Source organism: Lithobates pipiens, unplaced genomic scaffold (genome assembly GCF_037356315.1).
Source record: "Lithobates pipiens isolate NorthernLeopardFrog02 unplaced genomic scaffold, aLitPip1_a1.2 Scaffold_77, whole genome shotgun sequence".
NCBI lineage: Eukaryota > Metazoa > Chordata > Amphibia > Anura > Ranidae > Lithobates > Lithobates pipiens.
In genome coordinates, this window is record NW_027507900.1 from 524,439 (window position 1) to 668,617 (window position 144,179).

General features: G+C 50.0%; 3 protein-coding genes and 1 pseudogene across 4 annotated transcripts; 2 read left to right on the forward strand and 2 right to left on the reverse strand.

Annotated features, from left to right (window-relative positions):
• Window positions 1-4,178: 4,178 nt before the first annotated feature.
• LOC143959472 (uncharacterized) lies at window positions 4,179-29,001 on the reverse strand. The gene is made up of 7 exons (XM_077468135.1): window positions 28,882-29,001; window positions 23,571-23,620; window positions 23,147-23,493; window positions 14,600-14,749; window positions 11,201-11,371; window positions 6,277-6,385; window positions 4,179-6,185 (listed from the first exon to the last, which is right to left on the reverse strand). The coding sequence occupies exons 3-7, from the start codon at window positions 23,435-23,437 to the stop codon at window positions 5,089-5,091; spliced, it is 1,818 nt and encodes a 605-aa protein (XP_077324261.1). The 5' UTR covers window positions 23,438-23,493; window positions 23,571-23,620; window positions 28,882-29,001; the 3' UTR covers window positions 4,179-5,088.
• Window positions 29,002-42,366: 13,365 nt separating this feature from the next.
• On the forward strand, window positions 42,367-42,472 carry LOC143959496 (U2 spliceosomal RNA; annotated as a pseudogene).
• A 5,031-nt stretch (window positions 42,473-47,503) lies between these two features.
• Window positions 47,504-75,454, reverse strand: LOC143959461 (uncharacterized). The gene is made up of 6 exons (XM_077468115.1): window positions 75,320-75,454; window positions 66,026-66,404; window positions 64,930-65,046; window positions 48,584-48,739; window positions 48,436-48,511; window positions 47,504-48,240 (listed from the first exon to the last, which is right to left on the reverse strand). The coding sequence occupies exons 2-6, from the start codon at window positions 66,386-66,388 to the stop codon at window positions 47,504-47,506; spliced, it is 1,449 nt and encodes a 482-aa protein (XP_077324241.1). The 5' UTR covers window positions 66,389-66,404; window positions 75,320-75,454.
• A 2-nt stretch (window positions 75,455-75,456) lies between these two features.
• On the forward strand, window positions 75,457-118,876 carry LOC143959471 (uncharacterized). Of its 2 annotated transcripts, none has more exons than XM_077468134.1 (5): window positions 75,457-75,573; window positions 85,771-85,899; window positions 96,729-96,914; window positions 97,003-97,126; window positions 117,231-118,876. In XM_077468134.1, the coding sequence occupies exons 2-5, from the start codon at window positions 85,825-85,827 to the stop codon at window positions 118,772-118,774; spliced, it is 1,929 nt and encodes a 642-aa protein (XP_077324260.1). In that variant the 5' UTR covers window positions 75,457-75,573; window positions 85,771-85,824; the 3' UTR covers window positions 118,775-118,876. The 2 variants fall into 2 exon arrangements, with proteins under 2 accessions (XP_077324260.1, XP_077324259.1); XM_077468133.1 differs by lacking the exon at window positions 75,457-75,573 and adding an exon at window positions 75,735-75,883.
• Window positions 118,877-144,179: the final 25,303 nt, after the last annotated feature.

Consider the following 144,179-nt stretch of genomic DNA (forward strand, 5'->3'; position numbering starts at 1 on the left):
CCGTCATAGATGAAGACAATAGAGGAAATGGTCAGAGACTGTTCTACAGAAGACCGTCATAGATGAAGACAATAGAGGAAATGGTCAGAGACTGTTCTATAGAAGACCGTCATAGATGAAGACCTACTAGAGGAAATGGTCAGAGACTGTTCTACAGAAGACCGTCATAGATGAAGACCTACTAGAGGAAATGGTCAGAGACTGTTCTACAGAAGACCGTCATAGATGAAGACAATAGAGGAAATGGTCAGAGACTGTTCTACAGAAGACCGTCATAGATGAAGACCTACTAGAGGAAATGGTCAGAGACTGTTCTACAGAAGACCGTCATAGATGAAGACCTACTAGAGGAAATGGTCAGAGACTGTTCTACAGAAGACCGTCATATATGAAGACAATAGAGGAAATGGTCAGAGACTGTTCTACAGAAGACCGTCATAGATGAAGACAACAGAGGAAATGGTCAGAGACTGTTCTATAGAAGACCGTCATAGATGAAGACAACAGAGGAAATGGTCAGAGACTGTTCTACAGAAGACCGTCATAGATGAAGACCTACTAGAGGAAATGGTCAGAGACTGTTCTACAGAAGACCGTCATAGATGAAGACCTACTAGAGGAAATGGTCAGAGACTGTTCTATAGAAGACCGTCATAGATGAAGACAATAGAGGAAATGGTCAGAGACTGTTCTACAGAAGACCGTCATAGATGAAGACAATAGAGGAAATGGTCAGAGACTGTTCTATAGAAGACCGTCATAGATGAAGACAACAGAGGAAATGGTCAGAGACTGTTCTATAGAAGACCGTCATAGATGACGACAATAGAGGAAATGGTCAGAGACTGTTCTATAGAAGACCGTCATAGATGAAGACAATAGAGGAAATGGTCAGAGACTGTTCTATAGAAGACCGTCATAGATGAAGACAACAGAGGAAATGGTCAGAGACTGTTCTATAGAAGACCGTCATAGATGACGACAATAGAGGAAATGGTCAGAGACTGTTCTATAGAAGACCGTCATAGATGAAGACAACAGAGGAAATGGTCAGAGACTGTTCTATAGAAGACCGTCATAGACGAAGACAACAGAGGAAATGGTCAGAGACTGTTCTATAGAAGACCGTCATAGATGAAGACAACAGAGGAAATGGTCAGAGACTGTTCTACAGAAGACCGTCATAGATGAAGACAACAGAGGAAATGGTCAGAGACTGTTCTACAGAAGACCGTCATAGACGAAGACAATAGAGGAAATGGTCAGAGACAGTTCTATAGAAGACCGTCATAGACGAAGACAATAGAGGAAACGGTCAGAGACTGTTCTATAGAAGACCGTCATAGATGAAGACAATAGAGGAAATGGTCAGAGACTGTTCTACAGAAGACCGTCATAGACGAAGACAACAGAGGAAATGGTCAGAGACTGTTCTATAGAAGACCTTCATAGATGAAGACACTAGAGGAAATGGTCAGAGACTGTTCTACAGAAGACCGTCATAGACGAAGACAACAGAGGAAATGGTCAGAGACTGTTCTATAGAAGACCGTCATAGATGAAGACAATAGAGGAAATGGTCAGAGACTGTTCTACAGAAGACCGTCATAGATGAAGACAACAGAGGAAATGGTCAGACTTCTACAGAAGACCGTCATAGATGAAGACAATAGAGGAAATGGTCAGAGACTGTTCTACAGAAGACCGTCATAGATGAAGACAATAGAGGAAACGGTCAGAGACTGTTCTATAGAAGACCGTCATAGATGAAGACAATAGAGGAAATGGTCAGAGACTGTTCTATAGAAGACCGTCATAGATGAAGACAACAGAGGAAACGGTCAGAGACTTCTACAGAAGACCGTCATAGATGAAGACAATAGAGGAAATGGTCAGAGACTGTTCTACAGAAGACCGTCATAGATGAAGACAACAGAGGAAATGGTCAGAGACTGTTCTATAGAAGACCATCATAGATGAAGACCTACTAGAGGAAATGGTCAGAGACTGTTCTACAGAAGACCGTCATAGATGAAGACCTACTAGAGGAAATGGTCAGAGACTGTTCTACAGAAGACCGTCATAGATGAAGACAACAGAGGAAATGGTCAGAGACTGTTCTGCAGAAGACCGTCATAGATGAAGACAATAGAGGAAATGGTCAGAGACTGTTCTATAGAAGACCGTCATAGATGAAGACAATAGAGGAAATGGTCAGAGACTTCTACAGAAGACCGTCATAGATGAAGACAATAGAGGAAATGGTCAGAGACTGTTCTATAGAAGACCGTCATAGATGAAGACAACAGAGGAAATGGTCAGAGACTGTTCTACAGAAGACCGTCATAGATGAAGACAACAGAGGAAATGGTCAGAGACTGTTCTATAGAAGACCGTCATAGATGAAGACAACAGAGGAAATGGTCAGAGACTGTTCTGCAGAAGACCGTCATAGATGAAGACAACAGAGGAAATGGTCAGAGACTGTTCTATAGAAGACCGTCATAGATGAAGACAACAGAGGAAATGGTCAGAGACTGTTCTGCAGAAGACCGTCATAGACGAAGACAATAGAGGAAATGGTCAGAGACAGTTCTATAGAAGACCGTCATAGACGAAGACAATAGAGGAAATGGTCAGAGACTGTTCTATAGAAGACCGTCATAGATGAAGACCTACTAGAGGAAATGGTCAGAGACTGTTCTATAGAAGACCGTCATAGACGAAGACCTACTAGAGGAAATGGTCAGAGACTGTTCTATAGAAGACCGTCATAGATGAAGACAACAGAGGAAATGGTCAGAGACTTCTACAGAAGACCGTCATAGATGAAGACAATAGAGGAAATGGTCAGAGACTGTTCTACAGAAGACCGTCATAGACGAAGACAATAGAGGAAATGGTCAGAGACAGTTCTATAGAAGACCGTCATAGACGAAGACAATAGAGGAAATGGTCAGAGACTGTTCTATAGAAGACCGTCATAGATGAAGACCTACTAGAGGAAATGGTCAGAGACTGTTCTATAGAAGACCGTCATAGACGAAGACCTACTAGAGGAAATGGTCAGAGACTGTTCTATAGAAGACCGTCATAGATGAAGACAACAGAGGAAATGGTCAGAGACTTCTACAGAAGACCGTCATAGATGAAGACAATAGAGGAAATGGTCAGAGACTGTTCTACAGAAGACCGTCATAGATGAAGACAACAGAGGAAATGGTCAGAGACTGTTCTGCAGAAGACCGTCATAGACGAAGACAATAGAGGAAATGGTCAGAGACAGTTCTATAGAAGACCGTCATAGACGAAGACAATAGAGGAAATGGTCAGAGACAGTTCTACAGAAGACCATCATAGATGAAGACCTACTAGAGGAAATGGTCAGAGACTGTTCTACAGAAGACCGTCATAGATGAAGACAACAGAGGAAATGGTCAGAGACTTCTACAGAAGACCGTCATAGATGAAGACAATAGAGGAAATGGTCAGAGACTGTTCTACAGAAGACCGTCATAGATGAAGACAACAGAGGAAATGGTCAGAGACTGTTCTACAGAAGACCATCATAGACGAAGACAATAGAGGAAATGGTCAGAGACTGTTCTACAGAAGACCGTCATAGATGAAGACAATAGAGGAAATGGTCAGAGACTGTTCTACAGAAGACCGTCATAGATGAAGACAATAGAGGAAATGGTCAGAGACTGTTCTACAGAAGACCGTCATAGATGAAGACAATAGAGGAAACGGTCAGAGACTGTTCTACAGAGGTGGTTGGCGTACTTATCTCATAATGCAGGAGACAGTAAGAGGCTAGGGACAATATAATAAAGTGAAAGGGACTACTGATACTGAAGGGCTCCTTACAAACTAATGCTTCCACTACTGACTGCAGGGGACCAAGGACCACATTTCAAACACCTAAGAGCCATACGTGGACTGCAAGTTGGGAAGCAGGGCTTTAGTCAGAGACCCCAAACAAGCATGTTTTCTTATCTCTGCTCCTAGTCAGCGATTCAGCCATGGAACTAGCATTGACTATAGCAGAGGTCAGCGATGGCAGCCCCCCCCATACTATTAGAGTCACACAGCACCCAATCCGTACAGACGGGAGAAGAGGTGGGCAGTGGGGCCCCCCCAGTACAGACACAAATAAGGCAGACACAGGCCGCTGGTATCATGCACGGCTGCTAACAAGGCAGTATATATATTTATTCATTCCAGCCCATTACTAAAAATAAAATATGGCAGGACAAAATGGGGAAATGGTAACGCAGGTTACAGGTGAACGTAGAAATAAAATCAGAAAGAACGGCTTGCCATGACAGAGAGCTTCTGGTTTAAAAGACGCGTCATCTCTCAACAAGGGACAAGAAAGATGGCGGAGGGGGGGGGAGGGGGATGGTCAGAAATTATCGTCACATAGCAAGCGTCAGCACGCATCCAGATATTGTCAGGTGGTTAATTAACAGCCTTTAATTAAGACATTTTAGTTATTTTCAATATGAAAAAAATTATAAAGATGGAATTGCAGGAAAAAAAAGAAAAAAAGTCAACTTTCGTCCTCACTGAACGCTCCTCGGCCCGGCGAACGTCTTATTTTTGGAAATAAAAAAATAACTATCCTCAAACATTATTGTGAATCGTTTGCAGTAGTCCAGAGATATATACGATACAAATGAGAAGAAACAAAGATGGCCAATTTTCCAGGCAGGCGTGGCGGCTCTCGTATCGGCTCTGGGCTAGTGGGCCTCGGCCATTGGCAAAGAGATCCTTCCTGGAAAGACAAATACTCGAGTTCGAAGACTTTGGCCACGTAACACAAAAAGGAAAACACCCTCCGACTCTCAGGAGGAAAAAAAAACGGAAACAACGAGATTTTTAGATGGTTAGTCTCCCTGATGCCACGGTGAGTATATTGCATAAATTGGGGAAAGGGGGCGGGGACTGACAGACAAGACGCACATGCTACTGTCCACGAGGTCACAAAGGGGGTGGGGACTCCGGTAAACATGGTCAAATATTAATAGGTGTCTGTATGTTAGAAATGGCTTCTTCCACGACAAGATCCAACGATGGTCCATCTCACAAGATCTGCTTGACTAACATATCGGAGACGTTCAGGGAGGTGAAGGGGCTCCGCTCTATGTGGGTGGCCTGATGGACAATCAGATTGCTATTTCTGGTGAAACATTTGCCACATACAGAACAGGAATACGGTTTCTCTCCAGTGTGACCGGTCAGGTGGTTGAGAAGGGTCGGCTTGTTGGCGAACACCTTACCACACTCTGGGCAGGTCAGTCTCTCCCTTCGGTGATCTCTCCGGTGATTGGCGAAGTCTGAGCGCCTGACGAAGCACTCCTGACATTCCGAGCACGTGTAGGTCTTCATGGTGCGGTCTTTCTTGGTGGAGGAGACGGTCGCCTCTTCGCTCGTTCCTTCCTCGCCTGAATTGGGCTCCTCTGTACTGGGAGCTGATTTTTGGGGTGTGTCATCTTGGGGTGGAGGTTGGATTTCAGGTTCTGGAACCGGCTCGTCTTCCTCCGAGCCCGATCCGCCCTCGATTGGGGCAAATGAGAATTTCGTATGTGCGTGTTTTATTAGAGCGTTTACATCCGTATCCAAGTTACTGTTGTCGTCAAACCCTAAGAAGTCCACGGGGCCGCCACTGTTTGGGAAGAGCATTGAAGGGGGTTCGGTGTGAGTAGCCGGGTACTGCTCATAGTCAGCTGGGGTGTACATGTTAGAATCATTGTCGTCTCCTCCAGAGTCGCTATCTTCAGCGCGGTATGTAGGCGTGTAGCTAGGTTTCTTGTATTTAGGGGCTTTATAGGTTTCAAGATAGCTGCCACTTCCTTCGTCTTCAGAGCCAGATTCCTCTTTGATCTTTATGGACAAGAACTGCGTGTTGTCCACGGCGTTCCCATCTTCACAAGACGCAGATTCTTCCTTGATACGGATAGCCGTGAACGCTGCAGGATCCGGGTCACCCAGATTGTCCTCTGCGCTCGACTCGTCTTTGATGGTCAGAACCTTAAAGGGTGTATTGACCGTCTGGACATAGGTTCCCGATTCGGTGATCATTTCCCCCTTGTGGCTGGCCACCTCATCCTTAATAATGTTATCTGCACCCCTATAGACGTTGGCATCTCTGGAAATGACCTCCTCAGCCAGCCTTGCACCTGGAATAAAGAAGAACACAAACATGAAAATCTTCTCTATCGTCTACACATTGTACAACTCGGTGAAGATGAAAAGACAAACTGCTCTTACCCTGGGAGGTGGAAGGTCGGCTCCTCTCCACTATCACACTTTTGTGTGCACCTTTGTTCTTCCCTTTCCCAACATGGGAACTAGTTGAATCCTCACCACCTCCGGGGCCCTAAGACACACAATGACACGGTCACCATCCCGGCACATCCCCAAACATCCAAAGATACATCCCAGAACCTCACCATCCGGGACATCCCAGAACCTCACCTCCCCGGCACATCCCAGAACCTCACCATCCTGGTACCTCACCTCCATGGCACATTCCCAACCATCACCATCCCAGAACCTCACCATCCCGGCACATCCCAGAACCTCACCTCCCCAACCATCACCATCGCAGAACCTCACCTCCCCAACCATCACATTCCAAACCTCACCATCCTGGTACCTCACCATCCCGGCACATCCCAGAACCTCACCTCCCCAACCATCACATTCCAAACCTCACCACCCTGGTACCGCAACTCCATGGCACATCCCCAACCATCACAAAACCTCACCTCCCCGGCACATCCCCAACCATCACCAGCCCAATGCTCCATCCCAGTACCTCACCACCCTGGCACATCCTCAACCATCCAAAGATACATCCCAGAACCTCACCATCCCGGCACATCCCAGAACCTCACCTCCCCAACCATCACCATCCCAGAACCTCACCTCCCCAACCATCACCATCCCAGAACCTCACCTCCCCAACCATCACCATCCCCGAACCTCATCTCCCCAACCATCACATTCCACAACCTCACCATCCTGGTACCTCACCTCCATGGCACATTCCCAACCATCACCATCCCAGAACCTCACCTCCCCGGCACATCCTAAAACCTCACCTCCCCAGCCATCACCATCCCAGAACCTCACCTCCCCAACCATCACCATCCCAGAACCTCACCTCCCCAACCATCACCATCCCCGAACCTCATCCCCCCAACCATCACATTCCACAACCTCACCATCCTGGTACCTCACCTCCATGGCACATTTCCAACCATCACCATCCCAGAACCTCACCTCCCCGGCACATCCTAAAACCTCACCTCCCCAGCCATCACCATCCCAGAACCTCACCTCCCCAACCATCACCATCCCAGAACCTCACCTCCCCAGCCATCACCATCCCAGAACCTCACCTCCCCAACCATCACCATCCCAGAACCTCACCTCCCCAACCATCACCATCCCAGAACCTCATCATCCTGGTACCGCAACTCCATGGCACATCCCCAACCATCACAAAACCTCACCTCCACGGCACATCCCAGAACCTCACCTCCCCAACCATCACATTCCACAACCTCACCATCCTGGTACCTCACCTCCCCAACCATCACCATCCCAGAACCTCACCTCCCCAACCATCACCATCCCAAAACCTCACCTCCCCAACCATCACCATCCCAAAACCTCACCTCCCCAACCATCACCATCCCCGAACCTCATCTCCCCAACCATCACATTCCACAACCTCACCATCCTGGTACCTCACCTCCATGGCACATTCCCAACCATCACCATCTCAGAACCTCACCTCCCCGGCACATCCTAAAACCTCACCTCCCCAGCCATCACCATCCCAGAACCTCACCTCCCCAACCATCACCATCCCAGAACCTCACCTCCCCAACCATCACCATCCCAGAACCTCACCTCCCCAACCATCACCATCCCAGAACCTCACCTCCCCAACCATCACCATCCCAGAACCTCACCTCCCCAACCATCACATTCCACAACCTCACCATCCTGGTACCTCACCTCCCCAACCATCACCATCCCAAAACCTCACCTCCCCAACCATCACCATCCCAAAACCTCACCTCCCCAACCATCACCATCCCCGAACCTCATCTCCCCAACCATCACATTCCACAACCTCACCATCCTGGTACCTCACCTCCATGGCACATTCCCAACCATCACCATCCCAGAACCTCACCTCCCCGGCACATCCTAAAACCTCACCTCCCCAGCCATCACCATCCCAGAACCTCACCTCCCCAACCATCACCATCCCAGAACCTCACCTCCCCAACCATCACCATCCCAGAACCTCACCTCCCCAACCATCACCATCCCAGAACCTCACCTCCCCAACCATCACATTCCACAACCTCACCATCCTGGTACCTCACCTCCCCGGCACATCCCAAAACCTCACCTCCCCAACCATCACCATCCCAGAACCTCACCTCCCCAACCATCACATTCCACAACCTCACCATCCTGGTACCGCAACTCCATGGCACATCCCCAACCATCACAAAACCTCACCTCCCGGCACATCCCAGAACCTCACCTCCCCGGCACATCCCCAACTATCACCAGCCCAATGCTTCATCATAGTACCTCACCACCCTGGCACATCCTCAACCATCCAAAGATACATCCCAGAACCTCACTATCCCGGCACATCCCAGAACCTCACCTCCCCGGCACGTCCCAGAACCTCATCCCCGGCACGTCCCAGAACCTCACCTCCCCGGCACGTCCCAGAACCTCACCTCCCCGGCACGTCCCAGAACCTCACCTCCCCAACCATCACATTCCAAACCTCACCATCCTGGTACCTCACCTCCCGGCACATCACAAAACCTCACCTCCCCGGCACATCCCCAACCATCACCAGCCCAATGCTCCATCCCAGTACCTCACCACCCTGGCACATCCTCAACCATCCAAAGATACATCCCAGAACCTCACCATCCCGGCACATCCCAGAACCTCACCTCCCCAACCATCACCATCCCAGAACCTCACCTCCCCAACCATCACCATCCCAGAACCTCACCTCCCCAACCATCACCATCCCCGAACCTCATCTCCCCAACCATCACATTCCACAACCTCACCATCCTGGTACCTCACCTCCATGGCACATTCCCAACCATCACCATCCCAGAACCTCACCTCCCCGGCACATCCTAAAACCTCACCTCCCCAGCCATCACCATCCCAGAACCTCACCATCCTGGTACCGCAACTCCATGGCACATCCCCAACCATCACAAAACCTCACCTCCCCGGCACATCCCAGAACCTCACCTCCCCAACCATCACATTCCACAACCTCACCATCCTGGTACCTCACCTCCCCGGCACATCCCAAAACCTCACCTCCCCAACCATCACCATCCCAGAACCTCACCTCCCCAACCATCACATTCCAAACCTCACCATCCTGGTACCTCACCATCCCGGCACATCCCAGAACCTCACCTCCCCAACCATCACATTCCAAACCTCACCATCCTGGTACCGCAACTCCATGGCACATCCCCAACCATCACAAAACCTCACCTCCCCGGCACATCCCCAACCATCACCAGCCCAATGCTCCATCCCAGTACCTCACCACCCTGGCACATCCTCAACCATCCAAAGATACATCCCAGAACCTCACCATCCCGGCACATCCCAGAACCTCACCTCCCCAACCATCACCATCCCAGAACCTCACCTCCCCAACCATCACCATCCCAGAACCTCACCTCCCCAACCATCACCATCCCCGAACCTCATCTCCCCAACCATCACCATCCCCGAACCTCATCTCCCCAACCATCACATTCCACAACCTCACCATCCTGGTACCTCACCTCCATGGCACATTCCCAACCATCACCATCCCAGAACCTCACCTCCCCGGCACATCCTAAAACCTCACCTCCCCAACCATCACCATCCCAGAACCTCACCTCCCCGGCACATCCTAAAACCTCACCTCCCCAGCCATCACCATCCCAGAACCTCACCTCCCCCAACCATCACCATCCCAGAACCTCACCTCCCCAACCATCACCATCCCAGAACCTCACCTCCCCAACCATCACCATCCCAGAACCTCACCTCCCCCAACCATCACCATCCCAGAACCTCACCTCCCCAACCATCACCATCCCAGAACCTCACCTCCCCAACCATCACATTCCACAACCTCACCATCCTGGTACCGCAACTCCATGGCACATCCCCAACCATCACAAAACCTCACCTCCCGGCACATCCCAGAACCTCACCTCCCCGGCACATCCCCAACTATCACCAGCCCAATGCTTCATCATAGTACCTCACCACCCTGGCACATCCTCAACCATCCAAAGATACATCCCAGAACCTCACTATCCCGGCACATCCCAGAACCTCACCTCCCCGGCACGTCCCAGAACCTCACCTCCCCGGCACGTCCCAGAACCTCACCTCCCCGGCACGTCCCAGAACCTCACCTCCCCGGCACGTCCCAGAACCTCACCTCCCCGGCACGTCCCAGAACCTCACCTCCCCGGCACGTCCCAGAACCTCACCTCCCCGGCACATCCCGGAACCTCACCTCCCGGGCACATCCCGGAACCTCACCTCCCCGGCACATCCTCAACCATCACCAGCCCAATGCTTCGTCCCAGAACCTCACCTCCCCGGCACATCCCAGAACCTCACCTCCCCGGCACATCCCGGAACCTCACCTCCCCGGCACATCCCGGAACCTCACCTCCCCGGCACATCCTCAACCATCACCAGCCCAATGCTTCATCCCAGTACCTCGCCACCCTGGCACATCCTCAACCATCCAAAGATACATCCCAGAACCTCATCATCCCGGCACATCCCAGAACCTCACCTTCCCCACATAATCCCAACCATCCAATAATACATCCCAGAACCTCACCTCCCCAGCACATCCCCAACCATCACCAGTCCAATGATTCATCCCAGTACCTCACCACCCTGGCACATCCTCAACCATCCAATGATACATCCCAGAATCTCATCATCCTAGCACATCCCAGAACCTCACCTCCCCCCGCATAATCCCAACCATCCAATAATAACCATCCCCAATAATCCAAAGTTAAATCCCAGAACTTCACCTCCCGGGACATTCCCAACTATCGCCATCCAAAATTACATCCCAGAACCTCACCTCCCCGGTCAACAGCTGGATGATTCGGAAGGTAAAATCAAGGATCTTCTGGTCACTTTGCCTCTCCTGTTTCAGAGTCTGTGCTACAGATGCCGATACTGGACCTCCTGGGGCTGGTGGGTAGTTCCCGGGGATGACAGGCTCACCAGACTTTGTCATGACTGTACATTCCTAGACAAGAAGATGTGACAATAACATCTCCACATACAGACAGATCGTTCCTCCAACCACAAGATCCAGAAGGAAAATCAGCAGTGGAGGAGATTCTTACAATACAGTTGTGGGACACAAAATCAAAGTTACTTCCATCATACATAGGAATGTCTAATCTACAAACACCCAGGGAGCACCACGGAGAACTATGGAGCACCATGGGGAACCACGGAGCACTATGGAGCGCCACAGAAAACTATGGAGTGCTAAGGAGCACCATGGGGAACCACGGAGCACTATGAAGCACCACCGAGAACTATGGAGTGCTAAGGAGCACCACGGAGAACTATGGAGCACCACGGGGAACCACAGAGCACTATGGAGTGCTAAGGAGCACCACAGAGAACCATGGAGCACCATGGGGAACCATAGAGCACTATGAAGGACCACAGAGAACTATGGAGTACTAAGGAGTACCACGGGGGAACCATGGAGCACTATGAAGCACCACAGAGAACTAAGGAGCACCATGGGGAACCATAGAGCACTATGAAGCACCACAGAGAACTATGGAGTACTAAGGAGTACCACGGGGAACCACGGAGCACTATGAAGCACCACCGAGAACTATGGAGTGCTAAGGAGCACCACGGAGAACTATGGAGCACCACGGGGAACCACAGAGCACTATGGATCGCCACAGAGAACTATGGAGTGCTAAGGAGCACCACAGAGAACCATGGAGCACCATGGGGAACCATAGAGCACTATGAAGCACCACAGAGAACTATGGAGTACTAAGGAGTACCACGGGGAACCATGGAGCACTATGAAGCACCACAGAGAACTAAGGAGCACCACGGAGAACTATGGAGCACCATGGGGAACCACAGAGCACTATGGATCGCCACAGAGAACTATGGAGTGCTAAGGAGCACCACAGAGAACCATGGAGCACCATGGGGAACCATAGAGCACTATGAAGCACCACAGAGAACTATGGAGTACTAAGGAGTACCACGGGGAACCATGGAGCACTATGAAGCACCACAGAGAACTAAGGAGCACCACGGAGAACTATGGAGCACCATGGGGAACCACAGAGCACTATGGATCGCCACAGAGAACTATGGAGTGCTAAGGAGCACCACAGAGAACCATGGAGCACCATGGGGAACCATAGAGCACTATGAAGCACCACAGAGAACTATGGAGTACTAAGGAGTACCACGGGGAACCATGGAGCACCAAAAAGAACTATGGAGCGCCACAGAGAACTATGGAGTGGTAAGGAGCACCGCAGGGGACTATGGAGCACTATGAAGCACCACAGAGAACTATGGAGCACCACGGAGCAGGGGACACAATACTTCTCCAGAGGTAAAAGGCAAATCCCATGCCCTTGTTGGCTTTAGGACCGGCGTAACATTGAATTCCACATCCATATGTGTAGCTTTGGTGAGAATACCAGCAAGCCCTCAGAAATTTTAGTTGCATCCTTTCCCTCCGGACCTCTGGTACGTCTTGTTCTGTGTCCCTACCAATCCTCCCGCCGTCCCAACATAGGGAATCAGCTTTCTTGAGAAGCCCTTCACACGCCTGGTCTTTATAGGAATGCTGGATATTGGTCTAAGGCAGTGGTCACCAAGCCTGTCCTCAGGACCCCCTAACAGGCCAGGTTTGCAAGATAACTGAAATACATGACAGGTGATCTCATTTGCTGCTCAGTGACTGCCGTATTCTAGTCTGCATCTCCCCGAGGTAATACCTAAAACCTGGCCTGTTAGTGGGCCCCGAGGACAGGGTGATGATCACTAAAAGGGTCAGTTCACCTTTTCACAAACAACTGAAAAAATGAACTCACAACACCCTCCCCCCCCGCAACCTCTCCGGTCCCAATCTTCCGACACCCTCTGCAGCCGGTATGACTGCCCGCCCCTTTAAATCATCACTACACAACGCCGGCGGCCATATAACAGCATGACACGAGCAGAGACGACTGCTCATTGGTCAACACTGGTCATGTGACTGTGAAGGAGTGCTGTTAAATGCTGCACCCAGGCTGTCAATAAAGGTCAGCAACAACCTGACCTTTTGACATATTTGACGTGTGGCACAAATGATACAACAGCGCCATCTAAAGTTTGGGTTGGGGGACATTCACTCATTCAGACTGATGAAATAAAAGGATACGCCCACGTTTTCCAAATAAGTGGCCAACAGGACAAGCTGCAAAAGGAAGGCGGGTGGGGGGGTTGGGGCTCCATAGCAACCAGGAATGTCTGTGAAATGGGAGGCTCCATAGCAACCAGGAAGGTCTGTGAAACGAGAGGCTCCATAGCAACCAGGAAGGTCTGTGAAACGGGAGGCTCCATAGCAACCAGGAAGGTCTGTGAAATGGGAGGCTCCATAGCAACCAGGAAGGTCTGTGAAACGGGAGGCTCCATAGCAACCAGGAAGGTCTGTGAAATGAGAGGCTCCATAACAACCAGGAAGGTCTGTGAAATGGGAGGCTCCATAGCAACCAGGAAGGTCTGTGAAATGGGAGGCTCCATAGCAACCAGGAAGGTCTGTGAAATGGGAGGCTCCATAGCAACCAGGAAGGTCTGTGAAATGGCAGGCTCCATAGCAACCAGGAAGGTCTGTGAAATGGCAGGCTCCATAGCAACCAGGAAGGTCTGTGAAATGGCAGGCTCCATAGCAACCAGGAAGGTCTGTACCAGAAGAAACTTCATGGGGGAATGGCGCTAGAACTGGATTTCTTGCAATCTCCAGTAGAGCCGGGAGCCCTGGTTGCCTATGGAGATGGTGAAGGCGCTTTAACCTAAGTATTGTACACAGACCATGCTTTTCCTGGAGGAAGGGTAGGTAGCGTGTGCATGTGTTGTATACAGATCTGTAATTCTAGTTCAGTAAAAGCACAGAATACACTACAGAGGTTTAGGTTTTCTTGCTTTTACCACAAAGCAAAAAACAGTCACCAAACTCCTCGAGGTTCCTTTCTTCTGGGACAGTCTCCAAAACAAAAAGGATTCTTATTGGTCAGTGCGATCACATGGTCAGTGCTGACCAATAAGCACTCACTATTGCAAGCAATATGCGGCTATAAAGTCTCCAGCTCTGTTTAGGGCCTGACCATTACTCCAGATGGAGGGGGCATCAAAGATGGGGGCAATGCATTGGATACACAAAGCTACCCTAGCTCCTGCCAGTCCCTGGTCATGTGACACTCCCAGAATCCCTCACCTCTCCAGCCAGGACAGAAATGATTTCCATGGTGAGGTTGAGAATCTTCTCCGACATCTCCTTCCTTTCCTTGGCAGTTCTGGCTTTGGGTTTCATTCCAGCCTTGCGTAGTTGGGAACGTTCGCTCGATCTTCTTGTTTTTTTACTGGCCTTCAAATGAGAGAAATAAAAAAAGGAAATACATTTAGTCTGAACACCGTATGGAGCATTCGTACTTCTACATGGAAGAAAACGTCCTACCCTGACGCTGCATTCCTGTCCTGCAGGGTTTTTGGAACTCCAAGCTTTGGCGTCTTTTGCTACATTAATGTGCAGAGAATCAATACAAATTCAGAAAGTGTTATTCTCTATAAACTGTCTGAGACCCCCCTACACACTATTAGATTTTCTGCAGAGGTCTTTAGATTTACCAAAACCATGTAGTGCAAGAGCCTGTCCGATTGTATACAAATTGAAACTCTTAATGTTTGACCTCACATTATATGGTTTTGGTCAATTTGAAGACACAAATCTGCTGAAAATCTAATAGTGTGTGTGAGGCTTTACTTGGTTTTCATGGTCTAGAAGACATCGTTCCATATTTAATCATGCTGGTTCCTCCACAAGATTCCAACTATCAGATATTTTTTTTTGCTCTGTGTTTGCTCAAGACAGTATTGTAAGAGCCTGCGCAAAGCTCTGACCTCAACCCAATGAAAGAGCCTGCACAAAGCTCTGACCTCAACCCAATGAAAGAGCCTGCACAAAGCTCTGACCTCAACCCAATGAAAGAGCCTGCACAAAGCTCTGACCTCAACCCAATGGAAGAGCCTGCACAAAGCTCTGACCTCAACCCAATGGAAGAGCCTGCACAAAGCTCTGACCTCAACCCAATGGAAGAGCCTGCACAAAGCTCTGACCTCAACCCAATGGAAGAGCCTGCACAAAGCTCTGACCTCAACCCAATGGAAGAGCCTGCACAAAGCTCTGACCTCAACCCAATGGAAGAGCCTGCACAAAGCTCTGACCTCAACCCAATGGAAGAGCCTGCACAAAGCTCTGACCTCAACACAACGAAAGAGCCTGCACAAAGCTCTGACCTCAACCCAATGGAAGAGCCTGCACAAAGCTCTGACCTCAACCCAACGGAAGAGCCTGCACAAAGCTCTGACCTCAACCCAATGGAAGAGCCTGCACAAAGCTCTGACCTCAACCCAACGGAAGAGCCTGCACAAAGCTCTGACCTCAACCCAATGGAAGAGCCTGCACAAAGCTCTGACCTCAACCCAATGGAAGAGCCTGCACAAAGCTCTGACCTCAACCCAATGGAAGAGCCTGCACAAAGCTCTGATCTCAACCCAATGAAAGAGCCTGCACAAAGCTCTGACCTCAACACAATTAAAGAGCCTGCACAAAGCTCTGACCTCAACACAATTAAAGAGCCTGCACAAAGCTCTGACCTCCAATGGAAGAACCAGCACAAAGCTCTGACCTCCAATGGAAGAACCTGCACAAAGCTCTGACCTCCAATGGAAGAACCTGCACAAAGCTCTGACCTCCAATGGAAGAACCTGCACAAAGCTCTGACCTCCAATGAAAGAGCCTGCGCAAAGCTCTGACCTCAACCCAATGAAAGAGCCTGCACAAAGCTCTGACCTCAACCCAATGAAAGAGCCTGCACAAAGCTCTGACCTCAACCCAATGAAAGAGCCTGCACAAAGCTCTGACCTCAACACAACGAAAGAGCCTGCACAAAGCTCTGACCTCAACCCAATGGAAGAGCCTGCACAAAGCTCTGACCTCAACCCAATGGAAGAGCCTGCACAAAGCTCTGACCTCAACCCAATGGAAGAGCCTGCACAAAGCTCTGACCTCAACCCAATGGAAGAGCCTGCACAAAGCTCTGACCTCAACCCAATGAAAGAGCCTGCACAAAGCTCTGACCTCAACCCAATGAAAGAGCCTGCACAAAGCTCTGACCTCAACCCAATGGAAGAGCCTGCACAAAGCTCTGACCTCAACCCAATGGAAGAGCCTGCACAAAGCTCTGACCTCAACCCAATGGAAGAGCCTGCACAAAGCTCTGACCTCAACCCAATGGAAGAGCCTGCACAAAGCTCTGACCTCAACCCAATGGAAGAGCCTGCACAAAGCTCTGACCTCAACCCAATGGAAGAGCCTGCACAAAGCTCTGACCTCAACCCAATGGAAGAGCCTGCACAAAGCTCTGACCTCAACACAACGAAAGAGCCTGCACAAAGCTCTGACCTCAACCCAATGGAAGAGCCTGCACAAAGCTCTGACCTCAACCCAACGGAAGAGCCTGCACAAAGCTCTGACCTCAACCCAATGGAAGAGCCTGCACAAAGCTCTGACCTCAACCCAACGGAAGAGCCTGCACAAAGCTCTGACCTCAACCCAATGGAAGAGCCTGCACAAAGCTCTGACCTCAACCCAATGGAAGAGCCTGCACAAAGCTCTGACCTCAACCCAATGGAAGAGCCTGCACAAAGCTCTGACCTCAACCCAATGGAAGAGCCTGCACAAAGCTCTGATCTCAACCCAATGAAAGAGCCTGCACAAAGCTCTGACCTCAACACAATTAAAGAGCCTGCACAAAGCTCTGACCTCAACACAACGAAAGAGCCTGCACAAAGCTCTGACCTCAACACAATTAAAGAGCCTGCACAAAGCTCTGACCTCCAATGGAAGAACCAGCACAAAGCTCTGACCTCCAATGGAAGAACCTGCACAAAGCTCTGACCTCCAATGGAAGAACCTGCACAAAGCTCTGACCTCCAATGGAAGAACCTGCACAAAGCTCTGACCTCCAATGGAAGAGCCTGCGCAAAGCTCTGACCTCAACCCAATGAAAGAGCCTGCACAAAGCTCTGACCTCAACCCAATGAAAGAGCCTGCACAAAGCTCTGACCTCAACACAACGAAAGAGCCTGCACAAAGCTCTGACCTCAACCCAATGGAAGAGCCTGCACAAAGCTCTGACCTCAACCCAATGGAAGAGCCTGCACAAAGCTCTGACCTCAACCCAATGGAAGAGCCTGCACAAAGCTCTGACCTCAACCCAATGAAAGAGCCTGCACAAAGCTCTGACCTCAACCCAATGAAAGAGCCTGCACAAAGCTCTGACCTCAACACAACGAAAGAGCCTGCACAAAGCTCTGACCTCAACCCAATGGAAGAGCCTGCACAAAGCTCTGACCTCAACCCAATGGAAGAGCCTGCACAAAGCTCTGACCTCAACCCAATGGAAGAGCCTGCACAAAGCTCTGACCTCAACCCAATGGAAGAGCCTGCACAAAGCTCTGACCTCAACCCAATGGAAGAGCCTGCACAAAGCTCTGACCTCAACCCAATGGAAGAGCCTGCACAAAGCTCTGACCTCAACCCAATGGAAGAGCCTGCACAAAGCTCTGACCTCAACCCAATGGAAGAGCCTGCACAAAGCTCTGACCTCAACACAACGAAAGAGCCTGCACAAAGCTCTGACCTCAACCCAATGGAAGAGCCTGCACAAAGCTCTGACCTCAACCCAACGGAAGAGCCTGCACAAAGCTCTGACCTCAACCCAATGGAAGAGCCTGCACAAAGCTCTGACCTCAACCCAACGGAAGAGCCTGCACAAAGCTCTGACCTCAACCCAATGGAAGAGCCTGCACAAAGCTCTGACCTCAACCCAATGGAAGAGCCTGCACAAAGCTCTGACCTCAACCCAATGGAAGAGCCTGCACAAAGCTCTGACCTCAACCCAATGGAAGAGCCTGCACAAAGCTCTGATCTCAACCCAATGAAAGAGCCTGCACAAAGCTCTGACCTCAACACAATTAAAGAGCCTGCACAAAGCTCTGACCTCCAATGGAAGAACCAGCACAAAGCTCTGACCTCCAATGGAAGAACCTGCACAAAGCTCTGACCTCCAATGGAAGAACCTGCACAAAGCTCTGACCTCCAACGGAAGAACCTGCACAAAGCTCTGACCTCCAATGGAAGAACCTGCACAAAGCTCTGACCTCCAATGGAAGAACCTGCACAAAGCTCTGACCTCCAATGGAAGAACCTGCACAAAGCTCTGACCTCCAATGGAAGAACCTGCACAAAGCTCTGACCTCCAATGGAAGAACCTGCACAAAGCTCTGACCTCCAATGGAAGAACCAGCACTGAACAGAACATCTGCAGGAGGAAGTGGAAATGCCATCTAGTGGCCTCACCAACTTCAATCCCCCCACCATTGTTCCCGCATCTAATGGAAGGTCCACAGAAGAACATAGAGAAAGGAAGACTAAGATTCAGGCAATACTCTAACCCCTTGAAATATAGGTGCAGGGTATGAAGGGGCCCCAATACAACCCCCGGGAACAAGGTGCAGGGTATGAAGGGGCCCCCAATACAACCCCCGGGAACAAGGTGCAGGGTATGAAGGGCCCCCAATACAACCCCCCGGGAATAAGCTGCAGGGTATGAAGGGCCCCCAATACAACCCCCTGGAATAAGGTGCAGGATATGAAGGGCCCCCAATACAACCCCCGGGAATAAGGTGCAGGGTATGAAGGGGCCCCCAATACAACCCCCGGGAACAAGCTGCAGGGTATGAAGGGCCCCCAATACAACCCCCTGGAATAAGGTGCAGGATATGAAGGGCCCCCAATACAACCCCCTGGAATAAGCTGCAGGGTATGAAGGGGCCCCAATACAACCCCCTGGAATAAGCTGCAGGGTATGAAGGGGCCCCAATACAACCCCCTGGAATAAGGTGCAGGATATGAAGGGCCCCCAATACAACCCCCTGGAATAAGGTGCAGGATATGAAGGGGCCCCAATACAACCCCCTGGAATAAGGTGCAGGATATGAAGGGCCCCCAATACAACCCCCTGGAATAAGCTGCAGGGTATGAAGGGCCCCCAATACAACCCCCCGGGAATAAGGTGCAGGGTATGCAGAGCCCCCAATACAACCCCCTGGAATAAGGTGCAGGATATGAAGGGCCCCCAATACAACCCCCTGGAATAAGGTGCAGGATATGAAGGGCCCCCAATACAACCCCCTGGAATAAGCTGCAGGGTATGAAGGGCCCCCAATACAACCCCCTGGAATAAGGTGCAGGGTATGAAGGGGCCCCAATACAACCCCCTGGAATAAGGTGCAGGATATGAAGGGCCCCCAATACAACCCCCTGGAATAAGCTGCAGGGTATGAAGGGCCCCCAATACAACCCCCTGGAATAAGGTGCAGGATATGAAGGGCCCCCAATACAACCCCCTGGAATAAGGTGCAGGGTATGCAGAGCCCCCAATACAACCCCCTGGAATAAGGTGCAGGGTATGAAGGGCCCCCAATACAACCCCCTGGAATAAGCTGCAGGGTATGAAGGGGCCCCAATACAACCCCCTGGAATAAGGTGCAGGATATGAAGGGCCCCCAATACAACCCCCTGGAATAAGCTGCAGGGTATGAAGGGCCCCCAATACAACCCCCTGGAATAAGGTGCAGGATATGAAGGGCCCCCAATACAACCCCCTGGAATAAGGTGCAGGGTATGCAGAGCCCCCAATACAACCCCCTGGAATAAGCTGCAGGGTATGAAGGGCCCCCAATACAACCCCCTGGAATAAGGTGCAGGATATGAAGGGCCCCCAATACAACCCCCGGGAATAAGGTGCAGGGTATGCAGAGCCCCCAATACAACCCCCTGGAATAAGGTGCAGGGTATGAAGGGCCCCCAATACAACCCCCTGGAATAAGGTGCAGGATATGAAGGGCCCCCAATACAACCCCCTGGAATAAGGTGCAGGATATGAAGGGCCCCCAATACAACCCCCTGGAATAAGCTGCAGGGTATGAAGGGCCCCCAATACAACCCCCTGGAATAAGGTGCAGGGTATGAAGGGGCCCCAATACAACCCCCTGGAATAAGGTGCAGGATATGAAGGGCCCCCAATACAACCCCCTGGAATAAGCTGCAGGGTATGAAGGGCCCCCAATACAACCCCCTGGAATAAGGTGCAGGATATGAAGGGCCCCCAATACAACCCCCTGGAATAAGGTGCAGGGTATGCAGAGCCCCCAATACAACCCCCTGGAATAAGGTGCAGGGTATGAAGGGCCCCCAATACAACCCCCTGGAATAAGCTGCAGGGTATGAAGGGGCCCCAATACAACCCCCTGGAATAAGGTGCAGGATATGAAGGGCCCCCAATACAACCCCCTGGAATAAGCTGCAGGGTATGAAGGGCCCCCAATACAACCCCCTGGAATAAGGTGCAGGATATGAAGGGCCCCCAATACAACCCCCTGGAATAAGGTGCAGGGTATGCAGAGCCCCCAATACAACCCCCTGGAATAAGCTGCAGGGTATGAAGGGCCCCCAATACAACCCCCTGGAATAAGGTGCAGGATATGAAGGGCCCCCAATACAACCCCCGGGAATAAGGTGCAGGGTATGCAGAGCCCCCAATACAACCCCCTGGAATAAGGTGCAGGGTATGAAGGGGCCCCAATACAACCCCCTGGAATAAGCTGCAGGGTATGAAGGGCCCCCAATACAACCCCCTGGAATAAGGTGCAGGGTATGAAGGGGCCCCAATACAACCCCCTGGAATAAGCTGCAGGGTATGAAGGGGCCCCCAATACAACCCCCTGGAATAAGCTGCAGGATATGAAGGGCCCCCAATACAACCCCCTGGAATAAGCTGCAGGGTATGAAGGGCCCCCAATACAACCCCCCGGGAATAAGGTGCAGGGTATGCAGAGCCCCCAATACAACCCCCTGGAATAAGGTGCAGGATATGAAGGGCCCCCAATACAACCCCCTGGAATAAGGTGCAGGATATGAAGGGCCCCCAATACAACCCCCTGGAATAAGCTGCAGGGTATGAAGGGCCCCCAATACAACCCCCTGGAATAAGGTGCAGGGTATGAAGGGGCCCCAATACAACCCCCTGGAATAAGGTGCAGGATATGAAGGGCCCCCAATACAACCCCCTGGAATAAGCTGCAGGGTATGAAGGGCCCCCAATACAACCCCCTGGAATAAGGTGCAGGATATGAAGGGCCCCCAATACAACCCCCTGGAATAAGGTGCAGGGTATGCAGAGCCCCCAATACAACCCCCTGGAATAAGGTGCAGGGTATGAAGGGCCCCCAATACAACCCCCTGGAATAAGGTGCAGGGTATGAAGGGGCCCCAATACAACCCCCTGGAATAAGCTGCAGGGTATGAAGGGGCCCCCAATACAACCCCCTGGAATAAGCTGCAGGATATGAAGGGCCCCCAATACAACCCCCTGGAATAAGCTGCAGGGTATGAAGGGCCCCCAATACAACCCCCCGGGAATAAGGTGCAGGGTATGCAGAGCCCCCAATACAACCCCCTGGAATAAGGTGCAGGATATGAAGGGCCCCCAATACAACCCCCTGGAATAAGGTGCAGGATATGAAGGGCCCCCAATACAACCCCCTGGAATAAGCTGCAGGGTATGAAGGGCCCCCAATACAACCCCCTGGAATAAGGTGCAGGGTATGAAGGGGCCCCAATACAACCCCCTGGAATAAGGTGCAGGATATGAAGGGCCCCCAATACAACCCCCTGGAATAAGCTGCAGGGTATGAAGGGCCCCCAATACAACCCCCTGGAATAAGGTGCAGGATATGAAGGGCCCCCAATACAACCCCCTGGAATAAGGTGCAGGGTATGCAGAGCCCCCAATACAACCCCCTGGAATAAGGTGCAGGGTATGAAGGGCCCCCAATACAACCCCCTGGAATAAGGTGCAGGGTATGAAGGGGCCCCAATACAACCCCCTGGAATAAGGTGCAGGATATGAAGGGCCCCCAATACAACCCCCTGGAATAAGCTGCAGGGTATGAAGGGCCCCCAATACAACCCCCTGGAATAAGGTGCAGGATATGAAGGGCCCCCAATACAACCCCCTGGAATAAGGTGCAGGGTATGCAGAGCCCCCAATACAACCCCCTGGAATAAGCTGCAGGGTATGAAGGGCCCCCAATACAACCCCCTGGAATAAGGTGCAGGATATGAAGGGCCCCCAATACAACCCCCGGGAATAAGGTGCAGGGTATGCAGAGCCCCCAATACAACCCCCTGGAATAAGGTGCAGGGTATGAAGGGGCCCCAATACAACCCCCTGGAATAAGCTGCAGGGTATGAAGGGCCCCCAATACAACCCCCTGGAATAAGGTGCAGGGTATGAAGGGGCCCCAATACAACCCCCTGGAATAAGCTGCAGGGTATGAAGGGGCCCCCAATACAACCCCCTGGAATAAGCTGCAGGGTATGAAGGGCCCCCAATACAACCCCCTGGAATAAGGTGCAGGGTATGAAGGGCCCCCAATACAACCCCCTGGAATAAGCTGCAGGGTATGAAGGGGCCCCAATGATTTGATCTCTTTAGCATATGTTTATTAGTCCCAAGCTATGACCGCCCCAGCCAGGCTCCTGTACACGATTGGCTGGAGACGCCTCTATGATCACAACCCACCAATCCATAAAGAAATGAACCTCATGGAACTCTACGGAACGTCTGACACTTACTGGGCCATCTGGAAGAAGTACGGGGCCGACCCCAGCCAGGTCCACCGCTCCAGATGGGAGGGAGGTAGGTTCTCCACCATAATCTTGTCCCTGAGATGTGTTCAGCACTATGGAGAGCGGCGGGTGAGTTCTCTTACGCGGTGCGTTCGCCTTGCGTCCTCGGCGGGACGCGTTGGGGAAGATCGATGAAACGGGAACCTTCTTCAATATATTATGCAGCCCACTCGCCTCAAAGGCGTCCGCCGGAAAGTAGCCAATCCCGTCTGGAAGTCCCTCCGCCATCCTGTCCATGGTGACACCGGGGGGGCCGGTCAGTGCTCCTCTATCATCATCCAATGGCGGCCACCCTGTGGGGAGACATCCAGAATTATCCACAGGAACTCCAATGGGGCCCAGACTACAGAAAACCATCTCCACCACTTACCCTCAGCTCTCTGTGGTGGGGAGTCCTCTCATCCAATCACCATCCAATATCTGAAAGACAGACCAATGGAGAGTGAGCGAGGGAATATCGGGAGAAGAGCAACATCAGCGGGCCTTATACCAATATATATATATATCCATCAATACAGCGCATAATACTCCGTATACAGAGACCACCAGGAGGCTGTGCACTGACCTCATCGGAATGGGCCATCCCACCCCCCAATATTCCCAAATCCCCCTATAATACCCCCCCAATATTCCCAAATACCCCTATAATCCCCCAATATTTCCAAATCCCCCTATAATCCCATCCCCCAATATTCCCAAATCCCCCTATAATCCCACCCCCCAATATTCCCAAATCCCACCCCCAATATTCCCAAATCCCCCTATAATCCCACCCAATATTCCCAAATCCCCTATAATCCCCCCAATATTCCCAAATCCCACCCCCCAATATTCCCAAATCCCCCTATAATCCCCCCAATATTCCCAAATCCCCCTATAATCCCCCTCAATATTCCCAAATCCCCCTATAATCCCCCTCAATATTCCCAAATCCCCCTATAATCCCCCTCAATATTCCCAAATCCCCCTATAATCCCCCTCAATATTCCCAAATCCCCCTCAATATTCCCAAATCCCCCTATAATCCCCCTCAATATTCCCAAATCCCCCTATAATCCCACCCAATATTCCCAAATCCCCCTCAATATTCCCAAATCCCCCTATAATCCCCCTCAATATTCCCAAATCCCCCTATAATCCCCCTCAATATTCCCAAATCCCCCTATAATCCCCCTCAATATTCCCAAATCCCCCTCAATATTCCCAAATCCCCCTATAATCCCCCCAATATTCCCAAATCCCCCTATAATCCCCCTCAATATTCCCAAATCCCCCTCAATATTCCCAAATCCCCCTATAATCCCCCTCAATATTCCCAAATCCCCCTATAATCCCACCCAATATTCCCAAATCCCCCTATAATCCCCCTCAATATTCCCAAATCCCCCTATAATCCCCCTCAATATTCCCAAATCCCCCTCAATATTCCCAAATCCCCCTATAATCCCCCCAATATTCCCAAATCCCCCTATAATCCCACCCAATATTCCCAAATCCCCCAATATTCCCAAATCCCCCTATAATCCCCCTCAATATTCCCAAATCCCCCTATAATCCTACCCAATATTCCCAAATCCCCCTATAATCCCCCCCAATATTCCCAAATCCCCCAATATTCCCAAATCCCCCTATAATCCCACCCAATATTCCCAAATCCCCCTATAATCCCCCCAATATTCCCAAATCCCCCTATAATCCCCCTCAATATTCCCAAATCCCCCAATATTCCCAAATCCCCCTCAATATTCCCAAATCCCCCTATAATCCCCCCCAATATTCCCAAATCCCCCTATAATCCCCCTCAATATTCCCAAATCCCCCTCAATATTCCCAAATCCCCCTATAATCCCCCCAATATTCCCAAATCCCCCTATAATCCCCCTCAATATTCCCAAATCCCCCAATATTCCCAAATCCCCCTATAATCCCATCCCCCAATATTCCCAAATCCCCCTCAATATTCCCAAATCCCCCAATATTCCCAAATCCCCCAATCCCCCTCAATATTCCCAAATCCCCCTCAATATTCCCAAATCCCCCTATAATCCCCCTCAATATTCCCAAATCCCCCTATAATCCCCCCAATATTCCCAAATCCCCCTATAATCCCCCCCAATACAAACAACATCCAACCCCACAACCCAAACCCAACAACCCACACAAAAACCAAATCCCCCAACAACCAACATCAAACACATCCAAATCCCCCAATATTCCCAAATCCCCTCCCCAAATCCCAATCCCCCAATATTCCCAAAACCCCCTTCAATATTCACATATCCCTATAATCCCCCAATTCCCTCAATTCCAACTCACCCATATCCCAAATCCCCCAAATCCCCTCAAATTCCAAATCCCCTATATCCCCTATTACAATATTCCCAATCCCCTATAATCCCCCCAATATTCCCAAATCCCAAATCCCCAATATCCCAAATCCCCCTATAATCCCCCTCAATATTCCCAAATCCCCCTATAATCCCCCCAATATTCCAAATCCCCCCTATAATCCCCCAATATTCCAAATCCCCCTCAATATTCCCAAATCCCCCAAGATTCCCAAATCCCCCAATATTCCCAAATCCCCCTATAATCCCATCCCCCAATATTCCCAAATCCCCCTCAATATTCCCAAATCCCCCAATATTCCCAAATCCCCCAATCCCCCTCAATATTCCCAAATCCCCCTCAATATTCCAAATCCCCTATAATCCCCCTCAATATTCCCAAATCCCCCTATAATCCCCCCAATATTCCCAAATCCCCTATAATCCCCCCCAATATTCCCAAATCCCCCTATAATCCCCCTCAATATTCCCAAATCCCCCTATAATCCCCCTCAATATTCCCAAATCCCCCTATAATCCCCCCAATATTCCCAAATCCCCCTATAATCCCCCCCAATATTCCCAAATCCCCAAATCCCCCTATAATCCCCCTCAATATTCCCAAATCCCCCTATAATCCCACCCAATATTCCCAAATCCCCTATAATCCCCCAATATTCCCAAATACCCCTATAATCCCCCTCAATATTCCCAAATCCCCCTATAATCCCCCCCAATATTCCCAAATCTTCCAATATTCCCAAATCCCCCAATATTCCCAAATCCCCCTATAATCCCCCTCAATATTCCCAAATCCCCCTATAATCCCACCCCCCAATATTCCCAAATCCCCCTATAATCCCCCCCAATATTCCCAAATCCCCCAATATTCCCAAACACCCCTATAATCCCCCTCAATATTCCCAAATCCCACCTATAATCCCACCCCCCAATATTCCCAAATCCCCCTATAATCCCCCCAATATTCCCAAATCCCCCTATAATCCCCCTCAATATTCCCAAATCCCACCTATAATCCCACCCCCCAATATTCCCAAATCCCCCTATAATCCCCCCCAATATTCCCAAATCCCCCTATAATCCCATCCCCCAATATTCCCAAATCCCCCAATATTCCCAAAATTGACCTGATACACCCCTTCCCTCACAACAATCCCAAATTGTTCCTCATCAGCCCAAACCCCCCCCCCCCCCAACTCCTATCTCTCCTGCAGAGTATTACACCTAATAAGATCCGGATCTCCCCGCAGAGTATTACTCCTAATAAGATCCGGATCTCCCCTGCAGAGTATTACTCCTAATAAGATCCGGATCTCCCCTGCAGAGTATTACACCTAATAAGATCCGGATCTCCCCTGCAGAGTATTACACCTAATAAGATCCGGATCTCCCCTGCAGAGTATTACACCTAATAAGATCCGGATCTCCCCTGCAGAGTATTACTCCTAATAAGATCCGGATCTCCCCTGCAGAGTATTACACCTAATAAGATCCGGATCTCCCCGCAGAGTATTACTCCTAATAAGATCCGGATCTCCCCTGCAGAGTATTACACCTAATAAGATCCGGATCTCCCCGCAGAGTATTACACCTAATAAGATCCGGATCTCCCCGCAGAGTATTACTCCTAATAATATCCGGATCTCCCCTGCAGAGTATTACTCCTAATAAGATCCGGATCTCCCCTGCAGAGTATTACACCTAATAATATCCGATCTCCCCTGCAGAGTATTACTCCTAATAAGATCCGGATCTCCCCTGCAGAGTATTACACCTAATAAGATCCGATCTCCCCTGCAGAGTATTACTCCTAATAAGATCCGGATCTCCCCTGCAGAGTATTACTCCTAATAAGATCCGGATCTCCCCTGCAGAGTATTACACCTAATAAGATCCGGATCTCCCCTGCAGAGTATTACACCTAATAAGATCCGGATCTCCCCTGCAGAGTATTACACCTAATAAGATCCGATCTCCCCTGCAGAGTATTACTCCTAATAAGATCCGGATCTCCCCTGCAGAGTATTACACCTAATAAGATCCGATCTCCCCTGCAGAGTATTACTCCTAATAAGATCCGGATCTCCCCTGCAGAGTATTACTCCTAATAAGATCCGGATCTCCTCTGCAGAGTATTACTCCTAATAAGATCCGGATCTCCCCTGCAGAGTATTACTCCTAATAAGATCCGATCTCCCCTGCAGAGTATTACACCTAATAAGATCCGATCTCCCCTGCAGAGTATTACACCTAATAAGATCCGGATCTCCCCTGCAGAGTATTACACCTAATAAGATCCGGATCTCCCCTGCAGAGTATTACTCCTAATAAGATCCGATCTCCCCTGCAGAGTATTACACCTAATAAGATCCGGATCTCCCCTGCAGAGTATTACTCCTAATAAGATCCGATCTCCCCTGCAGAGTATTACTCCTAATAAGATCCGGATCTCCCCTGCAGAGTATTACACCTAATAAGATCCGGATCTCCCTGCAGAGTATTACACCTAATAAGATCCGATCTCCCCTGCAGAGTATTACACCTAATAAGATCCGATCTCCCCTGCAGAGTATTACTCCTAATAAGATCCGATCTCCCCTGCAGAGTATTACACCTAATAAGATCCGATCTCCCCTGCAGAGTATTACACCTAATAATATCCGGATCTCCCCTGCAGAGTATTACTCCTAATAAGATCCGGATCTCCTCTGCAGAGTATTACTCCTAATAAGATCCGATCTCCCCTGCAGAGTATTACTCCTAATAAGATCCGGATCTCCTCTGCAGAGTATTACTCCTAATAAGATCCGGATCTCCTCTGCAGAGTATTACTCCTAATAAGATCCGATCTCCCCTGCAGAGTATTACTCCTAATAAGATCCGGATCTCCCCTGCAGAGTATTACACCTAATAAGATCCGAATCTCCCCTGCAGAGTATTACTCCTAATAAGATCCGGATCTCCCCTGCAGAGTATTACACCTAATAAGATCCGGATCTCCCTGCAGAGTATTACACCTAATAAGATCCGATCTCCCCTGCAGAGTATTACTCCTAATAAGATCCGATCTCCCCTGCAGAGTATTACACCTAATAAGATCCGGATCTCCCCTGCAGAGTATTACACCTAATAAGATCCGGATCTCCCCTGCAGAGTATTACACCTAATAAGATCCGGATCTCCCTGCAGAGTATTACACCTAATAAGATCCGGATCTCCCCTGCAGAGTATTACTCCCAGGTGGGGGAGGGGCGGTCAGGGCTGCAGACTATCTCACCCCTCTCGGCTCCTCCCCCTTAGCCCCTCTCTGAGGGGTCGGAGGATGGTAGGTACCTTCTTCCGGTCGGTGTCAGTGGGTCAGTCCAGATCTCCCCGGTTCTGGTTGCTATCCGGCCTTCCTCCCTGGATACCGTCTGCCCTCCCCCTCCCTTTCCTTCCGCGTCACCTGACCACCAGCCGGCCAATCAGCGCCCGCCTCCTCCCCAGCCCGGCACCACGTGATCCCGGGGGCGGGCCCTCGGCGCACTGCCTGACAGGCGCTCATTGTCCTCTGCCGCCATCTTGTCCTCCTCCGCCATGATGGCCAGACGGGGCCCCTGAGAGGGATATAGGGGCCCCTGAGTGTAATACGTCACCCCTCCCCCTATAGGAGGGTGTATATAACACACAATGTATAAAGAGAGAAGGGCCCCTGAGGGTGATATAGGGGCCCCTCAATGTAATACGTCACCCACCTCCCCCTATAGAGGGGTGTATATAACATACAGTGTATAAAGAGAGAAGGGCCCCTGAGAGGGATATAGAGGCCCCTCAATGTAATACGTCACCCACCTCCCCCTATAGAGGGGTGTATATAACACACAATGTATAAAGAGAGAAGGGCCCCTGAGGGTGATATAGGGGCCCCTCAATGTAATACGTCACCCACCTCCCCCTATAGAGGGGTGTATATAACATACAGTGTATAAAGAGAGAAGGGCCCCTGAGGGTGATATAGGGGCCCCTCAATGTAATACGTCACCCACCTCCCCCTATAGAGGGGTGTATATAACATACAGTGTATAAAGAGAGAAGGGCCCCTGAGGGTGATATAGGGGCCCCTCAGTGTAATACGTCACCCACCTCCCCCTATAGAGGGGTGTATATAACACACAATGTATAAAGAGAGAAGGGCCCCTGAGGGTGATATAGGGGCCCCTCAATGTAATACGTCACCCACCTCCCCCTATAGAGGGGTGTATATAACACACAATGTATAAAGAGAGAAGGGCCCCTGAGGGGGATATAGGGGCCCCTCAGTGTAATACGTCACCCACCTCCCCCTATAGAGGGGTGTATATAACATACAGTGTATAAAGAGAGAAGGGCCCCTGAGGGTGATATAGGGGCCCCTCAGTGTAATACGTCACCCACCTCCCCCTATAGAGGGGTGTATATAACATACACTGTATAAAGAGAGAAGGGCCCCTGAGGGGGATATAGGGGCCCCTCAGTGTAATACGTCACCACCTCCCCCTATAGAGGGGTGTATATAACATACAGTGTATAAAGAGAGAAGGGCCCCTGAGGGGGATATAGGGACCCCTCAGTGTAATACGTCACTCACCTCCCCCTATAGAGGGGTGTATATAACACACAGTGTATAAAGAGAGAAGGGCCCCTGAGGGTGATATAGGGGCCCCTCAATGTAATACGTCACCCACCTCCCCCTATAGAGGGGTGTATATAACATACAGTGTATAAAGAGAGAAGGGCCCCTGAGGGTGATATAGGGGCCCCTCAGTGTAATACGTCACCCACCTCCCCCTATAGAGGGGTGTATATAACATACACTGTATAAAGAGAGAAGGGCCCCTGAGGGGGATATAGGGGCCCCTCAGTGTAATACGTCACCACCTCCCCCTATAGAGGGGTGTATATAACATACAGTGTATAAAGAGAGAAGGGCCCCTGAGGGTGATATAGGGGCCCCTCAGTGTAATACGTCACCCACCTCCCCCTATAGAGGGGTGTATATAACATACACTGTATAAAGAGAGAAGGGCCCCTGAGGGGGATATAGGGGCCCCTCAGTGTAATACGTCACCACCTCCCCCTATAGAGGGGTGTATATAACATACAGTGTATAAAGAGAGAAGGGCCCCTGAGGGGGATATAGGGGCCCCTCAGTGTAATACGTCACCCACCTCCCCCTATAGAGGGGTGTATATAACATACAGTGTATAAAGAGAGAAGGGCCCCTGAGGGTGATATAGGGGCCCCTCAATGTAATACGTCACCCACCTCCCCCTATAGAGGGGTGTATATAACATACAGTGGTGTATAAAGAGAGAAGGGGCCCCTGAGAGGGATATAGGGGCCCCTCTGTGTTATACATCACCCTCTCCCCCAATAGGGGGGTGTATATAACACACAGTGTATAAAGAGAGAAGGGCCCCTGAGAGGGGATATAGGGGCCCTTCAGTGTCTCCCACCTCCCCCTTTACAGGAGTGTATAAAGAGAGCCCGTCCCAGCATCTGTGAGAGAAGGGGCCCCTGAGGGGTGTGTGTGGCCCCTTCACCTGTACAGGAGGAATGTATATGATACATCGTATATAAAGAGAACCTGTCTGGGAAGTGGCCCCTGAGGATGGCGGGGGGTATAGGGGCCCCTATAAAGAGACCCTGTCACTATGTGAACAAATGTTTCTGAGGACACCCCCCCCCCCCCCTGCACCACCAATCATCTTTCATTCCATAGAACGTTGATCATATTTTATTCCATCTCTTCAATACCAGAAAATAATCCTTATTGGTCCTGCCAGGAATCCTGGAAGCTGATCAGTTCCGTTGTTCCCAGTCACACCCCCCTCCCCCCTTCATGTTGTGGAGATGGGGGGGGGGGGGTGCTGTATTCCTGTCCTGAGATGGGAAGAGGGAGGAGGATATATGGGACTACTGACTTCCCTTTGGTTTAGGGTGTAGGGGCCACCATGGGGGTGACTGGAAAGATGTACAGAAATCAGCTGTGTTCCAGTATAGGGTTAGAAGGAATGTATTGTGTCTGGACTCCTCCTTCTCCTAACCTCCAGGTGAGGACCTCTTCTGAGGTAAGGCCCGGAGAAGGTACAGGACGTTCCTCCACTCAGCTCTTTGCTTGGAGGAGTGTGTGACCACCATGGGGGTGACTGGAGGGATGTATGGATGTGTTCCAGTATAGGGTTAGGGGGTTCATTGTGTCTGGACTCCTCCCTCTCCTAACCATCCAGGTGAGGACCTCTTCTGAGGTAAGGCCCGGAGAAGGTACAGGACGTTCCTCCAAGCTCTTTGCTTGGAGGAGTGTGTGACCACCATGGGGGTGACTGGAGGGATGTATGGATGTGTTCCAGTATAGGGTTAGGGGGTTCATTGTGTCTGGACTCTTCCTTCTCCTAACATCCAGATGAGGACCTCTTCTGAGGTAAGGCCCGGAGAAGGTACGGGACGTTCCTCCACTCAGCTCTTTGCTTGGAGGAGTGTGTGACCACCATGGGGGTGACTGGAGGGATGTATGGATGTGTTCCAGTATAGGGTTAGGGGGTTCATTGTGTCTGGACTCTTCCTTCTCCTAACCATCCAGGTGAGGACCTCTTCTGAGGTAAGACCCGGAGAAGGTACAGGACGTTCCTCCAAGCAAAGAGCTTGGAGGAGTGTGTGACCACCATGGGGGTGACTGGAGGGATGTATGGATGTGTTCCAGTATAGGGTTAGGGGGTTCATTGTGTCTGGACTCCTCCCTCTCCTAACCATCCAGATGAGGACCTCTTCTGAGGTAAGGCCCGGAGAAGGTACGGGACGTTCCTCCACTCAGCTCTTTGCTTGGAGGAGTGTGTGACCACCATGGGGGTGACTGGAGGGATGTATGGATGTGTTCCAGTATAGGGTTAGGGGGTTCATTGTGTCTGGACTCCTCCTTCTCCTAACCATCCAGGTGAGGACCTCTTCTGAGGTAAGGCCCGGAGAAGGTACGGGACGTTCCTCCACTCAGCTCTTTGCTTGGAGGAGTGTGTGACCACCATGGGGGTGACTGGAGGGATGTATGGATGTGTTCCAGTATAGGGTTAGGGGGTTCATTGTGTCTGGACTCCTCCTTCTCCTAACCATCCAGGTGAGGACCTCTTCTGAGGTAAGGCCCGGAGAAGGTACGGGACGTTCCTCCACTCAGCTCTTTGCTTGGAGGAGTGTGTGACCACCATGGGGGTGACTGGAGGGATGTATGGATGTGTTCCAGTATAGGGTTAGGGGGTTCATTGTGTCTGGACTCCTCCTTCTCCTAACCATCCAGGTGAGGACCTCTTCTGAGGTAAGGCCCGGAGAAGGTACGGGACGTTCCTCCACTCAGCTCTTTGCTTGGAGGAGTGTGTGACCACCATGGGGGTGACTGGAGGGATGTATGGATGTGTTCCAGTATAGGGTTAGGGGGTTCATTGTGTCTGGACTCCTCCCTCTCCTAACCATCCAGGTGAGGACCTCTTCTGAGGTAAGGCCCGGAGAAGGTACGGGACGTTCCTCCACTCAGCTCTTTGCTTGGAGGAGTGTGTGACCACCATGGGGGTGACTGGAGGGATGTATGGATGTGTTCCAGTATAGGGTTAGGGGGTTCATTGTGTCTGGACTCCTCCCTCTCCTAACCATCCAGGTGAGGACCTCTTCTGAGGTAAGGCCCGGAGAAGGTACGGGACGTTCCTTCAATTAAGCTCTTTGCTTGGAGGAGTGTGTGACCACCATGGGGGTGACTGGAGGGATGTATGGATGTGTTCCAGTATAGGGTTAGGGGGTTCATTGTGTCTGGACTCCTCCCTCTCCTAACCATCCAGGTGAGGACCTCTTCTGAGGTAAGGCCTGGAGAAGGTACAAGACGTTCCTCCACTCAGCTCTTTGCCTGGAGGAGTGTGTGACCACCATGGGGGTGACTGGAGGGATGTATGGATGTGTTCCAGTATAGGGTTAGGGGGTTCATTGTGTCTGGACTCCTCCTTCTCCTACCCATCCAGGTGAGGACCTCTTCTGAGGTAAGGCCCGGAGAAGGTACGGGACGTTCCTCCACTCAGCTCTTTGCTTGGAGGAGTGTGTGACCACCATGGGGGTGACTGGAGGGATGTATGGATGTGTTCCAGTATAGGGTTAGGGGGTTCATTGTGTCTGGACTCCTCCTTCTCCTAACCATCCAGGTGAGGACCTCTTCTGAGGTAAGGCCTGGAGAAGGTACAAGACGTTCCTCCAAGCAAAGAGCTTGGAGGAGTGTGTGACCACCATGGGGGTGACTGGAGGGATGTATGGATGTGTTCCAGTATAGGGTTAGGGGGTTCATTGTGTCTGGACTCCTCCTTCTCCTAACCATCCAGGTGAGGACCTCTTCTGAGGTAAGGCCCGGAGAAGGTACGGGACGTTCCTCCACTCAGCTCTTTGCTTGGAGGAGTGTGTGACCACCATGGGGGTGACTGGAGGGATGTATGGATGTGTTCCAGTATAGGGTTAGGGGGTTCATTGTGTCTGGACTCCTCCTTCTCTTAACCATCCAGATGAGGACCTCTTCTGAGGTAAGGCCCGGAGAAGGTACGGGACGTTCCTCCACTCAGCTCTTTGCTTGGAGGAGTGTGTGACCACCATGGGGGTGACTGGAGGGATGTATGGATGTGTTCCAGTATAGGGTTAGGGGGTTCATTGTGTCTGGACTCCTCCTTCTCCTAACCATCCAGGTGAGGACCTCTTCTGAGGTAAGGCCCGGAGAAGGTACGGGACGTTCCTCCACTCAGCTCTTTGCTTGGAGGAGTGTGTGACCACCATGGGGGTGACTGGAGGGATGTATGGATGTGTTCCAGTATAGGGTTAGGGGGTTCATTGTGTCTGGACTCCTCCCTCTCCTAACCATCCAGGTGAGGACCTCTTCTGAGGTAAGGCCCGGAGAAGGTACGGGACGTTCCTCCACTCAGCTCTTTGCTTGGAGGAGTGTGTGACCACCATGGGGGTGACTGGAGGGATGTATGGATGTGTTCCAGTATAGGGTTAGGGGGTTCATTGTGTCTGGACTCCTCCCTCTCCTAACCATCCAGGTGAGGACCTCTTCTGAGGTAAGGCCCGGAGAAGGTACGGGACGTTCCTTCAATTAAGCTCTTTGCTTGGAGGAGTGTGTGACCACCATGGGGGTGACTGGAGGGATGTATGGATGTGTTCCAGTATAGGGTTAGGGGGTTCATTGTGTCTGGACTCCTCCCTCTCCTAACCATCCAGGTGAGGACCTCTTCTGAGGTAAGGCCTGGAGAAGGTACAAGACGTTCCTCCACTCAGCTCTTTGCCTGGAGGAGTGTGTGACCACCATGGGGGTGACTGGAGGGATGTATGGATGTGTTCCAGTATAGGGTTAGGGGGTTCATTGTGTCTGGACTCCTCCTTCTCCTACCCATCCAGGTGAGGACCTCTTCTGAGGTAAGGCCCGGAGAAGGTACGGGACGTTCCTCCACTCAGCTCTTTGCTTGGAGGAGTGTGTGACCACCATGGGGGTGACTGGAGGGATGTATGGATGTGTTCCAGTATAGGGTTAGGGGGTTCATTGTGTCTGGACTCCTCCTTCTCCTAACCATCCAGGTGAGGACCTCTTCTGAGGTAAGGCCTGGAGAAGGTACAAGACGTTCCTCCAAGCAAAGAGCTTGGAGGAGTGTGTGACCACCATGGGGGTGACTGGAGGGATGTATGGATGTGTTCCAGTATAGGGTTAGGGGGTTCATTGTGTCTGGACTCCTCCTTCTCCTAACCATCCAGGTGAGGACCTCTTCTGAGGTAAGGCCCGGAGAAGGTACGGGACGTTCCTCCACTCAGCTCTTTGCTTGGAGGAGTGTGTGACCACCATGGGGGTGACTGGAGGGATGTATGGATGTGTTCCAGTATAGGGTTAGGGGGTTCATTGTGTCTGGACTCCTCCTTCTCTTAACCATCCAGATGAGGACCTCTTCTGAGGTAAGGCCCGGAGAAGGTACGGGACGTTCCTCCACTCAGCTCTTTGCTTGGAGGAGTGTGTGACCACCATGGGGGTGACTGGAGGGATGTATGGATGTGTTCCAGTATAGGGTTAGGGGGTTCATTGTGTCTGGACTCCTCCTTCTCTTAACCATCCAGATGAGGACCTCTTCTGAGGTAAGGCCCGGAGAAGGTACGGGACGTTCCTTCAATTAAGCTCTTTGCTTGGAGGAGTGTGTGACCACCATGGGGATGATTGGAAGGATACAGTATAGAAATCAGTTGTGTTTCGGTATAGGGTTAGGTGGGGTTTATTGTGCCTGGACTCCTCCTCATCCGAACCTCAAGGTGGGGACCTCTTCTGGAAAGGAAGCTTGTACTGGGTGGTGCTGCTAATGGTGTCCATTGCTGTAAGGCCTGCATAAGGTATTGGATGGACTACAGTGTGGTGCTGGTTAGGCTGGGGGTGCCCCTGTACTGGTGCCCAAGGGAGGGTTCAGTATGTCTAAGGGGTCCAACCTCTGCTGGGCAGGAATGGGTTGCAGGTGCTCAATCACCATATGGCTATACACATGGAGGACATGTAGCTCTGCCGTGACACAACCCTGCGCATCACAACGTGGGTTCTGTAAGCCTATTATATGGTTAGCAGTGGTGGGAAGGATGCTCCATAGACTGATCCACAGTCTACCCTATATGCTGAACCCCAGATTGATCCATAGACTGGTCCCTAGTTTGATCCACTGTTTTCCCTATTGGCTGAACCCCAGATTGCTCTATAGACTGATCCCTAGACTCCTGCACAGACCAATCTATACAATGATCCACAGACCAATCCTTAGACTGCTCCCCTAAATGTATCCATAGACTGGTCCCTAGACTGATTCACAGTCTGCCCTATAGGCTGAACCCAAAAACGCTCCATAGACTGGTCCCGGAATGTTTCCTAGACTGAGCAACAGACTAATAAAACATAGACTAATCCCTAGACTGGTCCCTAAATGGATCCCTAGATTTATGCATAGACTGGAAGGTAGACTGATCTGTAGACTGGTCCACAGACAGAACCGTAGACTGCCCAACAGAGTGCTCCCTAGATCGATCTATAGAGTGTTCTCGTAGATTTCTCCATAGACTGATCCCTAGACTCCTGCACAGACCAATCCATACAATGATCCACAGATTGCTCTCCATAGACTGGTCCCTGAATGGATCAACAAAATAATACACAGACCGATCCATAGACAGAACAGTAGACTGAAGTGTAGATAGTTCTGTAGTTTGGGTCCTACAGTTGTAGATGTAATATATCCCTCCTCCACCATCATTTATTATACCACCATATATTGCCATATTCGGGAATTCAACTCAGTGGTAGAAGCCATTTTAGTGAGCCCATGCCAGTCTGAACTGTGGTTCAGGGCTTTGCAGCCCACTTTTATTAAACAGACTTAAAAGAGAAGTTAAGGATTTTTTTTTCTCAAGAACCATACTTACCTTGATGGATGCTGCATCTGTCCCCCAAAGCCTCTAAGGCTGAGAACTGAGCGATCAAACACTGTTGATTGCTCGGTTCTCAAAGCTCCCTGAGCAAAAACCTGGTGGCTGTCAGTCACCGCTGTCTGCTCTTCTGTAGAGGGGGTGGGAGTGGCCGACTTGCTGAGAGGCTGAACTAGGTGCTGGTCCAGGCATGTGAGCGGATCCTGACCATTTCGTTGTAATTTTCCCCAGTCTGGGCCTGCTCTGTGACATCAGCAGACAACGGGCTTTAGCCTGCTGAAAACGGGTCACAGGAATGCAGAGCGAACTGCACTCCTGTGATCCACACCAGAAGTACAGCCAAATCAGCTTTCCCTGTACATCTCCTTTAAAGTTCAGCACAGAAACAGTTGCCCATAGCCGGGATTTTCACCAATGAAAACAGGTAATGGAAAACTGCAGAACCACCTGGCTCTCTTTTCAGCAGCACCTCTTAGGCATTGCCCTTGGCTTTTGGTTGGTCCCTCAGACAGGCTTATCTGCGTTACCTCAGTGCTGCATTCAGCTTTCACAGCTCTCCTGGCTCTCTCACCCTTTTTGGTTGCAGCACACAACTGCATGGGCCTACTCCCTGACCTCTTGATAAAGTATCTTCTGACTCCCTGTGCTCTCTCACTTTTCCAAGACCTCCCGATTCCCTCAGTCCCCTCAACTTGCCTAGCCCTCCAGGCTAGTCTTCCTCTCAGTCCCATGGACTCGCTTACTCCTCCTGGCTCTCTCAGTCTCCTGGACTTGCCTAGCCTTTCTGGCTCTCTCAGCCTCCTGGACTAGCCTAATCTTCCCGGCTCTCTCAGCCTCCTGGACTCGCCTAGTCCTCCTGGCTCTCTCAGCCTCCTGGACTCGCCTAGTCCTCCTGGCTCTCTCAGCCTCCTGGACTCGCCTAGTCCTCCTGGCTCTCTCAGCCTCCTGGACTCGGCTAGTCCTTCTTGCTCTCTCAGTCTCCTGGGCTCGCCTAGTCCTCCTGGTTCTCTGTCCCCTGGACTCGCCTAGCCTTCCTGGCTCTCTCAGTCTCCTGGACTTGCCTGGCCTTTCTGTCTCTCTCAGTAGCCTGGACTTGCCTAGTCCTCCTGGCTCTCTCAGCCTCCTGGACTCGCCTAGTCCTCCTCGCTCTCTCAGTCTCCTGGACTCGCCTAGTTATTCTGACTCTCTCAGCCTCCTGGACTTGCCTAGTCTTCCTGGCTCTCTCAGTATCCTGGACTTGCCTAGTTATTCTGACTCTCTCAGCCTCCTGGACTTGCCTAGTCTTCCTGGCTCTCTCAGTATCATGGACTCGCCTAGTCCTGGCTCTCTCTGTCTCCTGGACTCGCCTAGTCCACCTGGCTCTCTCGGTCTTCAGGACTCGCTTAGCCCTCCCGGCTCTCAGTCCTCAGGACTCACCTAGTATTCCTGGCTCTCTCAGTCATGGTCCTCTTAGTTCTCTCAGTCCCCTGGACTTGCCTAGTCTTCCTGTCTCTCTCAGTCCCCTGGACTTGCCTAGTTCTCCTAGCGCTCTCAGTCTCCTGGACTCACCTAGTCCTCCTGGCTCTCTCAGTCTCCATGTGCTTGTCTAGCCCTCCTGGCTCTCTCAGCCTCCTGGACTCGCCTAGTCCTCCTCGCTCGCTCAGCCTCCTGGACTCGCCTAGTCCTCCTCGCTCTCTCAGATTCCTGGACTCGCCTAGTTATTCTGACTCTCTCAGCCTCCTGGACTTGCCTAGTCTTCCTGGCTCTCTCAGTATCCTGGACTCGCCTAGTCCTGGCTCTCTCTGTCTCCTGGACTCGCCTAGTCCACCTGGCTCTCTCGGTCTTCAGGACTCGCTTAGCCCTCCTGGCTCTCAGTCCTCAGGACTCACCTAGTATTCCTGGCTCTCTCAGTCATGGTCCTCTTAGTTCTCTCAGTCCCCTGGACTTGCCTAGTCTTCCTGTCTCTCTCAGTCCCCTGGACTTGCCTAGTTCTCCTAGCGCTCTCAGTCTCCTGGACTCACCTAGTCCCCCTGGCTCTCTCAGTCTCCATGTGCTTGTCTAGCCCTCCTGGCTCTCTCAGTCTCCTAGACTTGCCTAGCCTTCCTGGTTCTCTCAGTCTCCTGGACTCATCTAGCCTTCCTGGCTCTCTCATTATCTTGGACTCTCATAGTCCTCCTGGCTCTCTCAGCTTGCAGGACTAAGTCTTCCTGGTTCTTCCAGTCTCCCAGACTTGCTTAGCCACCTCAACTCTCTCAGTCCTATGGACAAAGAATCTCTCCTCCAGTATGGAGTGCTGTCTCTGGAATGGTGGCCTCCTAACAGGAGGCCACACTTGTTTTCTGATCGGAGCTCTGCACTATGGTCTTTCATTAACTGCCAGTCTCCTGCAAGACCTGAATACTAGACTACAGGCTTCTTCCTTCCCAAAACTCTTTGAAATCTACAAACTCCGGAACCCAAGCAGGCATACCAAAATTTAGAGAAAACCCCAAAAATCGGTTGATTTTCCAGAGCCCAACAAATCGGCATATGGGTGAACCCCATGTCCCTTTTCCCTACTTAACCACAGTGGTGGGACCTTACGCTGTCACAATATATAAGCTACAACAGGACAGTGCCATGTCAGGAAAGAGACTGATAGCACCTAGGGTTCTGACCCACAGAGAGTGAGGGGTTCCAACATATATGTCTCAGAGGGAGAACTGGATTTACAGCTTCCTCTGGAATACAATATCCTGGGATGAAGCCTGCAATCCTGAGTCCATATGTGCAAGACTTATGTGAGGAAGCTGACAGTAGTTCCGGCTTTTACTCTCCCCGGGAGTTGGTGCAGCTGCAAGCAAGCAGCTTGTCAGGGCTCCGTCCGTTCCGTGCGAGCAGATCGCCGCTCGCGCATGCGCACTCGCGACGCGGGTCGGCGTGTGCACGCGCGCCGCCGGGCACCTCAGGCGTGCGCGTGTGCACGCCGTTCGTGTGCACGCTAGCGCGATTGGCGCCAGTGGCCCTTTTTAAAGGTACAGCTGCAGATGTTCTGTGCTGTTCGTCTGCAGCTAGTACCTGAAGCAACCCGTTTTTCTGCCTAAGTCTACTTGCTTACCCGACCCGGCTCCTGTCTGACTCCGCTGCTCTCTCCTGCCCCGACCCCGGCTTGCCTGACCTTATCTCGGACTGATCACCATTGCTGAACCTCCGCTTGTTGACGTTTCTTCTTGCCTCTCCCCTGCTGGTTCCTGCTTGTTGTCGGTCCTGTTTAGTCCCCCGCTCAGAGACCTTCCTGAACCTGCTACTGCCTCTCAAGGTCCGTGGACCATCCACCCAGCCGCCACAGTCAGCTTGCCAACCATAACCTGCTGCCCTCTGCTGATGAGGTTCCTGCATCTGGAAGATCTCCACCTCATCTGCATCCGCTGCTGCATCTGGCCAGATGCTCCTACCCCGCTGTGCTCTTGTCCCACTGTTCCCACTTCAGGGGGACTTGAACCAGAGCCGTAAGAGAGGTCTCCTTCCACTAAGTCAGGCTCACCACCCAGGTACCTAACACAGCTAGAGATGGTGCACAAGTGAGTCTGGAGGATGGAGACATGGGCCTAAGCCTGAGGGTGAGAGCAGTAGTGCTGCAAAGTGAAAGCCAAGGGGTGAAAGTTTTTGTTCCCACAAAAGTGGGCAAGAAAGCCCTGAAATGAAGGTTTGGCGGGTGGACTGCGTCCTTGATAATGAGCTAATTTCCACAATCACACACACCATAAATAATAAAAAAATATAAATATCAGTTTAAAAATAAAATAAAATGAACCTGAATCCATTATAGTTCCATTGAAATCACGAGTGGAAACCGGCAACATAAAAAAAAAAAACGTTTTATTAGTTAATAAAGACAAAGAGAAAGCGATACTCATGAAGGACCGTACTGTCCTGTCCACCACCTGCACCCTCTGCCCAGAGGTGGGAGAATTATTTTGTGATGTATTTCCTCCTGGTAGTCTGCCCAGTGGTCAGTAGTCATGTGGTGTCCATGTAGGACATTGTTCAGTATGGGTGGATTCTTCCAAGGACAGCCATGGCTGATCTTGATAAGCTCTGTTGGCTTGGCGTTGAGGTCCCTTCACATCTGCACGTTCCATTGCATGGTAGCTTGTGTTAAGGCAGCCCATCTGTGTAGAATAGGTTGTCCGCACATGGTGATGGAACTGGCACTGGACCTGCACCTTCTGTTTTTTATAGCAGTGTACTACTATGGTGTGGTCTCTGCGTTGTGGTGCGTTTCAGTGTGGGTCTCACCTACTATACTATGCACTAGGGCGTCCTAAATGAAGACCAAGGTAATTAATGTGTGTTAGGCCCTGTATGGGAATGAAGTTCTGTGCACACCACTGGGAGTGCTGGCTGGGAAGGGAGCTTGTCTATGCTCCAGGCAATGGTAGAGAGTGACTAGGGTCCTGGGAGCCACACATCAAGTCAAAACCTGCTGCACAACAGTGAATGTCAGTCTCAGCCTGGACCCTCCCACCAGACTACGCTCCAATGCATTTCACTCCACCCACTGGAGCTTACACACGGGGGCTTGATGTGCAGCTCCCTGGACACCTAATCACCTTCTACATGCAGAAGAGTGATCTACACAGCCCCTTCAGACGTCCAGTATGCATATTATGTCAACATAAAACCAAAGTGTCAAACAAGAGCCAAAACAGCCACCATTTTCAGGAGTGGTCAGCGATAACAGCCTCCATATATAAAGAGTATGGCCAATTTAATTTACCCAAGGGGGGTGTTTTTACTGAAGCTACTGTTACCTGTCCCCTGGGGTGCAGCTACATCTTCAGCCCTCACAGGTTGTATCCTCCTTGTTGTGGTTTGGTAGGTCCACTACTCTAATGCCCTGTACACACGGTCGGACATTCCGACGACAAAATCCGTCTGAATTGTCCACACACACGATCGGAATTTAAACGATCGGATTTTGTTGTCGGAAAATTTTTGATCCTGCTCTCAAACTTTGTGTGTTGGAAATTTCCGATGAAAAAAGTCAGATGGAGCCCACACACGATCGGATTTTCCAACAAGATCCGATCGCATATTTTCCATCGGAAAGTTTGACCGTGTTTACAAGGCATAAGACTTTATGTACATCCTGCCTACGCTTACTGCGGCAAAGTTGTGCCCTGATTTTGCAGCAGTTTTGCAATTTCCTGCAGCAGACGGTCAAAACTTTCCTGTTCTAAATGCGATTCTTCTGCGCTTCGGAGCAGGAGGTTGAAGTTCCCCTAACCGCAGCAGCTATTAAACTTTGCTAGAAGCCTATGTGTGCATGGACACATAGGAGTTTATGGAGTTGAGTTTAGGAGCTGCCAGTGTATATGATGCCTAATGGCTTCTCGGCCTTTTGGCTAAGATCAAGTGTAGTATCTGTTCTTATCAATTGCCAAAGGAGGCGCTGGTCCATCCCTATTTGAGAGGGTTTGGGCGGCGCTTTCCGATGGTGTAATTTGCATCCCGAAGGATGGTTTCGGTAGGGGCCACGTCGTGCCGCCCGACAGTAAACTGGGGGCCGATGCATGGTCGAGTCTGAGCCATCTGGTAGGATGCCCCTGGTGAGGATGGGTGCTGCCTGGTCGGATCCAGAGGGTCGGGTACCTGGCCTCTGGTCTGGATTGGGGTAGTTCTAGCCCCGGGCAGTTTTTCGGAAAGGAAAACCGGCTACTCCCTTGGTGGGGGGGAGGAACGGTTAGTACATCCGAATATAATTAGGAAGGAGTGATGGGAGCGACGGTGGAGCCTGATGGCAAAGGGCTCTCACCAAGCTTCCTGATCTTCATGCCTTCCTGTCCGGGGTGGGGGCTGCTGTGGTCTGGACCGGGGGTTGGGGGCGGTCTTGAAAGCCTATGGAGTATGTGCCCCTGGACTGGCAGTCCGGGGGTGCCTAAGAATCACTGTGAGTGAGGGTCACTTTGATTTTGGGCACCAAGGTCACTGCACCATGACACGCTTTTTTAGCACCTGCCTCTTGGGCCGGGCCTTTTGGCTGGGACCAGAGGAATTTTTTATTCCCGGCCGGAGGGCCTGGTCGTTGTTTCACACAACGACCACCTTTTCACTCTCCTCTCCAGTATCCCTTCCCCACTTTTTATTTATTTTCAGTGTGTGTCTTGTCACGTCTTGTTTTGTCACTTTGCACGTTTGCTGTGATGAGTAGGGTCACAGGTTCTAGGGCCTGTCCTGAAAGTCTGGTGTGGGGGTGGACATGGCCTTCTGGCTTAGTTCACCCTCTGCCTTAGGGTTTGGGGTCTCCCTTCGGGGGAGCCCTACCTAGTATTTGGGTGGGTCTGTTTCGGCAGACCTTCCGAAGAACGGGGTCTGACTGGTTTCGGCCAGGAAGACCAAGTTTTAAGTGTCCTTGTCCCTGTCAGGAGCCTAACGCCCCGGGGGATTCAGGACAAGGTCCTCTGATTTTAGAGGACTTGTGTACCTGTCTGCACTTTTTTGTGTCACTCTTTATGTGTGTGCACATTTTTTATGCACCGGGTGAAGTTTTTTGGAGTGTGTTTTGCACGCCACTGGCTTTCAATAAAAAAAAAAAAAAAATAAAAAAAAACATGATGCCTAATGGCTGTCTAAACTTCTCAAGCTCAGTCAGGCTGGACTCCCATAATGTCCTTCACAGGGTTTCTCCACTTTATGGTGAAGAATATAAAGTGTGTATCACTGGTGGCTGTATGGATAGTAGGTTGGGTAAAGGTTTTTTTCTCCACATGAGCCGGGTTCTTCCTTCAGACACTCGGATGTTATCCATGTCTGATCTCCAGCTGAGGTGTCCATGTGGGTAAAACGGCCGTCTGCACAGTTTCTGGGTACCTCCTTAACCACTTTCAGACCGGACCATTTTGCTGGTAAATGACCAGAGGTCTTTTTACACTTTGGCACTGCGCTGCTTTAACTGGTAATTGCGCGGTCATGCAATGTTGTACCCAAACAAAATTTGCGTCCTTTTCTTCCCACAAATAGAGCTTTCTTTTGATGGTATTTGATTGCCTCTGCGATTTTTATTTTTTGCGATATAAACGTAAAAAGACCGCAAATTTTGAAAAAAAATGATATTTTCTACTTTTTGTTATTAGAAAAATCCAATAAACTCAATTTTAGTCATACATTTAGGACAAAATGTATTCAGCCACATGTCTTTGGTAAAAAAAAAGTCAATAATTGTATATTTATTGGTTTGCGCAAAAGTTGTCACATCTACAAACTAAGGTACATTTTCTGGAATTTACGCAGCTTTTAGTTTACGACTGCCTATCTCATTTCTTGAGGTGCTAAAATGACAGGGCAGTACAAAACCCCCCCAAATGACCCCATTTTGGAAAGTAGACCCCCTAAGGAAATTGATAAGAGGCATGTTGAGCCCATTGAATATTTTATTTTTTTGCCTCAAGCGATTGAATAATGACAAAAAAAAATTTTTTTTTTTTTTTTTACACAAAGTTGTCACTAAATGATATATTGCTCACACATGCTATGGGCGTATGTGAAATGACACCCCAAAATAAATTCTGCTGCTTCTCCTGAGTACGGGGATACCACATATGTGGGACTTTTTGGGAGCCTAGCCGCGTACAGGGCCCCGAAAACCAAGCACCGCCTTCAGGCTTTCTAAGGGCGTCAATTTTTGATTTCACGCCTCACTACCTATTACAGTTTTGAAGGCCATAAAATGCCAAGATGGCACAAAACCCCCACAAATGACCCCATTTTAGAAAGTAGACACCCCAAGCTATTTGCTGAGAGGCATGTTGAGTCCATGGAATATTTTATATTTTGCCACAAGTTGCGGGAAAATTACAAACTTTTTTTTTTTTTTTTTTTTTTTCACAAAGTTGTCACTAAATGATATATTGCTCATGCATGCCATGGGCATATGTGAAATGACACCCCAAAATAAATTCTGCTGCTTCTCCTGAGTACGGGGATACCACATATGTGGGACTTTTTGGGAGCCTAGCCGCGTACGGGGCCCCGAAAACCAAGCACCGCCTTCAGGCTTTCTAAGGGCGTAATTTTTTGAGTTCACTTCTCACTACCTATTACAGTTTTGAAGGCCATAAAATGCCAAGATGGCACAAAACCCCCACAAATGACCCCATTTTAGAAAGTAGACACCCCAAGCTATTTGCTGAGAGGCATGTTGAGTCCATGGAATATTTTATATTTTGCCACAAGTTGCGGGAAAATTACAAACTTTTTTTTTTTTTCACAAAGTTGTCACTAAATGATATATTGCTCACGCATGCCATGGGCATATGTGAAATGACACCCCAAAATAAATTCTGCTGCTTCTCCTGAGTACGGGGATACCACATATGTGGGACTTTTTGGGAGCCTAGCCGCGTACGGGGCCCCAAAAACCAAGCACCGCCTTCAGGCTTTCTAAGGGCGTTACAGTTTTGAAGGCCATAAAATGCCAAGATGGCACAAACCCCCCCCCCCCCCCAAATGACCCCATTTTAGAAAGTAGACACCCCTAAATTTAGGGGTACACTAGTGAGACTAGGTAATAAATGGCGGGTGCCCTGAAACTATAAAAAAATAACTAACCAACCAGCGTCACCTGTAACAGTTATATGGTGATCACTGGTGAAAGGGTTAACTAGGGGGCAATCAGGGGGCTTTATGCGGTAGTATATGGGGGTCCCTGGCGCTATAAAAAGCTGCGGCGAACCTAAATACCTACCTGCCTAACTAGCGTCACCTGTGACACTAATACAGCGATCAGAAAAACGATCGCTTATTAGGCTGGGTTCACACTGGAGCGATGCGGGAACGCCACGAATGCGCGGCGGGTTCCCGCATCGCATGCCTCCCGGCGGCAGTTCACACTGCCCTATGCGAACTGCTGGGAGTGTCAGTGAAATGTTAATGACACCCCCAGATCAGTTCGCATATCGCAGTGCGATCTGCAAACTTGGATCGCATGGTGTGAACACCCATGCGATCCGATTCTGCTGCGGACCAAAAAAAGGGTCCCGTGCGAGTTTGCGGCGGGTGCGACACGAATTCAGCCATACTATCTGTATAGCTGAACTCGAATCGCACAGAGATCGGATGTGATTTGCACTGCAGTGCGGTGCGAATCACATCCGTTCTCATAAACCGCTGCAATGTGAACCCAGCCTTAGTGACACTGGCGACGGGGGGTGATCACGGGGTTAAACCTTTATTGGGGGGGTTAGGGGGGTACCTTAGAACTAAAGGGGGCTAACCCTAACTGCCCTAACAGTTATTACAGTCACAAATGACACCTGCCGGGTGATCAGGGGGTTAAACCTTTATTAGGTAATAAATGGCGGGTGCCCTGAAACTATAAAAAAATAACTAACCAACCAGCGTCACCTGTAACAGTTATATGGTGATCACTGGTGAAAGGGTTAACTAGGGGGCAATCAGGGGGCTTTATGCGGTAGTATATGGGGGTCCCTAGCGCTATAAAAAGCTGCGGCGAACCTAAATACCTACCTGCCTAACTAGCGTCACCTGTGACACTAATACGGCGATCAGAAAAATGATCGCTTATTAGGCTGGGTTCACACTGGAGCGATGCGGAAACGCCGCGAATCCGCGGCGGGTTCCCGCATCGCATGCCTCCCGGCGGCAGTTCACACTGCCCTATGCGAACTGCTGGGAGTGTCAGTGAAATGTTACTGACACCCCCAGATCAGTTCGCATATCGCAGTGCGATCTGCAAACTCGGATCGCATGGTGTGAACACCCATGCGATCCGATTCTGCTGCGGGCCAAAAAAAGGGTCCCGTGCGAATTTGCGGCGGGTGCGGCGGGTGTGGCGGGTGCGGCGGGTGCGGCGAATGGCTGAACTCGAATCGCACAGAGATCGGATGTGATTTGCACTGCAGTGCGGTGCGAATCACATTCGTTCTCATAAACCGCTGCAATGTGAACCCAGCCTTAGTGACACTGGCGACGGGGGGTGATCACGGGGTTAAACCTTTATTGGGGGGGTTAGGGGGGTACATTAGAACTAAAGGGGGCTAACCCTAACTGCCCTAACAGTTATTACAGTCACAAATGACACCAATGCAAAAAAAAAATAAAAAAAAAAAAAAATGACATTGGTGTCACTGTGACTGGGGGGCAGGGGTAATTGGGGGGGTGATCGGGGGGTAAAGGGGGGGTGTGAGTGTGCCTGGCATGTTCTACTGTGTGTGGGATGTGTTGGTGCAACTCACTGATCCGCTCTCCTCCGTGTCGGAACGAAAAATACCGACACGGAGGAGAGAATACATCACTTCCTCTCCTGTGTTTACATTACAGGAGAGGAAGTGATGTCACCGGGGATTTCCATTCGTCGGGAGCGATCGCGAGGGGGTGGCCATGAATGAATGGCCGTCCCCTCGTCCGGGATCGCTCCCGAACGAAAACCGACCGCCGCAGGCACCGGGCGGGGGCCCGATCGGGCCCCCGACCCGCGGGAGGCAAAGGACGTACATATATGTGCTTATGCCTGCCCGTGCCATTCTGATGACGTACATCGGCGTGAGGCGGTCGGCAAGTGGTTAATAACTAAAGCTGTGTGCTGCGGATGGACAGCGGCTGTATCAGTGTCCGGGAGGTGGGAGTTCTCTGCTGATGGCGAGAGGTGCTCCTCGTTGATAATAACAGACGTATACTGTAGATGGTCCAATGAGGGAAGACTTTGGGTTTCCCCCTTGACGTGTGTTGATGAATCTTGCTGTTGATGGTCTGATGGTTCAGTAATGTCTCTTGCTGTCAGGTTTTGTCTTTTTGATGTTTGGGGTTCCTTGTTATCAGCACACTGCTCTGTGTGGTTCGGGGGTGGGATGGCAAAGTCACATGTGGAACGTTCTGTAATTCCAGGTGATGAGCATTGAGTGGACAGGTCTGTGTGCGGTGGATTTCCATGGCTCGGGGGTACCAGCTCCTCCTGAGTAGACACATGCTGGGTATAAACTTTAAGATTTCCCCCTCCAGATAAGAGAGGTTCCTCTACAACATGTGCAGATGAAGTTTGTGCCTCATTGGAACCTGAATCCTGTACGGCATCCTCTTCACACAAGACCAGCTTTTTGGTCCCATTCGCCTCGGATATGGCCGTCCACGTGGAGATTTTAAAGTGTTTGGCCTCTTGGACATCCTGGACAACAACTTCTTCCACATCCATAGAACCGGAAGATGATAAACGTGGGGGGGCTGTATTGGTCTCCTGGAAGACACCTGGAATATAGGCCACATCAATGATTGTGTCACTTCAATACTAGACCCTCCAATTCTCCATACACCTCCACCCACCCTTACCTGAAGAAATACAATCAGCCCGGAATCTACATAACATGGACAATGATGAGAAGACCAGAAGATGAACAGAAGGTAACTGCAGACCAATACCAGAGGGAACAACCTTCTTCTTACCTGGTAGATGGAAGCTCTGGGGATTCTTCATCATGACTTCTGTGGAGGCTTCTTCATGTCCATCTGTGCCATCCTCCTGTATAAAGAAACAGACACTCAGCCTTCATCCAAACATGAATAATATGGCAGAATTTCCAGCACCGCTCACCTCTCCAGTCAGAAGATCAAACATCTTGCTGGTCAGGTCCAGGATCATGTGTTCATTAACCCAGTCCAACACTTGGGACTCAGACACCACTTCGGAACATTGGGTCCTTCTGTCAAGCCTGACCCTTGGACACGACTTCTTCACAACAACATAATCCTACAAAACATGAGCCACAATTACTAGATCCTTCTTCAGTCTTAAAACCATATGACTGTATCCCTCCCAGAATCCTTCACTTCAAATGTGTTTTTACTAATACAGATGAGTATTGTCATATGACCCTCCCAGAATCCTCCTCACCTCTCCGGTCAGGTCTGTGTTTTATTAATAGAGATAAGAGTGATGTCATGTGACCCTCCCAGAATCCTCCTCACCTCTCCGGTCAGGTCTGTGTTTTATTAATAGAGATAAGAGTGATGTCATGTGACCTCCCAGAATCCTCCTCACCTCTCCGGTCAGGTCTGTGTATTATTAATAGAGATGAGAGTGATGTCATGTGACCTCCCAGAATCCTCCTCACCTCTCCGGTCAGGTCTGTGTTTTATTAATAGAGATGAGAGTGATGTCATGTGACCTCCCAGAATCCCCCTCACCTCTCCGGTCAGGTCTGTGTTTTATTAATAGAGATAAGAGTGATGTCATGTGACCTCCCAGAATCCTCCTCACCTCTCCGGTCAGGTCTGTGTTTTATTAATAGAGATAAGAGTGATGTCATGTGACCTCCCAGAATCCTCCTTACCTCTCCGGTCAGGGTTTTATTAATAGAGATGAGAGTGATGTCATGTGACCTCCCAGAATCCTCCTTACCTCTCCGGTCAGGGTTTTATTAATAGAGATGAGAGTGATGTCATGTGACCTCCCAGAATCCTCCTCACCTCTCCGGTCATGTGACCTCCCAGAATCCTCCTCACCTCTCCGGTCAGGTCTGTGTATTATTAATAGAGATAAGAGTGATGTCATGTGACCTCCCAGAATCCTCCTCACCTCTCCGGTCAGGTCTGTGTTTTATTAATAGAGATAAGAGTGATGTCATGTGACCTCCCAGAATCCTCCTCACCTCTCCGGTCAGGTCTGTGTTTTATTAATAGAGATAAGAGTGATGTCATGTGACCTCCCAGAATCCTCCTCACCTCTCCGGTCAGGTATGTGTATTATTAATAGAGATGAGAGTGATGTCATGTGACCTCCCAGAATCCTCCTCACCTCTCCGGTCAGGTCTGTGTATTATTAATAGAGATAAGAGTGATGTCATGTGACCTCCCAGAATCCTCCTCACCTCTCCGGTCAGGTCTGTGTTTTATTAATAGAGATAAGAGTGATGTCATGTGACCTCCCAGAATCCTCCTCACCTCTCCGGTCAGGTCTGTGTTTTATTATTAGAGATAAGAGTGATGTCATGTGACCTCCCAGAATCCTCCTCACCTCTCCGGTCAGGTCTGTGTTTTATTAATAGAGATAAGAGTGATGTCATGTGACCTCCCAGAATCCTCCTCACCTCTCCGGTCAGGTCTGTGTATTATTAATAGAGATAAGAGTGATGTCATGTGACCTCCCAGAATCCTCCTCACCTCTCCGGTCAGGTCTGTGTATTATTAATAGAGATAAGAGTGATGTCATGTGACCTCCTCCCAGAATCCTCCTCACCTCTCCGGTCAGGTCTGTGTTTTATTAATAGAGATAAGAGTGACGTCATGTGACCCCCCAGAATCCTCCTCACCTCTCCGGTCAGGTCTGTGTTTTATTAATAGAGATAAGAGTGATGTCATGTGACCTCCCAGAATCCTCCTTACCTCTCCGGTCAGGGTTTTATTAATAGAGATGAGAGTGATGTCATGTGACCTCCCAGAATCCTCCTCACCTCTCCGGTCATGTGACCTCCCAGAATCCTCCTCACCTCTCCGGTCAGGTCTGTGTATTATTAATAGAGATAAGAGTGATGTCATGTGACCTCCCAGAATCCTCCTCACCTCTCCGGTCAGGTCTGTGTTTTATTAATAGAGATAAGAGTGATGTCATGTGACCTCCCAGAATCCTCCTCACCTCTCCGGTCAGGTATGTGTATTATTAATAGAGATGAGAGTGATGTCATGTGACCTCCCAGAATCCTCCTCACCTCTCCGGTCAGGTCTGTGTATTATTAATAGAGATAAGAGTGATGTCATGTGACCTCCCAGAATCCTCCTCACCTCTCCGGTCAGATCTGTGTTTTATTAATAGAGATAAGAGTGATGTCATGTGACCTCCCAGAATCCTCCTCACCTCTCCGGTCAGGTCTGTGTTTTATTATTAGAGATAAGAGTGATGTCATGTGACCTCCCAGAATCCTCCTCACCTCTCCGGTCAGGTCTGTGTTTTATTAATAGAGATAAGAGTGATGTCATGTGACCTCCCAGAATCCTCCTCACCTCTCCGGTCAGGTCTGTGTATTATTAATAGAGATAAGAGTGATGTCATGTGACCTCCCAGAATCCTCCTCACCTCTCCGGTCAGGTCTGTGTATTATTAATAGAGATAAGAGTGATGTCATGTGACCTCCTCCCAGAATCCTCCTCACCTCTCCGGTCAGGTCTGTGTTTTATTAATAGAGATAAGAGTGACGTCATGTGACCCCCCAGAATCCTCCTCACCTCTCCGGTCAGGTCTGTGTTTTATTAATAGAGATAAGAGTGATGTCATGTGACCTCCCAGAATCCTCCTCACCTCTCCGGTCAGGTCTGTGTTTTATTAATAGAGATAAGAGTGATGTCATGTGACCTCCCAGAATCCTCCTCACCTCTCCGGTCAGGTATGTGTATTATTAATAGAGATGAGAGTGATGTCATGTGACCTCCCAGAATCCTCCTCACCTCTCCGGTCAGGTCTGTGTATTATTAATAGAGATAAGAGTGATGTCATGTGACCTCCCAGAATCCTCCTCACCTCTCCGGTCAGGTCTGTGTTTTATTAATAGAGATAAGAGTGATGTCATGTGACCTCCCAGAATCCTCCTCACCTCTCCGGTCAGGTCTGTGTTTTATTATTAGAGATAAGAGTGATGTCATGTGACCTCCCAGAATCCTCCTCACCTCTCCGGTCAGGTCTGTGTTTTATTAATAGAGATAAGAGTGATGTCATGTGACCTCCCAGAATCCTCCTCACCTCTCCGGTCAGGTCTGTGTATTATTAATAGAGATAAGAGTGATGTCATGTGACCTCCCAGAATCCTCCTCACCTCTCCGGTCAGGTCTGTGTATTATTAATAGAGATAAGAGTGATGTCATGTGACCTCCTCCCAGAATCCTCCTCACCTCTCCGGTCAGGTCTGTGTTTTATTAATAGAGATAAGAGTGACGTCATGTGACCCCCCAGAATCCTCCTCACCTCTCCGGTCAGGTCTGTGTTTTATTAATAGAGATAAGAGTGATGTCATGTGACCTCCCAGAATCCTCCTTACCTCTCCGGTCAGGGTTTTATTAATAGAGATGAGAGTGATGTCATGTGACCTCCCAGAATCCTCCTCACCTCTCCGGTCATGTGACCTCCCAGAATCCTCCTCACCTCTCCGGTCAGGTCTGTGTATTATTAATAGAGATAAGAGTGATGTCATGTGACCTCCCAGAATCCTCCTCACCTCTCCGGTCAGGTCTGTGTTTTATTAATAGAGATAAGAGTGATGTCATGTGACCTCCCAGAATCCTCCTCACCTCTCCGGTCAGGTATGTGTATTATTAATAGAGATGAGAGTGATGTCATGTGACCTCCCAGAATCCTCCTCACCTCTCCGGTCAGGTCTGTGTATTATTAATAGAGATAAGAGTGATGTCATGTGACCTCCCAGAATCCTCCTCACCTCTCCGGTCAGATCTGTGTTTTATTAATAGAGATAAGAGTGATGTCATGTGACCTCCCAGAATCCTCCTCACCTCTCCGGTCAGGTCTGTGTTTTATTATTAGAGATAAGAGTGATGTCATGTGACCTCCCAGAATCCTCCTCACCTCTCCGGTCAGGTCTGTGTTTTATTAATAGAGATAAGAGTGATGTCATGTGACCTCCCAGAATCCTCCTCACCTCTCCGGTCAGGTCTGTGTTTTATTAATAGAGATAAGAGTGATGTCATGTGACCTCCCAGAATCCTCCTCACCTCTCCGGTCAGGTATGTGTATTATTAATAGAGATGAGAGTGATGTCATGTGACCTCCCAGAATCCTCCTCACCTCTCCGGTCAGGTCTGTGTATTATTAATAGAGATAAGAGTGATGTCATGTGACCTCCCAGAATCCTCCTCACCTCTCCGGTCAGGTCTGTGTTTTATTAATAGAGATAAGAGTGATGTCATGTGACCTCCCAGAATCCTCCTCACCTCTCCGGTCAGGTCTGTGTTTTATTATTAGAGATAAGAGTGATGTCATGTGACCTCCCAGAATCCTCCTCACCTCTCCGGTCAGGTCTGTGTTTTATTAATAGAGATAAGAGTGATGTCATGTGACCTCCCAGAATCCTCCTCACCTCTCCGGTCAGGTCTGTGTATTATTAATAGAGATAAGAGTGATGTCATGTGACCTCCCAGAATCCTCCTCACCTCTCCGGTCAGGTCTGTGTATTATTAATAGAGATAAGAGTGATGTCATGTGACCTCCTCCCAGAATCCTCCTCACCTCTCCGGTCAGGTCTGTGTTTTATTAATAGAGATAAGAGTGATGTCATGTGACCTCCCAGAATCCTCCTCACCTCTCCGGTCAGGTCTGTGTTTTATTAATAGAGATAAGAGTGATGTCATGTGACCTCCCAGAATCCTCCTCACCTCTCCGGTCAGGTCTGTGTTTTATTAATAGAGATAAGAGTGATGTCATGTGACCTCCCAGAATCCTCCTCACCTCTCCGGTCAGGTCTGTGTTTTATTAATAGAGATAAGAGTGATGTCATGTGACCTCCCAGAATCCTCCTCACCTCTCCAGTCAGGTCTGTGTTTTATTAATAGAGATAAGAGTGATGTCATATGACCTCCCAGAATCCTCCTCACCTCTCCGGTCAGGTCTGTGTTTTATTAATAGAGATAAGAGTGATGTCATGTGACCTCCCAGAATCCTCCTCACCTCTCCGGTCAGGTCTGTGTTTTATTAATAGAGATAAGAGTGATGTCATGTGACCTCCCAGAATCCTCCTCACCTCTCCGGTCAGGTCTGTGTTTTATTAATAGAGATAAGAGTGATGTCATGTGACCTCCCAGAATCCTCCTCACCTCTCCGGTCAGGTCTGTGTTTTATTAATAGAGATAAGAGTGATGTCATATGACCTCCCAGAATCCTCCTCACCTCTCCGGTCAGGTCTGTGTTTTATTAATAGAGATAAGAGTGATGTCATATGACCTCCCAGAATCCTCCTCACCTCTCCGGTCAGGTCTGTGTTTTATTAATAGAGATAAGAGTGATGTCATATGACCTCCCAGAATCCTCCTCACTTCTCCGGTCAGGTCTGTGTATTATTAATAGAGATGAGAGTGATGTCATGTGACCTCCCAGAATCCTCCTCACTTCTCCGGTCAGGTCTGTGTTTTATTAATAGAGATAAGAGTGATGTCATATGACCTCCCAGAATCCTCCTCACCTCTCCGGTCAGGTCTGTGTTTTATTAATAGAGATAAGAGTGATGTCATGTGACCTCCCAGAATCCTCCTCACCTGTCCGGTCAGGTCTGTGTTTTATTAATAGAGATAAGAGTGATGTCATGTGACCTCCCAGAATCCTCCTCACCTCTCCGGTCAGGTCTGTGTTTTATTAATAGAGATAAGAGTGATGTCATGTGACCTCCCAGAATCCTCCTCACCTCTCCGGTCAGGTCTGTGTTTTATTAATAGAGATAAGAGTGATGTCATGTGACCTCCCAGAATCCTCCTCACCTCTCCGGTCAGGTCTGTGTATTATTAATAGAGATAAGAGTGATGTCATGTGACCTCCCAGAATCCTCCTCACCTCTCCGGTCAGGTCTGTGTATTATTAATAGAGATGAGAGTGATGTCATGTGACCTCCCAGAATCCTCCTCACCTCTCCGGTCAGGTCTGTGTATTATTAATAGAGATAAGAGTGATGTCATGTGACCTCCCAGAATCCTCCTCACCTCTCCGGTCAGGTCTGTGTTTTATTAATAGAGATAAGAGTGATGTCATGTGACCTCCCAGAATCCTCCTCACCTCTCCGGTCAGGTCTGTGTTTTATTAATAGAGATAAGAGTGATGTCATGTGACCTCCCAGAATCCTCCTCACCTCTCCGGTCAGGTCTGTGTATTATTAATAGAGATAAGAGTGATGTCATGTGACCTCCCAGAATCCTCCTCACCTCTCCGGTCAGGTCTGTGTATTATTAATAGAGATAAGAGTGATGTCATGTGACCTCCTCCCAGAATCCTCCTCACCTCTCCGGTCAGGTCTGTGTTTTATTAATAGAGATAAGAGTGATGTCATGTGACCTCCCAGAATCCTCCTCACCTCTCCGGTCAGGTCTGTGTTTTATTAATAGAGATAAGAGTGATGTCATGTGACCTCCCAGAATCCTCCTCACCTCTCCGGTCAGGTCTGTGTTTTATTAATAGAGATAAGAGTGATGTCATATGACCTCCCAGAATCCTCCTCACCTCTCCGGTCAGGTCTGTGTTTTATTAATAGAGATAAGAGTGATGTCATGTGACCTCCCAGAATCCTCCTCACCTCTCCGGTCAGGTCTGTGTTTTATTAATAGAGATAAGAGTGATGTCATATGACCTCCCAGAATCCTCCTCACCTCTCCGGTCAGGTCTGTGTTTTATTAATAGAGATAAGAGTGATGTCATATGACCTCCCAGAATCCTCCTCACCTCTCCGGTCAGGTCTGTGTTTTATTAATAGAGATAAGAGTGATGTCATATGACCTCCCAGAATCCTCCTCACTTCTCCGGTCAGGTCTGTGTATTATTAATAGAGATGAGAGTGATGTCATGTGACCTCCCAGAATCCTCCTCACTTCTCCGGTCAGGTCTGTGTTTTATTAATAGAGATAAGAGTGATGTCATATGACCTCCCAGAATCCTCCTCACCTCTCCGGTCAGGTCTGTGTTTTATTAATAGAGATAAGAGTGATGTCATGTGACCTCCCAGAATCCTCCTCACCTCTCCGGTCAGGTCTGTGTTTTATTAATAGAGATGAGAGTGATGTCATGTGACCTCCCAGAATCCTCCTCACCTCTCCGGTCAGGTCTGTGTTTTATTAATAGAGATAAGAGTGATGTCATGTGACCTCCCAGAATCCTCCTCACCTCTCCGGTCAGGTCTGTGTTTTATTAATAGAGATGAGAGTGATGTCATATGACCCTCCCAGAATCCTCCTCACCTCTCCGGTCAGGTCTGTGTTTTATTAATAGAGATGAGAGTGATGTCATGTGACCTCCCAGAATCCTCCTCTCCTCTCCGGTCAGGTCTGTGTTTTATTAATAGAGATGAGAGTGATGTCATGTGACCTCCCAGAATCCTCCTCACCTCTCCGGCCAGGTCTGTGTTTTATTAATAGAGATGAGAGTGATGTCATATGACCTCCCAGAATCCTCCTCACTTCTCCAGTCAGGTCTGTGTTTTATTAATAGAGATAAGAGTGATGTCATGTGACCTCCCAGAATCCTCCTCACCTCTCCGGTCAGGTCTGTGTTTTTATTAATAGAGATAAGAGTGATGTCATGTGACCTCCCAGAATCCTCCTCACCTCTCCGGTCAGGTCTGTGTTTTATTAATAGAGATAAGAGTGATGTCATGTGACCTCCCAGAATCCTCCTCACCTCTCCGGTCAGGTCTGTGTTTTATTAATAGAGATGAGAGTGATGTCATATGACCCTCCCAGAATCCTCCTCACCTCTCCGGTCAGGTCTGTGTTTTATTAATAGAGATGAGAGTGATGTCATGTGACCTCCCAGAATCCTCCTCTCCTCTCCGGTCAGGTCTGTGTTTTAATAATAGAGATGAGAGTGATGTCATGTGACCTCCCAGAATCCTCCTCACCTCTCCGGCCAGGTCTGTGTTTTTATTAATAGAGATAAGAGTGATGTCATGTGACCTCCCAGAATCCTCCTCACCTCTCCGGTCAGGTCTGTGTTTTTATTAATAGAGATAAGAGTGATGTCATGTGACCTCCCAGAATCCTCCTCACCTCTCCGGTCAGGTCTGTGTTTTATTAATAGAGATAAGAGTGATGTCATGTGACCTCCCAGAATCCTCCTCACCTCTCCGGTCAGGTCTGTGTTTTATTAATAGAGATAAGAGTGATGTCATGTGACCTCCCAGAATCCTCCTCACCTCTCCGGTCAGGTCTGTGTTTTATTAATAGAGATAAAAGTGACGTCATGTGACCCCCCCCCCCCAGAATCCTCCTCACCTCTCCGGTCAGGTCTGTGTTTTATTAATAGAGATGAGAGTGATGTCATGTGACCTCCCAGAATCCTCCTCACCTCTCCGGTCAGGTCTGTGTTTTATTAATAGAGATAAGAGTGATGTCATGTGACCTCCCAGAATCCTCCTCACCTCTCCGGTCAGGTCTGTGTATTATTAATAGAGATAAGAGTGATGTCATGTGACCTCCCAGAATCCTCCTCACCTCTCCGGTCAGGTCTGTGTATTATTAATAGAGATGAGAGTGATGTCATGTGACCTCCCAGAATCCTCCTCACCTCTCCGGTCAGGTCTGTGTTTTATTAATAGAGATAAGAGTGATGTCATGTGACCTCCCAGAATCCTCCTCACCTCTCCGGTCAGGTCTGTGTTTTTATTAATAGAGATAAGAGTGATGTCATGTGACCTCCCAGAATCCTCCTCACCTCTCCGGTCAGGTCTGTGTATTATTAATAGAGATAAGAGTGATGTCATGTGACCTCCCAGAATCCTCCTCACCTCTCCGGTCAGGTCTGTGTTTTATTAATAGAGATAAGAGTGATGTCATGTGACCTCCCAGAATCCTCCTCACCTCTCCGGTCAGGTCTGAGTTTTATTAATAGAGATAAGAGTGACGTCATGTGACCTCCCAGAATCCTCCTCACCTCTCCGGTCAGGTCTGAGTTTTATTAATAGAGATGAGAATGATGTCATGTGACCTCCCAGAATCCTCCTCACCTCTCCGGTCAGGTCTGTGTTTTATTAATAGAGATGAGAATGATGTCATGTGACCTCCCAGAATCCTCCTCACCTCTCCGGTCAGGTCTGTGTTTTATTAATAGAGATGAGAATGATGTCATGTGACCTCCCAGAATCCTCCTCACCTCTCCGGTCAGGTCTGTGTTTTATTAATAGAGATGAGAGTGATGTCATATGACCTCCCAGAATCCTCCTCTCCTCTCCGGTCAGGTCTGTGTTTTATTAATAGAGATAAGAGTGATGTCATGTGACCTCCCAGAATCCTCCTCACCTCTCCGGTCAGGTCTGTGTTTTATTATTAGAGATAAGAGTGATGTCATGTGACCTCCCAGAATCCTCCTCACCTCTCCGGTCAGGTCTGTGTTTTATTAATAGAGATGAGAGTGATGTCATATGACCTCCCAGAATCCTCCTCTCCTCTCCGGTCAGGTCTGTGTTTTATTAATAGAGATAAGAGTGATGTCATGTGACCTCCCAGAATCCTCCTCACCTCTCCGGTCAGGTCTGTGTTTTATTATTAGAGATAAGAGTGATGTCATGTGACCTCCCAGAATCCTCCTCACCTCTCCGGTCAGGTCTGTGTTTTATTAATAGAGATAAGAGTGATGTCATGTGACCTCCCAGAATCCTCCTCACCTCTCCGGTCAGGTCTGTGTATTATTAATAGAGATAAGAGTGATGTCATGTGACCTCCTCCCAGAATCCTCCTCACCTCTCCGGTCAGGTCTGTGTTTTATTAATAGAGATAAGAGTGATGTCATGTGACCTCCCAGAATCCTCCTCACCTCTCCGGTCAGGTCTGTGTTTTATTAATAGAGATAAGAGTGATGTCATGTGACCTCCCAGAATCCTCCTCACCTCTCCGGTCAGGTCTGTGTTTTATTAATAGAGATAAGAGTGATGTCATATGACCTCCCAGAATCCTCCTCACCTCTCCGGTCAGGTCTGTGTTTTATTAATAGAGATAAGAGTGATGTCATATGACCTCCCAGAATCCTCCTCACTTCTCCGGTCAGGTCTGTGTATTATTAATAGAGATGAGAGTGATGTCATGTGACCTCCCAGAATCCTCCTCACTTCTCCGGTCAGGTCTGTGTTTTATTAATAGAGATAAGAGTGATGTCATATGACCTCCCAGAATCCTCCTCACCTCTCCGGTCAGGTCTGTGTTTTATTAATAGAGATAAGAGTGATGTCATGTGACCTCCCAGAATCCTCCTCACCTCTCCGGTCAGGTCTGTGTTTTATTAATAGAGATGAGAGTGATGTCATATGACCCTCCCAGAATCCTCCTCACCTCTCCGGTCAGGTCTGTGTTTTATTAATAGAGATGAGAGTGATGTCATGTGACCTCCCAGAATCCTCCTCTCCTCTCCGGTCAGGTCTGTGTTTTATTAATAGAGATGAGAGTGATGTCATGTGACCTCCCAGAATCCTCCTCACCTCTCCGGCCAGGTCTGTGTTTTATTAATAGAGATGAGAGTGATGTCATATGACCTCCCAGAATCCTCCTCACTTCTCCAGTCAGGTCTGTGTTTTATTAATAGAGATAAGAGTGATGTCATGTGACCTCCCAGAATCCTCCTCACCTCTCCGGTCAGGTCTGTGTTTTTATTAATAGAGATAAGAGTGATGTCATGTGACCTCCCAGAATCCTCCTCACCTCTCCGGTCAGGTCTGTGTTTTATTAATAGAGATAAGAGTGATGTCATGTGACCTCCCAGAATCCTCCTCACCTCTCCGGTCAGGTCTGTGTTTTATTAATAGAGATGAGAGTGATGTCATGTGACCTCCCAGAATCCTCCTCACCTCTCCGGTCAGGTCTGTGTTTTATTAATAGAGATAAGAGTGATGTCATGTGACCTCCCAGAATCCTCCTCTCCTCTCCGGTCAGGTCTGTGTTTTAATAATAGAGATGAGAGTGATGTCATGTGACCTCCCAGAATCCTCCTCACCTCTCCGGCCAGGTCTGTGTTTTATTAATAGAGATGAGAGTGATGTCATATGACCTCCCAGAATCCTCCTCACTTCTCCAGTCAGGTCTGTGTTTTATTAATAGAGATGAGAGTGATGTCATGTGACCTCCCAGAATCCTCCTCACCTCTCCGGTCAGGTCTGTGTTTTATTAATAGAGATAAGAGTGATGTCATGTGACCTCCCAGAATCCTCCTCACCTCTCCGGTCAGGTCTGTGTTTTTATTAATAGAGATAAGAGTGATGTCATGTGACCTCCCAGAATACTCCTCACCTCTCCGGTCAGGTCTGTGTTTTATTAATAGAGATAAGAGTGATGTCATGTGACCTCCCAGAATCCTCCTCACCTCTCCGGTCAGGTCTGTGTTTTATTAATAGAGATGAGAGTGATGTCATGTGACCTCCCAGAATCCTCCTCACCTCTCCGGTCAGGTCTGTGTTTTATTAATAGAGATAAGAGTGATGTCATGTGACCTCCCAGAATCCTCCTCACCTCTCCGGTCAGGTCTGTGTATTATTAATAGAGATAAGAGTGATGTCATGTGACCTCCCAGAATCCTCCTCACCTCTCCGGTCAGGTCTGTGTATTATTAATAGAGATGAGAGTGATGTCATGTGACCTCCCAGAATCCTCCTCACCTCTCCGGTCAGGTCTGTGTTTTATTAATAGAGATAAGAGTGATGTCATGTGACCTCCCAGAATCCTCCTCACCTCTCCGGTCAGGTCTGTGTTTTTATTAATAGAGATAAGAGTGATGTCATGTGACCTCCCAGAATCCTCCTCACCTCTCCGGTCAGGTCTGAGTTTTATTAATAGAGATGAGAATGATGTCATGTGACCTCCCAGAATCCTCCTCACCTCTCCGGTCAGGTCTGTGTTTTATTAATAGAGATGAGAGTGATGTCATGTGACCTCCCAGAATCCTCCTCACCTCTCCGGTCAGGTCTGTGTTTTATTAATAGAGATAAGAGTGATGTCATGTGACCTCCCAGAATCCTCCTCACCTCTCCGGTCAGGTCTGTGTTTTATTAATAGAGATGAGAGTGATGTCATGTGACCTCCCAGAATCCTCCTCACCTCTCCGGTCAGGTCTGTGTTTTATTAATAGAGATGAGAGTGATGTCATGTGACCTCCCAGAATCCTCCTCACCTCTCCGGTCAGGTCTGTGTTTTATTAATAGAGATGAGAGTGATGTCATGTGACCTCCCAGAATCCTCCTCTCCTCTCCGGTCAGGTCTGTGTTTTATTAATAGAGATAAGAGTGATGTCATGTGACCTCCCAGAATCCTCCTCACCTCTCCGGTCAGGTCTGTGTTTTATTAATAGAGATGAGAGTGATGTCATGTGACCTCCCAGAATCCTCCTCACCTCTCCGGTCAGGTCTGTGTTTTATTAATAGAGATAAGAGTGATGTCATGTGACCTCCCAGAATCCTCCTCACCTCTCCGGTCAGGTCTGTGTTTTATTAATAGAGATGAGAGTGATGTCATATGACCCTCCCAGAATCCTCCTCACCTCTCCGGTCAGGTCTGTGTTTTATTAATAGAGATGAGAGTGATGTCATGTGACCTCCCAGAATCCTCCTCTCCTCTCCGGTCAGGTCTGTGTTTTATTAATAGAGATGAGAGTGATGTCATGTGACCTCCCAGAATCCTCCTCTCCTCTCCGGTCAGGTCTGTGTTTTATTAATAGAGATAAGAGTGATGTCATGTGACCTCCCAGAATCCTCCTCACCTCTCCGGTCAGGTCTGTGTTTTATTAATAGAGATGAGAGTGATGTCATGTGACCTCCCAGAATCCTCCTCACCTCTCCGGTCAGGTCTGTGTTTTATTAATAGAGATAAGAGTGATGTCATGTGACCTCCCAGAATCCTCCTCACCTCTCCGGTCAGGTCTGTGTTTTATTAATAGAGATGAGAGTGATGTCATATGACCCTCCCAGAATCCTCCTCACCTCTCCGGTCAGGTCTGTGTTTTATTAATAGAGATGAGAGTGATGTCATGTGACCTCCCAGAATCCTCCTCTCCTCTCCGGTCAGGTCTGTGTTTTATTAATAGAGATGAGAGTGATGTCATGTGACCTCCCAGAATCCTCCTCACCTCTCCGGCCAGGTCTGTGTTTTATTAATAGAGATAAGAGTGATGTCATGTGACCCCCCAGAATCCTCCTCACCTCTCCGGTCAGGTCTGTGTTTTTATTAATAGAGATAAGAGTGATGTCATGAGACCTCCCAGAATCCTCCTCACCTCTCCGGTCAGGTCTGTGTATTATTAATAGAGATAAGAGTGATGTCATGTGACCTCCCAGAATCCTCCTCACCTCTCCGGTCAGGTCTGTGTTTTTATTAATAGAGATAAGAGTGATGTCATGTGACCTCCCAGAATCCTCCTCACCTCTCCGGTCAGGTCTGTGTTTTATTAATAGAGATAAGAGTGATGTCATGTGACCTCCCAGAATCCTCCTCACCTCTCCGGTCAGGTCTGTGTTTTATTAATAGAGATGAGAGTGATGTCATGTGACCTCCCAGAATCCTCCTCACCTCTCCGGTCAGGTCTGTGTTTTATTAATAGAGATGAGAGTGATGTCATGTGACCTCCCAGAATCCTCCTCACCTCTCCGGTCAGGTCTGTGTATTATTAATAGAGATGAGAGTGATGTCATGTGACCTCCCAGAATCCTCCTCACCTCTCCGGTCAGGTCTGTGTATTATTAATAGAGATGAGAGTGATGTCATGTGACCTCCCAGAATCCTCCTCACCTCTCCGGTCAGGTCTGTGTTTTATTAATAGAGATAAGAGTGATGTCATGTGACCTCCCAGAATCCTCCTCACCTCTCCGGTCAGGTCTGTGTTTTTATTAATAGAGATAAGAGTGATGTCATGTGACCTCCCAGAATCCTCCTCACCTCTCCGGTCAGGTCTGTGTTTTATTAATAGAGATAAGAGTGATGTCATGTGACCTCCCAGAATCCTCCTCACCTCTCCGGTCAGGTCTGAGTTTTATTAATAGAGATAAGAGTGACGTCATGTGACCTCCCAGAATCCTCCTCACCTCTCCGGTCAGGTCTGAGTTTTATTAATAGAGATGAGAATGATGTCATGTGACCTCCCAGAATCCTCCTCACCTCTCCGGTCAGGTCTGTGTTTTATTAATAGAGATGAGAGTGATGTCATGTGACCTCCCAGAATCCTCCTCACCTCTCCGGTCAGGTCTGTGTTTTATTAATAGAGATGAGAGTGATGTCATATGACCCTCCCAGAATCCTCCTCACCTCTCCGGTCAGGTCTGTGTTTTATTAATAGAGATGAGAGTGATGTCATGTGACCTCCCAGAATCCTCCTCTCCTCTCCGGTCAGGTCTGTGTTTTATTAATAGAGATAAGAGTGATGTCATGTGACCTCCCAGAATCCTCCTCACCTCTCCGGTCAGGTCTGTGTTTTATTAATAGAGATGAGAGTGATGTCATGTGACCTCCCAGAATCCTCCTCACCTCTCCGGTCAGGTCTGTGTTTTATTAATAGAGATAAGAGTGATGTCATGTGACCTCCCAGAATCCTCCTCACCTCTCCGGTCAGGTCTGTGTTTTATTAATAGAGATGAGAGTGATGTCATATGACCCTCCCAGAATCCTCCTCACCTCTCCGGTCAGGTCTGTGTTTTATTAATAGAGATGAGAGTGATGTCATGTGACCTCCCAGAATCCTCCTCTCCTCTCCGGTCAGGTCTGTGTTTTATTAATAGAGATGAGAGTGATGTCATGTGACTTCCCAGAATCCTCCTCACCTCTCCGGCCAGGTCTGTGTTTTATTAATAGAGATAAGAGTGATGTCATGTGACCCCCCAGAATCCTCCTCACCTCTCCGGTCAGGTCTGTGTTTTTATTAATAGAGATAAGAGTGATGTCATGTGACCTCCCAGAATCCTCCTCACCTCTCCGGTCAGGTCTGTGTTTTATTAATAGAGATGAGAGTGATGTCATGTGACCTCCCAGAATCCTCCTCACCTCTCCGGTCAGGTCTGTGTTTTATTAATAGAGATAAGAGTGACGTCATGTGACCTCCCAGAATCCTCCTCACCTCTCCGGTCAGGTCTGTGTTTTTATTAATAGAGATAAGAGTGACGTCATGTGACCTCCCAGAATCCTCCTCACCTCTCCGGTCAGGTCTGTGTTTTATTAATAGAGATGAGAGTGACGTCATGTGACCTCCCAGAATCCTCCTCACCTCTCCGGTCAGGTCTGTGTTTTATTAATAGAGATGAGAGTGATGTCATGTGACCTCCCAGAATCCTCCTCACCTCTCCGGTCAGGTCTGTGTTTTATTAATAGAGATAAGAGTGACGTCATGTGACCTCCCAGAATCCTCCTCACCTCTCCGGTCAGGTCTGTGTTTTATCAATAGAGATAAGAGTGACGTCATGTGACCTCCCAGAATCCTCCTCACCTCTCCGGTCAGGTCTGTGTTTTATTAATAGAGATGAGAGTGACGTCATGTGACCTCCCAGAATCCTCCTCACCTCTCCGGTCAGGTCTGTGTTTTATTAATAGAGATGAGAGTGATGTCATGTGACCTCCCAGAATCCTCCTCACCTCTCCGGTCAGGTCTGTGTTTTATTAATAGAGATGAGAGTGACGTCATGTGACCTCCCAGAATCCTCCTCACCTCTCCGGTCAGGTCTGTGTTTTATTAATAGAGATAAGAGTGATGTCATGTGACCTCCCAGAATCCTCCTCACCTCTCCGGTCAGGTCTGTGTTTTATTAATAGAGATAAGAGTGATGTCATGTGACCTCCCAGAATCCTCCTCACCTCTCCGGTCAGGTCTGTGTTTTATTAATAGAGATGAGAGTGATGTCATGTGACCTCCCAGAATCCTCCTCACCTCTCCGGTCAGGTCTGTGTTTTATTAATAGAGATGAGAGTGATGTCATGTGACCTCCCAGAATCCTCCTCACCTCTCCGGTCAGGTCTGTGTTTTATTAATAGAGATGAGAGTGACGTCATGTGACCTCCCAGAATCCTCCTCACCTCTCCGGTCAGGTCTGTGTTTTATTAATAGAGATAAGAGTGATGTCATGTGACCTCCCAGAATGCTCCTCACCTCTCCGGTCAGGTCTGAGTTTTATTAATAGAGATAAGAGTGATGTCATGTGACCTCCCAGAATCCTCCTCACCTCTCGGGTCAGGTCTGTGTTTTATTAATAGAGATAAGAGTGATGTCATGTGACCTCCCAGAATCCTCCTCACCTCTCCGGTCAGTAGAGCGATGATATCCAGGGTGAGGTTCAGTAATTTTTGTGCTAGTTCTTGCCCAATTTTTGTATTGGTGGATTCGGTGCCTTTTTTCTTTAGATGTCTGCTGTCCTAGAAACACAGAGCAATCCAAATGTCAACTTTTTTTTTTTGTACAGGATCTATAGCAGAATAATGATTGAAGGCAATGGACCTTCTCATCTAACTATTCAGCCCTTTCTCCTTCCTTCATAAATGGAGTTACATAAGAGATCAGACTACTGGAGCTATAGCTTGGGCTAGTCATATACAGTCAGAAAAAAAGTCCAACCTCCTGTTCTCAGTATGATCGTGGCTTCCAATCGTTGTTTTCACTGTTCCTGTAGTTTTGCTGGTGATAAAAACAGGATTTCTGACTGTAATATCCTTTTCTTGGAGTACATTTTGGGGCACAGGACGAAGCATTCAGGTATGCTGGGTTATGCTGCCACCTTCAGTAGACTGTAAGGACAGCCCAGTATAATCCCTTCCACTCCCATCATGTTCCAGTTTTGTAGAAATGCAATATTAGGAGCTAAGATAGGAAGAAAAGTGAGGGGCCAACGTCCTGTAATGTACTCCAAGAAATGGACTTTACAGGAAGACATGAAATACTATTTTATGAACGGCTCATTACGAGACACAGGATGAAGTCATTCAGGAACATGAGGCTTTCCACAAGCCATTGAACTAAAGCGGGTTTTAGAAAAGGAAATACTATGGCCAAGATTTGACCCTAGATGCTACTCAAGGCCTAATGTTCACTCAGAAAAAATGGATTCATCCTATAAAGTACTTTCTGGGTAGGAACTTTCTTGGTTGTGACATGAGAAATATTCCTTCCAAATGCGGTGATAGACTTAGAAGTCACTTCCTAGCTTTTAAAAGCAAAGGAACTGAAGGGAACAGGTCTTCAACGGCCTTTCAGGAAATAGAAAGGAATTCTCAGGTACATGCAGGCCATAATCTACAGCTAATCCATTGCAGGAGCTATGCCAACCTTCAGATGAATACTACTTACTCAATTTACCCCCACCCATCTCTTGGTGGTCAGAGGTGCCCCTTAACCTACCAGGGTATTCAGCATCTCCTGTCTCTTCCTCTTTTTGATCTGTTTTGAAACATGCATGGCATGTCTATTGACAAAGACAGTGGGAACGGATTCCTTCTTCAGGACCCTCTTGTCTGCATTTACACAGTAACATTGAATGGTGAAATGTTCGGAGCACACTCGGTACGAGTCAAATTTCTTTCCGTCATAGATTTTTTTTGCCATCTCGTCCAGGTTGCCAAAGATCTGTCCACTCTGTTCAATGGCTTGTAGCCATAATTTAATGCGGTCCAGTGTGGTGGGGAAAGCATGGAGAATTACATTGGTGTAGTTATTCTTCATTCCAGCATAGTTCCGGCAGTAGTCCACGATGCATTTTGGCATCTTTCTACCTGGAATTCTGAAAAACAGAAAGAAGAAATATTTGTAGAGAAAAAACAAAAAAAGGTCAATGATATTGAACAACATTCCTCTTCTCTGTCCCACCATTATACATTGATGTGGAGGAACCTTCCTCTTCTCTGTCCCACCATTATACATTGATGTGGAGGAACGTTCCTCTTCTCTGTCCCACCATTATACATTGATGTGGAGGAACGTTCCTCTTCTCCGTCCCTCCATTATACATTGATGTGGAGGAACGTTCCCCTTCTCTGTCCCTCCATTATACATTGATGTGGAGGAACGTTCCTCTTCTCTGTCCCTCCATTATACATTGATGTGGAGGAACGTTCCTCTTCTCCGTCCCTCCATTATACATTGATGTGGAGGAACGTTCCTCTTCTCCGTCCCTCCATTATACATTGATGTGGAGGAACGTTCCTCTTCTCTGTCCCTCCATTATACATTGATGTGGAGGAACGTTCCTCTTCTCTGTCCCTCCATTATACATTGATGTGGAGGAACGTTCCTCTTCTCTGTCCCTCCATTATACATTGATGTGGAGGAACGTTCCTCTTCTCTGTCCCTCCATTATACATTGATGTGGAGGAACGTTCCCCTTCTCTGTCCCTCCATTATACATTGATGTGGAGGAACGTTCCTCTTCTCTGTCCCACCATTATACATTGATGTGGAGGAACGTTCCTCTTCTCTGTCCCACCATTATACATTGATGTGGAGGAACGTTCCTCTTCTCTGTCCCTCCATTATACATTGATGTGGAGGAACGTTCCTCTTCTCTGTCCCTCCATTATACATTGATGTGGAGGAACGTTCCCCTTCTCTGTCCCACCATTATACATTGATGTGGAGGAACGTTCCTCTTCTCTGTCCCTCCATTATACATTGATGTGGAGGAACGTTCCTCTTCTCTGTCCCTCCATTATACATTGATGTGGAGGAACGTTCCTCTTCTCTGTCCCACCATTATACATTGATGTGGAGGAACGTTCCTCTTCTCTGTCCCTCCATTATACATTGATGTGGAGGAACGTTCCTCTTCTCTGTCCCTCCATTATACATTGATGTGGAGGAACGTTCCTCTTCTCTGTCCCACCATTATACATTGATGTGGAGGAACGTTCCTCTTCTCTGTCCCTCCATTATACATTGATGTGGAGGAACGTTCCTCTTCTCTGTCCCTCCATTATACATTGATGTGGAGGAACGTTCCTCTTCTCTGTCCCACCATTATACATTGATGTGGAGGAACCTTCCTCTTCTCTGTCCCACCATTATACATTGATGTGGAGGAACGTTCCTCTTCTCTGTCCCTCCATTATACATTGATGTGGAGGAACGTTCCTCTTCTCTGTCCCTCCATTATACATTGATGTGGAGGAACGTTCCTCTTCTCTGTCCCTCCATTATACATTGATGTGGAGGAACGTTCCTCTTCTCTGTCCCTCCATTATACATTGATGTGGAGGAACGTTCCTCTTCTCTGTCCCACCATTATACATTGATGTGGAGGAACGTTCCCCTTCTCTGTCCCACCATTATACATTGATGTGGAGGAACGTTCCTCTTCTCTGTCCCACCATTATACATTGATGTGGAGGAACGTTCCTCTTCTCTGTCCCACCATTATACATTGATGTGGAGGAACGTTCCTCTTCTCTGTCCCTCCATTATACATTGATGTGGAGGAACGTTCCTCTTCTCTGTCCCTCCATTATACATTGATGTGGAGGAACGTTCCTCTTCTCTGTCCCTCCATTATACATTGATGTGGAGGAACGTTCCCCTTCTCTGTCCCTCCATTATACATTGATGTGGAGGAACGTTCCTCTTCTCTGTCCCTCCATTATACATTGATGTGGAGGAACGTTCCTCTTCTCTGTCCCTCCATTATACATTGATGTGGAGGAACGTTCCTCTTCTCTGTCCCTCCATTATACATTGATGTGGAGGAACGTTCCTCTTCTCTGTCCCTCCATTATACATTGATGTGGAGGAACGTTCCCCTTCTCTGTCCCTCCATTATACATTGATGTGGAGGAACGTTCCTCTTCTCTGTCCCTCCATTATACATTGATGTGGAGGAACGTTCCTCTTCTCTGTCCCTCCATTATACATTGATGTGGAGGAACGTTCCTCTTCTCTGTCCCACCATTATACATTGATGTGGAGGAACGTTCCTCTTCTCTGTCCCACCATTATACATTGATGTGGAGGAACGTTCCTCTTCTCTGTCCCACCATTATACATTGATGTGGAGGAACGTTCCTCTTCTCTGTCCCTCCATTATACATTGATGTGGAGGAACGTTCCTCTTCTCTGTCCCTCCATTATACATTGATGTGGAGGAACGTTCCTCTTCTCTGTCCCACCATTATACATTGATGTGGAGGAACGTTCCTCTTCTCTGTCCCTCCATTATACATTGATGTGGAGGAACGTTCCTCTTCTCTGTCCCTCCATTATACATTGATGTGGAGGAACGTTCCTCTTCTCTGTCCCACCATTATACATTGATGTGGAGGAACGTTCCTCTTCTCTGTCCCACCATTATACATTGATGTGGAGGAACGTTCCTCTTCTCTGTCCCTCCATTATACATTGATGTGGAGGAACGTTCCTCTTCTCTGTCCCACCATTATACATTGATGTGGAGGAACGTTCCTCTTCTCTGTCCCTCCATTATACATTGATGTGGAGGAACGTTCCTCTTCTCTGTCCCTCCATTATACATTGATGTGGAGGAACGTTCCTCTTCTCTGTCCCTCCATTATACATTGATGTGGAGGAACGTTCCCCTTCTCTGTCCCTCCATTATACATTGATGTGGAGGAACGTTCCTCTTCTCTGTCCCTCCATTATACATTGATGTGGAGGAACGTTCCTCTTCTCTGTCCCACCATTATACATTGATGTGGAGGAACGTTCCTCTTCTCTGTCCCTCCATTATACATTGATGTGGAGGAACGTTCCTCTTCTCTGTCCCTCCATTATACATTGATGTGGAGGAACGTTCCTCTTCTCTGTCCCACCATTATACATTGATGTGGAGGAACGTTCCTCTTCTCTGTCCCACCATTATACATTGATGTGGAGGAACGTTCCTCTTCTCTGTCCCACCATTATACATTGATGTGGAGGAACGTTCCCCTTCTCTGTCCCTCCATTATACATTGATGTGGAGGAACGTTCCTCTTCTCTGTCCCATTATACATTGATGTGGAGGAACGTTCCTCTTCTCTGTCCCTCCATTATACATTGATGTGGAGGAACGTTCCTCTTCTCTGTCCCACCATTATACATTGATGTGGAGGAACGTTCCTCTTCTCTGTCCCACCATTATACATTGATGTGGAGGAACGTTCCTCTTCTCTGTCCCACCATTATACATTGATGTGGAGGAACGTTCCTCTTCTCTGTCCCTCCATTATACATTGATGTGGAGGAACGTTCCCCTTCTCTGTCCCTCCATTATACATTGATGTGGAGGAACGTTCCTCTTCTCTGTCCCACCATTATACATTGATGTGGAGGAACGTTCCTCTTCTCTGTCCCACCATTATACATTGATGTGGAGGAACGTTCCTCTTCTCTGTCCCTCCATTATACATTGATGTGGAGGAACGTTCCTCTTCTCTGTCCCACCATTATACATTGATGTGGAGGAACGTTCCTCTTCTCTGTCCCTCCATTATACATTGATGTGGAGGAACGTTCCTCTTCTCTGTCCCACCATTATACATTGATGTGGAGGAACGTTCCCCTTCTCTGTCCCTCCATTATACATTGATGTGGAGGAACGTTCCTCTTCTCTGTCCCTCCATTATACATTGATGTGGAGGAACGTTCCTCTTCTCTGTCCCTCCATTATACATTGATGTGGAGGAACGTTCCTCTTCTCTGTCCCACCATTATACATTGATGTGGAGGAACGTTCCTCTTCTCTGTCCCACCATTATACATTGATGTGGAGGAACGTTCCCCTTCTCTGTCCCTCCATTATACATTGATGTGGAGGAACGTTCCCCTTCTCTGTCCCTCCATTATACATTGATGTAGAGGAACGTTCCTCTTCTCTGTCCCTCCATTATACATTGATGTGGAGGAACGTTCCTCTTCTCTGTCCCTCCATTATACATTGATGTGGAGGAACGTTCCTCTTCTCTGTCCCTCCATTATACATTGATGTGGAGGAACGTTCCTCTTCTCTGTCCCACCATTATACATTGATGTGGAGGAACGTTCCTCTTCTCTGTCCCTCCATTATACATTGATGTAGAGGAACGTTCCCCTTCTCTGTCCCTCCATTATACATTGATGTGGAGGAACGTTCCCCTTCTCCGTCCCTCCATTATACATTGATGTGGAGGAACGTTCCCCTTCTCCGTCCCTCCATTATACATTGATGTGGAGGAACGTTCCTCTTCTCTGTCCCTCCATTATACATTGATGTGGAGGAACGTTCCTCTTCTCTGTCCCTCCATTATACATTGATGTGGAGGAACGTTCCCCTTCTCTGTCCCACCATTATACATTGATGTGGAGGAACGTTCCTCTTCTCTGTCCCTCCATTATACATTGATGTGGAGGAACGTTCCTCTTCTCTGTCCCTCCATTATACATTGATGTGGAGGAACGTTCCTCTTCTCTGTCCCTCCATTATACATTGATGTGGAGGAACGTTCCTCTTCTCTGTCCCTCCATTATACATTGATGTGGAGGAACGTTCCCCTTCTCTGTCCCACCATTATACATTGATGTGGAGGAACGTTCCTCTTCTCTGTCCCACCATTATACATTGATGTGGAGGAACGTTCCCCTTCTCTGTCCCACCATTATACATTGATGTGGAGGAACGTTCCTCTTCTCTGTCCCACCATTATACATTGATGTGGAGGAACGTTCCTCTTCTCTGTCCCTCCATTATACATTGATGTGGAGGAACGTTCCTCTTCTCTGTCCCACCATTATACATTGATGTGGAGGAACGTTCCTCTTCTCTGTCCCTCCATTATACATTGATGTGGAGGAACGTTCCTCTTCTCTGTCCCTCCATTATACATTGATGTGGAGGAACGTTCCTCTTCTCTGTCCCACCATTATACATTGATGTGGAGGAACGTTCCTCTTCTCTGTCCCACCATTATACATTGATGTGGAGGAACGTTCCCCTTCTCTGTCCCTCCATTATACATTGATGTGGAGGAACGTTCCTCTTCTCTGTCCCTCCATTATACATTGATGTGGAGGAACGTTCCTCTTCTCTGTCCCACCATTATACATTGATGTGGAGGAACGTTCCTCTTCTCTGTCCCTCCATTATACATTGATGTGGAGGAACGTTCCTCTTCTCTGTCCCACCATTATACATTGATGTGGAGGAACGTTCCCCTTCTCCGTCCCACCATTATACATTGATGTGGAGGAACGTTCCTCTTCTCTGTCCCACCATTATACATTGATGTGGAGGAACGTTCCTCTTCTCCGTCCCACCATTATACATTGATGTGGAGGAACGTTCCTCTTCTCTGTCCCTCCATTATACATTGATGTGGAGGAACGTTCCTCTTCTCTGTCCCTCCATTATACATTGATGTGGAGGAACGTTCCCCTTCTCTGTCCCTCCATTATACATTGATGTGGAGGAACGTTCCTCTTCTCTGTCCCTCCATTATACATTGATGTGGAGGAACGTTCCTCTTCTCTGTCCCTCCATTATACATTGATGTGGAGGAACGTTCCTCTTCTCTGTCCCTCCATTATACATTGATGTGGAGGAACGTTCCCCTTCTCTGTCCCACCATTATACATTGATGTGGAGGAACGTTCCTCTTCTCTGTCCCTCCATTATACATTGATGTGGAGGAACGTTCCTCTTCTCTGTCCCTCCATTATACATTGATGTGGAGGAACGTTCCTCTTCTCTGTCCCTCCATTATACATTGATGTGGAGGAACGTTCCTCTTCTCTGTCCCTCCATTATACATTGATGTGGAGGAACGTTCCCCTTCTCTGTCCCACCATTATACATTGATGTGGAGGAACGTTCCTCTTCTCTGTCCCTCCATTATACATTGATGTGGAGGAACGTTCCTCTTCTCTGTCCCACCATTATACATTGATGTGGAGGAACGTTCCCCTTCTCCGTCCCACCATTATACATTGATGTGGAGGAACGTTCCTCTTCTCTGTCCCTCCATTATACATTGATGTGGAGGAACGTTCCTCTTCTCTGTCCCACCATTATACATTGATGTGGAGGAACGTTCCTCTTCTCTGTCCCTCCATTATACATTGATGTGGAGGAACGTTCCTCTTCTCTGTCCCTCCATTATACATTGATGTGGAGGAACGTTCCTCTTCTCTGTCCCTCCATTATACATTGATGTGGAGGAACGTTCCCCTTCTCTGTCCCTCCATTATACATTGATGTGGAGGAACGTTCCTCTTCTCTGTCCCTCCATTATACATTGATGTGGAGGAACGTTCCTCTTCTCTGTCCCTCCATTATACATTGATGTGGAGGAACGTTCCTCTTCTCTGTCCCTCCATTATACATTGATGTGGAGGAACGTTCCTCTTCTCTGTCCCACCATTATACATTGATGTGGAGGAACGTTCCTCTTCTCTGTCCCACCATTATACATTGATGTGGAGGAACGTTCCTCTTCTCTGTCCCTCCATTATACATTGATGTGGAGGAACGTTCCTCTTCTCTGTCCCACCATTATACATTGATGTGGAGGAACGTTCCTCTTCTCTGTCCCACCATTATACATTGATGTGGAGGAACGTTCCTCTTCTCTGTCCCACCATTATACATTGATGTGGAGGAACGTTCCTCTTCTCTGTCCCTCCATTATACATTGATGTAGAGGAACGTTCCCCTTCTCTGTCCCTCCATTATACATTGATGTAGAGGAACGTTCCTCTTCTCTGTCCCTCCATTATACATTGATGTGGAGGAACGTTCCTCTTCTCTGTCCCTCCATTATACATTGATGTGGAGGAACGTTCCTCTTCTCTGTCCCTCCATTATACATTGATGTGGAGGAACGTTCCTCTTCTCTGTCCCTCCATTATACATTGATGTGGAGGAACGTTCCCCTTCTCTGTCCCACCATTATACATTGATGTGGAGGAACGTTCCTCTTCTCTGTCCCTCCATTATACATTGATGTGGAGGAACGTTCCTCTTCTCTGTCCCTCCATTATACATTGATGTGGAGGAACGTTCCCCTTCTCTGTCCCACCATTATACATTGATGTGGAGGAACGTTCCTCTTCTCTGTCCCTCCATTATACATTGATGTGGAGGAACGTTCCTCTTCTCTGTCCCACCATTATACATTGATGTGGAGGAACGTTCCCCTTCTCCGTCCCACCATTATACATTGATGTGGAGGAACGTTCCTCTTCTCTGTCCCTCCATTATACATTGATGTGGAGGAACGTTCCTCTTCTCTGTCCCACCATTATACATTGATGTGGAGGAACGTTCCTCTTCTCTGTCCCTCCATTATACATTGATGTGGAGGAACGTTCCTCTTCTCTGTCCCTCCATTATACATTGATGTGGAGGAACGTTCCTCTTCTCTGTCCCTCCATTATACATTGATGTGGAGGAACGTTCCCCTTCTCTGTCCCTCCATTATACATTGATGTGGAGGAACGTTCCTCTTCTCTGTCCCTCCATTATACATTGATGTGGAGGAACGTTCCTCTTCTCTGTCCCTCCATTATACATTGATGTGGAGGAACGTTCCTCTTCTCTGTCCCTCCATTATACATTGATGTGGAGGAACGTTCCTCTTCTCTGTCCCACCATTATACATTGATGTGGAGGAACGTTCCTCTTCTCTGTCCCACCATTATACATTGATGTGGAGGAACGTTCCTCTTCTCTGTCCCTCCATTATACATTGATGTGGAGGAACGTTCCTCTTCTCTGTCCCACCATTATACATTGATGTGGAGGAACGTTCCTCTTCTCTGTCCCACCATTATACATTGATGTGGAGGAACGTTCCTCTTCTCTGTCCCTCCATTATACATTGATGTAGAGGAACGTTCCCCTTCTCTGTCCCTCCATTATACATTGATGTAGAGGAACGTTCCCCTTCTCTGTCCCTCCATTATACATTGATGTGGAGGAACGTTCCTCTTCTCTGTCCCTCCATTATACATTGATGTGGAGGAACGTTCCTCTTCTCTGTCCCTCCATTATACATTGATGTGGAGGAACGTTCCTCTTCTCTGTCCCACCATTATACATTGATGTGGAGGAACGTTCCCCTTCTCTGTCCCTCCATTATACATTGATGTGGAGGAACGTTCCTCTTCTCTGTCCCTCCATTATACATTGATGTGGAGGAACGTTCCTCTTCTCTGTCCCACCATTATACATTGATGTGGAGGAACGTTCCCCTTCTCTGTCCCTCCATTATACATTGATGTGGAGGAACGTTCCTCTTCTGTGATCACATGACCCCTCACTCTTCTATGATCACATGACCCTTCAGTGTCCCCTCCCTCTTCTCTGATTACATGACCCTTCAGTGTTCTCCACTCTTCTCTGATCACATGACCCCCTCACTCTTCTCTGATCACATGACCCCTCACTCTTCTATGATCACATGACCCTTCAGTGTCCCCTCCCTCTTCTCTGATTACATGACCCCTCAGTGTTCTCCACTCTTCTCTGATCACATGACCCCCTCACTCTTCTCTGATCACATGACCCCTCAGTGTTCTCTCCTCTTATCACATGACCACTCAGTGTCCCCTCCCTCTTCTCTGATCACATGACCCCCCCTCTTCTCTGATCACATGACCCCCTCAGTGTCCCCTCCCTCATCTCTGATCACATGACCCCTCCCTCTTCTCTGATCACATGACCCCTCAGTGTCTCACCAGGGAGATGTAGGATTGGTTCCTCTATCACAGATCGGATAGAATGCAGTCACAGATCACACAGCTTTTTCCTGTAATGAGGACTACATCCCCCACAATACATTGCAGCTTCTTCCTGTTCTCCCCGTGACGTCATCCCCCACAATGCATCATCCCTGCTCTTCTGTCTTCTGACTGAGCGTTCCTTCAGCCGGAAGTTCAGACACGTCATCGGAAGTGACATCACGGAGGATTGTGGGAATTGTGTTATTTAGGTATGTCCGCCTCTAGAGGGCGATGTGTCCTCTGTACGTGTGTTCCTATGAATCTCAGCCGATCGGTGTGTGTGGGGGGGTCATATCACTGATCTGATCGGACTGTAATACCCTGCGCTCTGTCTGCTCGAACCCCGCCTCTTCCCAGCGGAGGATCAGCCAATAAGAACTTCCCTACATGAGACCAGACTCCGGAAACATGGCGGCCCTTCTGGGGACACCTCCCTCCCCCTCTAGTGTCCGGAGATATCATTCCCTCCGACACTCCGCGCTCACTTCCTGATCGTTCATAGCGAGTGCAGCGACCGAGGTGAGACTCCCGACCCGTTCCACGCCACCCTCCCCCTCCTGTATATATTACAGTGTGTACGTCACTGGAGGGGGTTATATACCGCTACAATGTGTCTATCACCCCTCCCCCTCCTATATATCTCCTCCCCCTATATATTATACAGTGTGTACGTCACTGGAGGGGGTAATATACCTCTATACTATGTATATCACCCATCCTCTGTATATTATACAGTGTGTACGTCATTGGAGGGGGTATTATACCTCTATACTGTGTATATCACCCCTCCCCCTCTTATATACCCCCTCCCCTGTATATTATACAGTGTGTACATCACTGGAGGGGGTATTATATCGCTATACTGTGTATATCACCCCTCCCCCTCCTATATACCCCTCCCCTGTATATATTACAGTGTGTACGTCACTGGAGGGGGTATTATACCTCTATACTGTGTATATCACCCCTCCCCCTATATTATACAGTGTGTACGTCACTGGAGGGGGTAATATACCTCTATAATGTGTCTATCACCCCTCCCCCTCCCCTGTATATTATACAGTGTATACGTCACTGGAAGGGGTAATATACCTCTATACTGTGTATATCGCCCATCCTCTGTATATTATACAGTGTGTACGTCATTGGAGGGGGTATTATACCTCTATAATGTGTCTATCACCCCTCCCCCTCTATATACCCCCTCCCCTGTATATTATACAGTGTATACGTCACTGGAAGGGGTAATATACCTCTATACTGTGTATATCACCCATCCTCTGTATATTATACAGTGTGTACGTCATTGGAGGGGGTATTATACCTCTATACTGTGTATATCACCCCTCCCCCTCTTATATACCCCCTCCCCTGTATATTATACAGTGTTTACATCACTGGAGGGGGTATTATATCGCTATACTGTGTATATCACCCCTCCCCCTCCTATATACCCCCTCCCCTGTATATATTACAGTGTGTACATCACTGGAGGGGGTATTATACCTCTATACTGTGTATATCGCCCCTCCCCCTATATTATACAGTGTGTACATCACTGGAGGGGGTAATATTCCTCTATAATGTGTCTATCACCCCTCCCCCTCCCCTGTATATTATACAGTGTATACATCACTGGAGGGGGTAATATTCCTCTATAATGTGTCTATCACCCCTCCCCCTCTATATATACAATCCTATACACACCGGTGATCCAGAGGAATGTGAAACTCCAGCAAAGTTTTCTCCAATCTACTCCAGTAGAGGAACAATTCCTTCCTGATCCCCCGAGAGACGCCAGATACCCCGGATCTCCCTACAAATGTCCCCCGTTATATTCTGTACATTCAGGAAATAATCCCGACTTTTCTCATCTGTCCGGATCCCCTCCGGAGGAGTCCATTCCACGTCCTCACAGCTCTTACTGTGAAGAAACCTTTCCGTAATCTCTTTTCCTCCAGATTTAAAGAGACCCCCTTGTCCTCTGTGATGACCGTAAAGAGAATAACTCAACACCAAGTTCACTATATGGACCCCCCTTATATATTTATACACGGAGATCATATCCCCCCTTATGTATTTATACACGGAGATCATATCCCCCCCTTATGTATTTATACATGGAGATCATATCCCCCTTATGTATTTATACTTGGAGATCATATCCCCCCTTATGTATTTATACATGTTGATCATATCCCCCCTTATGTATTTATACATGGAGATCATATCCCCCCTTATGTATTTATACATGGAGATCATATCCCCCCTTATGTATTTATACATGGAGATCATATCCCCCCTTATGTATTTATACATGGAGATCATATCCCCCCTTATGTATTTATACACGGAGATCATATCCCCCCTTATGTATTTATACATGGAGATCATATCCCCCTTATGTATTTATACATGGAGATCATATCCCCCCTTATGTATTTATACACGGAGATCATATCCCCCCTTATGTATTTATACACGGAGATCATATCCCCCCTTATGTATTTATACATGGAGATCATATCCCCCTTATGTATTTATACACGGAGATCATATCCCCCTTATGTATTTATACACGGAGATCATATCCCCCTTATGTATTTATACACGGAGATCATATCCCCCCTTATGTATTTATACATGGAGATCATATCCCCCTTATGTATTTATACATGGAGATCATATCCCCCCTTATGTATTTATACACGGAGATCATATCCCCCCTTATGTATTTATACATGGAGATCATATCCCCCCTTATGTATTTATACATGGAGATCATATCCCCCCTTATGTATTTATACATGGAGATCATATCCCCCTTATGTATTTATACATGGAGATCAATACCCCCCCCTTATGTATTTATACACGGAGATCATATCCCCCTTATGTATTTATACACGGAGATCATATCCCCCTTATGTATTTATACATGGAGATCAATACCCCCCCCCCTTATGTATTTATACACGGAGATCATATCCCCCCTTATGTATTTATACATGGAGATCATATCCCCCCTTATGTATTTATACATGGAGATCATATCCCCCCCTTATGTATTTATACACGGAGATCATATCCCCCCCTTATGTATTTATACACGGAGATCATATCCCCCCCTTATGTATTTATACACGGAGATCATATCCCCCCCTTATGTATTTATACACGGAGATCATATCCCCCCCTTATGTATTTATACACGGAGATCATATCCCCCCTTATGTATTTATACACGGAGATCATATCCCCCCTTATGTATTTATACATGGAGATCATATCCCCCCTTATGTATTTATACATGGAGATCATATCCCCCCTTATGTATTTATACATGGAGATCATATCCCCCCTTATGTATTTATACATGGAGATCATATCCCCCCTTATGTATTTATACACGGAGATCATATCCCCCCTTATGTATTTATACATGGAGATCATATCCCCCTTATGTATTTATACATGGAGATCATATCCCCCCTTATGTATTTATACACGGAGATCATATCCCCCCTTATGTATTTATACACGGAGATCATATCCCCCCTTATGTATTTATACATGGAGATCATATCCCCCTTATGTATTTATACACGGAGATCATATCCCCCTTATGTATTTATACACGGAGATCATATCCCCCTTATGTATTTATACACGGAGATCATATCCCCCCTTATGTATTTATACATGGAGATCATATCCCCCTTATGTATTTATACATGGAGATCATATCCCCCCTTATGTATTTATACACGGAGATCATATCCCCCCTTATGTATTTATACATGGAGATCATATCCCCCCTTATGTATTTATACATGGAGATCATATCCCCCCTTATGTATTTATACATGGAGATCATATCCCCCTTATGTATTTATACATGGAGATCAATACCCCCCCCCCTTATGTATTTATACACGGAGATCATATCCCCCTTATGTATTTATACACGGAGATCATATCCCCCTTATGTATTTATACATGGAGATCAATACCCCCCCCCCTTATGTATTTATACACGGAGATCATATCCCCCCTTATGTATTTATACATGGAGATCATATCCCCCCTTATGTATTTATACATGGAGATCATATCCCCCCCTTATGTATTTATACACGGAGATCATATCCCCCCCTTATGTATTTATACACGGAGATCATATCCCCCCCTTATGTATTTATACACGGAGATCATATCCCCCCCTTATGTATTTATACACGGAGATCATATCCCCCCCTTATGTATTTATACACGGAGATCATATCCCCCCTTATGTATTTATACACGGAGATCATATCCCCCCTTATGTATTTATACATGGAGATCATATCCCCCCTTTATTTATTTATACACGGAGATCATATCCCCCCTTATGTATTTATACATGGAGATCATATCCCCCTTATGTATTTATACATGGAGATCATATCCCCCTTATGTATTTATACATGGAGATCATACCCCCCCTCATGTATTTATACACGGAGATCATATCCCCCCTTATGTATTTATACATGGAGATCATATCCCCCCTTATGTATTTATACATGGAGATCATATCCCCCTTATGTATTTATACATGGAGATCATACCCCCCCTCATGTATTTATACACGGAGATCATATCCCCCCTTATGTATTTATACATGGAGATCATATCCCCCCTTTATTTATACACGGAGATCATATCCCCCTTATGTATTTATACATGGAGATCATACCCCCCCTCATGTATTTATACATGGAGATCATATCCCCCTTATGTATTTATACATGGAGATCATATCCCCCCTTTATTTATTTATACACGGAGATCATATCCCCCCTTATGTATTTATACATGGAGATCATATCCCCCCTTATGTATTTATACATGGAGATCATATCCCCCCTTATGTATTTATACACGGAGATCATATCCCCCCTTATGTATTTATACATGGAGATCATATCCCCCCTTTATTTATTTATACACGGAGATCATATCCCCCCTTATGTATTTATACATGGAGATCATATCCCCCCTTGTGTATTTATACATGGAGATCATATCCCCCCTTTATTTATTTATACACGGAGATCATATTTCCCTTATGTATTTATACATGGAGATCATACCCCCCCTCATGTATTTATACACGGAGATCATATCCCCCCTTATGTATTTATACATGGAGATCATATCCCTCCTTATGTATTTATACATGGAGATCATATCCCCCTTATGTATTTATACATGGAGATCATACCCCCCTTATGTATTTATACATGGAGATCATAACCCCCCTTATGTATTTATACACGGAGATCATATCCCCCTTATGTATTTATACATGGAGATCATACCCCCCTTATGTATTTATACATGGAGATCATATCCCCCCTCATGTATTTATACATGGAGATCATATCCCCCTTATGTATTTATACATGGAGATCATATCCCCCCCTTTATGTATTTATACACGGAGATCATACCCCCCCTTATGTATTTATACATGGAGATCATATCCCCCCCCCCCTTATGTATTTGTACATGGAGATCATACCCCCTTATGTATTTATACATGGAGATCATACCCCCTTATGTATTTATACATGGAGATCATACCCCCCCCCCCCCTTATGTATTTATACATGGAGATCATACCCCCCTTATGTATTTATACATGGAGATCATACCCCCCTTATGTATTTATACATGGAGATCATACCCCCCCTTATGTATTGATACATGGTGATCATATCCCCCCCTTATGTATTGATACATGGAGATCATACCCCCCTTATGTATTTATACATGGAGATCATATCCCCCCTTATGTATTTATACATGGAGATCATACCCCCCTCATGTATTTATACATGGAGATCATACCCCCCCTTATGTATTTATACATGGAGATCATACCCCCCTCATGTATTTATACATGGAGATCATACCCCCCTTATGTATTTATACATGGAGATCATACCCCCCCTTATGTATTTATACATGGAGATCATACCCCCCCTTATTTATTGATACATGGAGATCATACCCCCCTTATGTATTTATACATGGAGATCATACCCCCCCCTTATGTATTGATACATGGAGATCATACCCCCCTTATGTATTTATACATGGAGATCATATCCCCCCCTTATGTATTTATACATGGAGATCATATCCCCCCCCCTTTATGTATTTATACATGGAGATCATATCCCCCTTATGTATTTATACATGGAGATCATACCCCCCTTATGTATTTATACATGGAGATCATACCCCCCTTATGTATTTATACATGGAGATCATACCCCCCTTATGTATTTATACATGGAGATCATACCCCCCCTTATGTATTGATACATGGTGATCATATCCCCCCCTTATGTATTGATACATGGAGATCATACCCCCCTTATGTATTTATACATGGAGATCATACCCCCCTTATGTATTTATACATGGAGATCATATCCCCCCTTATGTATTTATACATGGAGATCATACCCCCCTCATGTATTTATACATGGAGATCATACCCCCCCTTATGTATTTATACATGGAGATCATACCCCCCTCATGTATTTATACATGGAGATCATACCCCCCCTTATGTATTTATACATGGAGATCATTACCCCCCCCTTATGTATTTATACATGGAGATCATACCCCCCCTTATGTATTTATACATGGAGATCATACCCCCCTTATGTATTGATACATGGAGATCATACCCCCCTTATGTATTTATACATGGAGATCATACCCCCCCCTTATGTATTGATACATGGAGATCATACCCCCCTTATGTATTTATACATGGAGATCATATCCCCCCCTTATGTATTTATACACGGAGATCATATCCCCCTTATGTATTTATACATGGAGATCATACCCCCCCCTTATGTATTTATACACGGAGATCATATCCCCCCCTTATGTATTTATACACGGAGATCATATCCCCCCCTTATGTATTTATACACGGAGATCATATCCCCCCTTATGTATTTATACATGGAGATCATATCCCCCCTTATGTATTTATACATGGAGATCATATCCCCCTTATGTATTTATACATGGAGATCATACCCCCCCTCATGTATTTATACACGGAGATCATATCCCCCCTTATGTATTTATACATGGAGATCATATCCCCCCTTTATTTATACACGGAGATCATATCCCCCTTATGTATTTATACATGGAGATCATACCCCCCCTCATGTATTTATACACGGAGATCATATCCCCCCTTATGTATTTATACACGGAGATCATATCCCCCCTTATGTATTTATACATGGAGATCATATCCCCCCTTTATTTATACACGGAGATCATATCCCCCTTATGTATTTATACATGGAGATCATACCCCCCCTTATGTATTTATACACGGAGATCATATCCCCCCTTATGTATTTATACATGGAGATCATATCCCCTCTTTATTTATACACGGAGATCATATCCCCCTTATGTATTTATACATGGAGATCATACCCCCCTTATGTATTTATACATGGAGATCATATCCCCCCTTATGTATTTATACATGGAGATCATATCCCCCTTATGTATTTATACATGGAGATCATATCCCCCCCTTTATGTATTTATACACGGAGATCATATCCCCCTTATGTATTTATACATGGAGATCATACCCCCCTTATGTATTTATACATGGAGATCATATCCCCCCCCCCTTATGTATTTGTACATGGAGATCATATCCCCCTTATGTATTTATACATGGAGATCATACCCCCTTATGTATTGATACATGGAGATCATACCCCCTTATGTATTTATACATGGAGATCATACCCCCCCTTATGTATTTATACATGGAGATCATACCCCCTTATGTATTTATACATGGAGATCATACCCCCCTTATGTATTTATACATGGAGATCATACCCCCCTTATGTATTTATACATGGAGATCATACCCCCCCCTTATGTATTGATACATGGTGATCATATCCCCCCCTTATGTATTGATACATGGAGATCATACCCCCCTTATGTATTTATACATGGAGATCATTACCCCCCCCTTATGTATTTATACATGGAGATCATACCCCCCTCATGTATTTATACATGGAGATCATACCCCCCCCCTTATGTATTTATACATGGAGATCATACCCCCCCTTATGTATTTATACATGGAGATCATACCCCCCCTTATGTATTGATACATGGAGATCATACCCCCCTTATGTATTTATACATGGAGATCATACCCCCCCCTTATGTATTGATACATGGAGATCATACCCCCCTTATGTATTGATACATGGAGATCATATCCCCCCTTATGTATTTATACATGGAGATCATATCCCCCCCTTATGTATTTATACATGGAGATCATATCCCCCCCCCCCCCCTTTATGTATTTATACATGGAGATCATATCCCCCTTATGTATTTATACATGGAGATCATATCCCCCTTATGTATTTATACATGGAGATCATATCCCCCTTATGTATTTATACATGGAGATCATACCCCCCTTATGTATTTATACATGGAGATCATTACCCCCCCCCCTTATGTATTTATACATGGAGATCATATCCCCCCTTTATTTATTTATACAAGGAGATCATATCCCCCTTATGTATTTATTCATGGAGATCATACCCCCCCTCATGTATTTATACACGGAGATCATATCCCCCCTTATGTATTTATACATGGAGATCATATCCCTCCTTATGTATTTATACATGGAGATCATATCCCCCTTATGTATTTATACATGGAGATCATACCCCCCTTATGTATTTATACATGGAGATCATAACCCCCCTTATGTATTTATACACGGAGATCATATCCCCCCTTATGTATTTATACACAGAGATCATATCCCCCCTTATGTATTTATACATGGAGATCATATCCCCCTTATGTATTTATACATGGAGATCATATCCCCCCCTTTATGTATTTATACACGGAGATCATATCCCCCTTATGTATTTATACATGGAGATCATATCCCCCCCTTATGTATTGATACATGGAGATCATACCCCCTTATGTATTTATACATGGAGATCATACCCCCCCCTTATGTATTTATACATGGAGATCATACCCCCTTATGTATTTATACATGGAGATCATATCCCCCCCTTGTGTATTTATACATGGAGATCATATCCCCCCCCCTTTATGTATTTATACATGGAGATCATATCCCCCTTATGTATTTATACATGGAGATCATACCCCCTTATGTATTTATACATGGAGATCATACCCCCCTTATGTATTTATACATGGAGATCATACCCCCCCTTATGTATTGATACATGGTGATCATATCCCCCCCTTATGTATTGATACATGGAGATCATACCCCCCTTATGTATTTATACATGGAGATCATTACCCCCCCTTATGTATTTATACATGGAGATCATATCCCCCTCATGTATTTATACATGGAGATCATATCCCCCTCATGTATTTATACATGGAGATCATACCCCCCCTTATGTATTTATACATGGAGATCATACCCCCCCTTATGTATTTATACATGGAGATCATACCCCCCCTTATGTATTTATACATGGAGATCATACCCCCTTATGTATTTATACATGGAGATCATACCCCCCTTATGTATTTATACATGGAGATCATACCCCCCCTTATGTATTTATACATGGAGATCATACCCCCCTTATGTATTGATACATGGAGATCATACCCCCCTTATGTATTTATACATGGAGATCATATCCCCCCCTTATGTATTTATACACGGAGATCATATCCCCCCTTATGTATTTATACATGGAGATCATATCCCCCCCCCTTTATGTATTTATACATGGAGATCATATCCCCCCCCCTTTATGTATTTATACATGGTGATTAGAGGGGGATCAATGTGGGTTTTTCTCTGGCCGATGCTGATATTTAGAAGTCGGGACGGCCGATATATGATGCCGATTTTTGCAGCCGATATTTTAAGCCAATTTTTCTTTTTTTGGCAGGTGGTACCGGCTGGCACTGGCAGGTGGGGAAGGGGGGTAGGGGTGTGTGGAAGGGAGGTAGGGGTGTGTGGGGAAGGGGAAGGGGGGGTAGGGGTTTGGGTGGGGAAGGGGGGGGTAGGGGGTGTGTGGGGAAGCGGGGGTAGGAGGTGTGTGGGGAAGGGGGGTAGGGGTGTAAGGAAGGGAGGCAGGGCTGTGAAGGGGGGTAGGGCTGTGGGGAAGAGATTTAGGGGTGTGGGGAAGGGAGATAATCGGCCGATTTCTTAAAGGCCAAATATTGGCCGATATATCATTTGACCTCTAATGGAGAAGATATCTTATTTGTCATGTTCCTGTAATCTGCAGGTAGGACCTGAATTCAAGTTGTATTCATCTGTAGGAGATCATCACCCACCAAAGATGGAGGACGGGACAGAGGTGACCCAGAGGATTCTCAACATCACCCTAGAGATCATCTACCTGCTGACCGGAGAGGTGAGGAGGATTGTGGGAGGTCACATGACCGGAGAGGTGAGGAGGATTAGAGGAGGTCACATGACCGGAGAGGTGAGGAGGATTGTGGGAGGTCACATGACTGGAGAGGTGAGGAGGATTGGGGAAGGTGAGGAGGATTGTGGGAGGTCACATGACCGGAGAGGTGAGGAGGATTGTGGGAGGTCACATGACCGGAGAGGTGAGGAGGATTGTGGGAGGTCACATGACCGGAGAAGTGAGGAGGTTTGTGGGAGGTCACATGACCGGAGAGGTGAGGAGGATTGTGGGAGGTGACATGACCGGAGAGGTGAGGAGGATTGTGGGAGGTGACATGACCGGAGAGGTGAGGAGGATTGTGGGAGGTGACATGACCGGAGAGGTGAGGAGGATTCTGGGAGGTGATATGACCGGAGAGGTGAGGAGGATTGTGGAAGGTGACATGACCGGAGAGGTGAGGAGGATTCTGGGAGGTGATATGACCGGAGAGGTGAGGAGGATTGTGGAAGGTGACATGACCGGAGAGGTGAGGAGGATTGTGGAAGGTGACATGACCGGAGAGGTGAGGAGGATTGTGGGAGGTGACATGACTGGAGAGGTGAGGAGGATTGTGGGAGGTGAGGAGGATTGTGGGAGGTGAAGAGGATAGGTGAAGAGAATTGTGGGAGGTGAGGAGGATTGGGGGAGGTCACATGACCGGAGAGGTGAGGAGGATTAGAGGAGGTCACATGACCGGAGAGGTGAGGAGGATTGTGGGAGGTCACATGACTGGAGAGGTGAGGAGGATTGGGGAAGGTGAGGAGGATTGTGGGAGGTCACATGACCGGAGAGGTGAGGAGGATTGTGGGAGGTCACATGACCGGAGAGGTGAGGAGGATTGTGGGAGGTCACATGACCGGAGAGGTGAGGAGGATTGTGGGAGGTCACATGACCGGAGAGGTGAGGAGGATTGTGGGAGGTGACATGACCAGAGAGGTGAGGAGGATTGTGGGAGGTGACATGACCGGAGAGGTGAGGAGGATTGTGGGAGGTGACATGACCGGAGAGGTGAGGAGGATTCTGGGAGGTGATATGACCGGAGAGGTGAGGAGGATTGTGGGAGGTGACATGACTGGAGAGGTGAGGAGGATTGTGGGAGGTGACATGACTGGAGAGGTGAGGAGGATTGTGGGAGGTGAGGAGGATTGTGGGAGGTGAAGAGGATAGGTGAAGAGAATTGTGGGAGGTGAGGAGGATTGGGGGAGGTCACATGACCGGAGAGGTGAGGAGGATTAGAGGAGGTCACATGACCGGAGAGGTGAGGAGGATTGTGGGAGGTCACATGACCGTAGAGGTGAGGAGGATTGTGGGAGGTCACATGACCGAAGAGGTGAGGAGGATTGTGGGAGGTCACATGACCGGAGAGGTGAGGAGGATTGGGGGAGGTCACATGACCGGAGAGGTGAGGAGGATTGGGGGAGGTGACATGACCGGAGAGGTGAGGAGGATTGGGGGAGGTGACATGACTGGAGAGGTGAGGAGGATTGGGGGAGGTGAGGAGGATTGGGGGAGGTGACATGACCGGAGGGGTGAGGAGGATTGTGGGAGGTGAGGAGGATTGGGGGAGGTGACATGACCGGAGAGGTGAGGAGGATTGGGGGAGGTGACATGACTGGAGAGGTGAGGAGGATTGGGGGAGGTGAGGAGGATTGGGAGAGGTGACATGACCGGAGGGGTGAGGAGGATTGTGGGAGGTGAGGAGGATTGGGGGAGGTGACATGACCGGAGGGGTGAGGAGGATTGTGGGAGGTGAGGAGGATTGGGGGAGGTGACATGACCGGAGAGGTGAGGAGGATTGGGGGAGGTGACATGACTGGAGAGGTGAGGAGGATTGGGGGAGGTGAGGAGGATTGGGGGAGGTGACATGACCGGAGGGGTGAGGAGGATTGTGGGAGGTGAGGAGGATTGGGGGAGGTCACATGACCGGGGAGGGGGGATTTGCTCTAGTAGGAGGATTGTTGATGTTGGACCCGGGTTCTGGCGAGTGTTGGATGACGGCACATAATACGAGGGGGGGGGGCGATCGGGCTTACAGAAGAGAGGGAATCACGCGGCAGCCTGTAGCCCCCGAGGATGAAGGTGGGGCTCAGAAAAGTCAGGACATTGAAATGGATATTTTGATGATAGGCGACTCCTATCCAAATATTGATTAGGGGTTCCAAATTAATAATAACTACTGAAGTGGGGAACAGACACAAAAGATTCGCTCCGCATCTTTCCAATAACCGTTCTCCTTTATTATGATGCATGTGAAGGTTTTTATACACATGATTACGGAGGTATCACATTAATATTACAATTGTATGTTTATGGTAACAAGGGGCGTAACATAGGCCGGCTAATTCTAATACAAGGGGTGTAACATAGGCCGGCTAATTCTAATACAAGGGGTGTAACATAGGCCGGCTAATTCTAATACAAGGGGCGTAACATAGGCAGGCTAATTCTAATACAAGGGGTGTAACATAGGCAGACTAATTCTAATACAAGGGGCGTAACATAGGCAGGCTAATTCTAATACAAGGGGTGTAACATAGGCAGACTAATTCTAATACAAGGGGCGTAACATAGGCAGGCTAATTCTAATACAAGGGGTGTAACATAGGCAGACTAATTCTAATACAAGGGGTGTAACATAGGCAGACTAATTCTAATACAAGGGGCGTAACATAGGCAGGCTAATTCTAATACAAGGGGCGTAACATAGGCCGGCTAACTCTAATACAAGGGGCGTAACATAGGCAGGCTAATTCTAATACAAGGGGCGTAACATAGGCCGGCTAATTCTAATACAAGGGGTGTAACATAGGCCGGCTAACTCTAATACAAGGGGCGTAACATAGGCCGTCTAATTCTAATACAAGAGGCGTTACATAGGCCGTCTAATTCTAATACAAGGGGCGTTACATAGGCAGGCTAATTCTAATACAAGGGGCGTAACATAGGCAGGCTAATTCTAATACAAGGGGCGTAACATAGGCCGGCTAATTCTAATACAAGGGGCGTAACATAGGCAGGCTAATTCTAATACAAGGGGCGTAACATAGGCCGGCTAATTCTAATACAAGGGGCGTAACATAGGCCGTCTAATTCTAATACAAGGGGCGTAACATAGGCCGGCTAATTCTAATACAAGGGGCGTAACATAGGCCGTCTAATTCTAATACAAGGGGCGTAACATAGGCAGACTAATTCTAATACAAGGGGCGTAACATAGGCCGTCTAATTCTAATACAAGGGGCGTAACATAGGCAGGCTAATTCTAATACAAGGGGCGTAACATAGGCCGTCTAATTCTAATACAAGAGGCGTTACATAGGCCGTCTAATTCTAATACAAGAGGCGTTACATAGGCCGTCTAATTCTAATACAAGAGGCGTTACATAGGCCGTCTAATTCTAATACAAGGGGCGTTACATAGGCAGGCTAATTCTAATACAAGGGGCGTAACATAGGCAGGCTAATTCTAATACAAGGGGCGTAACATAGGCAGGCTAATTCTAATACAAGGGGCGTAACATAGGCCGTCTAATTCTAATACAAGGGGCGTAACATAGGCCGTCTAATTCTAATACAAGAGGCGTTACATAGGCCGTCTAATTCTAATACAAGGGGCGTTACATAGGCAGGCTAATTCTAATACAAGGGGCGTAACATAGGCAGGCTAATTCTAATACAAGGGGCGTAACATAGGCCGTCTAATTCTAATACAAGGGGCGTAACATAGGCAGGCTAATTCTAATACAAGGGGCGTAACATAGGCAGGCTAATTCTAATACAAGGGGCGTAACATAGGCCGTCTAATTCTAATACAAGGGGCGTAACATAGGCCGGCTAATTCTAATACAAGGGGGTGTAACATAGGCCGGCTAATTCTAATACAAGGGGCGTAACATAGGCATGCTTATTCTAATACAAGGGGCGTAACATAGGCAGGCTAATTCTAATACAAGGGGCGTAACATAGGCATGCTTATTCTAATACGAGGGGCGTAACATAGGCAGGCTAATTCTAATACAAGGGGCGTAACATAGGCATGCTTATTCTAATACGAGGGGCGTAACATAGGCCGGCTAATTCTAATACAAGGGGTGTAACATAGGCCGTCTAATTCTAATACAAGGGGCGTAACATAGGCCGGCTAATTCTAATACAAGGGGCGTAACATAGGCAGGCTAATTCTAATACAAGGGGCGTTACATAGGCAGGCTAATTCTAATACAAGGGGCGTAACATAGGCCGGCTAATTCTAATACAAGGGGCGTTACATAGGCAGGCTAATTCTAATACAAGGGGCGTAACATAGGCCGTCTAATTCTAATACAAGGGGCGTAACATAGGCCGGCTAATTCTAATACAAGGGGCGTTACATAGGCAGACTAATTCTAATACAAGGGGGTGTAACATAGGCAGGCTAATTCTAATACAAGGGGCGTTACATAGGCAGACTAATTCTAATACAAGGGGCGTAACATAGGCCGGCTAATTCTAATACAAGGGGCGTAACATAGGCAGGCTAATTCTAATACAAGGGGCGTAACATAGGCCGGCTAATTCTAATACAAGGGGCGTAACATAGGCAGGCTAATTCTAATACAAGGGGCGTAACATAGGCAGGCTAATTCTAATACAAGGGGCGTAACATAGGCCGGCTAATTCTGATACAAGGGGCGTAACATAGGCAGGCTAATTCTAATACAAGGGGCGTAACATAGGCAGGCTAATTCTAATACAAGGGGGTGTAACATAGGCCGGCTAATTCTAATACAAGGGGCGTAACATAGGCCGTCTAATTCTAATACAAGGGGCGTTACATAGGCCGTCTAATTCTAATACAAGGGGCGTAACATAGGCCGGCTAATTCTAATACAAGGGGCATTACATAGGCAGGCTAATTCTAATACAAGGGGCGTTACATAGGCAGGCTAATTCTAATACAAGGGGCGTAACATAGGCCGGCTAATTCTGATACAAGGGGTGTAACATAGGCAGGCTAATTCTAATACAAGGGGCGTAACATAGGCAGGCTAATTCTAATACAAGGGGGTGTAACATAGGCCGGCTAATTCTAATACAAGGGGCGTAACATAGGCCGGCTAATTCTAATACAAGGGGCGTTACATAGGCAGGCTAATTCTAATACAAGGGGCGTAACATAGGCAGGCTAATTCTAATACAAGGGGCGTAACATAGGCAGGCTAATTCTAATACAAGGGGCGTAACATAGGCCGGCTAATTCTAATACAAGGGGCGTTACATAGGCCGTCTAATTCTAATACAAGGGGCGTAACATAGGCCGGCTAATTCTAATACAAGGGGGTGTAACATAGGCCGGCTAATTCTAATACAAGGGGGTGTAACATAGGCCGGCTAATTCTAATACAAGGGGCGTAACATAGGCCGTCTAATTCTAATACAAGGGGCGTAACATAGGCAGGCTAATTCTAATACAAGGGGCGTAACATAGGCATGCTTATTCTAATACAAGGGGCGTAACATAGGCAGGCTAATTCTAATACAAGGGGCGTAACATTGGCAGGCTAATTCTAATACAAGGGGCGTAACATAGGCAGGCTAATTCTAATACAAGGGGCGTAACATAGGCAGGCTAATTCTAATACAAGGGGCGTAACATAGGCAGGCTAATTCTAATACAAGGGGCGTAACATAGGCAGACTAATTCTAATACAAGGGGCGTAACATAGGCAGACTAATTCTAATACAAGGGGCGTAACATAGGCCGGCTAATTCTAATACAAGGGGCGTAACATAGGCAGACTAATTCTAATACAAGGGGCGTAACATAGGCAGACTAATTCTAATACAAGGGGCGTTACATAGGCGTTTGATACAGTAGATCACAATACTCTACTCGTCCGCCTCACAGAAGTAGCCGGAGTCCAAGACATAGATCTCCATTGGTTCGCGTCTTTCCTAGGAAATCGGTCACAGACAGTGAAACTAGGAAAATTCCTCTCCGAAACTCGGGCAGTCACCTGCGGAGTCCCTCAAGGCTCTCCGTTGTCACCCGTTCTCTTCAACATTTACCCACTCCTTCAAATCATCAGATGCTCAGATCTCTGCTTCCACTCTTACGCTGACGACACGCAACTTTATTTCCGGATCAATGGAAAAAAAGATCACCAACAACAACTTGAAAACTGCCTCAAATCAATAGAGGACTGGATGACCACCAACTCCCTCCAGCTGAACCAATCAAAGACAGAGCTTCTTATCTTACACCCAAATCATAAGCCCGCAACCAAAACCTCCTGGTCTCCTCCAACCGTCTTTGGGCAGACTATCTCCCCCAAAGACCAAAGCGAAGAGTCTCGGGGTTATTTTAGACGCACAAATGTCAATGGATGCGCAAATAGGATCTGTAGTCAGTCGATCTCACCATCTGCTGCGCATGCTCCGCAGACTCCTCCCTTTTATCCCAAAGAATGACAAAGCAGTGGTAGTTGGAACAATCATTAATTCACGACTGGACTACGCAAACTCGCTTTACATAGGATTACCACAATATCAACTTGTGTGATTACAACTGATCCAAAACACGGCGGCAAGGCTGATAACAGGAAAAAAACCCTGGGAATCCATTTCTCCTTCACTGAGGGGCGTTACATAGGCAGACTAATTCTAATACAAGGGGCGTTACATAGGCAGACTAATTCTAATACAAGGGGCGTTACATAGGCAGGCTAATTCTAATACAAGGGGCGTAACATAGGCAGGCTAATTCTAATACAAGGGGCGTTACATAGGCAGACTAATTCTAATACAAGGGGCGTAACATAGGCAGGCTAATTCTAATACAAGGGGCGTAACATAGGCAGGCTAATTCTAATACAAGGGGCGTAACATAGGCAGGCTAATTCTAATACAAGGGGCGTAACATAGGCAGACTAATTCTAATACAAGGGGCGTTACATAGGCAGGCTAATTCTAATACAAGGGGCGTAACATAGGCAGGCTAATTCTAATACAAGGGGCGTAACATAGGCAGACTAATTCTAATACAAGGGGCGTTACATAGGCAGGCTAATTCTAATACAAGGGGCGTAACATAGGCAGGCTAATTCTAATACAAGGGGCGTAACATAGGCAGACTAATTCTAATACAAGGGGCGTTACATAGGCAGACTAATTCTAATACAAGGGGGCGTAACATAGGCAGGCTAATTCTAATACAAGGGGCGTAACATAGGCAGGCTAATTCTAATACAAGGGGCGTAACATAGGCAGGCTAATTCTAATACAAGGGGCGTAACATAGGCAGGCTAATTCTAATACAAGGGGCGTTACATAGGCAGGCTAATTCTAATACAAGGGGCGTTACATAGGCAGGCTAATTCTAATACAAGGGGCGTAACATAGGCAGGCTAATTCTAATACAAGGGGCGTTACATAGGCAGACTAATTCTAATACAAGGGGCGTAACATAGGCAGGCTAATTCTAATACAAGGGGCGTTACATAGGCAGGCTAAGTCTAATACAAGGGGGCGTAACATAGGCCGGCTAATTCTAATACAAGGGGCGTTACATAGGCAGGCTAATTCTAATACAAGGGGCGTAACATAGGCAGGCTAATTCTAATACAAGGGGCGTTACATAGGCAGGCTAATTCTAATACAAGGGGCGTAACATAGGCCGGCTAATTCTAATACAAGGGGCGTTACATAGGCAGGCTAATTCTAATACAAGGGGCGTAACATAGGCAGGCTAATTCTAATACAAGGGGCGTTACATAGGCAGGCTAATTCTAATACAAGGGGCGTTACATAGGCAGGCTAATTCTAATACAAGGGGCGTAACATAGGCAGGCTAATTCTAATACAAGGGGCGTTACATAGGCAGGCTAATTCTAATACAAGGGGCGTTACATAGGCAGGCTAATTCTAATACAAGGGGCGTAACATAGGCCGGCTAATTCTAATACAAGGGGCGTTACATAGGCAGGCTAATTCTAATACAAGGGGCGTAACATAGGCAGGCTAATTCTAATACAAGGGGCGTAACATAGGCAGGCTAATTCTAATACAAGGGGCGTTACATAGGCAGGCTAATTCTAATACAAGGGGCGTTACATAGGCCGTCTAATTCTAATACAAGGGGCGTAACATAGGCAGGCTAATTCTAATACAAGGGGTGTAACATAGGCAGGCTAATTCTAATACAAGGGGCGTAACATAGGCAGGCTAATTCTAATACAAGGGGCGTTACATAGGCAGGCTAATTCTAATACAAGGGGCGTAACATAGGCAGGCTAATTCTAATACAATGGGCGTAACATAGGCAGGCTAATTCTAATACAAGGGGCGTTACATAGGCAGGCTAATTCTAATACAAGGGGCGTAACATAGGCCGGCTAATTCTAATACAAGGGGCGTTACATAGGCAGGCTAATTCTAATACAAGGGGCGTAACATAGGCAGGCTAATTCTAATACAAGGGGCGTTACATAGGCAGGCTATTTCTAATACAAGGGACGTTACATAGGCAGGCTAATTCTAATACAAGGGGCGTAACATAGGCAGGCTATTTCTTATACAAGGGGCGTTACATAGGCAGGCTAATTCTAATACAAGGGGCGTAACATAGGCAGGCTAATTCTAATACAAGGGGCGTTACATAGGCAGGCTAATTCTAATACAAGGGGCGTTACATAGGCAGGCTAATTCTAATACAAGGGGCGTAACATAGGCAGGCTAATTCTAATACAAGGGGCGTAACATAGGCAGGCTAATTCTAATACAAGGGGCGTTACATAGGCAGGCTAATTCTAATACAAGGGGCGTAACATAGGCCGGCTAATTCTAATACAAGGGGCGTTACATAGGCAGGCTAATTCTAATACAAGGGGAGTAACATAGGCAGGCTAATTCTAATACAAGGGGCGTTACATAGGCAGGCTAATTCTAATACAAGGGGCGTTACATAGGCAGGCTAATTCTAATACAAGGGGCGTAACATAGGCAGGCTAATTCTAATACAAGGGGCGTTACATAGGCAGGCTAATTCTAATACAAGGGGCGTTACATAGGCAGGCTAATTCTAATACAAGGGGCGTAACATAGGCAGGCTAATTCTAATACAAGGGGCGTAACATAGGCAGGCTAATTCTAATACAAGGGGCGTTACATAGGCAGGCTAATTCTAATACAAGGGGCGTTACATAGGCAGGCTAATTCTAATACAAGGGGCGTAACATAGGCAGGCTAATTCTAATACAAGGGGCGTAACATAGGCCGGCTAATTCTAATACAAGGGGCGTTACATAGGCAGGCTAATTCTAATACAAGGGGCGTAACATAGGCAGGCTAATTCTAATACAAGGGGCGTAACATAGGCCGGCTAATTCTAATACAAGGGGCGTAACATAGGCAGGCTAATTCTAATACAAGGGGCGTTACATAGGCAGGCTAATTCTAATACAAGGGGCGTAACATAGGCAGGCTAATTCTAATACAAGGGGCGTAACATAGGCAGGCTAATTCTAATACAAGGGGCGTTACATAGGCAGACTAATTCTAATACAAGGGGCGTAACATAGGCAGACTAATTCTAATACAAGGGGCGTAACATAGGCAGGCTAATTCTAATACAAGGGGCGTAACATAGGCAGGCTAATTCTAATACAAGGGGCGTTACATAGGCCGGCTAATTCTAATCAGGACTGGAAAGAATGCAGAACATGTACTGAAAACATTGTTAGTGCCGTGTGCACAGTGAGGGCAGCGTGCAATACATATAAAATAGAATACAATTATATACAGAACCTACAAATTTCCATTACAACATCCTATGGAGGGGAGAACGGGGGGCTGTCGGTGCAGATCTGTTATTAGAGGTGGCAGATGAGGAGAATTCACCCTCGGGCCGAGCGGAGTGGCACATTTTTTGGTGGAACCCTTTCCTATGAATGGCTCCATTGGAAGTCCCTGAACGATGAGTTTAGTCCCTAGAGAAGGTCTGGAGGGGGACTTGTGTGACTGACCCCCCGACAAAGGCCATTTACCAAGCAGAGGTCAGCTGGACAGACCAGAGAGATGAAGTCTCACCAAAGCTCTGATGTGGGGGAGGGGGAGCATGTGCAGTTAGGACTCCTGAATGTCTCCAGGAGGTTGATCTGTTGGAGGACAGCAATGACTGACCTGACCCTCCACTGGAACAGGGACCCCCAAGACAAACAGTTGTTGCAGCATGGCTTGCAGATCCCTAGTGTTTGTGGGGATTGGGGGAAGATTTAAAGGTATAAAGTTAGGGTGGGGAGAGGAGAATGAACCCTAACTTGTACCCCTGGGAGATGACGTTCTGGACCCCAAGAGACCGCAAAGACTGATGGACACCCCCCACTTGCGAGCGCCCCATCACTGCGAGGGGCTTGAAGCAGGACTTGGTCACAAGTGTTTGCAATGAAGGGGCGCCAGATTTAGGCTTGGGGGGGGGGGGAAGATTTGGGAGGGACGGAAGGAACCTTTCATAGATCTTTGTCACCTTATGACAAGTGGTCTTACTCTTACCACTGGGGTCCTACTAATGAAGGACCCCTCTCAGGAGAGATGTTCCCCCCACTTCAGGCGTTATCTGTTGGAGGGCGTCTTCCGTGCTAGCCACACAGTACCACAAAAACAGAGGATTGGTGGGGGTGGAGGGAGGTTATATGGGGGTCCTGCTAGTGTCCGGTCACCCGAGGGCGGGAGCATATAACTCTTCTAAGACTCTGCTGTGTCTGGGAGGTGTGAAGCACTTCAGTGGCCATAAATTCATCTGATCTTTTATTTTGTAGGATTACATCATTGTGAAGAAACCAGGCGGACGCACAACCAACAGCAACAGACTTCAGGTGGTAGAGGGATTCTGTCGGAAACAGAACAGCATATTCGTGCCTCCGCCTCATTCCTTGCCTTCTGAGAGGAGCGAAGAGAAGATCCTGGAACTGACCAATAAGATCACAGAGCTGCTGACAGGAGAGGTGAGGAGGATTCTGGGAATTCTGGGACATTATCCAGTAACAGACAAGGGATGTGTCTGGATGGTGACTGTATCATTGTGTGTGTCAGGTTCCTATAAGGTGTCAGGATGTCACTGTCTATTTCTCCATGGAGGAGTGGGAGTATTTAGAAGGACACAAGGATCTCTACAAGGACGTCATGATGGCCAATCAGCCGCCCCTCACATCACCGGGTAAGAGAGAAGCAGAACTGTCCCTATGTTTTCACTATTATACATGATTTATATACTGACAATAGTTTACAGTATAAAGAGAGACCTTGCAGTTCCAATACAGTTCATTACAATAGATACATTAGATGGGCCCTGCTCCTGAGAGCTTACAATCTAATAAGGAGGAGCAAGTGATACAAAAGGAAATAACTGTTGGGGGGCTGATGAAGAAGGTAAGAGTTTAATTGTTGGGTGGAGGTGGGATAGGCTTCCTAACCCTAAGGAATCACCTAAAGATGGACAGAGTATGAGCCAGATGGATAGGGGTAGAGAGTTCCAGAGAATGGGAGAGGTTCTGGAGAAGTCATAGATGTGACAAGGGATATAGAGAGCAGGAGGAGTGGAGAAGTACCATTGGCTATTATGAGATAAGGTTGGTGATGTAGTTGGGGGTAGAGTTACGGATGGCTTTGTAGGTGGTTGTTAGTGGAGGGATTGGCAAAGAGGAGACCAGTGGAGTGACTGGCAGAGAGGGGTGGAGGACAATGAATGGAGGTCAGTGGAGGGATTGGTAGAGAGGGGTGGAGGACACTGAATGGAGGTCAGTGGGGGGATTGGTAGAGAGGGGTGGAGGACACTGAATGGAGACCAGTGGAGGGATTGGTAGAGAGGGGTGGAGGACACTGAATGGAGGCCAGTGGAGGGATTGGTAGAGAGGGGTGGAGGACACTGAATGAAGGTCAGTGGAGGGATTGGTAGAGAGGGGTGGAGGACACTGAATGGAGGTCAGTGGAGGGATTGGTAGAGAGGGGTGGAGGACACTGAATGGAGGTCAGTGGAGGGATTGGTAGAGAGGGGTGGAGGACACTGAATGGAGGCCAGTGGAGGGATTGGTAGAGAGGAGTGGAGGACACTGAATGGAGGTCAGTGGAGGGATTGGTAGAGAGGGGTGGAGGACACTGAATGGAGGCCAGTGGAGGGATTGGTAGAGAGGGGTGGAGGACACTGAATGGAGACCAGTGGAGGGATTGGCAGAGAGGGGTGGAGGACACTGAATGGAGGTCAGTGGATGGATTGGTAGAGAGGGATGGAGGACACTGAATGGAGGTCAGTGGAGGGATTGGCAAAGAGGGGTGGAGGACACTGAATGGAGGTCAGTGGAGGGATTGGTAGAGAGGGGTGGAGGACACTGAATGGAGGTCAGTGGAGGGATTGGTAGAGGGGGGTGGAGGACACTGAATGGAGGTCAGTGGAGGGATTGGTAGAGAGGGGTGGAGGACACTGAATGGAGGTCAGTGGAGGGATTGGTAGAGAGGGGTGGAGGACACTGAATGGAGACCAGTGGAGGGATTGATAGAGAGGGGTGGAGGACACTGAATGGAGGTCAGTGGAGGGATTGGTAGAGGGGGGTGGAGGACACTGAATGGAGGTCAGTGGAGGGATTGGTAGAGAGGGGTGGAGGACACTGAATGGAGGTCAGTGGAGGGATTGGTAGAGAGGGGTGGAGGACACTGAATGGAGACCAGTGGAGGGATTGGTAGAGAGGAGTGGAGGACACTGAATGGAGGGCAGTGGAGGGATTGGTAGAGAAGGGTGAAGGACACTGAATGGAGGTCAGTGGAGGGATTGGTAGAGAGGGGTGGAGGACACTGAATGGAGACCAGTGGAGGGATTGGTAGAGAGGAGTGGAGGACACTGAATGGAGGGCAGTGGAGGGATTGGTAGAGAGGGGTGGAGGACACTGAATGGAGATCAGTGGAGGGATTGGTAGAGAGGGGTGGAGGACACTGAATGGAGGTCAGTGGATGGATTGGTAGAGAGGGGTGGAGGACACTGAATGGAGACCAGTGGAGGGATTGGTAGAGAAGGGTGAAGGACACTGAATGGAGGTCAGTGGAGGGATTGGTAGAGAGGGATGGAGGACACTGAATGGAGGTCAGTGGAGGGATTGGTAGAGAGGGGTGGAGGACACTGAATGGAGGTCAGTGGAGGGATTGGTAGAGAGGGGTGGAGGACACTGAATGGAGGTCAGTGGAGGGATTGGTAGAGAGGAGTGGAGGACACTGAATGGAGGTCAGTGGAGGGATTGGTAGAGAGGGGTGGAGGACACTGAATGGAGGTCAGTGGAGGGATTGGTAGAGAGGGGTGGAGGACACTGAATGGAGGTCAGTGGGGGGATTGGTGGAGAGGGGTGGAGGACACTGAATGGAGGTCAGTGGAGGGATTGGTAGAGAGGGGTGGAGGACACTGAATGGAGGTCAGTGGGGGGATTGGTGGAGAGGGGTGGAGGACACTGAATGGAGGCCAGTGGAGGGATTGGTAGAGAGGGGTGGAGGACACTGAATGGAGGTCAGTGGAGGGATTGGTAGAGAGGGGTGGAGGACACTGAATGGAGGCCAGTGGAGGGATTGGTAGAGGGGGGTGGAGGACACTGAATGGAGGCCAGTGGAGGGATTGGTAGAGAGGGGTGGAGGACACTGAATGGAGGTCAGTGGAGGGATTGGTAGAGAGGGGTGGAGGACACTGAATGGAGGTCAGTGGGGGGATTGGTAGAGAGGGGTGGAGGACACTGAATGGAGGTCAGTGGAGGGATTGGTAGAGAGGGGTGGAGGACACTGAATGGAGGCCAGTGGAGGGATTGGTAGAGAGGGGTGGAGGACACTGAATGGAGGTCAGTGGAGGGATTGGTAGAGAGGGGTGGAGGACACTGAATGGAGGTCAGTGGAGGGATTGGTAGAGAGGGGTGGAGGACACTGAATGGAGGTCAGTGGAGGGATTGGTAGAGAGGGGTGGAGGACACTGAATGGAGACCAGTGGAGGGATTGGTAGAGAGGGGGGGAGGACGCTGAATGGAGGCCAGTGGAGGGATTGGTAGAGAGGGGTGGAGGACACTGAATGGAGGTCAGTGGAGGGATTGGTAGAGAGGGGTGGAGGACACTGAATGGAGACCAGTGGAGGGATTGGTAGAGAGGGGTGGAGGACACTGAATGGAGACCAGTGGAGGGATTGGTAGAGAGGGGTGGAGGACACTGAATGGAGGAGGGGAGGGATTGGTAGAGAGGGGTGGAGGACACTGAATGGAGACCAGTGGGGGGATTGGTAGAGAGGGGTGGAGGACACTGAATGGAGACCAGTGGGGGGATTGGTAGAGAGGGGTGGAGGACACTGAATGGAGGAGGGGAGGGATTGGTAGAGAGGGGTGGAGGACACTGAATGGAGACCAGTGGAGAGATTGGTAGAGAGGGGTGGAGGACACTGAATGGAGGTCAGTGGAGGGATTGGTAGAGAGGGGTGGAGGACACTGAATGGAGGTCAGTGGAGGGATTGGTAGAGAGGGGTGGAGGACACTGAATGGAGACCAGTGGAGGGATTGGTAGAGAGGGGTGGAGGACACTGAATGGAGGTCAGTGGAAGGATTGGTAGAGAGGGGTGGAGGACACTGAATGGAGGTCAGTGGAGGGATTGGTAGAGAGGGGTGGAGGACACTGAATGGAGGTCAGTGGAGGGATTGGTAGAGAGGGGTGGAGGACACTGAATGGAGATCAGTGGGGGGATTGGCAGAGAGGGGTGGAGGACACTGAATGGAGACCAGTGGAGGGATTGGTAGAGAGGGGTGGAGGACACTGAATGGAGACCAGTGGAGGGATTGGTAGAGAGGGGTGGAGGACACTGAATGGAGATCAGTGGGGGGATTGGCAGAGAGGGGTGGAGGACACTGAATGGAGGTCAGTGGAGGGATTGGTAGAGAGGGGTGGAGGGCACTGAATGGAGACCAGTGGAGGGATTGGTAGAGAGGGGTGGAGGACACTGAATGGAGGTCAGTGGAGAGATTGGTAGAGAGGGGTGGAGGACACTGAATGGTGGTCAGTGGAGGGATTGGTAGAGAGGGGTGGAGGACACTGAATGGAGGTCAGTGGAGGGATTGGTAGAGAGGGGTGGAGGACACTGAATGGAGGTCAGTGGGGGGATTGGTAGAGAGGGGTGGAGGACACTGAATGGAGGTCAGTGGAGGGATTGGTAGAGAGGGATGGAGGACACTGAATGGAGGTCAGTGGAGGGATTGGTAGAGAGGGGTGGAGGACACTGAATGGAGGTCAGTGGAGGGATTGGTAGAGAGGGGTGGAGGACACTGAATGGAGGTCAGTGGAGGGATTGGTAGAGAGGGGTGGAGGACACTGAATGGAGGTCAGTGGGGGGATTGGTAGAGAGGGGTGGAGGACACTGAATGGAGGTCAGTGGAGGGATTGGTAGAGAGGGATGGAGGACACTGAATGGAGGTCAGTGGAGGGATTGGTAGAGAGGGGTGGAGGACACTGAATGGAGGTCAGTGGAGGGATTGGTAGAGAGGGGTGGAGGGCACTGAATGGAGACCAGTGGAGGGATTGGTAGAGAGGGGTGGAGGACACTGAATGGAGGTCAGTGGAGAGATTGGTAGAGAGGGGTGGAGGACACTGAATGGAGGTCAGTGGGGGGATTGGTAGAGAGGGGTGGAGGACACTGAATGGAGGTCAGTGGAGGGATTGGTAGAGAGGGATGGAGGACACTGAATGGAGGTCAGTGGAGGGATTGGTAGAGAGGGGTGGAGGACACTGAATGGAGGTCAGTGGAGGGATTGGTAGAGAGGGGTGGAGGACACTGAATGGAGGTCAGTGGAGGGATTGGTAGAGAGGGGTGGAGGACACTGAATGGAGGTCAGTGGAGGGATTGGTAGAGAGGGGTGGAGGACACTGAATGGAGGTCAGTGGGGGGATTGGTAGAGAGGGGTGGAGGACACTGAATGGAGGTCAGTGGAGGGATTGGTAGAGAGGGATGGAGGACACTGAATGGAGGTCAGTGGAGGGATTGGTAGAGAGGGGTGGAGGACACTGAATGGAGGTCAGTGGAGGGATTGGTAGAGAGGGGTGGAGGGCACTGAATGGAGACCAGTGGAGGGATTGGTAGAGAGGGGTGGAGGACACTGAATGGAGGTCAGTGGAGGGATTGGTAGAGAGGGGTGGAGGACACTGAATGGAGGTCAGTGGAGGGATTGGTAGAGAGGGGTGGAGGGCACTGAATGGAGACCAGTGGAGGGATTGGTAGAGAGGGGTGGAGGACACTGAATGGAGGTCAGTGGAGGGATTGGTAGAGAGGGGTGGAGGACACTGAATGGAGGTCAGTGGAGGGATTGGTAGAGAGGGGTGGAGGGCACTGAATGGAGACCAGTGGAGGGATTGGTAGAGAGGGGTGGAGGACACTGAATGGAGGTCAGTGGAGGGATTGGTAGAGAGGGGTGGAGGACACTGAATGGAGGTCAGTGGAGGGATTGGTAGAGAGGGGTGGAGGACACTGAATGGAGGTCAGTGGAGGGATTGGTAGAGAGGGGTGGAGGGCACTGAATGGAGACCAGTGGAGGGATTGGTAGAGAGGGGTGGAGGGCACTGAATGGAGACCAGTGGAGGGATTGGTAGAGAGGGGTGGAGGACACTGAATGGAGACCAGTGGAGGGATTGGTAGAGAGGGGTGGAGGACACTGAATGGAGGTCAGTGGAGGGATTGGTAGAGAGGGGTGGAGGACACTGAATGGAGGTCAGTGGGGGGATTGGTAGAGAGGGGTGGAGGACACTGAATGGAGGTCAGTGGAGGGATTGGTAGAGAGGGGTGGAGGACACTGAATGGAGGTCAGTGGAGGGATTGGTAGAGAGGGGTGGAGGACACTGAATGGAGGTCAGTGGAGGGATTGGTAGAGAGGGGTGGAGGACACTGAATGGAGGTCAGTGGTGGGATTGGCAGAGAGGGGTGGAGGACACTGAATGGAGGTCAGTGGAGGGATTGGTAGAGAGGAGTGGAGGACACTGAATGGAGACCAGTGGAGGGATTGGTAGAGAGGGGTGGAGGACACTGAATGGAGGTCAGTGGAGGGATTGGTAGAGAGGGATGGAGGACACTGAATGGAGGTCAGTGGAGGGATTGGTAGAGAGGGGTGGAGGACACTGAATGGAGGTTAGTGGAGGGATTGGTAGAGAGGGATGGGGGACACTGAATGGAGGTCAGTGGAGGGATTGGCAGAGAGGGGTGGAGGACACTGAATGGAGGTCAGTGGAGGGATTGGTAGAGAGGGGTGGAGGACACTGAATGGAGGTCAGTGGAGGGATTGGTAGAGAGGGGTGGAGGACACTGAATGGAGGTCAGTGGAGGGATTGGTAGAGAGGGGTGGAGGACACTGAATGGAGGCCAGTGGAGGGATTGGTGGAGAGGGGTGGAGGACACTGAATGGAGGTCAGTGGAGGGATTGGTGGAGAGGGGTGGAGGACACTGAATGGAGGTCAGTGGAGGGATTGGTAGAGAGGGGTGGAGGACACTGAATGGAGACCAGTGGAGGGATTGGTAGAGAGGGGTGGAGGACACTGAATGGAGGTCAGTGGAGGGATTGGCAGAGAGGGGTGGAGGACACTGAATGGAGGTCAGTGGAGGGATTGGTAGAGAGGGGTGGAGGACACTGAATGGAGGTCAGTGGAGGGATTGGTAGAGAGGGGTGGAGGACACTGAATGGAGGTCAGTGGAGGGATTGGCAGAGAGGGGTGGAGGACACTGAATGGAGGTCAGTGGAGGGATTGGTAGAGAGGGGTGGAGGACACTGAATGGAGGTCAGTGGAGGGATTGGTAGAGAGGGGTGGAGGACACTGAATGGAGGTCAGTGGGGGGATTGGTAGAGAGGGGTGGAGGACACTGAATGGAGGTCAGTGGGGGGATTGGTAGAGAGGGGTGGAGGACACTGAATGGAGGTCAGTGGAGGGATTGGTGGAGAGGGGTGGAGGACACTGAATGGAGGTCAGTGGAGGGATTGGCAGAGAGGGGTGGAGGACACTGAATGGAGGTCAGTGGAGGGATTGGTGGAGAGGGGTGGAGGACACTGAATGGAGGTCAGTGGAGGGATTGGTAGAGAGGGGTGGAGGACACTGAATGGAGACCAGTGGAGGGATTGGTAGAGAGGGGGGGAGGACACTGAATGGAAACCAGTGGAGGGATTGGTAGAGAGGAGTGGAGGACACTGAATGGAGACCAGTGGAGGGATTGGTAGAGAGGGGTGGAGGACACTGAATGGAGGTCAGTGGAGGGATTGGTAGAGAGGGGTGGAGGACACTGAATGGAGGTCAGTGGGGGGATTGGCAGAGAGGGGTGGAGGACACTGAATGGAGGTCAGTGGAGGGATTGGCAGAGAGGGGTGGAGGACACTGAATGGAGATCAGTGGAGGGATTGGTGGAGAGGGGTGGAGGACACTGAATGGAGGTCGGTGGAGGGATTGGTAGAGAGGGGTGGAGGACACTGAATGGAGGTCAGTGGAGGGATTGGTAGAGAGGAGTGGAGGACACTGAATGGAGACCAGTGGAGGGATTGGTAGAGAGGGGTGGAGGACACTGAATGGAGGTCAGTGGAGGGATTGGTAGAGAGGGGTGGAGGACACTGAATGGAGGTCAGTGGGGGGATTGGCAGAGAGGGGTGGAGGACACTGAATGGAGGTCAGTGGAGGGATTGGTAGAGAGGGGTGGAGGACACTGAATGGAGACCAGTGGAGGGATTGGTAGAGAGGGGTGGAGGACACTGAATGGAGACCAGTGGAGGGATTGGTAGAGAGGGGTGGAGGACACTGAATGGAGGCCAGTGGAGGGATTGGTAGAGAGGGGTGGAGGACACTGAATGGAGACCAGTGGAGGGATTGGTAGAGAGGAGTGGAGGACACTGAATGGAGACCAGTGGAGGGATTGGTAGAGAGGGGTGGAGGACACTGAATGGAGATCAGTGGAGGGATTGGTAGAGAGGGGTGGAGGACACTGAATGGAGGCCAGTGGAGGGATTGGTAGAGAGGGGTGGAGGACACTGAATGGAGGTCAGTGGAGGGATTGGTAGAGAGGGGTGGAGGACACTGAATGGAGGTCAGTGGAGGGATTGGTAGAGAGGGGTGGAGGACACTGAATGGAGACCAGTGGAGGGATTGGTAGAGAGGGGTGGAGGACACTGAATGGAGGTCAGTGGAGGGATTGGTAGAGAGGGGTGGAGGACACTGAATGGAGGTCAGTGGAGGGATTGGTAGAGAGGGATGGAGGACACTGAATGGAGGTCAGTGGAGGGATTGGTAGAGAGGGGTGGAGGACACTGAATGGAGACCAGTGGAGGGATTGGTAGAGAGGGGTGGAGGACACTGAATGGAGGTCAGTGGAGGGATTGGTAGAGAGGGGTGGAGGACACTGAATGGAGGTCAGTGGAGGGATTGGTAGAGAGGGGTGGAGGACACTGAATGGAGACCAGTGGAGGGATTGGTAGAGAGGGGTGGAGGACACTGAATGGAGGGCAGTGGGGGGATTGGTAGAGAGGGGTGGAGGATAATGAATGGAGGTCAGTGGAGGGATTGGTAGAGAGGGGTGGAGGACACTGAATGGAGGTCAGTGGAGGGATTGGTAGAGAGGGGTGGAGGACACTGAATGGAGGTCAGTGGAGGGATTGGTAGAGAGGGGTGGAGGACACTGAATGGAGGTCAGTGGAGGGATTGGTAGAGAGGGGTGGAGGACACTGAATGGAGGTCAGTGGAGGGATTGGTGGAGAGGGGTGGAGGACACTGAATGGAGGTCAGTGGAGGGATTGGTGGAGAGGGGTGGAGGACACTGAATGGAGGCCAGTGGAGGGATTGGTGGAGAGGGGTGGAGGACACTGAATGGAGGTCAGTGGAGGGATTGGTGGAGAGGGGTGGAGGACACTGAATGGAGGTCAGTGGAGGGATTGGTAGAGAGGGGTGGAGGACACTGAATGGAGACCAGTGGAGGGATTGGTAGAGAGGGGTGGAGGACACTGAATGGAGGTCAGTGGAGGGATTGGCAGAGAGGGGTGGAGGACACTGAATGGAGGTCAGTGGAGGGATTGGTAGAGAGGGGTGGAGGACACTGAATGGAGGTCAGTGGAGGGATTGGTAGAGAGGGGTGGAGGACACTGAATGGAGGTCAGTGGAGGGATTGGCAGAGAGGGGTGGAGGACACTGAATGGAGGTCAGTGGAGGGATTGGTAGAGAGGGGTGGAGGACACTGAATGGAGGTCAGTGGAGGGATTGGTAGAGAGGGGTGGAGGACACTGAATGGAGGTCAGTGGGGGGATTGGTAGAGAGGGGTGGAGGACACTGAATGGAGGTCAGTGGGGGGATTGGTAGAGAGGGGTGGAGGACACTGAATGGAGGTCAGTGGAGGGATTGGTGGAGAGGGGTGGAGGACACTGAATGGAGGTCAGTGGAGGGATTGGCAGAGAGGGGTGGAGGACACTGAATGGAGGTCAGTGGAGGGATTGGTGGAGAGGGGTGGAGGACACTGAATGGAGGTCAGTGGAGGGATTGGTAGAGAGGGGTGGAGGACACTGAATGGAGACCAGTGGAGGGATTGGTAGAGAGGGGGGGAGGACACTGAATGGAAACCAGTGGAGGGATTGGTAGAGAGGAGTGGAGGACACTGAATGGAGACCAGTGGAGGGATTGGTAGAGAGGGGTGGAGGACACTGAATGGAGGTCAGTGGAGGGATTGGTAGAGAGGGGTGGAGGACACTGAATGGAGGTCAGTGGGGGGATTGGCAGAGAGGGGTGGAGGACACTGAATGGAGGTCAGTGGAGGGATTGGCAGAGAGGGGTGGAGGACACTGAATGGAGATCAGTGGAGGGATTGGTGGAGAGGGGTGGAGGACACTGAATGGAGGTCGGTGGAGGGATTGGTAGAGAGGGGTGGAGGACACTGAATGGAGGTCAGTGGAGGGATTGGTAGAGAGGAGTGGAGGACACTGAATGGAGACCAGTGGAGGGATTGGTAGAGAGGGGTGGAGGACACTGAATGGAGGTCAGTGGAGGGATTGGTAGAGAGGGGTGGAGGACACTGAATGGAGGTCAGTGGGGGGATTGGCAGAGAGGGGTGGAGGACACTGAATGGAGGTCAGTGGAGGGATTGGTAGAGAGGGGTGGAGGACACTGAATGGAGACCAGTGGAGGGATTGGTAGAGAGGGGTGGAGGACACTGAATGGAGACCAGTGGAGGGATTGGTAGAGAGGGGTGGAGGACACTGAATGGAGGCCAGTGGAGGGATTGGTAGAGAGGGGTGGAGGACACTGAATGGAGACCAGTGGAGGGATTGGTAGAGAGGAGTGGAGGACACTGAATGGAGACCAGTGGAGGGATTGGTAGAGAGGGGTGGAGGACACTGAATGGAGATCAGTGGAGGGATTGGTAGAGAGGGGTGGAGGACACTGAATGGAGGCCAGTGGAGGGATTGGTAGAGAGGGGTGGAGGACACTGAATGGAGGTCAGTGGAGGGATTGGTAGAGAGGGGTGGAGGACACTGAATGGAGGTCAGTGGAGGGATTGGTAGAGAGGGGTGGAGGACACTGAATGGAGACCAGTGGAGGGATTGGTAGAGAGGGGTGGAGGACACTGAATGGAGGTCAGTGGAGGGATTGGTAGAGAGGGGTGGAGGACACTGAATGGAGGTCAGTGGAGGGATTGGTAGAGAGGGATGGAGGACACTGAATGGAGGTCAGTGGAGGGATTGGTAGAGAGGGGTGGAGGACACTGAATGGAGACCAGTGGAGGGATTGGTAGAGAGGGGTGGAGGACACTGAATGGAGGTCAGTGGAGGGATTGGTAGAGAGGGGTGGAGGACACTGAATGGAGGTCAGTGGAGGGATTGGTAGAGAGGGGTGGAGGACACTGAATGGAGACCAGTGGAGGGATTGGTAGAGAGGGGTGGAGGACACTGAATGGAGGGCAGTGGGGGGATTGGTAGAGAGGGGTGGAGGATAATGAATGGAGGTCAGTGGAGGGATTGGTAGAGAGGGGTGGAGGACACTGAATGGAGGTCAGTGGAGGGATTGGTAGAGAGGGGTGGAGGACACTGAATGGAGGTCAGTGGAGGGATTGGTAGAGAGGGATGGAAGACACTGAATGGAGGTCAGTGGAGGGATTGGTAGAGAGGGATGGAAGACACTGAATGGAGACCAGTGGAGGGATTGGCAGAGAGGGGTGGAGGACACTGAATGGAGGTCAGTGGAGGGATTGGTAGAGAGGGGTGGAGGACACTGAATGGAAACCAGTGGAGGGATTGGTAGAGAGGGGTGGAGGACACTGAATGGAGGTCAGTGGAGGGATTGGTAGAGAGGGGTGGAGGACACTGAATGGAGGTCAGTGGAGGGATTGGAGGAGAGGGGTGGAGGACACTGAATGGAGGTCAGTGGAGGGATTGGTAGAGAGGGGTGGAGGACACTGAATGGAGGTCAGTGGAGGGATTGGTAGAGAGGGGTGGAGGACAGTGAAGGGAGGTCAGTGGAGGGATTGGAGGAGAGGGGTGGAGGACACTGAATGGAGGTCAGTGGAGGGATTGGAGGAGAGGGGTGGAGGACACTGAATGGAGGTCAGTGGAGGGATTGGTAGAGAGGGGTGGAGGACAGTGAATGGTTGGTAAGGTAGGAGTATTCATGAATGACGGGGGGGGAGGGGTAGTTGGAAGGGAAGGGAGTTGCAGTGGTCGAGGTGAGATAAAAGTGAATTATTAGGTTGGTAATGTCATTGGATAAACGGGGAATTCTGGAGATGTATGGTGACGGGGTGAGATTTGGACAGTGATTGGATGTAGTGGAGAGGTCCATCCATGATTGGCACCTTGACATGAGGAGAGAGACTGATCGTCGTTCTATTGATCTCCCATTGTGAAGTTGGGGGAGGGTCCACAGGAGGAAGAAACATTATGAGCGGAGCTTTGAAAATCTTGGGTTTGAATTGTGGCCTCCACACTGATCTGCCAGGAAGTGAATTGGTGATGTGTGAGAAGATTTGTGGGTTAAGCAGAGGAGTGATTTGTGTCATCAGCATACAGGTGGTATTGGAAGTAGTGGAAGGTTTGGAAATGAGGAAGAGGTGTAGATAGAAAATAGAAGGGGTCTGAGGGCAGATCCTTGGGGGACCTATGGAAAGAGGAGGTGGAATTGTAAGTGACACTGAAGGAGCCCTTAGTTATGGGAAGAACCAGGAGAGAGCAGAGTCTCCGAGGTCAAGGGAGGGAAGTCTGTTGAGGCGGAGCGGATGGTCAACTGTAAGAGGTAGCAGAAAGGTCTAATTGCAGGAGTGTGGATTGGCGGCCCTATGGTGTAGGCGCATGGAGTGGCGTCCATGTGTGGAGTGGCGGCCCTATGGTGTAGGTGCATGGAGTGGTGTCCATGTGTGGAGTGGCGGCCCTATGGTGTAGGTGCATGGAGTGGTGTCCATGTGTGCAGTGGCGGCCCTATGGTGTAGGTGCATGGAGTGGCGTCCATGTGTGGAGTGGCGGCCCTATGGTGTAGGTGCATGGAGTGGTGTCCATGTGTGGAGTGGCGGCCCTATGGTGTAGGTGCATGGAGTGGTGTCCATGTGTGCAGTGGCGGCCCTATGGTGTAGGTGCATGGAGTGGCGTCCATGTGTGGAGTGGCGGCCCTATGGTGTAGGTGCATGGAGTGGTGTCCATGTGTGGAGTGGCGGCCCTATGGTGTAGGTGCATGGAGTGGCGTCCATGTGTGGAGTGGCGGCCCTATGGTGTAGGTGCATGGAGTGGTGTCCATGTGTGGAGTGGCGGCCCTATGGTGTAGGTGCATGGAGTGGCGTCCATGTGTGGAGTGGCGGCCCTATGGTGTAGGCGCATGGAGTGGTGTCCATGTGTGCAGTGGCGGCCCTATGGTGTAGGCGCATGGCGTCCACGTGTGGGATAGTGGCCTTTTGGGCAGCTGTGGAGTGGCTGTCACATGTGGTGTGGCAGCCGTTGGGCAGGGGCGTGTGTGGAGTGGCGCCCCTTGGGTTTGATTGTAAGGCATGAGTTTAATGTGGTGGTGTTGGTGAAAGCCAAGCTGAAAGGGGTTGAGAAGGTTATCGGTGAGGTCTTTGTAGACTTGGCATTCCACAATTTGGAGGTAAAAGATGTAATGAGATGGGTTGTTGGTTATTCAGACTGGTGGAGTTCATATTACTTCTTCACGTTGTATATAAATTAGTGCTGAGGATTGAGGATCTTATATCCATTAGAGAACTCGGGGTACTTTGTGACTACTAAGCTTATGCTGCCACCATCTTCAGGTGAATGGGCAAGGGACAAAAAAGCCAGGATTCCGTGCCCAGGCACACCCTGCTCAGCCTCGGCCTCTAGCTTGTGTCCCTAGGCGATGGATGTGCCTGCATATGTCTTTCTGAAGGGTGTTTTATTTTTTTATATTTTGTTTATCACAGGCTTTAGTTCCCTATTTTTTGGCATCTGTTGAACACGGAGAGGGGAAAATCTTCATCCAGATAGGTTGTCAGCCAATAGGCCAAGAGGGACTCGTAACTGGACTGCATATGCAGGGGTTGGGGGTGGCCTGTAATATTGGCACTGGATCCTGCCAGCATCGTACTCTAGATGACCTTGCTGGAAAGGTGCTTTACAAGTCCAGGGCAGTGATCTCTTCAGGGTAAGTTTTGAGTCACAAGTGTGGGTGATCGCCCTTACCCTCCCCTTTTTTGGAGTGGGGGTGTTGAGGTGTTGGAGGAACATTCTCTGGATGAGGAAGATGTTGAGGAGTCCACCGAGAACAGGAATCCTCTGTAGACAAGTCCTTTCACGGGGAGTCTCGGGATACAGGACTTTCTCATACAGAAGACCATAGAGGGGCTTCCAGTTAAAGAGGCAACTTCTGAAGATCTTTTCTCCAAGGTGACAAGATTTGGGTCCCGGCAGCTGCCTAAACATCCCAAATCTTTTCCAGTGCAGCCTTACATACAGGAAGTGATTTATGCTAATTGAGCTTCCCTGGAAAAAGTGTGTTCAGCACTGAAGTGTTCTAAACGGCAAACCACGTGGAGGAGGAATCCTACAAGAAATATCGGCTCTCCAGCTTTGGACCTGACAGCCATTTTCTCATTGAATAGGACCCTGACAGTGCTGGTGGATGAAGTCCTGGTATTTAAAGACGCCATTGATATTATGCCCTCCTGAAGACATCTCTCTCTGGTTGAAGCGGTGGGAGTTTTCAGAGCCCGCAAAGTGTATGCTTCGTTCCAGAGAATCGGACTGAGGGTATCTTGCCATTTGGCACTTCTTGGAAGATTTTCTGACAACCTTGGGTCATTCAGTGGAAGACTTGACATGCCAACTTTCCCAGTTGGACACCATGTCCACATGAAACTGATCCCGTGGCTTCAGTGCTCGTCAGTGGAACTTTTCTGCAATAAGAATCTCCAGAGGGTGAATGCTTGTTTGGACCATCCTTTGATGCCTACAAGAGTATAAGCCTACTTCCTAGTTCCATTAGAAGAGGTGGACCCCCAAGTCCTTCAAGTCTGGAGGCAAATCCTCTTGACAGTGAAGGGGCAGCCTCACCTGTGCAGTTGGAGCTGATGTATTATGGCCTTCGTGGGCCATCTAGATTCAAAGTCACAGATTAGTTCTGCAGCCCCCCCCCCCCCCCCCCCCCCCACACACACTTTATTTGCACTAGGGGATCTTTGAATCCACAAAAAAAAGACTGTTGTATTTGCGGCTCTGGACAGACTGCTTGTCCCAAGGGCTTATCGCTCCTGTGGTGGCAGAGGAGAAATCTTGGCTTCTATACCAACTTGATTATGGTTCCTAAACCAAATGGAAATGTCAAGATGAAGTCTAGCTAGTCTCTTCATCAGGGGGACTTCCTGGCATCAGTAGATATGAAGGATGCCTACCTACACATCATGATTTTGCAGCCTCATCGGGGGTTTATGTGGTTCACAGTGGAATATCCACCACTACATGTTTGGGAGCCGAAAGGCCAAACGGTAACACCGCAGAGTGTTTACCATGTGATGGCTTTGGGGTTGTTGAGAAACAGGGTCATTCGTATTGTGGGGTACCTAGACCATCTGCTTTGTCAAGTAGCAATGAGTTCAGACGCTGACATCAAATGTCCAGCAGACAGGGCAGGTCCTGGAAAGGTTTAGTTGGGTGGTGAACCTCTCCTAGTTACATAGTAGTTGAGGTTGAAAAAAGACACAAGTCCAACCTATGTGTGTGATTATATGTCAGTGTTACATTGTATATCCCTGTATGTTGCGGTCATTCAGGTGATTATCTAATAGTTTCTTGAATCTATCAATGCCCCCCACTGAGACCACCGCCTGTGGAAGGGAATTCCACATCCTTGCCGCTCTTACAGTAAAGAACCCTCTACGTAGTTTAAGCTTAAACCTCTTTTCTTCTAATTTTAATGAGTGGCCACAAGTCTTGTTAAACTCCCTTTTGCAAAAAAGTTTTATCCCTATTGTGGGGTCACCAGTCCGGTATTTATATATTGTGGGGTCACCAGTCCGGTATTTATATATTGTGGGGTCACCAGTCCGGTATTTATATATTGTGGGGTCACCAGTCCGGTATTTATATATTGTGGGGTCACCAGTCCGGTATTTATATATTGTGGGGTCACCAGTCCGGTATTTATATATTGTGGGGTCACCAGTGCGGCCGGACCAGAGTCTTATAGAGGGGAGAATTATCGTTTTATCTCTGGAGTTGATCCCTTTTCTAATGCCAATATTCTGTTTGCTTTGATAGGCTCAGCAATGCCAAGCTGCTGCTATCATCTACTAGGACCCCCAGGTCCTTCTCCACCCTAGATCCCCCCCAGAGGTTCCCCTCCCCCCAGTCTATAGATTGTTTTCAGATTTTTGCCACCCAAATGCATTATTTTAAATTTTTCTAAATTTTATCTCATTTGCCATGTAGTTGCCCCTCCCCCCATTCATTTGTTCAGATCTTCTTGGAAGGTTTCCACATCCTGCGGAGAAGTTATTGCCCTGCTTAGCTTAGTCCAATCTCTGTATTTGCGGATGATACTGTTTCCCCCATCCCCATCCTCCAGGTTATTTATGAACACATTAAATAGGATTGGTCCCAGCACAGAACCCTGGGGGACCCCACTACCCACCCCCGACCATTCCGAGTACTCCCCATTTATCACCACCCTCTGAACTCGCCCTTGTAGCCAGTTTTCAATCCGTGTACTCGCCCTATGGTCCATGCCAACAGACCTTATTTTGTACAGTGAAAAGAAGCAACAGTTGCCCATGGGACTTTAAATTCAGTGTTGCTGATCAGAGGGTAAACAAGTGTGAATAAAAGAGTAACAAAGTTTATTTAGATGGTAACGGTAGCATCCAACACAGAACATAAGCATGGGTGACAGGTAAAACAGCAACATAACATAGTAGTCCTCTAGGCATAGCCATAATAATATAACATCACAGATTATTAAAAGTACAAATATGCATGGTACATCTCTAACCCGACGCATTTCGCCAGCTTTCCTCGCATCTTCAGGGGCTGATGTGCATGTCTAATATCTGTAACAACAAATAGAATATATATTGGAGTATAACTTATGATTTGAACACGAGCATAAGAGCTGATCACCCCAAACTTACTTGTCAGGCAGTTGGCCTCGAGGATTGATCCCGAGGAAGGGTCAGCGGAGGACATCTCCCCCGGGAGCTGATTGGACGAAGACTGCAGCATGGAGGACCGAGACCAGGCGCAGGGCAGGCACGACAAAGATTTTATTTTATTTTTATTTTTTTATCTTTGCCGTGCCTGCCCTGCGCCTGGTCTCGGTCCTCCATGCTCTGGTCTTCCGACGCTTAGGGGACAGTATTCAGACTTTTTTTCTCTTTTCTTATTTTGTACAGTAAACGTTTAAGTTGTCTTTTGTGTTGGCACAATGTCTGGAGTATTTAGTCTTAGTACACAGTGCTGCACGGCTGAAGGTAAGGGTCTGTATCAGGGTGCTGGCATAGATGGTAGTCGACTTTGATACAGCCCCATATTTCCAGTTTCATTTCAGAGCTCTTCAGTCAAAGATCCTGTTGGTTTGGGACAAGTGTCATTAGTCCTTGGATCAGCCAATTCCTCTGACTCCAAGACCACTCTGGCTCTGGAAAGGCGAAGTCCCAGGTAGATGCTGAATGCCAGGAGATCCTTCCTTCCAATGAATTTGAAAACGTTGAGGAAGGAGCTGGGAAGGTGTTCTGGAGAAGCCCTTGGTACAGGGAATGTGTGGTTGTCAGAGGAGCAAAAGTTGCTGAACAACATCCTTGAACTTCTGGCGATTTTTTTAGCTGGCTCTTCTGGTCTGTCTACCTTCAGAGTCTCATCATCGGGGGTGCAGTCAGACAATGCCATGGTGGTGACATCATACTATCAATGAGGGACAAGAAGTTGACCTGTCTGAGAAGAAACAGACCTGATCTTGTCATTAGCAGAACTTGCCATTGCTGCCCTCTCCGCTGTTTACATTTCTGGAGTAGAAAATTATCTGGTGATTTTTCTCAGCCATCAATCGTTGAATTTGGGAGAATAGGTCCTATGTCCGGAGGTGGATCTCTTGCTGTTCATATTTAAAGCGGGAGTCCGCCGGGACTCCGCGTTTTTTTTTTTTTTTTTTTAAGCCAGCAGCTACAAATACTGCAGCTGCTGACTTTTAAATAGTGACACTTACCTGTCCAGCGCGCCCGCGATGTCGGCACCCGAAGCCGATCGCTCGCTCGTCTGTCAGGTCCTGCCGCCGCCATCTTGGGTATGGGAATCAGGAAATGGAGCCTTTCGGCTTCATTTCCCGGTTCCCTACTGCGCATGCGCGAGCTGCGCGGCGCAATCCGGACGGTCCCCGCTGCCTCTGGGAGCTGTGTGTTTCCCAGCAGGCAGCGGGGCACTTGCTGAAGGGGGCGGGCGCTTGCGGAAAGGGGCGTAACGTACGCCCCTTTCCGCAGAGAGCTAGCCCGGAAGTGGGTGCAGTTACCTGGATTATCCAGGTAACTGCACCCCCCTCCCCCCTGAAAGGTGCCGATTGTGGCGCTGGAGGGGGGGGGGGGATTCCGATGAGCGGAGGTCCATTTTAGGGTGGACCTCCGCTTTAACAGACTGGACAGGTTTGTGTCCTGAACCCGGGATCCTCAGGCATTTGCGATGGATGCTCCTGGTGATGAATTGGAATCAGTTTTCCTGATCTATGGCTTCCCTACTCTTCAGTAGAGGACATCCCAGGGATTCTGATCACAACTGCTTGGCCAGGAAGACTGTGGTATGGCACTATTGTAGATCTCTTGGCATACAAGCCTTGGGCTCTTCCAGATCAGCCAGATTTGTGAGGGTTTCTAAGGCCGCGTACACACGGGCGGACTGTTCGCCCAACTTTGTCCGCTGAACAGTGTTTGGGCGGACAGTCCGCTCGTGTGTGGGCTTTCAGCGGACAGTTTCAGCGGACAGTTTGACGAACAAGGTTTTTCGGAAATTCCGTAAAACTGTCCGCTGAAACCTTGTTTGAGCGAACAGTCCGCCCGTGTGTGGGCTTGTTCGACAAACTAAGTTCCGCGCATGCTCAGAAAGGCTTAACACGCCGAAAGTTATAATGCAGTGTATAGGACGTCGTATTTTTCGTCCCGTCGTACGTGCCGTTCACGTCATCGCGCACGGTTTCAGCAAACTGTTCGTTCGTCGTGTGTGGCCATGTCCGTCCATGCTAATTTTGAGCGGACTGTTTGCCGAAACTGTTTGACGGACAAAGTTGAGCGAACAGTCCCCGCGTGTGTACGCGGCCTAACTGTTATCCCTACACTTCTCAGGGCCAGAAAGTCGACCTCCAGGACGGTGTCCCACCATATATGGAAGGCTTATTTAGCACATATTGTCTCTTCTCCAGTATGGTGTGGAGATTTCTCTGCCTTTAAGTACCATTTGAGAGGCAGATCATGTTTCAAAGACCCATCGTGTCTCATTCCTTGTAAAAGCCTTGGTTTGGGGTGTCGTACGGACTTGTTCCACCTGTGTGCCCCCCACTCCCCTGTCCCGGCGGGACCTTAACTTGGTCCTGTCTGTTTTGCAGACATCTTCTTTTGAACTTCTGAGATCCACTTTTCACTCCTCATGGGCAAGGTTCTCTTCTTTTTTTTTTTTTTTTGGTGGCCATGACCTTGGCTCAAAGGATCTTGGAGTTGGCTGTGCCTTCCTCTAAGGAACCTTCTCTGATTGTTCACCAAGATAAGGTGGTGTTGAGACCTCAATTTTTTTTCCCCCCTTTCTGACCTAAGGTGGTTTCTTCATTTCACCTGAATCAGGACATGTTGTTGCCACCCCTTTGTCCTAATCTTAAGCATCCTATGCAGAAGATGCTTTACACTTTGAATGTTGTTTTAAGTTGTCTTAGTTTATCTGAATTCTACAGCTTCGTTTTTTGAGTCCGATTCCTTCTTTCCTGGTTAGGGCCCATCTCACCAGGAGTGTCGCTGCTCCGTGGACTATTAAGCAAAGCTGCTGTTCAAGGTTGTAAGGTGACTGTCTGGTTTTCTCTTCGCATTTTACTTAATTCTACCAAGTAGATGTCCACAACTCTGGGGGGGACCGTTTTGGGTAGAAGGTCTTGCAGGCGGCTGATAATAGGGGTTCCCTCATTCTGTTTTTTTTCCCCTGTTGCCCACCCTTTTATGTTCCATGTTTTTAGGACATCCCAAGTAGTCACGTATATGGATTCCTCAGTGTCCTGTGGATGTTCCATTTAGAAATTTAGAATTTTTGGTTTACCTGTAAAATCCTTTTTTTGGCGTACATCACAGGACACGGAGATCCCTCCACTCTTCTCTGTTCCTCATTGCTTGCTACAAAATGGAGGCTTAGCTGGGCTGGAAGGGCTTATACCAGGGCAGGGATTCCTGACTTATTTTGGCCAGTGTCCATTCACCCGAAGGTGGTAGCATATAACCCAAGTAGTCATGGATATCTACATCTGCTATATCCTGAGATACTCCAAGAAAAAATCCTCATTTACTGATCGTATGATTGTCATTTCCAAAGACTGAACTCCTAGTTAGGACTAGAGAACCTTCTAGGAAAGTCTAATCCCACATATACAGATCATGGTGGTCTTCTGCTAGCAAACGATTGGGATTACATGCTTCTGTCATGAAGGTCATAGAGTTATTGTATATTTAAATGTAGAAAAGTGATGGGAGGAAAAATCAAGTCTGCCTGTTGTTGTTTTTCTTTTTTCTGTATGTTTTGATGTTGCCTGAAAATGAAACCCGATAACTGAATACATTTTTGTGTTTCTGTCAGATGCCTATGAGAACCGACCCACTTCTGGAGATCATTACTTCCCCATGGTGACATCAGACTGTGAAACAGAAGATAGTATGGTTATTGATGAGGGGCCAGAAGGTATAGACCCATATGAAGAAGACACAGAGCCACAGGATATAGACCCATATGAAGAAGACATAGGGCCACAGGACATAGACCCATATGAAGAAAACACAGAGCCACAGGACATAGACTCATATGAAGACATGGGGCTTGAGATCATATATCCTTATCATGGAGACATGGAGCCCGAAGGCTTAGACCCGTATGAAGGAGATACAAGGCCGGAGGCCATAGACCTGTGTAAAAGAGAACTGAGACCGGAGGGCATGGACCCATATGAAGGCGATACGGGGCCAAAGGGCAAAGACCCATGTAAAAGAGAACCGGGGTCGGAGGGCATAGACCCATATGAAGGAGATACGGGGCCAAAGGGCAAAGACCCATGTAAAAGAGAACCGGGGTCAGAGGGCATAGACCCATATAAAGGAGATATGGGGCCAAAGGGCATAGACCCGTGTAAAAGAGAACCGAGACTGGAGGGAATAGACCCATATGAAGGCGATACGGGGCCAAAGGGCATAGACCCATGTAAACTAGCCACAACTACAAGCTCAATGAAAGGTTTTCCAGTCCGAATTAAAGAGGAACCCGTGTCTGATGAAGAAGAAAGCCTTGCTGGTAACAACTATGCCAACCAAATTGCATACAGTTGTGTTCGCATTAAGGAAGAACCCCAGCTGTATGTAGAAGTCAAAATTCCCAGTGAGGGCGAAGACCGAACCCCACAGGCATATTGCCACATTAAGGTGGAGACTGTACCAGCCGAGGAAGACGATCGATCCACCCCCACCGTTTATACCCCCAGTGCACAGGGACATTCCACAGCCACCCACATCAAGGAGGAGCCAGTAGCTTTTGTCAACGTATTGGCCGTTTCTCAGCAGGCCGATCATACACATGAGCAACCCTCAAACGCCGCTGCGGAGACCATGTCCTATAAAGTAGAGATGCCTACGGACCAGGCGCCAGCAAAGGGTTCTGACAATTCCTCACTGTATAGCGTCCGGCAGAAGGAAGATTCCATGGAGATCCTCTACCATTGTCCCAGCTGCTTTAAAGGATTCTCCAGTAACCTGGACCTTGCCCGCCACCAAGTCATCCACACCGTGAGTAAGCTCTTTATCTGCTCCTTGTGTGGAAAGAGCTTCACCGAGATGTCCTTCCTGGTCAAACACCAAGTCATCCACACCGACCTCAAGCTGTGCGTCTGTCCCGTGTGTGGGGGGTGTTTCTACAGCGAGACCTCCCTAGCCAAGCACCAGAAAACACATTCGTTGCCTTTGTTCTGTTCTACGTGTGGCAAATGTTTCTTTAATAAGACCGAGCTGGCCATCCATGAGAGGAAACACTCGGGGGAAAGGCCTTTCGCGTGCCACATCTGCGGCAAAAATTTCATAGCAAAGTCTGTTCTGAACAAACACATGATGATCCACGGGCCGATGGATATAGGGAAATGATTGGACACCCACCCTGTACATGGTTATAAGTTGATTTCACATTGTCCCCCAAACTTCATCCACTTGTATCACATTTATTTATTAAAGGTTTTTCCACAGCTCCCTCGTGTGTGGATATTGGTGTGTATGGAAACCTGATGAGCCGGTTTAGATGTCATCGTTCCTATGTCTGGTATAAAGGGCCCCGCATGTGGCTGGCCAGGAGCCTAAAGATTTACCCCTTAAAAGAGGCTGTTGGGAAAAACCTTCTCGTTTTTCTTACAGGTTCCCGAGTCTCAAACTGGCAGCCCTCCAGATGTTGCCGAACTACAAGTCCCATCATTTCTCATGCTTGTAACTGTCAGCCTTAGCAATGCCTCATGGGACTTGTAGTTCCGCAACAGTTGGGGGGGGGCGCCAGTTTGAGATCTGTGCTCTAAAGACATGGAAATCTATTGGACTCGGTCTTCACACACCTGCTAAAAGCTTAATCCAAGCAGTGATGGGTTGGGGGGGGGGTATTTGGATGAGTGTAGAGGACGGCCCGTGTGGTCATGTTCACTAATGGAAGGGAGGAAGAAGAATGGTGAGTAGTATGTATATCTCCCCCGCTTGGCTTGGAGCTTACCTTTTTATTATTAGATGTAGAACCGAAATGGAGAGGTGACCCCTTCAAAGCCCGGGAGATGGGTGTCCAACTACGAGAATGACTGCTTGGTACTCTCCAAACCCCCCCCCATAAAGGGCCACGATGGGGTCACTGCTTGAAATCAGCCTCAGGATAACCCGTCCTCCGAAATCCCACAATACTTATTATGTGAACAGGTTCTCCTTAATATATATATTACACACTGAGCAATGACCCCTGTGATGATCAGCTGAGGATTGGTGGTCTGTCAGATAAGGTTCCCCCATCAGGTCTCATTAATGGATCATTTCCACCTCGCCCGTTTCTCCTGATTGGTGCATTCCTCCATGCCCCATCTCTCCTGATTGCTGTATTCCTCCATGCCCCTCCTCTCAGGATTGGTGCATTCCTCCATGCCCCTCCTCTCAGGATTGGTGCATTCCCCGCAACCCCCCTCTCAGGATTGGTGCATTCCCCACGCCCCTCTTCCCCGATTGCTGCATTCCCCCGTGCCCCATCTCTCCTGATTGCTGTATTCCTCCATGCCCCTCCTCACAGGATTGGTGCATTCCCCGCACCCCCCCTCTCAGGATTGGTGCATTCCCCCCGCGGGCCCCTCCTCACAGGATTGGTGCATTCCCCGCACCCCCCCTCTCAGGATTGGTGCATTCCCCCCGCGGGCCCCTCCTCTCAGGATTGGTGCATTCCCCCCCGCGGGCCCCACCTCTCAGGATTGGTGCATTCCCCCCCGCGGGCCCCTCCTCTCAGGATTGGTGCATTCCCCCCCGCGGGCCCCTCCTCTCAGGATTGGTGCATTCCCCCCCCCGCGGGCCCCTCCTCTCAGGATTGGTGCATTCCCCCCCGCGGGCCCCTCCTCTCAGGATTGGTGCATTCCCCCCCGCGGGCCCCTCCTCTCAGGATTGGTGCATTCCCCCCCGCGGGCCCCTCCTCTCAGGATTGGTGCATTCCCCCCCCCGCGGGCCCCTCCTCTCAGGATTGGTGCATTCCCCCCCCCCCCGCGCGCCCCTCCTCTCCGTATTGGTGCATTCCTCCATGCTCCTCCTCTCCGGATTGGTGCATTCCCCATCTCTCCTGATTGCTGTATTCCTCCTGGTAGATGTGTGGAAGTGCTGAACCAATGGCAAAAGCTTTTCCTGTACGGCCTTGTTCACACGCTGGCTTTACCCGCATGGAATGCATCCTCACATGGGCAGTGTCATTGCTGTCAGCCACTGCTCCCATTGTGACATCCATGCAGGTGCCCAGCTCCGGACACACCCACACTGTATTCAGGGCCCCGCCCCCATGTTACATCAGGACCAGTCACTGCTCCCATTGTGACATCCATGCAGGTGCCCAGCTCCGGACACACCCACACTGTATTCAGGGCCCCGCCCCCATGTTACATCAGGACCAGTCACTGCTCCCATTGTGACATCCATGCAGGTGCCCAGCTCCGGACACACCCACACTGTATTCAGGGCCCCGCCCCCATGTTACATCAGGACCAGTCACTGCTCCCATTGTGACATCCATGCAGGTGCCCAGCTCCGGACACACCCACACTGTATTCAGGGCCCCGCCCCCATGTTACATCAGGACCAGTCACTGCTCCCATTGTGACATCCATGCAGGTGCAGAGCTCTGGACACACCCACACTGTATTCAGATGCCCCGCCACCATGTCACATCAGCACCAGTCACTGCTCCCATTGTGACATCCATGCAGGTGCAGAGCTCTGGACACACCCACACTGTATTCAGATGCCCCGCCCCCATGTCACATCAGGACCAGTCACTGCTCCCATTGTGACATCCATGCAGGTGCAGAGTTCTGGACACACCCACACTGTATTCAGGGCCCCGCCCCCATGTCACATCAGGACCAGTCACTGCTCCCATTGTGACATCCATGCAGGTGCAGAGTTCTGGACACACCCACACTGTATTCAGATGCCCCGCCCCCATGTCACATCAGGACCAGTCACTGCTCCCATTGTGACATCCATGCAGGTGCAGAGTTCTGGACACACCCACACTGTATTCAGATGCCCCGCCCCCATGTTACATCAGGACCAGTCACTGCTCCCATTGTGACATCCATGCAGGTGCAGAGTTCTGGACACACCCACACTGTATTCAGGGCCCCGCCCCCATGTCACATCAGGACCAGTCACTGCTCCCATTGTGACATCCATGCAGGTGCAGAGCTCTGGACACACCCACACTGTATTCAGATGCCCCGCCCCCATGTCACATCAGGACCAGTCACTGCTCCCATTGTGACATCCATGCAGGTGCAGAGCTCTGGACACACCCACACTGTATTCAGATGCCCCGCCCCATGTCACATCAGGACCAGTCACTGCTCCCATTGTGACATCCATGCAGGTGCAGAGTTCTGGACACACCCACACTGTATTCAGGGCCCCGCCCCCATGTCACATCAGGACCAGTCACTGCTCCCATTGTGACATCCATGCAGGTGCAGAGTTCTGGACACACCCACACTGTATTCAGATGCCCCGCCCCCATGTCACATCAGGACCAGTCACTGCTCCCATTGTGACATCCATGCAGGTGCCCAGCTCCGGACACACCCACACTGTATTCAGGGCCCCGCCCCCATGTTACATCAGGACCAGTCACTGCTCCCATTGTGACATCCATGCAGGTGCCCAGCTCCGGACACACCCACACTGTATTCAGATGCCCCGCCACCATGTCACATCAGGACCAGTCACTGCTCCCATTGTGACATCCATGCAGGTGCAGAGTTCTGGACACACCCACACTGTATTCAGGGCCCCGCCCCCATGTTACATCAGGACCAGTCACTGCTCCCATTGTGACATCCATGCAGGTGCAGAGCTCTGGACACACCCACACTGTATTCAGATGCCCCGCCCCCATGTCACATCAGGACCAGTCACTGCTCCCATTGTGACATCCATGCAGGTGCAGAGTTCTGGACACACCCACACTGTATTCAGGGCCCCGCCCCCATGTCACATCAGGACCAGTCACTGCTCCCATTGTGACATCCATGCAGGTGCAGAGTTCTGGACACACCCACACTGTATTCAGATGCCCCGCCCCCATGTCACATCAGGACCAGTCACTGCTCCCATTGTGACATCCATGCAGGTGCAGAGTTCTGGACACACCCACACTGTATTCAGATGCCCCGCCCCCATGTTACATCAGGACCAGTCACTGCTCCCATTGTGACATCCATGCAGGTGCAGAGTTCTGGACACACCCACACTGTATTCAGGGCCCCGCCCCCATGTCACATCAGGACCAGTCACTGCTCCCATTGTGACATCCATGCAGGTGCAGAGCTCTGGACACACCCACACTGTATTCAGATGCCCCGCCCCCATGTCACATCAGGACCAGTCACTGCTCCCATTGTGACATCCATGCAGGTGCAGAGCTCTGGACACACCCACACTGTATTCAGATGCCCCGCCCCATGTCACATCAGGACCAGTCACTGCTCCCATTGTGACATCCATGCAGGTGCAGAGTTCTGGACACACCCACACTGTATTCAGGGCCCCGCCCCCATGTCACATCAGCACCAGTCACTGCTCCCATTGTGACATCCATGCAGGTGCAGAGCTCTGGACACACCCACACTGTATTCAGATGCCCCGCCCCCATGTCGCATCAGGACCAGTCACTGCTCCCATTGTGACATCCATGCAGGTGCAGAGCTCTGGACACACCCACACTGTATTCAGGGCCCCGCCCCCATGTCGCATCAGGACCAGTCACTGCTCCCATTGTGACATCCATGCAGGTGCAGAGCTCTGGACACACCCACACTGTATTCAGATGCCCCGCCCCCATGTCGCATCAGGACCAGTCACTGCTCCCATTGTGACATCCATGCAGGTGCAGAGTTCTGGACACACCCACACTGTATTCAGGGCCCCGCCCCCATGTCACATCAGGACCAGTCACTGCTCCCATTGTGACATCCATGCAGGTGCAGAGCTCTGGACACACCCACACTGTATTCAGATGCCCCGCCCTCATGTTACATCAGGACCAGTCACTGCTCCCATTGTGACATCCATGCAGGTGCCCAGTTCTGGACACACCCACACTGTATTCAGATGCCCCACCCCCATGTCACATCAGCACCAGTCACTGCTCCCATTGTGACATCCATGCAGGTGCCCAGTTCTGGACACACCCACACTGTATTCAGATGCCCCGCCCCCATGTCACATCAGCACCAGTCACTGCTCCCATTGTGAGATCCATGCAGGTGCAGAGCTCTGGACACACCCACACTGTATTCAGGGCCCCGCCCCCATGTCACATCAGGACCAGTCACTGCTCCCATTGTGACATCCATGCAGGTGAAGAGCTCTGGACACACCCACACTGTATTCAGATGCCCCGCCCCCATGTCACATCAGGACCAGTCACTGCTCCCATTGTGACATCCATGCAGGGGCAGAGCTCTGGACACACCCACACTGTATTCAGATGCCCCGCCCCCATGTCACATCAGGACCAGTCACTGCTCCCATTGTGACATCCATGCAGGTGCAGAGCTCTGGACACACCCACACTGTATTCAGATGCCCCGCCCCCATGTCACATCAGGACCAGTCACTGCTCCCATTGTGACATCCATGCAGGTGCAGAGCTCTGGACACACCCACACTGTATTCAGATGCCCCGCCCCATGTCACATCAGGACCAGTCACTGCTCCCATTGTGACATCCATGCAGGTGCAGAGTTCTGGACACACCCACACTGTATTCAGATGCCCCGCCCCCATGTTACATCAGGACCAGTCACTGCTCCCATTGTGATATCCATGCAGGGGCAGAGCTCTGGACACACCCACACTGTATTCAGGGCCCCGCCCCCATGTCACATCAGGACCAGTCACTGCTCCCATTGTGACATCCATGCAGGTGCAGAGCTCTGGACACACCCACACTGTATTCAGATGCCCCGCCCCCATGTCGCATCAGCACCAGTCACTGCTCCCATTGTGACATCCATGCAGGTGCCCAGTTCTGGACACACCCACACTGTATTCAGGGCCCCGCCCCCATGTCACATCAGCACCAGTCACTGCTCCCATTGTGACATCCATGCAGGTGCAGAGCTCTGGACACACCCACACTGTATTCAGGGCCCCGCCCCCATGTCACATCAGCACCAGTCACTGCTCCCATTGTGACATCCATGCAGGGGCAGAGCTCTGGACACACCCACACTGTATTCAGATGCCCCGCCCCCATGTCACATCAGGACCAGTCACTGCTCCCATTGTGACATCCATGCAGGGGCAGAGCTCTGGACACACCCACACTGTATTCAGATGCCCCGCCCCCATGTCGCATCAGGACCAGTCACTGCTCCCATTGTGACATCCATGCAGGTGCCCAGTTCTGGACACACCCACACTGTATTCAGATGCCCCGCCCCCATGTCACATCAGGACCAGTCACTGCTCCCATTGTGACATCCATGCAGGTGCCCAGTTCTGGACACACCCACACTGTATTCAGGGCCCCGCCCCCATGTCACATCAGCACCAGTCACTGCTCCCATTGTGACATCCATGCAGGTGCAGAGTTCTGGACACACCCACACTGTATTCAGATGCCCCGCCCCCATGTCACATCAGGACCAGTCACTGCTCCCATTGTGACATCCATGCAGGGGCAGAGCTCTGGACACACCCACACTGTATTCAGATGCCCCGCCCCCATGTCGCATCAGGACCAGTCACTGCTCCCATTGTGACATCCATGCAGGTGCCCAGTTCTGGACACACCCACACTGTATTCAGATGCCCCGCCCCCATGTCACATCAGGACCAGTCACTGCTCCCATTGTGACATCCATGCAGGTGCAGAGTTCTGGACACACCCACACTGTATTCATATGCCCCGCCCCATGTCGCATCAGGACCAGTCACTGCTCCCATTGTGACATCCATGCAGGTGCCCAGTTCTGGACACACCCACACTGTATTCAGGGCCCCGCCCCCATGTCACATCAGCACCAGTCACTGCTCCCATTGTGACATCCATGCAGGTGCAGAGTTCTGGACACACCCACACTGTATTCAGGGCCCCGCCCCCATGTCACATCAGGACCAGTCACTGCTCCCATTGTGACATCCATGCAGGTGCAGAGTTCTGGACACACCCACACTGTATTATGGGCCCCGCCCCCATGTCACATCAGCACCAGTCACTGCTCCCATTGTGACATCCATGCAGGTGCAGAGCTCTGGACACACCCACACTGTATTCAGATGCCCCGCCCCCATGTCACATCAGCACCAGTCACTGCTCCCATTGTGAGATCCATGCAGGTGCAGAGTTCTGGACACACCCACACTGTATTATGGGCCCCGCCCCCATGTCACATCAGCACCAGTCACTGCTCCCATTGTGACATCCATGCAGGTGCAGAGCTCTGGACACACCCACACTGTATTCAGGGCCCCGCCCCCATGTCACATCAGCACCAGTCACTGCTCCCATTGTGACATCCATGCAGGGGCAGAGCTCTGGACACACCCACACTGTATTCAGATGCCCCGCCCCCATGTCGCATCAGGACCAGTCACTGCTCCCATTGTGACATCCATGCAGGTGCCCAGTTCTGGACACACCCACACTGTATTCAGGGCCCCGCCCCCATGTCACATCAGCACCAGTCACTGCTCCCATTGTGACATCCATGCAGGTGCAGAGTTCTGGACACACCCACACTGTATTCAGATGCCCCGCCCCCATGTCACATCAGGACCAGTCACTGCTCCCATTGTGACATCCATGCAGGTGCAGAGTTCTGGACACACCCACACTGTATTCAGGGCCCCGCCCCCATGTCACATCAGCACCAGTCACTGCTCCCATTGTGACATCCATGCAGGTGCCCAGTTCTGGACACACCCACACTGTATTCAGGGCCCCGCCCCCATGTCACATCAGCACCAGTCACTGCTCCCATTGTGACATCCATGCAGGTGCAGAGCTCTGGACACACCCACACTGTATTCAGGGCCCCGCCCCCATGTCACATCAGCACCAGTCACTGCTCCCATTGTGACATCCATGCAGGTGCAGAGTTCTGGACACACCCACACTGTATTCAGATGCCCCGCCCCCATGTCGCATCAGGACCAGTCACTGCTCCCATTGTGACATCCATGCAGGTGCAGAGCTCTGGACACACCCACACTGTATTCAGGGCCCCGCCCCCATGTCACATCAGCACCAGTCACTGCTCCCATTGTGACATCCATGCAGGTGCAGAGCTCTGGACACACCCACACTGTATTATGGGCCCCGCCCCCATGTCACATCAGGACCAGTCACTGCTCCCATTGTGACATCCATGCAGGTGCAGAGTTCTGGACACACCCACACTGTATTCAGGGCCCCGCCCCCATGTCACATCAGCACCAGTCACTGCTCCCATTGTGACATCCATGCAGGTGCAGAGTTCTGGACACACCCACACTGTATTCAGGGCCCCGCCCCCATGTCACATCAGCACCAGTCACTGCTCCCATTGTGACATCCATGCAGGTGCAGAGTTCTGGACACACCCACACTGTATTCAGATGCCCCGCCCCCATGTCGCATCAGGACCAGTCACTGCTCCCATTGTGACATCCATGCAGGTGCAGAGTTCTGGACACACCCACACTGTATTCAGGGCCCCGCCCCCATGTCACATCAGCACCAGTCACTGCTCCCATTGTGACATCCATGCAGGTGCAGAGCTCTGGACACACCCACACTGTATTATGGGCCCCGCCCCCATGTCACATCAGGACCAGTCACTGCTCCCATTGTGACATCCATGCAGGTGCAGAGTTCTGGACACACCCACACTGTATTCAGGGCCCCGCCCCCATGTCACATCAGCACCAGTCACTGCTCCCATTGTGACATCCATGCAGGTGCAGAGTTCTGGACACACCCACACTGTATTCAGGGCCCCGCCCCCATGTCACATCAGCACCAGTCACTGCTCCCATTGTGACATCCATGCAGGTGCAGAGTTCTGGACACACCCACACTGTATTCAGGGCCCCGCCCCCATGTCGCATCAGGACCAGTCACTGCTCCCATTGTGACATCCATGCAGGTGCAGAGTTCTGGACACACCCACACTGTATTCAGGGCCCCGCCCCCATGTCACATCAGCACCAGTCACTGCTCCCATTGTGACATCCATGCAGGTGCAGAGCTCTGGACACACCCACACTGTATTATGGGCCCCGCCCCCATGTCACATCAGGACCAGTCACTGCTCCCATTGTGACATCCATGCAGGTGCAGAGTTCTGGACACACCCACACTGTATTCAGGGCCCCGCCCCCATGTCACATCAGCACCAGTCACTGCTCCCATTGTGACATCCATGCAGGTGCAGAGTTCTGGACACACCCACACTGTATTCAGGGCCCCGCCCCCATGTCACATCAGCACCAGTCACTGCTCCCATTGTGACATCCATGCAGGTGCAGAGTTCTGGACACACCCACACTGTATTCAGATGCCCCGCCCCCATGTCGCATCAGGACCAGTCACTGCTCCCATTGTGACATCCATGCAGGTGCAGAGTTCTGGACACACCCACACTGTATTCAGGGCCCCGCCCCCATGTCACATCAGCACCAGTCACTGCTCCCATTGTGACATCCATGCAGGTGCAGAGCTCTGGACACACCCACACTGTATTATGGGCCCCGCCCCCATGTCACATCAGCACCAGTCACTGCTCCCATTGTGACATCCATGCAGGTGCAGAGCTCTGGACACACCCACACTGTATTCAGGGCCCCGCCCCCATGTCACTTCAGCACCAGTCACTGCTCCCATTGTGACATCCATGCAGGGGCAGAGCTCTGGACACACCCACACTGTATTCAGATGCCCCGCCCCCATGTCACATCAGGACCAGTCACTGCTCCCATTGTGACATCCATGCAGGTGCAGAGCTCTGGACACACCCACACTGTATTCAGATGCCCCGCCCCCATGTCACATCAGGACCAGTCACTGCTCCCATTGTGACATCCATGCAGGGGCAGAGCTCTGGACACACCCACACTGTATTCAGATGCCCCGCCCCCATGTCACATCAGGACCAGTCACTGCTCCCATTGTGACATCCATGCAGGGGCAGAGCTCTGGACACACCCACACTGTATTCAGATGCCCCGCCCCCATGTCACATCAGGACCAGTCACGGCTCCCATTGTGACATCCATGCAGGTGCAGAGCTCTGGACACACCCACACTGTATTCAGGGCCCCGCCCCCATGTCACATCAGGACCAGTCACTGCTCCCATTGTGACATCCATGCAGGTGCCCAGTTCTGGACACACCCACACTGTATTCAGGGCCCCGCCCCCATGTCACATCAGGACCAGTCACTGCTCCCATTGTGACATCCATGCAGGTGCCCAGTTCTGGACACACCCACACTGTATTCAGATGCCCCGCCCCCATGTCACATCAGGACCAGTCACGGCTCCCATTGTGACATCCATGCAGGGGCAGAGCTCTGGACACACCCACACTGTATTCAGATGCCCCGCCCCCATGTCACATCAGGACCAGTCACTGCTCCCATTGTGACATCCATGCAGGTGCCCAGTTCTGGACACACCCACACTGTATTCAGGGCCCCGCCCCCATGTCACATCAGGACCAGTCACGGCTCCCATTGTGACATCCATGCAGGTGCAGAGCTCTGGACACACCCACACTGTATTCAGATGCCCCGCCCCCATGTCACATCAGGACCAGTCACTGCTCCCATTGTGACATCCATGCAGGTGCCCAGTTCTGGACACACCCACACTGTATTCATGGCCCCGCCCCCATGTCACATCAGCACCAGTCACTGCTCCCATTGTGACATCCATGCAGGTGCAGAGCTCTGGACACACCCACACTGTATTCAGGGCCCCGCCCCCATGTCACATCAGCACCAGTCACTGCTCCCATTGTGACATCCATGCAGGTGCAGAGTTCTGGACACACCCACACTGTATTCAGGGCCCCGCCCCCATGTCACATCAGCACCAGTCACTGCTCCCATTGTGACATCTATGCAGGGGCAGAGCTCTGGACACACCCACACTGTATTCAGATGCCCCGCCCCCATGTCACATCAGGACCAGTCACTGCTCCCATTGTGACATCCATGCAGGGGCAGAGCTCTGGACACACCCACACTGTATTCAGATGCCCCGCCCCCATGTCACATCAGCACCAGTCACTGCTCCCATTGTGACATCCATGCAGGTGCCCAGTTCTGGACACACCCACACTGTATTCAGGGCCCCGCCCCCATGTCACATCAGCACCAGTCACTGCTCCCATTGTGACATCCATGCAGGTGCAGAGTTCTGGACACACCCACACTGTATTCAGATGCCCCGCCCCCATGTCACATCAGGACCAGTCACTGCTCCCATTGTGACATCCATGCAGGTGCAGAGTTCTGGACACACCCACACTGTATTCAGATGCCCCGCCCCCATGTCACATCAGCACCAGTCACTGCTCCCATTGTGACATCCATGCAGGTGCCCAGTTCTGGACACACCCACACTGTATTCAGGGCCCCGCCCCCATGTCACATCAGCACCAGTCACTGCTCCCATTGTGACATCCATGCAGGTGCAGAGCTCTGGACACACCCACACTGTATTCAGGGCCCCGCCCCCATGTCACATCAGCACCAGTCACTGCTCCCATTGTGACATCCATGCAGGTGCAGAGCTCTGGACACACCCACACTGTATTCAGGGCCCCGCCCCCATGTCACATCAGCACCAGTCACTGCTCCCATTGTGACATCCATGCAGGTGCCCAGTTCTGGACACACCCACACTGTATTCAGGGCCCCGCCCCCATGTCACATCAGCACCAGTCACGGCTCCCATTGTGACATCCATGCAGGTGCAGAGTTCTGGACACACCCACACTGTATTCAGGGCCCCGCCCCCATGTCACATCAGCACCAGTCACTGCTCCCATTGTGACATCCATGCAGGTGCAGAGTTCTGGACACACCCACACTGTATTCAGGGCCCCGCCCCCATGTTACATCAGGACCAGTCACTGCTCCCATTGTGACATCCATGCAGGTGCAGAGTTCTGGACACACCCACACTGTATTCAGGGCCCCGCCCCCATGTCACATCAGCACCAGTCACGGCTCCCATTGTGACATCCATGCAGGTGCAGAGTTCTGGACACACCCACACTGTATTCAGGGCCCCGCCCCCATGTCACATCAGCACCAGTCACGGCTCCCATTGTGACATCCATGCAGGTGCAGAGTTCTGGACACACCCACACTGTATTCAGGGCCCCGCCCCCATGTCACATCAGCACCAGTCACTGCTCCCATTGTGACATCCATGCAGGTGCAGAGTTCTGGACACACCCACACTGTATTCAGGGCCCCGCCCCCATGTCCCATCAGCACCAGTCACTGCTCCCATTGTGACATCCATGCAGGTGCAGAGTTCTGGACACACCCACACTGTATTCAGGGCCCCGCCCCCATGTCACATCAGCACCAGTCACTGCTCCCATTGTGACATCCATGCAGGTGCAGAGCTCTGGACACACCCACACTGTATTCAGATGCCCCGCCCCCATGTCACATCAGGACCAGTCACTGCTCCCATTGTGACATCCATGCAGGGGCAGAGCTCTGGACACACCCACACTGTATTCAGATGCCCCGCCCCCATGTCGCATCAGGACCAGTCACTGCTCCCATTGTGACATCCATGCAGGTGCCCAGTTCTGGACACACCCACACTGTATTCAGGGCCCCGCCCCCATGTCACATCAGCACCAGTCACTGCTCCCATTGTGACATCCATGCAGGTGCAGAGTTCTGGACACACCCACACTGTATTCAGATGCCCCGCCCCCATGTCACATCAGCACCAGTCACTGCTCCCATTGTGACATCCATGCAGGTGCCCAGTTCTGGACACACCCACACTGTATTCAGGGCCCCGCCCCCATGTCACATCAGCACCAGTCACTGCTCCCATTGTGACATCCATGCAGGTGCAGAGTTCTGGACACACCCACACTGTATTCAGATGCCCCGCCCCCATGTCACATCAGGACCAGTCACTGCTCCCATTGTGACATCCATGCAGGTGCAGAGTTCTGGACACACCCACACTGTATTCAGATGCCCCGCCCCCATGTCACATCAGCACCAGTCACTGCTCCCATTGTGACATCCATGCAGGTGCAGAGTTCTGGACACACCCACACTGTATTCAGATGCCCCGCCCCCATGTCGCATCAGGACCAGTCACTGCTCCCATTGTGACATCCATGCAGGTGCCCAGTTCTGGACACACCCACACTGTATTCAGGGCCCCGCCCCCATGTCACATCAGCACCAGTCACTGCTCCCATTGTGACATCCATGCAGGTGCAGAGCTCTGGACACACCCACACTGTATTATGGGCCCCGCCCCCATGTCACATCAGGACCAGTCACTGCTCCCATTGTGACATCCATGCAGGTGCAGAGTTCTGGACACACCCACACTGTATTCAGGGCCCCGCCCCCATGTCCCATCAGCACCAGTCACTGCTCCCATTGTGACATCCATGCAGGTGCAGAGTTCTGGACACACCCACACTGTATTCAGATGCCCCGCCCCCATGTCACATCAGGACCAGTCACTGTTCCCATTGTGACATCCATGCAGGGGCAGAGCTCTGGACACACCCACACTGTATTCAGGGCCCCGCCCCCATGTCACATCAGGACCAGTCACTGCTCCCATTGTGACATCCATGCAGGGGCAGAGCTCTGGACACACCCACACTGTATTCAGATGCCCCGCCCCCATGTCGCATCAGGACCAGTCACTGCTCCCATTGTGACATCCATGCAGGTGCCCAGTTCTGGACACACCCACACTGTATTCAGGGCCCCGCCCCCATGTCACATCAGCACCAGTCACTGCTCCCATTGTGACATCCATGCAGGTGCAGAGCTCTGGACACACCCACACTGTATTCAGATGCCCCGCCCCCATGTCGCATCAGGACCAGTCACTGCTCCCATTGTGACATCCATGCAGGTGCCCAGTTCTGGACACACCCACACTGTATTCAGGGCCCCGCCCCCATGTCACATCAGCACCAGTCACTGCTCCCATTGTGACATCCATGCAGGTGCAGAGTTCTGGACACACCCACACTGTATTCAGATGCCCCGCCCCCATGTCACATCAGGACCAGTCACTGCTCCCATTGTGACATCCATGCAGGTGCAGAGCTCTGGACACACCCACACTGTATTCAGATGCCCCGCCCCCATGTCACATCAGCACCAGTCACTGTTCCCATTGTGAGATCCATGCAGGTGCAGAGTTCTGGACACACCCACACTGTATTCAGGGCCCCGCCCCCATGTCACATCAGCACCAGTCACTGTTCCCATTGTGAGATCCATGCAGGTGCAGAGTTCTGGACACACCCACACTGTATTCAGGGCCCCGCCCCCATGTCACATCAGGACCAGTCACTGCTCCCATTGTGACATCCATGCAGGGGCAGAGCTCTGGACACACCCACACTGTATTCAGATGCCCCGCCCCCATGTCGCATCAGGACCAGTCACTGCTCCCATTGTGACATCCATGCAGGTGCCCAGTTCTGGACACACCCACACTGTATTCAGGGCCCCGCCCCCATGTCACATCAGCACCAGTCACTGCTCCCATTGTGACATCCATGCAGGTGCAGAGTTCTGGACACACCCACACTGTATTCAGATGCCCCGCCCCCATGTCACATCAGCACCAGTCACTGCTCCCATTGTGACATCCATGCAGGTGCCCAGTTCTGGACACACCCACACTGTATTCAGGGCCCCGCCCCCATGTCACATCAGCACCAGTCACTGCTCCCATTGTGAGATCCATGCAGGTGCAGAGTTCTTGACACACCCACACTGTATTCAGGGCCCCGCCCCCATGTCACATCAGGACCAGTCACTGCTCCCATTGTGACATCCATGCAGGTGCAGAGCTCTGGACACACCCACACTGTATTCAGGGCCCCGCCCCCATGTCACATCAGGACCAGTCACTGCTCCCATTGTGACATCCATGCAGGTGCAGAGCTCTGGACACACCCACACTGTATTCAGATGCCCCGCCCCCATGTCACATCAGGACCAGTCACTGTTCCCGTTGTGAGATCCATGCAGGTGCAGAGCTCTGGACACAACCACACTGAATTCAGATGCCCCGCCCTCATGTTACATCAGGACCAGTCACTGCTCCCGTTGTGAGATCCATGCAGGTGCAGAGCTCTGGACACACCCACACTGTATTCAGATGCCCCGCCCTCATGTTACATCAGGACCAGTCACTGCTCCCGTTGTGAGATCCATGCAGGTGCAGAGCTCTGGACACACCCACACTGTATTCAGATGCCCCGCCCTCATGTTACATCAGGACCAGTCACTGCTCCCGTTGTGAGATCCATGCAGGTGCAGAGTTCTGGACACACCCACACTGTATTCAGATGCCCCGCCCCCATGTCACATCAGGACCAGTCACTGCTCCCATTGTGACATCCATGCAGGTGCAGAGCTCTGGACACACCCACACTGTATTCAGATGCCCCGCCCCCATGTCACATCAGGACCAGTCACTGTTCCCGTTGTGAGATCCATGCAGGTGCAGAGCTCTGGACACACCCACACTGTATTCAGATGCCCCGCCCTCATGTTACATCAGGACCAGTCACTGCTCCCGTTGTGAGATCCATGCAGGTGCAGAGCTCTGGACACACCCACACTGTATTCAGATGCCCCGCCCTCATGTTACATCAGGACCAGTCACTGCTCCCGTTGTGAGATCCATGCAGGTGCAGAGCTCTGGACACACCCACACTGTATTCAGATGCCCCGCCCTCATGTTACATCAGGACCAGTCACTGCTCCCATTGTGACATCCATGCAGGTGCAGAGCTCTGGACACACCCACACTGTATTCAGGGCCCCGCCCCCATGTCACATCAGGACCAGTCACTGCTCCCATTGTGACATCCATGCAGGTGCAGAGCTCTGGACACACCCACACTGTATTCAGGGCCCCGCCCCCATGTCACATCAGGACCAGTCACTGCTCCCATTGTGACATCCATGCAGGTGCAGAGCTCTGGACACACCCACACTGTATTCAGATGCCCCGCCCCCATGTCACATCAGGACCAGTCACTGCTCCCATTGTGACATCCATGCAGGTGCAGAGCTCTGGACACACCCACACTGTATTCAGATGTCCCGCCCCCATGTCACATCAGGACCAGTCACTGCTCCCATTGTGACATCCATGCAGGTGCCCAGTTCTGGACACACCCACACTGTATTCAGGGCCCCGCCCCCATGTCACATCAGCACCAGTCACTGCTCCCATTGTGAGATCCATGCAGGTGCAGAGCTCTGGACACACCCACACTGTATTCAGGGCCCCGCCCCCATGTCACATCAGGACCAGTCACTGCTCCCATTGTGACATCCATGCAGGTGCAGAGTTCTGGACACACCCACACTGTATTCAGGGCCCCGCCCCCATGTCACATCAGCACCAGTCACTGCTCCCATTGTGACATCCATGCAGGGGCAGAGTTCTGGACACACCCACACTGTATTCAGATGCCCCGCCCCCATGTCACATCAGGACCAGTCACTGCTCCCATTGTGACATCCATGCAGGTGCAGAGTTCTGGACACACCCACACTGTATTCAGGGCCCCGCCCCCATGTTACATCAGGACCAGTCACTGCTCCCATTGTGAGATCCATGCAGGTGCAGAGCTCTGGACACACCCACACTGTATTCAGATGCCCCGCCCCCATGTCACATCAGGACCAGTCACTGTTCCCGTTGTGAGATCCATGCAGGTGCAGAGCTCTGGACACACCCACACTGTATTCAGATGCCCCGCCCTCATGTTACATCAGGACCAGTCACTGCTCCCGTTGTGAGATCCATGCAGGTGCAGAGCTCTGGACACACCCACACTGTATTCAGATGCCCCGCCCTCATGTTACATCAGGACCAGTCACTGCTCCCGTTGTGAGATCCATGCAGGTGCAGAGCTCTGGACACACCCACACTGTATTCAGATGCCCCGCCCTCATGTTACATCAGGACCAGTCACTGCTCCCGTTGTGAGATCCATGCAGGTGCAGAGTTCTGGACACACCCACACTGTATTCAGATGCCCCGCCCCCATGTCACATCAGGACCAGTCACTGTTCCCGTTGTGAGATCCATGCAGGTGCAGAGCTCTGGACACACCCACACTGTATTCAGGGCCCCGCCCCCATGTCACATCAGGACCAGTCACTGCTCCCGTTGTGAGATCCATGCAGGTGCAGAGCTCTGGACACACCCACACTGTATTCAGGGCCCCGCCCCCATGTCACATCAGGACCAGTCACTGCTCCCGTTGTGAGATCCATGCAGGTGCAGAGCTCTGGACACACCCACACTGTATTCAGATGCCCCGCCCTCATGTTACATCAGGACCAGTCACTGCTCCCATTGTGACATCCATGCAGGTGCCCAGTTCTGGACACACCCACACTGTATTCAGGGCCCCGCCCCCATGTCACATCAGCACCAGTCACTGCTCCCATTGTGAGATCCATGCAGGTGCAGAGTTCTTGACACACCCACACTGTATTCAGGGCCCCGCCCCCATGTCACATCAGGACCAGTCACTGCTCCCATTGTGACATCCATGCAGGTGCAGAGCTCTGGACACACCCACACTGTATTCAGGGCCCCGCCCCCATGTCACATCAGGACCAGTCACTGCTCCCATTGTGACATCCATGCAGGTGCAGAGCTCTGGACACACCCACACTGTATTCAGATGCCCCGCCCCCATGTCACATCAGGACCAGTCACTGTTCCCGTTGTGAGATCCATGCAGGTGCAGAGCTCTGGACACAACCACACTGAATTCAGATGCCCCGCCCTCATGTTACATCAGGACCAGTCACTGCTCCCGTTGTGAGATCCATGCAGGTGCAGAGCTCTGGACACACCCACACTGTATTCAGATGCCCCGCCCTCATGTTACATCAGGACCAGTCACTGCTCCCGTTGTGAGATCCATGCAGGTGCAGAGCTCTGGACACACCCACACTGTATTCAGATGCCCCGCCCTCATGTTACATCAGGACCAGTCACTGCTCCCGTTGTGAGATCCATGCAGGTGCAGAGTTCTGGACACACCCACACTGTATTCAGATGCCCCGCCCCCATGTCACATCAGGACCAGTCACTGCTCCCATTGTGACATCCATGCAGGTGCAGAGCTCTGGACACACCCACACTGTATTCAGATGCCCCGCCCCCATGTCACATCAGGACCAGTCACTGTTCCCGTTGTGAGATCCATGCAGGTGCAGAGCTCTGGACACACCCACACTGTATTCAGATGCCCCGCCCTCATGTTACATCAGGACCAGTCACTGCTCCCGTTGTGAGATCCATGCAGGTGCAGAGCTCTGGACACACCCACACTGTATTCAGATGCCCCGCCCTCATGTTACATCAGGACCAGTCACTGCTCCCGTTGTGAGATCCATGCAGGTGCAGAGCTCTGGACACACCCACACTGTATTCAGATGCCCCGCCCTCATGTTACATCAGGACCAGTCACTGCTCCCATTGTGACATCCATGCAGGTGCAGAGCTCTGGACACACCCACACTGTATTCAGGGCCCCGCCCCCATGTCACATCAGGACCAGTCACTGCTCCCATTGTGACATCCATGCAGGTGCAGAGCTCTGGACACACCCACACTGTATTCAGATGCCCCGCCCCCATGTCACATCAGGACCAGTCACTGCTCCCATTGTGACATCCATGCAGGTGCAGAGCTCTGGACACACCCACACTGTATTCAGATGTCCCGCCCCCATGTCACATCAGGACCAGTCACTGCTCCCATTGTGACATCCATGCAGGTGCCCAGTTCTGGACACACCCACACTGTATTCAGGGCCCCGCCCCCATGTCACATCAGCACCAGTCACTGCTCCCATTGTGAGATCCATGCAGGTGCAGAGCTCTGGACACACCCACACTGTATTCAGGGCCCCGCCCCCATGTCACATCAGGACCAGTCACTGCTCCCATTGTGACATCCATGCAGGTGCAGAGTTCTGGACACACCCACACTGTATTCAGGGCCCCGCCCCCATGTCACATCAGCACCAGTCACTGCTCCCATTGTGACATCCATGCAGGGGCAGAGTTCTGGACACACCCACACTGTATTCAGATGCCCCGCCCCCATGTCACATCAGGACCAGTCACTGCTCCCATTGTGACATCCATGCAGGTGCAGAGTTCTGGACACACCCACACTGTATTCAGGGCCCCGCCCCCATGTTACATCAGGACCAGTCACTGCTCCCATTGTGAGATCCATGCAGGTGCAGAGCTCTGGACACACCCACACTGTATTCAGATGCCCCGCCCCCATGTCACATCAGGACCAGTCACTGTTCCCGTTGTGAGATCCATGCAGGTGCAGAGCTCTGGACACACCCACACTGTATTCAGATGCCCCGCCCTCATGTTACATCAGGACCAGTCACTGCTCCCGTTGTGAGATCCATGCAGGTGCAGAGCTCTGGACACACCCACACTGTATTCAGATGCCCCGCCCTCATGTTACATCAGGACCAGTCACTGCTCCCGTTGTGAGATCCATGCAGGTGCAGAGCTCTGGACACACCCACACTGTATTCAGATGCCCCGCCCTCATGTTACATCAGGACCAGTCACTGCTCCCGTTGTGAGATCCATGCAGGTGCAGAGTTCTGGACACACCCACACTGTATTCAGATGCCCCGCCCCCATGTCACATCAGGACCAGTCACTGTTCCCGTTGTGAGATCCATGCAGGTGCAGAGCTCTGGACACACCCACACTGTATTCAGGGCCCCGCCCCCATGTCACATCAGGACCAGTCACTGCTCCCGTTGTGAGATCCATGCAGGTGCAGAGCTCTGGACACACCCACACTGTATTCAGGGCCCCGCCCCCATGTCACATCAGGACCAGTCACTGCTCCCGTTGTGAGATCCATGCAGGTGCAGAGCTCTGGACACACCCACACTGTATTCAGATGCCCCGCCCTCATGTTACATCAGGACCAGTCACTGCTCCCGTTGTGAGATCCATGCAGGTGCAGAGCTCTGGACACACCCACACTGTATTCAGATGCCCCGCCCTCATGTTACATCAGGACCAGTCACTGCTCCCGTTGTGAGATCCATGCAGGTGCAGAGCTCTGGACACACCCACACTGTATTCAGATGCCCCGCCCTCATGTTACATCAGGACCAGTCACTGCTCCCGTTGTGAGATCCATGCAGGTGCAGAGTTCTGGACACACCCACACTGTATTCAGATGCCCCGCCCCCATGTCACATCAGCACCAGTCACTGCTCCCATTGTGACATCCATGCAGGTGCAGAGCTCTGGACACACCCACACTGTATTCAGATGCCCCGCCCCCATGTCACATCAGGACCAGTCACTGTTCCCGTTGTGAGATCCATGCAGGTGCAGAGCTCTGGACACAACCACACTGAATTCAGATGCCCCGCCCTCATGTTACATCAGGACCAGTCACTGCTCCCGTTGTGAGATCCATGCAGGTGCAGAGCTCTGGACACACCCACACTGTATTCAGATGCCCCGCCCTCATGTTACATCAGGACCAGTCACTGCTCCCGTTGTGAGATCCATGCAGGTGCAGAGCTCTGGACACACCCACACTGTATTCAGATGCCCCGCCCTCATGTCACATCAGGACCAGTCACTGCTCCCGTTGTGAGATCCATGCAGGTGCAGAGTTCTGGACACACCCACACTGTATTCAGATGCCCCGCCCCCATGTCACATCAGGACCAGTCACTGCTCCCATTGTGACATCCATGCAGGTGCAGAGCTCTGGACACACCCACACTGTATTCAGATGCCCCGCCCCCATGTCACATCAGGACCAGTCACTGTTCCCGTTGTGAGATCCATGCAGGTGCAGAGCTCTGGACACACCCACACTGTATTCAGATGCCCCGCCCTCATGTTACATCAGGACCAGTCACTGCTCCCGTTGTGAGATCCATGCAGGTGCAGAGCTCTGGACACACCCACACTGTATTCAGATGCCCCGCCCTCATGTTACATCAGGACCAGTCACTGCTCCCGTTGTGAGATCCATGCAGGTGCAGAGCTCTGGACACACCCACACTGTATTCAGATGCCCCGCCCTCATGTTACATCAGGACCAGTCACTGCTCCCATTGTGACATCCATGCAGGTGCAGAGCTCTGGACACACCCACACTGTATTCAGGGCCCCGCCCCCATGTCACATCAGGACCAGTCACTGCTCCCATTGTGACATCCATGCAGGTGCAGAGCTCTGGACACACCCACACTGTATTCAGATGCCCCGCCCCCATGTCACATCAGGACCAGTCACTGCTCCCATTGTGACATCCATGCAGGTGCAGAGCTCTGGACACACCCACACTGTATTCAGATGTCCCGCCCCCATGTCACATCAGGACCAGTCACTGCTCCCATTGTGACATCCATGCAGGTGCCCAGTTCTGGACACACCCACACTGTATTCAGGGCCCCGCCCCCATGTCACATCAGCACCAGTCACTGCTCCCATTGTGAGATCCATGCAGGTGCAGAGCTCTGGACACACCCACACTGTATTCAGGGCCCCGCCCCCATGTCACATCAGGACCAGTCACTGCTCCCATTGTGACATCCATGCAGGTGCAGAGTTCTGGACACACCCACACTGTATTCAGGGCCCCGCCCCCATGTCACATCAGCACCAGTCACTGCTCCCATTGTGACATCCATGCAGGTGCAGAGTTCTGGACACACCCACACTGTATTCAGATGCCCCGCCCCCATGTCACATCAGGACCAGTCACTGCTCCCATTGTGACATCCATGCAGGTGCAGAGTTCTGGACACACCCACACTGTATTCAGGGCCCCGCCCCCATGTCACATCAGCACCAGTCACTGCTCCCATTGTGACATCCATGCAGGTGCAGAGTTCTGGACACACCCACACTGTATTCAGGGCCCCGCCCCCATGTCACATCAGCACCAGTCACTGCTCCCATTGTGACATCCATGCAGGTGCCCAGTTCTGGACACACCCACACTGTATTCAGATGCCCCGCCCCCATGTCACATCAGCACCAGTCACTGCTCCCATTGTGACATCCATGCAGGTGCCCAGTTCTGGACACACCCACACTGTATTCAGGGCCCCGCCCCCATGTTACATCAGGACCAGTCACTGCTCCCATTGTGAGATCCATGCAGGTGCAGAGTTCTGGACACACCCACACTGTATTCAGATGCCCCGCCCCCATGTCACATCAGGACCAGTCACTGTTCCCGTTGTGAGATCCATGCAGGTGCAGAGCTCTGGACACACCCACACTGTATTCAGATGCCCCGCCCTCATGTTACATCAGGACCAGTCACTGCTCCCGTTGTGAGATCCATGCAGGTGCAGAGCTCTGGACACACCCACACTGTATTCAGATGCCCCGCCCTCATGTTACATCAGGACCAGTCACTGCTCCCGTTGTGAGATCCATGCAGGTGCAGAGTTCTGGACACACCCACACTGTATTCAGATGCCCCGCCCCCATGTCACATCAGGACCAGTCACTGTTCCCGTTGTGAGATCCATGCAGGTGCAGAGCTCTGGACACACCCACACTGTATTCAGGGCCCCGCCCCCATGTCACATCAGGACCAGTCACTGCTCCCGTTGTGAGATCCATGCAGGTGCAGAGCTCTGGACACACCCACACTGTATTCAGGGCCCCGCCCCCATGTCACATCAGGACCAGTCACTGCTCCCGTTGTGACATCCATGCAGGTGCAGAGCTCTGGACACACCCACACTGTATTCAGGGCCCCGCCCCCATGTCACATCAGGACCAGTCACTGTTCCCGTTGTGAGATCCATGCAGGTGCAGAGCTCTGGACACACCCACACTGTATTCAGGGCCCCGCCCCCATGTCACATCAGGACCAGTCACTGCTCCCGTTGTGAGATCCATGCAGGTGCAGAGCTCTGGACACACCCACACTGTATTCAGATGCCCCGCCCTCATGTTACATCAGGACCAGTCACTGCTCCCGTTGTGAGATCCATGCAGGTGCAGAGCTCTGGACACACCCACACTGTATTCAGATGCCCCGCCCTCATGTTACATCAGGACCAGTCACTGCTCCCGTTGTGAGATCCATGCAGGTGCAGAGCTCTGGACACACCCACACTGTATTCAGATGCCCCGCCCTCATGTTACATCAGGACCAGTCACTGCTCCCGTTGTGAGATCCATGCAGGTGCAGAGCTCTGGACACACCCACACTGTATTCAGATGCCCCGCCCTCATGTTACATCAGGACCAGTCACTGCTCCCGTTGTGAGATCCATGCAGGTGCAGAGCTCTGGACACACCCACACTGTATTCAGATGCCCCGCCCTCATGTTACATCAGGACCAGTCACTGCTCCCGTTGTGAGATCCATGCAGGTGCAGAGCTCTGGACACACCCACACTGTATTCAGATGCCCCGCCCTCATGTTACATCAGGACCAGTCACTGCTCCCGTTGTGAGATCCATGCAGGTGCAGAGTTCTGGACACACCCACACTGTATTCAGATGCCCCGCCCCCATGTCACATCAGCACCAGTCACTGCTCCCATTGTGACATCCATGCAGGTGCAGAGCTCTGGACACACCCACACTGTATTATGGGCCCCGCCCTCATGTCACATCAGGACCAGTCACTGCTCCCATTGTGACATCCATGCAGGTGCAGAGCTCTGGACACACCCACACTGTATTATGGGCCCATCTCCCGCATCACATCAGGACCAGCCGCTGTGTTCCAATAGACAGCAATGGGGTGTGTGGAACACGCCCCGCACACAGAATATGCCCCATGTGAATGAGGCATACATGTGATAAAGTACAATGTGTGGACCTGGTTCTGGTCCTTGCCTACTTACCTCTCTGATAAACAATTCCTGAATGTGTGGTTAGCAGTGCCTACTACAACCGTTCATCTCACTGGGGGGGTTCCTTTCAAATATTGACTGATTGAGCACTTCAAATACAGCCAACGCGTTTCAGGAGAAAAGCCCTGAAGGAGGAGGAGCCTAACTGAATCCAGACGGAAGGGTTTTGCCGGAATCCAGAGGTTTGAAATGTCAGTGGCACCGAGCCTGAGGCACTCCGAACAACACATCCAGGGAGGAGAAGATCTGCAAGTCTATACAGTGGGGAAAATACTGATTGGCTCCTCTCCAGATTGCAAGGGGGCAAACTTACACATAGAAATGAAGGGTCTATCAGAGGTGTATTTTATATGATGGAGACAGAATATCAACCAAAATCCAGAAAACACACAATACAAATGTTATAAATGGAGTTGCAGGTCAGTGAGTAAAATAAGTATTTGACCCCCTTAGTAGTTGGTGGGGAAACCCTTGTTGGTGATCACAGAGGTCAGACGTTTCTTGTAGGTGGTGATGAGGTTTCCACATCTCAGGAGGGATTTTCTCCTCTCTTCTCTACAGATCTTCTCCAAATCCTGAAGGTCTCTTGGCAACTCGAAGTTTCAGCTCCTCCATACATTTTCTATAGGATTAAGGTCTGGAGACTGGATAGGCCACTCCATGACCTTTATGTGCTTCTTCAGCCACTCCTTTGTTGCCTTGGCGGTATGTTTTGTGTCCTTGTCATGCTGGAAGACCCATCCATGACCCATCTTCAGTGTTCTGGATGAGGGAAGAAGGTTCTCCTCCAAGATCTTACAATACATGTCCCTGTCCATTGGCCCCCCAATGCAGCAAAGTCGGCCTGTACCTTTATCAGAGAAACAGCCCCAAAGCATCATGTTCCCCCCCTCCGTGTGTGACTGTAGGGATGGTGTTCATGTTCCCCCCCTCCGTGTGTGACTGTAGGGATGGTGTTCATGTTCCCACCTCCGTGTGTGACTGTAGGGATGGTGTTCATGTTCCCCCCTCCGTGTGTGACTGTAGGGATGGTGTTCATGTTCCCACCTCCGTGTGTGACTGTAGGGATGGTGTTCATGTTCCCCCCTCCGTGTGTGACTGTAGGGATGGTGTTCATGTTCCCCCCTCCGTGTGTGACTGTAGGGATGGTGTTCATGTTCCCACCTCCGTGTGTGACTGTAGGGATGGTGTTCATGTTCCCCCCTCCGTGTGTGACTGTAGGGATGGTGTTCATGTTCCCCCCTCCGTGTGTGACTGTAGGGATGGTGTTCATGTTCCCACCTCCGTGTGTGACTGTAGGGATGGTGTTCATGTTCCCCCCTCCGTGTGTGACTGTAGGGATGGTGTTCATGTTCCCCCCTCCGTGTGTGACTGTAGGGATGGTGTTCATGTTCCCACCTCCGTGTGTGACTGTAGGGATGGTGTTCATGTTCCCACCTCCGTGTGTGACTGTAGGGATGGTGTTCATGTTCCCCCTCCGTGTGTGACTGTAGGGATGGTGTTCATGTTCCCCCCTCCGTGTGTGACTGTAGGGATGGTGTTCATGTTCCCACCTCCGTGTGTGACTGTAGGGATGGTGTTCATGTTCCCACCTC

Coding starts and splice junctions, on each gene's coding strand:
- LOC143959472 (XM_077468135.1), bottom strand. CDS start 23,437: ATGGACAGGATGGCGGAGGGACTTCCAGACGGGATTGGCTACTTTCCG. Junction 14,750..23,146: donor TACTTCTTCCAGATGGCCCA/GTAAGTGTCAGA, acceptor TCTCATTTGAAG/GCCAGTAAAAAAACAAGAAG. Junction 6,186..6,276: donor CCGACCTTCCACCTCCCAGG/GTAAGAGCAGTT, acceptor TCTTTATTCCAG/GTGCAAGGCTGGCTGAGGAG.
- LOC143959461 (XM_077468115.1), bottom strand. CDS start 66,388: ATGCCAAAATGCATCGTGGACTACTGCCGGAACTATGCTGGAATGAAG. Junction 65,047..66,025: donor AGGAGATGCTGAATACCCTG/GTAGGTTAAGGG, acceptor CTGTGTTTCTAG/GACAGCAGACATCTAAAGAA. Junction 48,740..64,929: donor TCGCTCTACTGACCGGAGAG/GTGAGGAGGATT, acceptor CATGTTTTGTAG/GATTATGTTGTTGTGAAGAA.
- LOC143959471 (XM_077468134.1), top strand. CDS start 85,825: ATGGAGGACGGGACAGAGGTGACCCAGAGGATTCTCAACATCACCCTA. Junction 85,900..96,728: donor TCTACCTGCTGACCGGAGAG/GTGAGGAGGATT, acceptor TTTATTTTGTAG/GATTACATCATTGTGAAGAA. Junction 96,915..97,002: donor CAGAGCTGCTGACAGGAGAG/GTGAGGAGGATT, acceptor TGTGTGTGTCAG/GTTCCTATAAGGTGTCAGGA.